Source organism: Scyliorhinus canicula, chromosome 16 (genome assembly GCF_902713615.1).
Source record: "Scyliorhinus canicula chromosome 16, sScyCan1.1, whole genome shotgun sequence".
NCBI classification, from domain to species: domain Eukaryota; kingdom Metazoa; phylum Chordata; class Chondrichthyes; order Carcharhiniformes; family Scyliorhinidae; genus Scyliorhinus; species Scyliorhinus canicula.
Window position 1 is genome coordinate 6,747,593 of NC_052161.1, and position 136,259 is coordinate 6,883,851.

Below are 136,259 nucleotides of genomic sequence, written 5' to 3' on the forward strand. Positions count from 1 at the left end.
CATATTGGCATGGATAAAGATTAGCAGGTAACAGGAAAGAAAGGGTCACTGTAAGAGGGTCTTTGCTGGTTGGTGGGCTATAACAATCATGTGCCACAGGGATCAGTGCCTCGATATTTTACAATGTTTATAAATGACCTGGATGAAGGGACCAAATGTACGGTTGCTAAATGTGCGGATGAACCAAAGATGGGTAGGAAGGTGAGCTGTGAAGAGGACATAAGGAGGCAAAAATGGGTCATGGATGGGTTAAGTGAATGAGCAAAGAACTAACAAATGGAGTATAATGTGGGCCAATGTGAAATTGCCCGTTTTTGGTAGGAAGAATAAAAAAAGCATGCTATCTAAATGGTGAGTTTGCAGAGCTCGAAGATGCAGGCGGATCTGGGTGTCCTAGTGCATGAATCACACAACGCAGGTACGTTGTGATTAGGAAAGCCAATAGAATGTTATCATGGCAAGGAGAATTTAAAATAAATGGAGGGAGGATATGCTTCAGCTGAACACAGACTAGTGAGACCACATCTGGAGTGCTGTGTACTCTTATTTAAGGAAGCTGAAATTGCATTCGAGCAGTTTCGGAGAAAGTTTACTAGACGAATTCCAGGAATGGGAGGGTTGTCTTATGAGGGAAGGTTGGACAGGTTAAGGCTTGTATCTGCTGGAGTTTAGGAGGAGTAAGAGCTGACTTGATTGAAACATATAAGATTGTGAGGGGTATTGACAGGATGGATGTGGAGAGGATGTTTCCTCTTGTTGGAGAATCTAGAAGGGGTCACTGATTAAAATAAGGGGTCACCCATTTTAAGACTGAGGAGGAAGGAATGTTTTCTGAGGGGAGTGAGCCTTTGGAACTCCCTTCCTGAAAATATGATAGAAACAGAGCCTTTGAATATTTTTCAGGCAGAGGTAGACAGATTCTTGGTAAACAAAGCGGTGGAAGGTTATTAAGGTAGGTGGGAGATTCCAATCAGATCAGCTATGACCGAATAGTGGAGCAGACTGCAGAGGTCTAGTGGCCTACTTTTCCTAATTCGTATGTCTGCATCACATCATGCAAACTGGCTGCCTGTCTCCAGTATAATCCGGTGTCCTGTAAGGAGAAAGAAACAAACAACACTGGTATGAACGATAACACTGTTCTGTTAATGGAACCGTTTTATTTAAAATGAGTGTAAACCAAAGCAAACAGATAGGGATTAGACAGGAGAGGAAGACCCATAAACATTTTCACTTGTCTGCTCTGGTTTGTGCTGAAAAATGGGTTTGGATGGGCGAGTGGGAAAATACATCTCGATGCATTGATGCACAAGATCGCTTTGATGTTGCGTCTAGGAGCTTTCCTCACCATCTAACAGACCAGGGCGGTTGTTTAATCCTAGGGTGAAGTCTCTCATTCTCTATTATTGACGTCCATTTTGAAAAGATACTACTTTTAGCTGTTTTCTGGCAAGCACCTTAATGAGAGGGAACTGTTACCATCCCAGTTTACATGCACCCTAGTCTTGAGGTGAGGAAATGTAAATCCTTCAACAAGACCATAAGCCGTTTAATTTGTTTATTATTTGCTGCTGCAAGCAAACAAACCCTACTCTCTCGTTATCCTTTCCTTTCAAAAAATGCAAAATTCCAGACAGACTTCCACAGGTTATGCAAAATATGTTGGAAACATTCAGCAGGTCTGGCAGGAGAGCGACGGCAAGAGGATAAGTGACAAAACGAAAAAAAAAGTGCCTTTGAAGGAGGTGCCGTGCTCAAAAACTGTTATACTTCTTAAAATCTCCCAATTCTAATGAAAGATCGTCACTCGGAATGTCCTTTCTCCATGGATGCTGCCAGATCTGCCGAGTATTTCCATTTCTTCCCCTCTCATATTTCCAGCATCTGCAACACTTTGTTCTTCCTCGGGGTATACAGTATAACCATTTGTTGGAGCAAGAGGTTTTGAATTGGGATTGCAACCATCTCCTCCTCCAACCGTGCAGTGCAGGACCCAGCCATTAAAAGGCAATTTGCTTCCTGGTGTTTGGGAGTGGCGAGGTGCTTGGGGAGGGTGCTGGACAGGACTGTGAAACAAGTGGGGAAAGAGCACCGTTGTTGGGTTGGGGGCTACAACAATCACTCCTGTCGTTCCTTTGGCCAAGGAAAATCAGCCGGAAGGTTGATGCGTGTTGAGCACAGTGTATACTTACGCCAGTGACTCGTGTCAGCCCTCCTGAAACATAGCCACTTGGGTAATGTATTTCGGACAGCGGAACTGGATCCACATACATTTGGGGAGAAGGGGTGAGAAATCTGATGTCTGGCATCTCGTACCCAGTGGGTGTTTCATGAGGGTGTGCCCAGTTGGCAGCCTTTAATACTGCAAAATGATGGACTGAGTTGTGCTATGATTCTGCAGTTCTGTCTTCCTATTACTGGAAGCCCCAATCGATTTATAGAGCAGCAACGAGAGCGCATCATCACCCAGTGGTAGAAACGTGTAACTTCAGTTGGTTCGTCCCAGGTTTCCCAGCCCCTGGAATGAAGCAGGTTGCAACCCCACTTTAATCATCATTGGATTATGCTCTTTGTTTTTGAGCTACCTACGGGACGTAGCCTCAGATAGCCAGGAGGGGGCATTCCCTCAGCCCTGGCCTCCCTACTGTCCACCTGGGGTATCAGGCATTCAGGTGGGGATGGGAACTGGCATGCCAAGGCTCTGATTTCCCCCCATCCAGATGACTGCTCAGTTATGTTTCACCGCCTTGTTAAGGGTGACAATTTGGCTACATATTTTTAAAAACTCATCAGCACATGGTGTTGGCTACCAGATACTTGGGCCAGAGCCCTTCCCTCCCTACTGTGGCATGACATGGCACTGGGTGCTTGCCTGTCAGATGTTAATGACTCTTTCTCTTCACCCCCAACAACTCACCCTGTGGGGGGGGATAACCAAGACAGGGTCACTCGTATCCATTTTCATCTCTGAAAAACATTCGCTCAAAAACGAAATGAAATTAAACAAAGGCTGAAAAGGATTTTTTAAAATCTGTGACTTAATTCTAAAACAGCTCCCGCTGCTCGAATTCACCTGGAAAAGGGCGAGAAGGGGTGGATGAAGGACTGAGGCAGTCAAAAGATTCATTTGCGAATTCTGGAGCAGTGAAATAAATTCCTTAACCTCTTTGCCCCCACCCCCTACTCCACCTAAAAAATGGCAAAAAGTTTATTAAAATTGCATTTGATTCTTTTCTCAGCTTTGCGTGCTGCCTCTGTTTTCAAAACTGGCACAATATCTACCAGTGGCTGCCTTGTGCTGTTGTGCAATATAGACTCCTGCATTTAAGTCTGTTCTGAGTTTGATTGTGATGTGTGTAAATATTAGATGATTTGTGTGTATATTGAGCTTCTCTGAATTGGATTGTTTGAGAATATAAGTTCTTTATTTCTTTCTTCTGATCAAAGTAACTATAGATCTGTACAAGTTCTTTATAATAATGTATACATTTATAAAATGGCTACAATGGTTTTGATTTTGACTTTTTAAATGCTTATACACATAGTAGCCCTGAGTAATACAGTAAGTAGAGATCAGATGAGTTTTAGATGATGAGTCCTGTATTTTAAAAAGAAGAAATGTTTTTAAGTTTGGTATCCAGAGGAATATTTTAACCTTGTGCTCTACAGTGACTCCTGCTGGCAAGTGTGCATATACCAGCTGAAGGTATTACCAAGACAGCATATTCTGCCTGTATTTCATAAGTCCTTTTAAGAAGGGTAAAGGAACCATTATCATAGTTACAGCAACTACAGGAAGAAATATATGCACTTGCTGACAGTGGTGATGCATTTCAGGGAATGATATATAACCTTAACGGAGGGGGAGACATTGACATACTGTGACATTTGTTTAAAATGAAAGCACTCAGAAGAGATTGAGGAAATTCTCAAACATATAACTCTTAACTTCAAGCTTCCTCTTCCATAGCTGCATAATGATAGACAGGCATGTCGTTGGGGGATAGTACAGGTGTGGTTGCTAGGACAGAGGCCTGAGGGTGTGACCTATCGGCCTGCTATGTTTTTCAGCGAGAGGTGACCTGGATGATATTTTATGAACAAGATCCAAATTGGAAAAAATGTGCTGTGGGGAGGGGCTGTTCAGAGACTGACCCAAGGAGATTTGCCATAGAAACAAAGTGCTACAAATGTGCAGCCTCTCATAGAGAGAGAAATAAAGTAAATCTTTCAGGTTGATGATCTATCATCAGGGTTTGAAGCTTTAGTGGTCTTGATAAGAATGCTGCACCATGGCTGAAGGGCAATCAACACCTCTTGAACAATCTAGCTCAGCAGCAGTCTGTGTCTATACTGTTTTAATTTGGGACCCATTCACTTAATCTTTGAAAGAAACCCAGTGCTGACAATGTTGTACAAGATCATCTTTTGGCTACGGTGTTAGAACAAGACCCCATCTGCCCACTTGGGTATGTGTAAAAGATCCTGCTAGTGTTAAGATTCCTTCCATCAGCTGTGTGCCTCAGGTAATGGGATTGCGGTTACTGCAAATGGTTAACTTGCTCCTCGTCTAACGTTATCCCATGTCACCTTGATAGCTGATGCGATGCTGAGGAGATGCCATTTTATATAAAGAATGAAATTACTTGGATATTCTGCAGCGAAGCCTCATCTACTCCTCAGTTTGTGTGTCTCTGGAGGAGTGGTGCACCAACAAACCCAGTTTTACTCATTTTGTCAGCTGCCACAGGGATTATCATACCTGTGCCCTGTAAAATAAACACCACTGAAAGGGGTCTAATCAAAATGCTGCAACTTGTATCCCCGACTTTGCATAGTGTCTCACTTTACAGCCCAGTGTTCTGAGGGGTTGCTGAGGCAGGGAGAAAGGTTTAGTACTTTCTGCAGATCAGTGCTGGCAGCTTCAAATTGCGGAATATTTTCCACTCCCAATATCTAATAAACATTTCACAGAACACAAAAGTGTGGTTATCGTTTTCGTTAGGCAGTGGATGGAGGATGAAGAAGTTCGACTTGTTCACCGGCAGGTAAACTCACCAGAGTGAATATCTCCAGCCAAGCCTGTATTTCAAATTGAAGTGTCGCCTGTGGTTCGGTATCTACTCTCCGAATCAGAAGGCTAAGAGACGCGAACACATAATCCAGGCTTGTAGTCAAATGCAATACTGTCCGAGGTGTTCAGTTTCTGATGAGACATCAGACCAAGGCCAATATCTTCCCCCTTCAGTGGATGTAAAAGATACCGTGGTAATAATATTCCAGCTATTATTTATCCCTCCAACATAACTTTCTGATCATTTATAAAAACAAAGTCCTGGAAAACCTCAGCAGGTCCAGTAAAATCTGTGGCGAGAATAACGTGGTTAATGTTGAGTCCTGACTCCTCTTCAGACCTTCCACAGTATATACTTATTGTCACAAGTAGTTTTACATTAACACTGCAATGAAGTCGCTGTGACAATCCCTCGTCGCCACATTCCGGCACCTGTTCGGGTACACAGAGGGAGAATTCAGAATGTCCAATTCACCTAACAGCACGTCTTTCAGGACTGTGGGAGCAAACTGGAGCACCCGGAAGAAACCCTCGCAGACACGGGGAGAACGTGCAGACTCCGCACAGTGACCCAAGCCGGGAATCAAACCTGGGATCCTGGAGCTGTGAAGCAACTATACTACCGTGCCACCCAATCATATTGGACTCAAAACAAGAACTCTGTTACTTCACAGATGCTGCCAGACCTGCTGTGTTTCTCAGGCACTTTGGATGTGCACCAGCCACCAGTTGCTTTTATTATCTCAATATCATTATCTAATTGATGTTGGTGAGAATTTATTGGGACCAAATTGGCTGCTTCGTAACAATAGCAAACGCATCAATTGATTGTGAAGGGACATTCTGAGGTCACAATGTCATATGGGGAGTGGAAGCCCAACTGAATTCAAATCTTTTGGGAGAAGGCAGGAGAATGGGGATAAGAAACACATCAGCCGCGCGGAATGTGGCGACTAGGGGCTTTTCACAGTAACTGCATTGAAGCCAACTTGTGACAATAAGCGATTATTATTTTTATGATCGATTGGCAGAGCAGATTCGATTTGGCTGAATGGCCTAATTCTGTTCCTATATCTTAACCTGAAAAGGAGAGATCTGGCTCAAGCATGATAGTACAATAAAGTCAATCAAAACTACTAATTCAAAGTGAGGGTAATAGAATCAAAGATTGTGACGTTTAAGTTAAATATAGAGCACACGTCAGGGAGAACTCCATGACCGAATAGAAGTTGCTTCCTGATGAATTGGTTAGACACAGCTGAATTGTGCAAAGAAACAGTCTGGCCACCTCTTTCGCTCCTAATGGCACAATTACTGTACTGTAGGGACAGGCTTTGCTTTGTCAAAATAAACCTGTCTATGTCCTTCACAGTGGCTGCAGGCATGAACATCAGATTATTGGAGGATTGATGTTGAGTCACATTGTGTGGTATTTGCTCATGAGTTACAGGGGCAGGCACACCGTCTGCACCAAAATCAGCCAACTGCAAGATGTCCTGCTGGATGGGTCATTTCACTGCTGAATAATTCACGTCGCTCCCCCTGCCTGGGGGGCATGCTGTTTCCCTCGGTGCTTCCTGTGATTTCCATGTCTATTAGCACAAAGCTGGGCACTGTCGCACTGCAGCCAAGGAAAGCCCGGCTTTGTTCCCTTGTGCTGTCTGTGACCACGGGTTCTAGGAGCTGACCTGGGAGGGATGGATGGGTCTCGTTGCCACACTCTGTGGCGATTACCTCTGCCAATGCAATTTCTTCACCCCTTTCTGACTCAACTGGCAATGCTGTGGAACAAGAGATGTTAAATAACATTAGATCTCACACCAGCCCGCACAACCATATTACTCTCACATTTGGGACTGATTTCCCTCCCCTGTGGTCTGTTCCTGATCTACAGGGTTACCATCCCTTCTTAGCAACAGTTACCATACTTCAAGTGAGCAGGTCAGAGGCTGAGAATTCTGCGGTGAGTAACTCATCTCCTACTCCTAACTCCCCCCACCATTTTACAAAGAGGAAGTCAGGAATGTGATGGAATATCTACGTAGATGAGTGCAGCTCCAACACACCCGCTGACGTGGAAATATATCACCATTCCTTCTCCGTCACTGGGTCAGAACCCTGGAACTCCCTCCCTAACAGCACTGTGGGTGTACCTGCACCACCTGGACTGCAACAGTTCAAGAAGTTGACTCTGCAGGGCCCCTCGAGGAAATGAGGGATGGGAAACAAATGCTGGCTGGCCTAGCCAGTGATACCCACCTCCCGTGAACAAAATCTTCGGCTGAGGATATTAATGCAAGTTATTTTATCCCATCTAGAGTGGAAAGAGTCACAGTGTCCAATTCGTGCTGTGGTGAGCCAGGGATTAGGGGCACTATAATAGCCTGAACAAGCAAGGCATGGCATGGAGGGGGGTAAATTCGCCCTCACTCAGCAACCTCTTTCTGGATAGCATCCCTACTCATGGCTGGTCACTTAACCAAGGACCAGAAGCAATAGTGCATTAAGACTGAGCGATGCAAACTAGGACAGTATTCTGGACTCGCCTGGGTCAAAGGAGTGGACAATATGCCAGCGTTCTTACAGACATTCAGCATGATCAGAAGGGGAGAGACAAAGAAAGTGAGTGACATCGGTTTCTATTCCATATTGTCCAATAGCTGAACCTCTCGCAATCCACGGATCAGGACAAATTTAGCACTTCCTTTTTGTTTTATAAAGGTTCAAGCCAGGAATATCTTTGCCCATTTAGGTAACCATTCCTGCCCCCCCCGCCCTAGTATTGTATCCACCCACCCAGGTCAGCATGTCAGAAACACCCCATAATCATTTCCTGTACCTGAATTTACAGAATCCGCTTCCATGTCCTCTGACCCATAAGTGTTTAGGGAGCCTTCATCTTCAGCCATGCTTCCAGTCTCACTAGTGAAAAGAGAAAGATAGATACACAAACTGTATTAGCTGTAAACTCTTTTTTAGCTGAACAGTAGCTGTATTAGCTGGACAGCACGGTAGCATTGTGTATAGCACAGTTGCTTCACAGCTCCAGGGTCCCAGGTTCGATTCCGGCTTGGGTCACTGTCTGTGCGGAGTCTGCACATCCTCCCCGTGTCTGCGTGGGTTTCCTACGGGTGTTCCGGTTTCCTCCCACAGTCCAAAGATGTGCAGATTAGGTGGATTGGCCATGATCAATTGCCCTCAGTGTCCACAATTGCCCTTAGTGTTGGGTGGGGTTACTGGGTTATGGTGATAGGGTGGAGGTGTTGACCTCGGGTAGGGTGCTCTTTCCAAGAGCCGGTGCAGACTCGATGGGCCGAATGGCCTCCTTCTGCACTGTAAATTCTATGATAATCTTCACGTGTGGGCTGACTTTACATAAACATCGGTCCAAATAAAAACGTTTTCCTTTTCTACTTTTTAGGATGCGAGCCATGACTCAGTGGGTAGCAGTCTTGGAGTCAGAAGATCATGGCGTGATGAATGTAGAACTATCGGTATATTGTATTATAAACATTTGATGAAGTAAGGGTTCAAAGCCTAGGTTAGAGTGTGTTTGACTGCCGCAGTCGTGTTTTTGAAATAACTTTGGTTTGAAAGACAACAAAGATTTTAGGAAGTTGAGGCGTAATTAACCACCGGAAAAGCTTGGAGTAATGCAGTTCTGTTTTGATTAAGGAGATTCCCTGGGGAGTTAATTAGTTTTCAGCTTGGTGAGATGATGTCATTGCTGGGTGGGAAAGGAGTGCATTTGAAATTCAGAAACTGAAACTGCAAAGAGAACACCAGTGGAAAATGTTGGAGTTAAAGGCTTACGCTGAGGAAGGCCTAGAGGAAGGAGAAACACTTCCTTGTCAAAAGCTGAGGAGGGATATGTTTAAATATAGTCAAGCATTGCCAAGATTTGATGAGAAAGACGTGGAAGCCTTTTTTAAATCTCATTTGATAAAGTGGCTAAACAATTGAATTGGCCAAAGACCACGTGGGTAGTGCTAATTCAAACAAAAAATGTAGGTAGAGCTAGTGAAGTGTTTGCATCACTATCCGAGGAGGTGAGAAAAAACATATTAAGTGCATATGAACTAGTGCCAGAAGCCCGCAGACAAAAGTTTAGAAATCTAAGGAAAGAACCAGGTCAGAAATATATAGAATTCGAAATAATTCAACAAAATAATTTTGACAGGTTGATAAGAGCATTAAAAAAAGACCAAACACATGGCGCTGTTGGGGAAATGACTATTTTGGAGGAATTTAAAGATTCACTTCCCACAGTAGTGAGAACCCATGTGGAAGAGTTGAAACTGCTTGACAGGCAGCAGAAAAGGCAGATGAATTTGAATTGATTCACAAAGCAAAGTCTAGTTTGCGACATCAATTTCAATCTGTGAAGGGCAGAAACTGGGGAAATGAGAAGTTCACAGGCAGCCAAGGAAAAGGCAGTTTAGTTGGTGATGTTGTTAAAGAGAGTTTGCCTCAGATTAAAAAAGACGCCTACGATAGTGGAAGAGAGATTCAAAAACGTAAGTGTTTTCTTCGTAATAAAGTTGGGCACGTGAAGTTGCAGTGTTGGGTGGATTAAGAAAAGTACTCGGGAAACAGACTCTGTGAAACAAGATAAGTCAGGGGGATTTATTAAAGTGGGAAGAAAAACCATTGCCTCAGAGGAAGAGGTTTAACAGAGTGTACAGCCTGTTCAGAGGTTACTAGGGGGCATAGGTTTAAGGTGCGAGGGGCAAGGTTTAGAGGAAATGTACGAGGTAAGTTTTTTTACACAGAGGGTAGTGGGTGCCTGGAACTCGCTGCCGGAGGAGGTGGTGGAAGCAGGGACGATAGTGACGTTTAAGGGGCATCTTGACAAATACATGAATAGGATGGGAATAGAGGGATACGGACCCCGGAAGTGTAGAAGATTTTAGTTTGGACGGGCAGCATGATTGGTGCAGGCTTGGAAGGCCGAAGGGCCTGTTCCTGTGCTGTACTTTTCTTTGTTCTTTGTTAGTGGATAAGCAGGTACCAGATCTTTTAAGGAATTTTATTTGTGAGAGGAAGGTTTATTTGTGTGTAGCAGGTCGACTAGGTAAGGAGATTAAGATCTTAACGGATACAAGAACAAGTCAATCTTTAATGGTGAGAGATAAGGAGATATGTAGTTTGGAAGTATTGCCAGAAAAGGTGGTAACATGTGAAATTAGTGGTGAGAGCAGTAATGTGGCACCATGTACGGTAAGGTTAGAGAGTCCGATGAAAAGTGGTGAAGTGCTGGTGGGTGTAATAGAATAATTACCCTTTTCAGAGGTACAATCTATCCTGGGTAATGATACAGCTGGATCACATGTGGGAGTGCAGCCTACCGTGGTTGAAAAGCCAGTGGAAAGTCAAATAACTGAGGTGTTGCAAGAAGCATATCCTAGGGTGTTTCCTGACTGTGGTGACAAGATTACAAAGCCACAGGTTGAGGCAGGGGGAAGAGAACTTGAGGAGAACCGATAGGGAGGCTGAGGTTCAGTTATCAGAGACCATGTTTGATCAGATGGTTGATAAAGAACAAGAGCAGACGGTGGATGAAGTGGATATCTTTAGATCAAGAATATTGGTTGAATTACAGCAGGAAGATTTAGAAATAAAACAGTTGCATCTGAAAGTATTAGTATTGTTACCAATGGTAGGTGAACCATTAAAAGCAAGAATTAGTGGACCGTATCAAATTGGAAATTGAGGTGCATTATTTGATTAACAGCAGACAGAAGGAAAACTCAGTGTGTCACGTTAATATGCTGAAAAAGTATTTTGATAAAGACCAAAGAGGTGTTTGTCTTAACTCAGGGTGAAGAGATAAATCCAAATGATTGTGAATTTCATGTTCCTCAAATTAGATTGGACAATGAGCAAGTAATAAAAAATTGGGATAAATTATTGAGATACCTTCTGGAGGAAAATCAAAATGATCTAAAAGAATTATTACAGTCACATAGGGCTGTATATGGGAATACACTGAAAAACACAAAAGTAATCATGCATGACGTAGATGTAGGAAATGCTATTCCAATTAAACAACATTCATACAGGCTCAATCCACTAAAGGTAGGACAGGTACAAAAGGAGGTTGACAGCATGCTTAAGAATGATAATAATCAAACTGAGTTGCAGCGATTAGAGCTCACCTATTGTGATAGTACCACAACCGGATGGAACACAATGATTTTGTGTGGACTATAGAAAAGTCAACGCAGTTACGAAGTCAGATTCATATCCTATTCCTCGTTTGGAAGACTGTGTTGTAAAGGTGGGACAAGCGAATTTCATTACCAAACTTGACTTAAAGGATATTGGCAAGTACCTTTATCAGACGGGGTAAAGGACGTTTCAGCTTTTGTGACGCTACATCTGTATCAGTTTAAGGTTATGCTATTTGAAATGAAGAATGCATCAACAACATTCCAAAGGTTAACCAACAAGGTTATTTCTGGATTAAACAATTGTGCCGTGCACATTGACGATTTGGTGGTGTTCAGTGAAACATGGAAGGAGCATTGGAACATTTAAAGGAATTTTCGATCTATTACAGGAGGCTAGATTGGTGGTAAACATGGCTAAAATTGAATTTGCGAAAGCTCAAGTTACATTCTTCGGCCATACAATTGGACATGGTCAGATGGACCCACGGAATGTGGAGACAAAAACTACTGGAGAGTTTCCAATACCATCACCGAGGAGAGAATAGTTCTGAGATTTCTGGGCATGAGTGATTTCTACCGGAACTTATTGCCAAATTTCAACAGCATGGTTGCTCCACTGACTTAACTTCTGAAAAAAATTTCATGGGACATCAGAATGTCAGGAGGCATTTGATAGTCTGAAAACGGTGTTACCCACTGCACCAGTGTTGATGACACCTAATTATGCCACGACCTTTTAGTTGGCAATTGATGTGGGTGTTGGTGCTGCACTGTTGCAGGAAGATGACAAAAGAATCGAAAAGTTATTTTTCTCAGAAACTAGATATTCATCAAAAGAAATATTCAACCATTGAGAATTATACGGAGTTTGGTATTGGCGTTACAACATTTTGACATGTACATTGCTAACAATTCATTGGAGACAATTGTATATACAGACCATAATCCATTAAAGTTTTTGGAAAAGTTTAAGGATCGAAATGCAAGACTGTTCAGATGGAGTTTATTATTACGACTGTTTACTTTAAAACTTATACATGTAGCAGGATGAGAAAACGGGATTGCCGAGGCTTTATCACAACTGTGAAGTGCGAGAAGATTGAAACATTCAAAGGTGAAAAAGAAAGACTGCAATGGACTCTACTGATGTTTATGTTTGTATGTTTAAAATGTAATATATGTATTTTATAGAGTTGTGTTCAATAATGAGAAGTGTTTCGTTTTTTGTTTTGAAAATTTATTGGATTAGATTGTGTTTATTGTCAGGTGTACCACGGTTCAGTGAAAAGTATTTTTCTGCGAGCAGCTCGACAGATAATTAAGTACATGAAAAGAAAAGGAAATAAAAGAAAATACATAATAGGGCAACACAAGGTACACAATATAACTACATAACACCGGCATCGGATGAAGCATACAGGGTGTAGTGTTAATGAGGTCAGTCCATAAGAGGGTCGTTTAGGAGTCTGGTAACAGCGGGGAAGAAGCTGTTTTTGAGTCTGTTCGTGCGTGTTCTCAGACTTTTGTATCTCCTGCCCGATGGAAGAACTGCCCAATTATTTTAAGATGTCCGTAAAAGATCCCATGGCTGTAATTTTGAGGGACAGCTATGTTATTCTCGGCATCCCTCAATATCACTGAAAACAGATTATCTGGTCATGATCAGAGGTTTTGTTTCTGGGAGCTTGTTGTACATAAATTGGCTGCATCAACAGGCGCCCATGGGGCAACAGAAAAATATTGAGCAGCAAATGCCAGGGGGCTAGACACAAACCTAGTTTGCATCTGGGAGTTTAAACCCAGGTCAGATGAAAAATGAAAATGAAAATTGCTTATTGTCACGAGTAGGCTTCAATGAAGTTACCGTGAAAAGCCCCTAGTCGCCATATTCCGGGCCTGTCCGGGGAGGCTGGTACGGGAATCGAACCGTGCTGCTGGCCTGCTTGGTCTGCTTTAAAAGCCAGCGATTTAGCCCAGTGAGCTAAACCAGCCCCTTATGTAGATGTGATAGGAGACAAATCTGTCTTGCTGCTGGTTGTAAGCATTGTGTCTGTAATGAGTTTGAACAGCCTCCTAGAGGAGGTTGTCCTGGTCAACATTGACTAACACTAAATTAAAAAGTTTCTCAAGAGTTTGCAGAATGGCCAGTGTTGGAAAACACAGTGCTGGTTAACTTGCGAGAAATTGATGGGGCTGTTATAGAGCAATTTCACTCTGTCTTCCTCTGTTACATCTGATGGCAGAACGCTTGATGCCAAATGACGAAAAGCATTCCATTCCCAACGCACTAACCCGCTGTGGGTCAAATCCACTGTTCTACGTTTTGCAAAGTGACCACAGACTCAGCCCTGGGTGAACTGGAGATGACGTTTGCTGGAATAGGTGGACTTTACTTCTCTTGTATCTCTATGATATACCTGCTGTGTTGCCCCTGTTCCTCCAGGGTCTGTAGCAGCACGTCCTGATGTATGGTCTGGATGTGATGCAGGAGCGTTGCCTCCTTGCTGTACTTCTTCCTGCAGTGACCACAGCTCAACATTCGGGCATTGGTGATGTGGACATTTCTCACATGACGGCGCAGGTCTCCTGCAGAATATAACATGCCTTGTAAAGAAATTCTACACAGCCTGCTCACGCGTTTAACTCCCAGTCACTGCCTTCTTTCTTCCTACTACCGACCCTGCATCACCCACCCCGCAACCTGTTGGGGTGCCATCCTGAAAGTAATGGCAATTGTCTGATATACCCTTACCCAAGTGGCTATTCTGTATTTGTGAGCTAGGCGGCTAGACGGAGTGTGTTGAGTCTGTATGGTTGAGAACAGAATGAACCTGCCTGTGATATCCTCACTCACAGCTGTACACAAATACTCATGGCGTGCACACAACTGTGTGCACACACGCACATGCTGTCAATGCGTGGGTTTCCTCCGGGCGCTCCCGTTTCCTCCCATAGTCCAAAGATGTGCCGGTTAGGTGGATTGGCCATGCTAAATTGCCCTTAGTGTCCAAAAGAAAGTTTGGGTGGGGTTACTGGGGTAAAGTGGAGATGTGGGCTTAGGTAGGGTGCCCTTTCCAAGGGCTGATGCAGACTTGACGGGCCGAATGGCCTCCTTCTGCACTGTAAATTCTATGATGCTCTCACACACACTTTCCTTCAATGGTCAGGAATTGGTGAGACAGAGGTAGAGCCATGATCAATTCAGTTTCTTCTCCCTTACCCAAGGCAACTGACGCCAACCGTACAGCCACTAGCCAACCTACCAGAGCCAGAAGCCTGTGGCCTGAGCTTGTGTCTCTGTACTCCAGAAAAGCCCGGCTGGCCAGCCCTCAATGAGCCAAGTGTCACCTTGCATTGTACCCAAAAATAATAACATTGGCACCGATGGCACTGTATCACAGCAGAATGCATCCTGGCAGTGTGTGGTCAGTGCTGGCAGAGAATAGTCAACACCACTGGGGGGGAAGGCAGAGAAAAGGTGGAGGGGGGAGGAAGCAAGAATGTCAGCTCATGAGCGTAACCCTGAAACATTGTCAGCGTTGCATGAAGAATTAATTGGATTCATAATCCTTGTCAGATTAGCAAGCATCCCGGTGCAAAGGAAGGAATACGCAGAACGGTACAGGTCACTGCCAGTGTAAGAAATAGAGCACATCTCATAACGCAAATTCTCAACTTTCCATCGCTTGCCACAGGCTTGTTTACTTTCCAGCTGGCTCCTCAACCAGTCACACATGTTCACCACCCCCACAGGACACAGTCACCCACACAAGGAGGATTACAGCCCTGAAGAGAGTGTTTATTCCACACGGGTAGCTGTAAAGATCAGGAATGCGCAGCCTGAAAGGTTGGGAGAATTAGATTCTACCTGGACTTTCAGGAGCCAATTGGACGAGTACTTGGAGAGGATGAACTCACCGGGTTTTAGAGAAGGAACAAGCTGGCGAGTGAGACCGGATTGGACCCAAAGGTGGGCTAAATGGTCCTGTAAGATTCTAATTTTTCTCAGAGCCAGGCCTGCCAATCCGATGCACTGCCCTGGCAGCAGGATTGAGGAATCTCAGGGCAGGGCATCTCATTGAGTTTTTTCGTTCCCAGCCTGGTCTCAAATTTGGTAACTCCCTTCCCCGCCAAAATTGGCAGTGAACCATCTTTCAGGAAAGAAGGAATGATCAATCTTGGATGTATAAAGCATCTTATCGTACCCAGGTTAACGGTGATCCCTCAGCCAATCTCATTAAAACACGTGTGGCATGCTCATTATCACAATGCTGTGTTTGGGAGCTTGCTGTGCACAGATTGGCTGCCGTCTTCCTCACATGGTGATACTTCGAAAGTACTTCATTGGCTGTGAAACATTTTGGTCTTCCTGTTTCCATGACGGGTGCTAATAAAAATGAAAGCTCCTCCTAGCTGACAAGAAACCAAAAATTATTTTAATCTTCAGTTATTGTCCCTATGTAGTGGCACTTTTTCTGTGACAACTTGCATTGCAGAAAGAGACAAGGGGAATGGACAGGGCACCTTTACCAGGTGCAGTGGTGCAGCGGTTAGCACTGAGAAAGGACGTACTGGCGCTGGAGGGTGTGCAGAGGAGATTCACTAGGTTAATCTCAGAGTTGAGGGGGTTGGATTACGAGGAGAGGTTGAGTAGACTGGGACTGTACTCGTTGGAATTTAGAAGGATGCGGGGAGATTTTGAAATGAAATCACTTATCGTCACAAGTAGGCTTCAAATGAAGTTACTGTGAAAAGCCAAAATGTGGCGACTAGGGGCTTTTCACAGTAACTTATAGAAAGTATCTTATAGAAATACATAAAATTATGAAGGGAATAGATAGGATAGATGCGGGCAGGTTGTTTCCACTGGCGGGTGAAAGCAGAACTAGGGGGCATAGCCTCAAAATAAGGGAAAGTAGATTTAGGACTGAGTTTAGGAGAAACCTCTTCACCCAAAGGGTTGTGAATCTATGCAATTCCTTGTCCAGTGAAGCAGTTGAGGCTCCTTCATTAAATGTTTTCAAGATAAAGATAGATAGTTTTTTGAAGAATAAAGGGATTAAGGGTTATGGTGTTCGGGCCGGAAAGTGGAGCTGAGTCCACAAAAGATCAGCCATGATCTCATTGAATGGCGGAGCAGGCTCGAGGGGCCAGATGGCCGACTCCTGCTCCTAGTTCTTATGGTGCCGAGGTCCCAGGTTCGATCCCGGCTCTGGATCACAGTTCGTGTGCAGTTTGCACATTCTCCCCGTGTTTGTGTGGGTTTCGTCCCCACAACCCTACCCAAAAAGATGTGCAGGCATGATTGGCCATGCTAAACTGCCCCTTAAATGGAAAAAAAATATAAAAATAAATTGGTAATCTAAAAAATTTTTTTTTTAAGTCACCTTTATCAGTAGTGGAGTGATGCTGGCCGGGGTACTGGAGAGACACCTCACTCCAGCCCCCCCCCCCCCCCCCCCCCCGTCCCGTCCCCCCAACCCCCACCTTTGAAAGCCAATTGCCAGGAGGCAATATAAATGTAATCAGTTTCCCCAGCAGTGAGACGCACCCTGGCACCAGGCTGGATTGAAGGGAATGGGAATCAGTCTTGTGGGTTTGTTTTCATTCATTCATTCACGAGATGTCAACATCGCTGACAAGGCAGCGTTTATTGTCTATCTCGAATTGTCCTTGAAGGTGGTGGTGAGCTGCCTTCTTGAACCGCTGCAGTCCATGTGGTGTAGGTACACCCACAGTGCTGTCAGGGAGGGCATTCCAGGGTTTTGATCCAGCGACAGTAAAATAACAGCATTATATTTCCAAGTCAGGATGGGGTGAGGCTTAGAGTAGAAATTCCAGGTGGTGGTGGTGTTCCCATGCATCTGCTGCTCTTATAAGTGGCAGCGGTCGTGTGGTTGGAAGGTGCTGTCTAAGGAGCCTTAGTTCTTGCAGTGCATCTTGTAGATGGCACACACGGCTGCCACTGTGCACTGGGGGTGGAGGGAGTGAATGTTTGTGGAAGGGGCACCAAGCAAGTACACTGCTTTGTCCTGGATGGTGTTGAGCTTCTTGAGTGTTGTTGGAGCTGCGCTCATCCAGGCAAGTGGAGAGTATTCCATCACACTCCTGAACTTGTGCCTTGTAGATGGTGGACAGGCTTTGGGGAGTCAGGAGGTGAGAACTTTTAGAACATAGAACACAGAACATACAGTGCAGAAGGAAGCCATTCGGCCCATCGAATCTGCACCGACCCACTTAAGCCCTCACTTCCACCCTATCCCCGTAACCCAATAACCCCTCCTAACCTTTTTGGTCACTAAGGGCAATTTATCACGGCCAATCCACCTAACCTGCACGCCTTTGGACTGTGGGAGGAAACCGGAGCACCTGGAGGAAACCCATGCAGACACAGGGAGAACGTGCAGACTCCGCACAGACAGTGACCCAGGGAGGAATCGAACCAGGGACCCTGGCGATGTGAAGCCACAGTGCTATCCACTTGTGCTACCGTGCTGCCCGTTTTGTCCATGTTTGAACCAAGGCTGTAATGAGCTGAGTGACCCTGGCGGAACCCAAACTGAGGGTCCGTGAGCAATTTATTGCTGACTAAGTGCCATTTAATAACACTATTGATGAACCCTTCTATCACTTTACAGATGATCAAGAGTACTATACTGATGGGGCAGTAATTGGCTGGGTTGGATTTGTCCTGCTTTCTGTGTACAGGACATTCCGAGGCAATTTTTCCACATAGCTGGGTAGATGCCAGTGTTGTAGTTGTCCTGGAACAGCTTGTTCCAATTATTCTGCTCCACAGTGCTGGGATTTCAAGGCTGTCACATGGCATATACTAGATGAATCATTCAATGCCGCCAATCATTAGTGGGCTATTCAATCCCAGGGGGAATCGCAATCACACAAATCCTGACCCACGTGGAGTCCTCATGCCTGAAACTTGCAGCAGTGGTCAGGAGCTGTGTCGGCACATTTTATTTCATATCACGCTGATGTTTACAGCACCCACATGTGATACATTGTTCAAAGTCAAGGCTGAAAAAAGGCACACGGCTCTTTAAAATGACAGGCATTCTTTACGTTTACATAACTATATTCTGCTCTGGACTATACTAATGTACCATCTGTAATGTGTGAGGCGACAGGGCAGCTTTTGTTCCTAAACTGATAAATCATGCTGAGCTCCTGTTATTTCCGTATCTTATTGCTCTGCCCGTGGAGAACACTGTGAAGTATTGAAAGAATTCACAGTCTGATAAACAGATGGACAGGCAATGAGGTGGACATACAAATCACGTGAATATGGCCCCCAAGCCTCCTCCGCCATTCAATAAGATCATGGCTGAACCGGTTGTAACTTCAATTCCACATTTCAATCTATCCAGTGATAACCTTTCACTGCCTCGATTAGCAAAAATCTATCCAGCTCTTCCTTAAAAATATTCAAAGTTTCTGCTTCCACTGCCTGTTGAGGAAGAATCAATCATAGAATTTACAGTGCAGGAGGAGGCCATTCGGCCCATCGAGTCGGCACCGGCCCTTGGAAAGGGCACCCTACCCAAGCCCACAACTCCACCCTATCCCCATAACCCAATAACCCCACCCAACCTTTTTGGACACCAAGGGACAATTTATCATAGCCAATCCACCTAGCCTGCACATCTTTGGACTTGTGGGAGGAAACCGGAGGAAAGCCACGCACACACAGGGAGAACGTGCAGATCCGCAGACAGTGACCCAAGTCGAGACTTGATCCTGGGACCCTGGAGCTGTGACGCAACTGTGCTAACCACTGTGCTGCCCCTGGAAGAGAGTTCTAAAGACTCATGACCACCTGGGAGAATATTTCCCCTTATCGGTCTGAAATGGGCGACCCCTTATTTTTAACCTATTTGCGATTCATGCACGAGGACACCCAGATCCCTCGCATTTCAGGGCTCTGTAATCTCTCACCATATAGATAAGCTTTTTTATTCTTTCTGCACAATTTCACAATTTCCCACATTATACTCTATTTGCCAGATCGTTGCCCATTCAATTCACCTATCTATGTCCCTTTGTGGCCTCCTTATGTCCTCTTCACAACTTACGTTCCTACCTACAAACGGAGATCAATTAGGGAGTGATGGTCAATACAGATACCCGGGAGTTAGTTACAGACTGGAATCTAATCGAGGGTTTTGGGTGGTTTATATATAGAATAACAGATACCCGGGAATGAGTTACAGACTGGAATCTAATCGAGGGGTTTGGGGTGGTTTATATATAGAATAACAGATACTTGGGAGTGAGTTACAGACTGGAATCTAATCGAGGGGTTTGGGATAGTTTATATAGAGAATAACAGATACCCGGGAGTGAGTTACAGACTGGAACCTAATCGAGGGGTTCGGGAGAACCCTGTGATGCACTCACCCGACTGGAAGAAGGATTTCTGGCAGTGGCTGCATTGGAATGGACGATCTTTGGTGTGAAATCTCTTGTGAACCACCAGATCACTGAAAGTATGGAACAAAACGTGAATCTCAAACCAGTGAATTGTACCAGAGTTGGCAGAGAGAGATAGCTGGTGGCTGGGTGAGGCCTCTCCCAGTCGAACAGTAACTTCAAATTGTCGCCATACCTGGCTCTGAGGAAACCCTTGCCACACACGTCGCACTTGTGGGGCTGTGTGCCTGTGTGAATCTGAACATGTCTCCTCAGGTCACAGTGCTGGATGAAGTGGCGTTCACAGTGCGGGCACTTATACCTGGTATCTTCCTGTAACAGGGAAAAGGGGGGAGGAGAGGAAAGAGTATTAGCAGTGGCCGCATCAGGATATCTAACAATCCACAAGCAAAGAACCTTCGGTTAACTTCAATCCCTTGCACTAAGGAAACACAAAACGGCAGGTAGTATTTCCACAATCTTCAATCGCTACCTTGACCGATTAAAAACCATCAGAATATACACAGCGGCGGGATTAAGGTGAAGCTTTCCGTGTTGATCATCAATGTGTGGACTCACACTTGCTACAAGAACCGACCCACACCCTGCAGTCACTCTGACTAGGAGCAGGATCTCCGATCAAATCTCCCTTTCCCAGGACCATCTCAGCTGTGGCTGGGTTGGGAGCCACTCTCACTCCCGGGTCAGTCGGTCAAGTGATAAAGTCCAGGGACTCAAAACACAAAACTCCAGGCTGATATTTGCAGTGCGTGCTGAGGGGGTGTTGCACAGTCAGAGATGGGCTTGTCTATCGGAAGGTTGGCTTAAAGGATTTCATGGCATGAACTGAAACAGAGTTTCCCCTGGTGTCTTCGCCAATGCCTGACAGTGTTTACAAACATTTTCACAATGACCACAATAGTTGTCGAGCACTTTATGTTACAATCTCAGTGGGAATTACTACCTGGGAGCAGGCCTTATAGATCCTAACTATTATTTTTTGCTTAGAAGTGTGGAGGGCGGTTACTGAACGGAGTCAAAGAGTCCTCTGATTAACTTTTAACAAAAGAATAAAACATTTATTAAACAACGTAAACTCTATTACATTACTCCTTCACCCACAACAATACCTTTACTGATACATATAGATTCCCAAGGATAACACAAGTTCCAAAATCTACTTTATACTCTCATATTCACAGTAAGTGCACGGTCCAGTAAACCAACAGGCGACCTGTGGTCAGACACACCACACCCTCAAACTAAGTGACTGATGCCACCCAAATAGATGCTGTGATTTCTCATCGATTCCACCGATGTGAGCAAACTGGTCTGACTGGAACTCTGTCTTTTAACTTGGTTTCCTATATCTACTCTCGAAGAACCCGTCTTGGAATGTCCTCCCAGACTACGATTTCATTTGGCCATCTTCAACAAGGATCCACTCCCAGGGTTTCAGACTCTCCTTCTGATGTTCCTCTCCCCTGGAGCAACACGTGTATTCAAGCTCTCGGGTATTGAGCTGTGCCAACAGAACACCCACTGCTTCACAGTTCCATAATGAGGGGTTACAGACCTCTGGCTGTCTCCGTGGACCTCTCGCTTCTCACAGGCCTATTTTGCTCAAAGTTTGCTTCCTGCAGCTTTCTCATTTTAAACTTGGGAAGTCTTCCTCTGCTCCTCACTCTCAACTTCACTAAACAGGACCTGCTCCATAATCCTGTTCTTGTTCCTGGACGTAGCTGTCACCTTGGGACCTTCCTGTCCCAATCCCTAGTTTTGGAATGTTGTCCTTTAGTTCGGGACTTGCTATCTGTCCCTTTTACTATTCTGCCTGTTCTCCAACTGAACTAAAACTCCTTTTTCCCTGTCTCTTTGGGTTCCCCTCTCTGGACCCCCAATTGCACTGTCTTTTTCTACCTTGTGTTTGTTTTAACTTTGCTTCAAGAGTTGTAAAACTTCATTAAAAATGTAGGCGTACAAACAGCACCCTGGACAAAGTGATCTGCTTGATTGGCACTCCAACCACCTTCATTATCCACTCCATCCACCAGCGATGTACAGTGGCTGAAGTTGCACCATCTACAAGTTTCACTGCAAGAATTCACCAAGGCACCTTTGACAGCACCTCCCAAATCTGTGACCTCAGGCAGCACGGTGGCGCAGTCGTTAGCACTGCTGCCTCACGGCGCCGAGGTCACAGGTTCGATCCCGGCTCTGGGTCACTGTCCGTGTGGAGTTAGCACATTCTCCCCGTGTTTGTGTGGGTTTCGCCCCCACAACCCAAAGATGTGCAGGGTAGGTGGATTGGCCACGCTAAATTGCCCCTTAATTGGAAAATAATTAATTGGGTACTCTAAATTTTTTTTTTTTAAACCTCGACCTCTGCTACCCTAGAAGGACAAGGGTTGCCGATACCTGGGAATCTCCCCTTCAAACCAGTCACCATCCTGACTGGGAAATATTTTTTAAAATTTTTTTTTTAATAAATTTAGATTACCCAATTATTTTTTTCCAATTAAGGGGCAATTTAGCGTGGCCAATCAACCTACTCTGCACATTTTTGGGTTGTGGGGGCGAAACCCACGCAGACACGGGGAGAATGTGCAAACTCCACACAGACAGTGACCCAGAGCCGGGATCGAACCTGGGACCTCAGCGCTGTGAGGCGGTTGTGCTAACCACTTGGCCACCGTGCTGCCCTTGACTGGGAAATATATCGCCGTTCCTTCACTGTCACTGGGTCAAAATCCTGGAACTCCCTCCCTAACAGCACAGTGGGTGTACCTACACCACAGGGACTGCAGCGGTTCAAGAAGGCAGCTCACCACCACCTTCTCAAGGGCAATTAGCGATGGGCAATAAATGCTGGAACAGCCAGTGATGCCCACATGCTGTGAAATAATGAAATGAAGGACCCAGTCCTCACCCTGAGAAGCAGAAATTGCAGAATTATCATCCCTATTAAAATCTCTGTCCTCATTCAGAAAACAAAATTTTCACTTCAACTTTTTTTAACCGGCGTTCTTTACTGAAAGATTTTACACCTTTCTGGGCCTCAGGATGTAACACAGCACCTTATACAGAACTCAGATTCCCTTCTTTCAAATCGGGCCATGGGATCTTTTCTAGGACCTTGGCTGAATTCTCCCTTGCTAACCCACTGTGAAGCCAACCGTACACCTTCATCACTGTCCTGCCTGCAATCAGCCAACATCACACAATCTAGGAGTATAGCTGGGACTTTGCAGGTCTGTGGGGCCCAGTTACTTTTCCTTGATTCACTCACCAGCAGGGAAACATAGGAAAATAGAACATAGGTGCAGGATTAGACCATTCAGCCCTTCCAGTCTGCACCACCATTCAATATGATCATGGCTGATGATGCAAATTCAGTATCCCACTCCCGCTTTCTCTCCATACCCCTTGATCACCTTTAGTCCCGAGGGCCACGTCCAGCTCCCTCTTGAATATATCCAACGAACTGAGCGGCATGGTAGCACAGTGGTTAGCACAGTTGGTTCACAGCTCCAGGGTCCCAGGTTCGATTCCCGGCTTGGGTCACTGTCTGTGTGGAGTCTGCACGTTCTCCCTGTGTGTGCGTGGGTTTCCTCCCACAGTCCAAAGATGTGCAGGTTAGGTGGATTGGCCATGATAAATTGCCCCTTAGTGTCCAAAATTGCCCTTAGTGTTGGGTGGGGTTACTGGGTTGTGGGGATAGGGTGGAGGTGTGAGCTTTTGTCGGGTGCTCTTTCCAAGAGCCGGTGCAGACTCAACGGGCCGAATGGCCTCCTTCTGCACTGTAAATTCTATGTACCGGCCTCAACAGCTTTCTGTGGGAGAGAATTCCAAGAGTTCACAACTCTCTGAGAGAAGAAGTTCTTCCTTAAGGTTGAGGGAGCTAGGGCTTTTCTTAATAGAGGTGTATAAGATGATGAGGGGGATAGATAGAGTGGACGTTCAGAGACTATTTCCTCGGGTGGATGTAGCTGTTACAAGGGGGCATAACTATAGGGTTCAGGGTGGGAGATATAGGAGGGATGTCCGAGGTAGGAGAGTGGTTAGGGTGTGGAATGGACTGCCTGCTGTGATAGTGGAGTCGGACACTTTAGGAACTTTCAAGCGGTTATTGGATGGGCACATGCAGCACACCAGAATGACAGGGAGTGGGATAGCTTGATCTTGGTTTCGGACAATGCTCGGCACAACATCGAGGGCCGAAGGGCCTGTTCTGTGCTGTACTGTTCTATGTTCAGCTCAGTCCTGAATGGCTTTCCCCTTATTCTGAGGCTGTGACCCCTAGTTCTGGATGTCCCCAACATCGGGAACATTCTTCCCGCATCTAGCCTGTCCAGTCCCATCAGGATTTTCTATGTTTCTATGAGATCCCGTCTCATTCTTCTCGCTTCAAGACCAGTGTTCATTGTCTATCCACAGCCGGTGGTGTTGAGCCCCCATCTTGAATGTGAGTGAGTGACTGGCTGGGCCACTGTAGCAACAAAGGCTGGGGGGGAGGGGGGGGGGGGCACGGTACTGTTATGGAGCAGGAAGTAGGTATTCTGGAGGAGATGTACAATAAAATCCATTCTACTTACTTTGGTGTTAACCATATGTATCTTCTTATGTCTGACATAGTTGCCACGGCGATTAAAGGTCAAACTGCAGAGGTAGCACTTGTATAATTTCTCTTCTGTTTCCACCTCTGGAGCTGCGTAAAGAAACACGTTTCAGAACTATTCATTTCACGGGTAACGGCAGTGACGGTGACACGGAACAGTTACCTTCTTGACTCGCCGATGGCTCTTCTTGGCCTGTTTCCTGGGTTACGGTGAAGACCAAAGACCCAGCCGAGATCACAGCGTCAGACGCAGCCAAGGTGAACTTCCGAGGACCCGTTTGGAGCAACACCTGGGAGGTGAAAGGTCACAGGCCCAACATAAATTAACACTTGCGATTGGAAATTGACATTTTTGTTGGGTGCTCAGAACGTTGGAATGTTACTTCCCGAGCTTGAGCCAGCACATCCCAATTAAGGCAAAGCTTAGAAACAAACCAAAATCTCCCTCTGCACTGTCCCCATCAAACACTCCCAGGACAGGTACAGCACGGGGTTAGATACAGAGTAAAGCTCCCTCTACACTGTCCCCATCAAACACTCCCAAGACAGGTACAGCACGGGGTTAGATACAGAGTAAAGCTCCCTCTACACTGTCCCCATCAAACACTCCCAGGACAGGTACAGCACAGGGTTAGATACAGAGTAAAGCTCCCTCTACACTGTCCCCATCAAACACTCCCTGGACAGGTACAGCATGGGGTTAGATACAGAGTAAAGCTCCCTCTGCACTGTCCCCATCAAACACGCCCAGGACAGGTACAGCACTGGGTTAGATACAGAGTAAAGCTCCCTCTGCACTGTCCCCATCAAACACTCCCAGGACAGGTACAGCACTGGGTTAGATACAGAGTAAAGCTCCCTCTACACTGTCCCCATCAAACACTCCCAGGACAGGTACAGCACGGGGTTAGATAGAGAGTAAAGCTCCCTCTACACTGTCCCCATCAAACACTCTCAGGACAGGTACATCACGGGGTTAGATACAGAGTAAAGCTCCATCTACACTGTCCCCATCAAACACTCCCAGGACAGGTACAGCACGGGGTTAGATACAGAGTAAAGCTCCCTCTACACTGTCCCCATCAAACACTCCCAGGACAGGTACAGCACGGGGTTAGATAGAGAGTAAAGCTCCCTCTACACTGTCCCCATCAAACATTCCCAGGACAGGTACAGCACGGGGTTAGATAGAGAGTAAAGCTCCCTCTACACTGTCCCCATCAGACATTCCCAGGACAGGTACAGCACGGGGTTAGATACAGAGTAAAGCTCCCTCTACACTGTCCCCATCAAACACTCCCTGGACAGGTACAGCACGGGGTTAGATACAGAGTAAAGCTCCCTCTACACTGTCCCCATCAAACACTCCCAGGACAGGTACAGCACGGGGTTAGATTCAGAGTAAACCTCCCTCTACACCAGGGGTGGGCAAACTACGGCCCGCGGGCCGCATGCGGCCCGCCAAAGGTATTTTTGCGGCCCGCCAAGTCATTAAAAAAAAAAAAAAAAAAAAATTTTTATTTTTAAAATTTTTTATTTTTTTTTAAGGTTAATGGAGGCGGGCTGTTGGGTTACTTACTGGTATAGGGTGGATACATTGACTTGAGTAGGGTGATCATTGCTCGGCACAACGTCGAGGGCCGAAGGGCCGGTTCTGTGCTGTACTGTTCTATGTTCTATATGAGGCGCCCAGAATCATAACCGGGTGAAGTAATTATTTTACTTAATATACTATGCGGCCCTTTGTGAATTGTGAATTTTTGAATGTGGCCCTTGCACGGAAAAGTTTGCCCACCCCTGCTCTACACTGTGTCCGCCCAAGATTCTATTGTTTTGTCTGATTATGTCTCTGTGATAATTAATTAGAATGTTTTCACTATTAAACACACTATATAAAATCAAGTTGCAGTCCCAGTGCCTCAATATCAGGACGGTCTTGCCGACCGGGCAGCATATTACTTTTCCAAGTCACAATTCTCCCGCCACCCCGCGTGCCCACAGTACCTGGGTTGGGTGTAGGAGTTCGGTGATGGTAGCGAGGTCCTTTCCGTACATCTTGATGCCATTGGCTAGCTCCAGTATCACCTCCTGGGGCATCTGAAGCTCCAGGCTGTCCTGGGGAACCGTGGACAGGACCAAGGCATGTCGCTCGCTCCTCTCAGCCAAGGGGTCAGCCTGCTCCTCGGTTTCTACCTCGTGGCTCTCCGTCAGGGAAGGCATCGCAATCTCACTCAGAACCTGCGCCATTTCCAGGAGGTCGGAGTTCTCTGTGAGGAGTGGGTGGAAGATACTTTCCGTCAGTACAACCAGACAGTCCGTCCAAGTGGAAACCACAACGTGAGATCCGAATCAAAAGCTAAGATCCACTGGTTTGGGCAGCCACTGAATGTTGCTGCCTCTCCCAATGTGAAGGATCTCCACAGTGCCAGTTGCAGCCCAGCAGGGGAAACAAGGCTCCAAAACTATTTTTTGAAACCATCGGGAAGGCAAAGATTTTATCATTGCATCTACACTTCCCGGAAGTACATTCCCTCAGCCTTGAAGAGGGCTGAGGAAGTGCAAAAAACAAAGAAAAGTCTTGCAATCATACAGCACTTTTCACAACCTCTGGTCCTCCCGAGGCCAGCCGACTGGGTCCTTGCCCAAGTGCAGACAATTTGTGCGATAGCCAATTTGTGCACAGCAAGCTCCATGAACAGCCATCTGACAACGACCGGATCTTTTGTTTCTATTGATCGAGGTTTGAAATATTGTCCAGGTCATCGAGATGGACTCTCCGCTGTTCCACCTGAAAATGGTGCCATGGGATCTTTCACACTCAACTGAGGGGCAGAGGGGCCTCGTTTTAACGTTTCATCAAAAAGAGGTTTCATCCAACCTCTGTCAGTGCTGCACCCGGCCTGGGTACTGTGCTTCCGTGTCTGGAGTAGGGCCTTGAACCCACAACCCTGAGTAGCAGGAATAAGAGTTCTACCCTCTGGTATTCACAACCCTGAGAGGCAGGAATAAGAGTTCTACCCTCTGGTATTCACAACCCTGAGAAGCAGGAATAAGCGTTCTACCCACTGGTATTCACAACCCTGAGAGGCAGGAATAAGCGTTCTACCCTCTGGTATTCACAACCCTGAGTAGCAGGAATAAGAGTTCTACCCTCTGGTATTCACAACCCTGAGAAGCAGGAATAAGAGTTCTACCCTCTGGTATTCACAACCCTGAGGAGCAGGAATAAGAGTTCTACCCTCTGGTATTCACAACCCTGAGTAGCAGGAATAAGAGTTCTACCCTCTGGTATTTGTTGGAATTAGCACAGGGACCTCAGAGATGTGGGTGAATCGAGAAGTTAGGATTGCTCCCATTCAAACTCAGAGAGTTCAGGAGAGATTTAAGCGAGGTGCTCCGAATTATGGGGGGGTTCTAGACATAGAACAGTACAGCACAGAACAGGCCCTTCGGCCCTCGATGTTGTGCCGAGCAATGATCACCCTACTCAAACCCACGTATCCACCCTATTCCCGTAACCCAACAACCCCCCGTTAACCTTACTTTTTAGGACACTACGGGCAATTTTAGCATGGCCAATCCACCTAACCCACACATCTCTGGACTGTGGGAGGAAACCGGAGCACCCGGAGGAAACCCACGCACACACGGGGAGGACGTGCAGACTCCGCACAGACAGTGACCCAAGCCGGAATCGAACCTGGGACCCTGGAGCTGTGAAGCATTTACGCTAAACACCATGCTACCGTGCTGCCCATAATGGAGAAGGCACAGAGAAAGCGTTTCCACTGGCAGCAGGGTGGGAACCAGAGGTGCAAGTGTTGAAGATAAGTGGCAACGGTACCAGGGAGGTGATAATTTATGTTTTTACACGCCGAGTTCTGAATTGAAATGCACTGCCTGAAATGGTGGTGGAGGCAAATAAACACTTGAAAAGGAAAATTCAGGGCAGTACGTGGCGCAGTGGTTAGCACTGGGACTGCAGCACTGAGGACCCGGGTTTGAATCCCGGCCCTGGGTCACTGTCCGTGTGGAGTTTGCACATTCTCTCCGTGTCTGCGTGGGTCTTACCCCCACAACCCAAAAGATGTGCGGGTTAGGGGGATTGGCCACGCTCAATTGCCCCTTAATTGGAAAAAGAAATAATTGGGTACTCTAAATTTATTTTAAAAAAGAAAAGGAAAATTCACAGAGCTACGGGAAAAGAGCAGAGGGATTGGGACTTACTGGACATTGATTTCAAAGAGCCAGTAAGGGCCCCCTTCTCGAGTGTTGGTTTCGATGAGATAACAAAATAGGGAAAAGTGCTTTTTTCACATGCAGGCCCCAGATTAAACAACCACAGCGCAGACCAGCACCAAAACTCTCTTCAAAGGATCATGCAGGATGGCAGGAGGCCATTCAGCCCATCTTTGAAAAAGCCACATTCAACTTGGGGTTCAGGACCGATCCTCTAATGCTTTTACCTTTCGCTTGTTCTGAGCTCGGAGCGGCCACAGCAGTCCCGTTAACCGGCTCACTTCCAGAAGCCAAGGCCTCATTTGGGACATCAGCCGTGAGGGGGCAGTCACCAGGTGCAGTCTCCACCTCGGTTGCTGGGTTGCTCACCGTCACCAGGCCATCCGCTGCAGCCTGGCGGTCCTGCGGCTGGGGGGGCGTCTCCGGCTGCACATCCAACGAGCCGGCAACACCGCCACCTTCCTCACCTTGTGTCGTGGCTGGTTCCTGTGTCAGGTTACAGGCTTCAATCTGTCCGTCAGCTTCTGCCATCTCCGTGGTGATGATCAGCTCGCCCATTGCCGCTGACGGACACTCCTCAACCTCCATCTGACCAGCTGTTGGCAGCAATATTGATTCAATCAATGATGGCGTAGGCAAGAAATCGGATCTAACCCTTGCCTACACTTCCGAGAATTCACCTAGACACTAGAGCCCAAAAATATCTCTCTGTTTGATCCAACCCAAATTCCCACAGCTCATGTACACCCTCCCCATCGAATTAATCTCCCCCCACAGCTTGTGTACACTCTCCCCGAACAGACTCTCCCATCCATTTAATTTCCTGACGCAATGTCCTGCAGAAACACCGCCCGATTCCCCCGTGGCAATTGCTTCAGAATATCAAACATTTCCAGTTCTCCATTGTGAAACCTGTTCCTCCACAGACAATATTCCTCTGTGGAATAGTTGACTGCCTCAGCCTAATCTCATAGAATGTACAGTGCAGAAGGAGGCCATTTGGCCCATCAAGTCTGCATCAGCCTTTGGTAAGAGCACCCTGCCTAAGCCCCCACTTCCACCTTATCCCCGTAACCCCACCTAACCTTTTTGGACACTAAGGGCAATTTATCATGACCAATCCACCTAACCTGCACGTCTTTGGACTGTGGGAGGAAACCGGAGCACCCGGAGAAAACACACAGACACGGGGAGAACGTGCAAACTCCACACAGACCGGTCACCTCCAATCCCTTGCCAATAGGATATCTATCCAGCCCCAAATGGGAGTTACTGTACTGACCCACATAAAGACCTCATTATCTTGTTGTAAAAGCCAATAAAACTACTTGCACATAAGAAGTAGGCCGCGTGTTTCCATGGACTTGTCCGGCCATTCAATAAGATCACAGCAGACCTTTGATCTCAACTCTGTTTTCCCACCCTATCCCATATCCTTCGATTTCCTTTGACTATAAGAATGAATCAATCTCAGTCTTCAGTATGCTCAATAACGTTTTAAAAAATTATTTCTCAGGATGTGGGCGTCGTGCTTAGGCCAGCATTTATTGCCCATCCCTAATTGCCCTCGGGAAGGTGGTGGTGAACCACCACCATGATCCGCTGCAGTCCACATGCTGCAGGTACACCCACTGTGCTGTTAGGGAGGGAGTTCCAGGATGTTGACCCAACGACAGTGAAGGGACGGCGATATATTTCCAAGTCAGGGTGGTGAGTGACTTGGAGGGGAACCTCCAGGTGGTGGGGTTCCCAGGTATCTGCTGCTCTGGTCCCAAATCGAGATGGTAGCGGTTACACTGTCTACGGAACCTTGGTGAGTTACTGCAGTGCATCTTATAGATGGTGCACACGGCTGCCACTGTTCTTCGGTGGTGGGTGCAGGGGGTGGATGTTGAAGGTGGTGGATTGGATGCCAATCAAGCTACTTTGTCCTGGATAGTGTTGAGCTTCTTGGGTGTTGTTGGAGCTGCACTCATCCAGGCAAGTGGAGAGTATTCCATCACACTCCTGACTTGTGCCTTGTAGATGGTGGACAGGCTTTGGGGAGTCAGGAGGTGTGAGTTACTCGCCATAGGATCCCCAGCCTCTGACCTGCCCTAGTAGCCACAGTATTTATATGGCTGGGTCCAGTTCAGTTTCTAGTCAATGGTAACCCCCAGGATGTTGATAGTGGGCGAGTCGCTGAGTCAACATCTTGGAACATCCCTCCCTAACAGCACAGTGGGTGTACCTGCACCAGATGGACTGTAGCAGTTCAAGGAAGCAGCTCACCACCTTCTGATGGGCAACGAGGGATGGAATCATAGAAGGATAGAGAAGCCATGGCACAGAGAGAGCAGTCAGCCCAGCGAAAAATAAAAATCTAGCTTCCCATTCCAATCCCACCTTCCAGTCTGTAGCCTTGCAGGTTACAGCACTTCAGGTACAGATCCAGGTACCTCCACTGCTAAACCAAGCAGCGAATTCCAAACACCTACTACACTCTGGATCAACTTCTTATTCATGTCCCCTCAAATCCTTCTACCAATCACCTTAAATATGTGCTCCCTGCCAACTGACCTCTCTGCTAGGGGAAACAGGACATCCCTGTCTCCTTGATCTCGGTCCTTCTAATCTTGTACACTTCAATCGGGTCACCCCTCAGCCTCCTCTGTTCTAAGGAAAACAACCCTAGCCTATCCAACCTTTCCTCACAGCTGCAACGTTCAAACCCTGGCTACATTCTTGTAAATTTCCTCTGCACTCTCTCTCCAGACCATTTATGTTCTTCCTGCAATGTGTTGACCAGATCTGTACACATTTCCACGTTTTATACAGTTCCATCATTTTATACAGTTCCATTATTACATCCCTGCTTGTGTATTCAATCTCTCGCCCAATAAAGAAAAGCATTCCATTGCTTTCTCTACCGCCTTATCCGCCTGTCCTGCCACCTTCAGGGACCTGTAGACATGCAATCCAATTCCACAACTCCTCTCAATATCTTCCCGTTTAGTGAGTATTCCCCTGCTTTGTATGCCCTCCCCAAACGCATTACCCATACTTCTCTGGGTTGGAATTCCATTTGTCATTTCTCCAACCACACAGCCAAACCATCATTCTGGAGTCGACAGCGATCCTCTTCAATGTCAGCTACACGGCCAATTTTTGTGACATCTGCAAATTTCCCAAACAAGCCAGCCATATTTAAGTCCAAATCATTAATATATACAATCAACGGCAAGGGATCCAATAACGAACCCTGTGGGACAACACTGAACCCTGTGGGCCAACACTGAACCCTGTGGGCCAACACTGAACCCTGTGGGCCAACACTGAACCCTGTGGGCCAACACTGAACCCTCTGGGCCAACATTGAACCCTGTGGGACAACACTGAACCCTGTGGGCCAACACTGAACCCTGTGGGCCAACACTGAACCCTGTGGGACAACACTGAACCCTGTGGGACAACACTGAACCATGTGAGACAGCACTGAACCCTCTGGGCGAACACTGAACCCTCTGGGCCAACACTGAACCCTGTGAGACAGCACTGAACCCTGTGAGACAACACTGAACCCTGTGGGCCAACACTGAACCCTGTGGGACAACACTGAACCCTGTGAGGCAGCACTGAACCCTCTGGGCGAACACTGAACCCTGTGGGACAACACTGAACCCTGTGAGACAACACTGAACCCTGTGGGCCAACACTGAACCCTGTGGGCCAACACTGAACCCTGTGGGACAACACTGAACCCTGTGGGCCAACACTGAACCCTGTGGGCCAACACTGAACCCCGTGGGCCAACACTGAACCCCGTGGGCCAACACTGAACCCTGTGAGACAACACTGAACCCTGTGAGACAGCACTGAACCCTGTGGGCCAACACTGAACCCTGTGAGACAGCACTGAACCCTGTGAGACAACACTGAATCCTGTGGGCCAACACTGAACCCTGTGGGCCAACACTGAAAACATCAATCAACTATTTTCCTTTGTTACCTGTCGCTGAGCCAGTGTTGGACCCCCCTCGCCACATTCCCCTATAGCCAATGGGCTTTTACTTTTCTTTTTCTTTTTTTTTTATAAATTTAGATTACCCAATTATTTTTTCCAATTAAGGGGCAATTTAGCTTGGCCAATCCACCTACTCTGCACATTTTTGGGTTGTGGGGGCGAAACCCACGCAGACATGGGGAGAATGTGCAAACTCCACACGGACAGTGACCCGGAGCCGAGATCGAACCTGGGTCCTCAGCGCCATGAGGCGGTTGTGCTAACCACTAGGCCACCGTGCTGCCCCGGCTTTTACTTTTCTGATCAGTCTGTCATGTGTCTGTCATTGTTAAATACCTCACTGAAATTCATGTGGACAATATCCACTACACTACCCTCATCGATCCTCCTTGTTACTTCCTCAAAACATTCTTATTGAGAACCCTGCCCACATCTGAATCAACCCACAAGTTACCATGTACATCTCTGACAGGCCCTGCCCTTTTCCTTACTCGTTCTCTTAATGTACCAGGAAACCATTGTTGGATTTTCTTTGATCTTTACCTGCCAATATTTTTTCATATCCTCTCTTTGCTTTCCTAATTACCTTTTTACTTGGCCCTGTACTTTCTATATGCCTTTCGGCTGGGCAACAAATGCTAGCAGCATTGTCCACACCCCAGGGAAGAGTAAAAATATTACAATTGCTCAGATCAGTGGCACTCTGAGACCAGGATGACCAGCCAACCCGGATTTTCCATGATTGTCCTGAAATTTGGTTTCTCATCCCGTATCCCTGCGTGGGCTTGCTGACATGTCATTTGTCCCAGATGCGCCTGGGCAGCGACAGAGGTGAGTGCCCGAGCACTGTTTATGTCTCTGTTGGCAACGTCCAGTGTCTACACTGCAGCCACTCTGCTGGGGGGAGGGCGGAGGGGGGTTCTGGCACCAGGGGAGTGGGGCGCGGGGCCGGCAGTGGCAGCCTTCAGGCTCAACTCCGGAGGTGATCCAGTTGGATCCAACAGATCAGGACATTAAGATCCAATGGGGAGGGATGGATGTGGGCAGGCCCAAAGACTGAGGGGGGGTCCAGCCAGGCCTGAGAGTGAGGAGGATCCAGACGGAGCCCACGGAGGCAGTGGGGAAGGGGTGACTGGGGTTTATGAACGAGCGGGATTGAGGGGAAAGCATAGTGAGTGGGACTTTTGATATGCCTGTGCAAAGAGAGGAGTTAGGTAGAGTGTATGTGTGTTGTGGAGAGCAATATGGAGATATTGGAAGTGTCGCGGAGATCCAGGAAGCGACTATAATAGGATTTTATCTGTGGACATGGGCTAGTCTATTAACTGAGTAACTCATTCGGGCCTCATCAATACTATGCACATTAATCCCTTGAAGCTCCCCCCAGTCCCGAATCTCCCACTTATTACCCCCCTCCCTCCCCCGGGAAGTGTCACCTATTATTTTTCGCCCAGAGTTGGTCAACCTGCCTTCTCCGGAGATGGGCGGGGGGGCTGGGGGAAAGGAGAGCTACACTTTCCGTATTATTTTTTTTTAAGTTTAAGGTACCCAATTCCTTTTTTCCAATTAAGGGACAATTTAACGTGGCCAATCCACCTAGCCTGCACATCTTTGGGTTATGAGGGCGAAACCACGCAGACACAAGGAGAATGTGCAAACTCCACACGGATAGTTACCCAGGGCCGGGATCGAACCTGGGACCTTGGCGCCATGAGGCTGCAGCTAACCCACTGCACCACCGTGCTGCCCTCACTTTCCCTATTCTGAAACCTGTAAGAAGAACGTAATGTTGGGCAGCACGGTGGCAGAGGGAGAGGGTGTATCTGGTGCAGGGGGAGAGGGTGTATCTGGTGCAGGGGGAGAGGGTGTATCTGGTGCAGGGGGAGAGGGTGTATCTGGTGCAGGGGGAGAGGGTGTATCTGGTGCAGGGGGAGAGGTTGTATCTGGTGCAGGGGGAGAGGTTGTATCTGGTGCAGGGGGAGAGGGTGTATCTGGTGCAGAGGAGAGGGTGTATCTGGTGCAGGGGGAGAGGGTGTATCTGGTGCAGGGGGAGAGGTTGTATCTGGTGCAGGGGGAGAGGTTGTATCTGGTGCAGGGGGAGAGGTTGTATCTGGTGCAGGGGGAGAGGTTTCTGGTGCAGAGGGAGAGGTTGTATCTGGTGCAGGGGGAGAGGTTTCTGGTGCAGAGGGAGAGGTTTCTGGTGCAGAGGGAGAGGTTTCTGGTGCAGGGGGAGAGGTTGTATCTGGTGCAGGGGGAGAGGTTGTATCTGGTGCAGGAGGAGAGGTTGTATCTGGTGCAGGAGGAGAGGTTGTATCTGGTGCAGAAGGAGAAGGTGTATCTGGTGCAGGAGGAGAGGTTGTATCTGGTGCAGGGGGAGAGGTTGTATCTGGTGCAGGAGGAGAGGTTGTATCTGGTGCAGGAGGAGAGGTTGTATCTGGTGCAGGGGGAGAGGTTGTATCTGGTGCAGAGGGAGAGGGTGTATCTGGTGCAGGGGGAGAGGTTTCTGGTGCAGAGGGAGAGGTTTCTGGTGCAGGGGGAGAGGTTGTATCTGGTGCAGGGGGAGAGGGTGTATCTGGTGCGGGGGAGAGGGTGTATCTGGTGCAGGGGGAGAGGTTGTATCTGGTGCAGGGGGAGAGGGTGTATCTGGTGCAGGGGGAGAGGTTGTATCTGGTGCAGGGGGAGAGGTTGTATCTGGTGCAGGGGGAGAGGTTGTATCTGGTGCAGAAGGAGAGGTTGTATCTGGTGCAGAGGGAGAGGTTGTATCTGGTGCAGGAGGAGAGGTTGTATCTGGTGCAGGAGGAGAGGTTGTATCTGGTGCAGGGGGAGAGGTTGTATCTGGTGCAGAGGGAGAGGGTGTATCTGGTGCTGGGGGAGAGGGTGTATCTGGTGCAGGGGGAGAGGGTGTATCTGGTGCAGGGGGAGAGGTTGTATCTGGTGCAGGGGGAGAGGTTGTATCTGGTGCAGGGGGAGAGGGTGGATCTGGTGCAGGGGGAGAGGGTGTATCTGGTGCAGGGGGAGAGGGTGTATCTGGTGCAGGGGGAGAGGTTGTATCTGGTGGAGAGGGTGTATCTGGTGCAGGGGGAGAGGGTGTATCTGGTGCAGGGGGAGAGGTTGTATCTGGTGGAGAGGGTGTATCTGGTGCAGGGGGAGAGGGTGTATCTGGTGCAGGGGGAGAGGGTGTATCTGGTGCAGGGGGAGAGGTTTGAACTCAGTCTCCTGCCCACCCCAGACCCAGGAAGTTGTTGCCACTCTGAACAATGGGCACATCCCCTCCCCCCTCCCCCCTCCCTGGGTATTATCAGTGTTGTTGTTTTTTTGCTGTGGGCTGGAGCATTCCCTCTCTGTAAAGTTTAGTTCCTGTTATGTGGAAAGTTTAGTTTGAAGTTGCTGGTTTGGCCCACCCTGTGAAAGGCGATTCCGCGAAGAGCAGCCAGCAGCATCCGCGAAGCTCAGGGCGCCGCCATCTTCGGGAACGACGAGAGGCCAGCGCGGGGGCAAGAGCGGCGGCGGCGGTCACAGCGCCCCCTGTCCGCCCGGAGGACCAAACTGCAGCTGGTGCTGTGGGAACACTGTAACCTCTCTACTTGCACAGAGCCACTGGACACAGCAGGGTCCCCCCCTGGACACAGCAGGGTCCCCCCTGGACACAGCAGGGTCCCCCCTGGCGTTGACACATTATTTGCACTGCATTGCTGGATTTTGCATTATAGACTTGAGAATCCCCGCAGTGCATTCGGCCCATCGAGTCTGCACCCTACCCAGGCCCACTCCCCCGCCCTATCCCAGCAACCCCGCCCAACCTACACATTTCCCTGAACAAGACAGTACAATTTAGCCTGGCCAATCCACCTAACCCGCACATCGTTGGACTGTGGGAGGAAACCGCAGCACCCGGAGGAAACCCACGCAAACAGGGGGAGAAGGTGCAGACTCCGCACAGACAGTGACCCGAGGTTGGAATTGAACCCGGGTCCCTGGCGCAGTGAAGCAGCAGTGCCACCCACTGTGCCACCCATTCAGCTACCATTTGGCCCATCAAGTCTACACTGAAAAGAGCATCCTACCCGATGCATTTCCCCAACCCTACCCCCGTAGCCCCGTCTAACATGCACATCTTTGGACGTTAAGGGGCAATTCAGCATGGCCAATCTGCATAACCTGCACACATTTGGGCATTGCTTATGTCCAACATTTTCTGTTGCTGTAGTATATTATGCACAAAGCAGCTGAATGGCCACCAGTACAACAACAACAACACTGACTTGCATTTATTTTAGGGTTGACCAGTCTGGAACACATCAAAAAGTCACAGGAAGGTGGGACTCCCTGATGGGTGACCAACAGCACGGGATGGACAGTTCAAGATGTTATTTGATGACATCTCCTGGAATATGTCCAGCCAGAAGTGGCGACTCCTATGCCGTAGATCTTTTAAAATTCATCATCGGCGATGGAGCCATCAGCACCAAAACAGTATTGACAACTTATTTTGGGGGGGAAGGGGAGGGATCTGTCCTCTGATCGGGGTGAGCTCTGCTATCCCCCTGCTTCCCCTGCAGTGGGGCTGAGCTTCTGATGAGCAAACTGAGGAGTGGCTACATCTGGTGGGCCACGCCCATCCTGTTGGTGGGTCAGCTGGGGTCTGAGGGTTTCCAGAGGGGCAGCCTAATGGGTGCCCACATACCAGAGGGTCTCTGGGGATATATAGGTCACAGTGAACAATCAACAGTGAAAAACCAGGGGTCTATGTCATGGGAGTATCCCTTTAAGAAATGTTTTTGTCGACTTCCGGTGGCGGCGATGACGTAGGAAGCCGCACATTTGGGAGCTCCCGTTTCAAACGGACTTTTCGGCTCTTTTTAGAGCCCAAAACGGAATTTTTTCGACGTTTCCCGGTGGAAGAAAGTATGCTGATCGACTTTCTCTGCATTTCATGACTCGAACTCGGAGTGGAAAGGGGGAAAAAACGGCAGCAGCTCACCAGAAGAAATGTGGGAAGGATCCAAAAATGGCGGCCGGCGGAGCACCAGAGGAGTGGAAGCAGTGGGCCCAGGAGCAGCAAGCTGCTCTCCTGCGCTGTTTTGCCGATTTCAAGACTGAGGTACTGAGCTCTCTGCAGGAAACGAACAGAAGGCTCTCGGAGATTCAGACGACCCAGGGTGCTGCCATCCAGGCATTGCAGGAGCAGGCCACTGAACGAAAGGAGGAGGCCGTGGTCCTCGTGAGTAAGGTGGAGGGACACGAGGCACTCCACAAGAAGTGGCAGGACCGCTTCGAGGAGCTTGATCACCGCATGAGGCGGAAAAGTCTGCGGATCCTGGGCCTTGCGGAGGGGCTGGAGGGGTCGGACCTGACAACCTACGTGGCCATGATGCTGAACTCGCTAGTGGGGGCAGGATCTTTCCATCTGCCCCTGGAGCTGGAGGGAGCACACAGAGTACTGGCCAGGAGGCCAAAGGAGAATGAACCCCCGCGTGCGGTGCTGGTGAGGTTCCACCGGTTCAGTGATCGGGAGTGTGTGCTGCGCTGGCCAAGAAGGTGAAGAGCAGCAACTGGGAGAATGGGGTAGTACGGATCTCCCAGGATTAGAGTGCGGAGGTGGCTAAGCGGCGGTCCGGGTTTAATCGGACGAAAGAGGTGCTTTACAAGAAAAAGATAAAGTTCGGAATGTTGCAGCCTGCGCGCCTGTGGGTAACTTATTTGGAGCGGCACCATTATTTTGATTCCCCGGAGGAGGCGTGGGCCTTCGTGCGGACGGAGAAACTGGATTCGAACTAGGGGTTGGGGGTTGCGGGGTCGGTTGTAATACTTTATTGCTGGTTTCTGTTGTTGCTGTGTTCTCTTTTTCTGTACTTTTGTAATTTTGATATGGTTATTTATTGGGGTGTTGTTCTGTTTTTTGTTGTGGGGCATTGTTTGGGCTGTGTATCTTGCGGGGAGGGTTGGGGGGGGTTTGTTGTATTCTATGTCGGGTTGGGGGTATGGAGTGGGGCTGGTATTTGGGAGCTGCGTCAGAAGGGTGTGGTGGGGCAGGGCGAAAGTGCGGGCTTTCCTCTGGTTTCCCGCACTGGGGGCTGGAGACGATGATGGGGGGGGGGGGGGGGGGGGGGGGGGGGTGGCCGTAACTGGTTCTTCCCTGCGCTGGAGCGGTGCCTGGAGGAGTGACAGGATGGGGGATGATCCCACTTTGGGAGGGGTCGGGTTATTGGCGGGAGTTTCCGGGGTCAGCAGAAGTTAGCTGACCCACGGAAGTACAATGGAGGACGGTTCGCGGCTGGGAGGGTTCCTAGCCTGGGGGGGAAGGGAGGGGGGGAAAGGGGAATACCGGGTTGCTGCTGGCAGGGTCAGGAAGGAGCTGGTGTGGGCCGGGGGGACAGAGGTGAGGTGTTGTCGCTGTGGGGACTGGGTCGGGCGGGGCGTGCTGGCCTGGGGCGGACAGTCAACGGGCTATGGCTAGTCGACGGGGGAGGGGGGCGGGACGCCCTCTCATCCAATTGGTCACCTGGAATGTGAGAGGACTGAATGGGCCGGTGAAGCGGTCGAGGGTACTTGTTCATCTGAGGGGGCTAAAGGCAGATGTGACAATGCTTCAGGAGACCCACCTGAAGGTGGCGGACCAGGTCCGCCTGAGGAAGGGGTGGGTGGGGCAGGTTTTCCACTCTGGGTTGGATGTGAAGAACCGGGGAGTGGCGATTCTGGTGGGGAAAAATGTGTCGTTTGAGGCATCTGAGGTGGTGGCGGATAAGGGGGGTAGGTATGTTATGGTTAGGGGCAGGCTACAAGGAGAGACGGTGGTACTTGTTAGTGGAATTTTATAATTGGGACAATGCGGGCTTTATGAGGCGTATGCTGGGACGGGTCCCGGATCTAGAGGCGGGAGGTCTGATTATGGGGGGGGGGGGGACTTCAATACGGTGTTGGATCCTTCACTGGATCGGTCCAGCTCTAGGACGGGTAGGAGGCCGGTGGCGGCCAAGGTACTGAGAGGGTTTATGGACCAGATGGGAGGGGTGGATCCATGGAGGTTTGTGACGCCGAGGGCACGCGAGTACTCTTTCTTCTCCCACGTACATTGGATTGGATTGGATTGGATTTGTTTATTGTCACGTGTACCGAGGTACAGTGAAAAGTATTTTTCTGCAAGCAGCTCAACAGATCATTCAGTACATTGGAAGAAAGGGAATTGAACAGAATTCAAGAAGTACATGAGAATACATAATAGGGCTACACAATATATACAATGTAACTACATAAGCATTGGCATCGGATGAAGCAGACAGGGTGTAGTATTAATGAGGACAGTCCATAAAAGGGTCGTTTAGGAGTCTGGTGACAGTGGGGAAGAAGCTGTTTTTGAGTCTGTTCGTCCGTGTTCTCAGACTTCTGAATCTCCTGCCCGATGGAAGAAGTTGGAAAAGTGAGTAAGCCGGGTGGGAGGGATCCTTGATTATGCTGCCTGCTTTCCCCCGGCAGCGGGAGGTGTAGATGGAATCGATGGATGGGAGGCAGGTTCGTGTGATGGACTGGGCGGTATTCACGACTCTCTGAAGTTCCTTGCGGTCCTGGGCCGAGCAGTTGCCATACCAGGCTGTGATGCAGCCCGAGAGGATGCTCTCTATAGTGCATCTGTAAAAGTTGGTAAGGGTTAATGTGGACATGCCAAATTTCCTTAGTTTCCTGAGGAAGTAAAGGCGCTGTTGTGCTTTCTTGGTGATAGCGTCGACATGAGTGGACCAGGATAGATTTTTGGTGATGTGCACCCCTAGGAATTTGAAGCTGCTCACCATCTCTACCTCAGCTCCGTTGATGCTGACAGGGGTGTGTACAGTACTATGCTTCCTGAAGTCGATGACCAGCTCTTTAGTTTTGCTGGCATTAAGGGAGAGATTGTTGTCATTGCACCACTCCACTAGGTTCTCTATCTCCCTCCTGTATTCAGACTCGTCGTTGTTCGAGATCCGGCCCACTATGGTCGTATCGTCAGCAAACTTGTAGATGGAGTTGGAACCAAGTTTTGCCATGCAGTCGTGTGTGTACAGGGAGTAGAGTAGGGGGCTAAGTACGCAGCCTTGCGGGGCACCGGTGTTGAGGACTATTGTGGAGGAGGTGTTGGTGTTCATTCTTACTGACTGTGGTCTGTTGGTCAGAAAGTCAAGGATCCAGTTGCAGAGTGGAGAGCCAAGTCCTAAGTCCAAGTCCTAATAGACCCATAGGGTCTATTCTCGGATAGACTTCTTCGTGGTGAGTAGGGGACTGATTCCGAGAGTGGAGGAGGCCGGGTATTCGGACATTGCAATCTCCGACCACGCTCCACATTGGATAGAGTTGGAGATGGGGAGGTGCGGGACCAGCGCCCGTTGTGGCGGTTGGATGTGGGGTTGTTGGCGGAGGAGGAGGTGTGCAGGAGGGTCCGGGCAAGGATTGAGGGGTACCTCGAGGTGAATGATACGGGGGAGGTCCAGGTGGGGATGGTCTGGGAAGCCCTGAAGGCAGTGATTCGTGGGGAGCTGATATCCATCCGGGCACACAGGGAGAGGAGCGAGAGGAGTGAGAGGGATAGACTGGTGGGAAAGATGCTGGAGGTAGACAGGAGGTACGCAGAGGCACCAGAGGAGGGATTGTTGGGGGAGAGGCGCAGCCTACAGGCTAAATTTGATTTGCTGACCACTAGAAAGGCGGAGGCACAGTGGAGGAAGGCACAAGGGGCAGTGTATGAACATGGTGAAAAGGCGAGTAGGATGCTGGCTCATCAGCTCCGCAAGCGGGATGCGGCTAAGGAAATTGCTGGAGTGAGAGACAAGAGTGGGAATGTGGTGCGGAAGGGGGTAGAGGTGAATGAGGTCTTCAAGGACTTTTACGGGGAACTGTGCCGGTCGGAGCCAACGGGGGAGAGGAGGGGAATGGAGAGGTTCCTTGACAGGCTTTTTTTTCCCGAAGGTGCAGGAGGAGCAGGTGGAGGGGTTGGGTGCGCTGATTGATCTGGAGGAGCTAGGTAAGGGGATCGGGCAGATGCAGTCAGGGAAGGCGCCAGGGCCGGATGGGTTCCCGGTGGAATTTTATAAAAAGTTTGTGGACCTAGTGGGCCCCTTGCTGGTGCGGACACTTAATGAGGCGTGGGAAGGGGGGACTTTGCCCCCGACGATGTCGCGGGCGCTGATTTAGTTAATCTTAAAGAGGGACAAGGACCCCCAGCAGTGTGGTTCATACAGGCCCATATCTCTCCTCAACGTAGATGCCAAGGTGCTGGCAAAGATCCTGGCCACCAGGATAGAGGACTGTGTGCCAGGGGTTGTACACGAGGACCAGACAGGTTTTGTGAAGAGAAGGCAGCTGAACACGAATGTGCGGAGATTGTTGAATGTCATCATGATGCCGGCGATTAAGGGGGAGGCTGAGATAGTGCTGGCGCTGGATGCGGAGAAGGCCTTCGATAGAGTGGAGTGGGGGTACTTATGGGAGGTGTTGGGGAGGTTTGGATTTGGTGAAGGGTTTATTAGATGGGTGAGGCTGCTATATGAGGCCCCGATGGCGTGTGTGGCCACGAATGGGAGGAGGTCGGAGTACTTCCGGCTTTACCGAGGGACCAGGCAGGGTTGCCCCCTGTCCGCCCTTGTTGTTTGCATTGGCAATCGAGCCATTGGCGATGGCGTTGAGGGATTCAGAGAGGTGGAGAGGTTTGGTGCGAGGTGGGGAGCAACATAAGGTGTCGTTGTATGCCGATGACCTGTTACTGTATGTGGCGGACCCGGTGGGAGGGATGCCGGGGGTGATGGAGTTGCTAGCTGAGTTTGGGACCTTTTCAGGCTATAAACTAAATCTAGGCAAGAGTGAGGTGTTTGTGGTGCACCCTGGGGACCAGGAGGAGGGAATTGGTAGGCTCCCGCTTAGGAGGGCAGGGGAGAGCTTTAGGTACCCGGGGGTGCAGGTGGCCAGGGACTGGGGGACTCTTCACAAGCATAATTTCACCAGTCTTGTGGATCAGATGGAGGAGGAGTTCAAGAGGTGGGACATGCTGCCATTTTTGTTGGCGGGGAGGGTACATTCCGTCAAAATGACGGTGCTTCCAAGGTTCTTGTTCCTCTTTCAGTGCCTGCCCATCTTCATCCCCAGGGCCTTCTTTAGGAGAGTGACTAGCAGTATTTTGAGCTTTGTGTGGGCGCATGGGACTCCGAGAGTGAAGAGGGTTTTCCCGGGGGGGGGGGGGGGGGGGGTGGTAAGGGCTATTTTTATTGCCTTATTATAGTTTCTATTTTTTTTCTACGGTTATGTAACTTAACATTATGGTAATTTAAGTTGTTGTTAATATGTTGTGTTGTTTAGTGAGGAGGGGCGAATGTTTATGATTGCTATTATTATTGTTATTGTTGGTATTTTATCATGGTTCGATGTTGTACAAATTCAAAATTTTTCAATAAAAATTATTTTAAAAAAAAAGAAATGTTTTTGTCTTATCACATGGCTTCAGTGATGTCATTGTGTGGGTGGAGCTGGGCTGTGGCTCTGGGTTTTTACTTTCGTTTTGAGTTTGAACTGGTTTGTACACCACAGGTTTAAGAAGAAGGTTTTTTTCTCTATCTGCGTTTTAAAAGCTGTTTCCAGACCGCTTGATAACTTGAAAAGAAATTGTTTTCTGGAAGAAATTCAAACCTGCTGTTTTGGAAAGGCAACAAGAGCATCCAAACCAGGTCTAGAGCTCTGTGTGATGGGCCACACCTTTGAAAAGGGGTTTCTGATTTGTGGGGTCTTGTTATTAAATTGGAACAGTTAAAGGTAGAATTTATTCAGGGTTATATATAGAGTACTGTAACTGTGTGGGGTATTTATGTTTGTAGTTGATAAAAATGCTTACTGTGTGTGTTTATAAAAATGTTAACTAAATTCGTTAACAAAAATAAGTGCTTAAGGCCTCTTGTTGAATAACATCTCAAAGGCAAGCCCTTGTCCTCTCCGTAAACAAAATCTATAAACAGTTGTAGGTCAGGGGAACTCCATGATATACTTTGGTGTTCTCTGAACCTTGGCCCATAACACCTACAAATAGCACCAAAGGGGTGGGTTTAAAACACAGACTACAGCAATGGGGGTCTGAGCCAGCCCCCCCCCCCAATCCTGAAGGCACGCCCCGATCCAGAGGGGCACCCCGATGAGGGGGTACCTTGAGTCCATGGACTTCACACCAAGCAGTTCCCCGCTCATCCACCCAGACCAGGCAGCCACAAACCCCCCACCCCCCAGCAGAAGCCTGACCCATTTTGAGAGTTTTGGTGAGTTTTCTCACCTTCTCGCTCCCTCTCAACAGCCGCCCAGGTTCCGCTCATAAATACTTTCACCAATTCAAGCCCATGTGACCTCCGCCGAAGTGGGGTGGGGTAAGCGGTGTCTAACCTGCGAACGAGATTTAAATCCATGCAAATGACTGTTTTGCATAGCCCCCCCCCCCCCCCCCCCCCCCCCCCCCCCCCCCCAGCGCTAACGTGGAACGGGGGCATCGCAACGGAATCGACGGCGGGTGCAAATGGCGATTTTTTTTCCATTGCATGCTATTCTCCGCCTAATCACAATTCCCGCTGCCGGTGTTGGGAAGTCATTTCAGCCCCATGTGTGATTCTCTGGAGCCTACAGCTGTGAATATAAAAGATTTGTTTTGGTTCTCTCACAAAGCACGAGCTGCAGAAATTAGAGGGTAATCTCCACATTATCCCTTGGTTCAGATCAGCAAATACCAATCATGTGCCTTTCACATAGTTCTGCCCTGGTATCATCTTCCCCGCCTGAGCGCAAATCCCCCCCCCCCCCCATGATTTACAAGCTCTCATTGTGTGTGTGTCATTTTATTCCATAACCGCACCACCTCACTATGGCAGCCAGCTTGTTCAATGACCTCAAAGTCATTGCATTCCCTGCATGTCAGGGCTGGTTTCCAAAGTTGTGCCAACCCCTCCCCCGCCCCCAACGCCCAACCAACCCAACACGAGTCAACCTTCCAGCAGTGCCCCCAGAGCCAGCCTGGGTGTATGAACATCCTCAGGGTCCACCTGCCCATCAACATGACTGCCATGCAAGTCCCCACCCACACACCCCCCCCCCACTCCCTCCCTATGCACACACAGCCCAACCAGCCAAGCAGTTATAAACCTCTCGGGGGACACTTTGTCCTCTTATAGCACAAGAGCCTGTTCCCAGCACAGATCGCAGGACACTGTCAATTCTGTGTGTGTGTGTGTGTGTGCCCGACAGAGAGGACCAGGCATGGACGTGGATGTGGAAATCAGCGCACTGATCGACAAGGTGGACTTAAAGGAAAGCTTGGAGAGAGCGGAGCAAGAGGTATTTATTATTCAATACAAATTAACAATCAAAACTTCAGGATTTTGGATAAATACTTGGAAAGGAGGGCAGCACGGTGGCGCAATGGGTTAGCACTGCTGCCTCATGGCGCCAAGGTCCCAGGTTCGATCCCGGCTCTGGGTCACTGTCCGTGAGGAGTTTGCACATTCTCCCCGTGTCTGCGTGGGTTTCGCCCCCACAACCCAAAGATGTGCAGGTTAGGTGGATTGGAAACGCTAAATTGCCCCTTAATTGGAAAACATTAATTGGGTACTCTAAATTTTTTTTTAAATACTTGGAAAGGAAGGAATTTGAAGGGGGAGAGGTAAAGAGCAGAGGACTGGGATTTATAGGATAACACTTTCAAGTAACCAGGATAGACATGATGGGCTGAATGGCCTCCTTTCACAATGTAAGACTCAGCAATATGGCTAAATTGATTAATTGGTCAATGGAGGATGTGAATATTTGATACCATGTTCAGGGCTTGGAATTCTGGTTAATGGCCTCCTCACTTCAGCTGATGGGTTGGAGGTACCGCCTCGGTCCCTCCCCACTCCACCGTGCCCCCCCCCCCCCCCCCCCTTCATCTCCTCTCCCTGCGCTAACCCACGTCAGTCACCATTCACAAGTCTAGAACCGGAGACCCGGAGGTTAGGGATATTGGCGACTCCGAAAATGTGCGGAAAGGAGTTGAAAAAGTGAATCCCAAATTATGTCCAAGTTTGGCAGCAACTTGGCAGCACGGTGGCCTAGTGGTTAGCACAACTGCCTCATGGCGCTGAGGTCCCAGGTTCGATCCCGGCTCTGGGTCACTATCCGTATGGAGTTTGCACATTCTCCCCGTGTCTGCGTGGGTTTCGCCCCCACAACCCAAAGGTGTGCAGAGTAGGTGGATTGGCCACGCTAAATTGCCCCTTAATTGGAAAAAATAATTGGCCACTCGAAATTTAAAAAAAAAGTTTGGCAGCAACTCCAGAACCAGGCTTAGGTCGGGAAAATGGTCACAGACAGTTCCGGATCGCACTGCGTTACTCAGAGGGTGGGGGTTGGACGCAGCACATGATTCCAGAAGACGCAGAGTGAGGGAACATTTCAGGGAGAATTGGAAAGATATTTGATGGGGTTTGAGACTGAGGGGCGCTGGTCTTTTCGGCCAATCAGATCCATTGTGGAGTTTTTTATGATCCGAGGTAGCAGACGTTGATCTGTACAGGCAGTTCCACTACACAGTTGACAAGATGGGAAGGTCGGTTCTGTTGGTAGATCAATGAAATTCCACTGCCCACTGAACTCTGACTCAATAGGTAGTACTGCTAGCGGCTAGTTTTTCGCTTTAAGGGCTGGCACAGACACGATGGGCTGAATGGCCACGTTCTGCACAGTAACTTTATGATGGCTCTCTGGATCACTCTTGCCTCCAAGTCAGAAGACTGTAGGTTCAAGTCCCATTCCAGACACTTTGGCCACATAATCCAGACTGACACTCCTAGTGCAGTACTGAGGGTGTGCCGCACTGTCAGATGGTCAGTACTGAGGGTGTGCCGCACTGTCAGAGGGTCAGTACTGAGGGAGTGCTGCACTGTCAGAGAGACAGTACTGAGGGAGTGCCGCACTGTCAGAGGGTCAGTACTGAGGGAGTGCCGCACTGTCAGAGGGTCAGTACTGAGGGAGTGCCGCACAGTCAGAGGGTCAGTACTGAGGGAGTGCTGCACTGTCAGAGAGTCATTCCTAAGGGAGTGCTGCACTGTCAGAGGGTCAGTACTGAGGGAGTGCCGCACTGTCAGAGGGTCAGTACTGAGGGAGTGCCGCACTGTCAGAGGGTCAGTACTGAGGGAGTGCCGCACTGTCAGAGGGTCAGTACTGAGGGAGTGCCGCACAGTCAGAGGGTCAGTACTGAGGGAGTGCTGCACTGTCAGAGAGTCATTCCTGAGGGAGTGCTGCACTGTCAGAGGGTCAGTACTGAGGGAGTGCTGCACTGTCAGAGGGTCAGTACAGAGGGAGTGCTGCACTGTCAGAGGGTCAGTACTGAGGGAGAGCTGCACTGTCAGAGGGTCAGTACTGAGGGAGCGCTGCACTGTCAGAGGGTCAGTACTGAGGGAGTGCAGCACTGTCAGAGAGTCAGTACTGAGGGAGTGCTGCTCTCTCAGAGGGTCAATAGTGAGGTAGTGCCGCACTGTAAGAGGGTCAGTACTGAGGGCATGCCGCACTGTCAGAGGGTCAGTACTGAGGGCATGCGCACTGTCAGAGGGTCAGTACTGAGGGAGTGCCGCACTGTCAGAGGGTCAGTATTGAGGGAGTGCCGCACTGTAAGAGGGTCCAAAGATGTGCGGGTTAGGTGGATTGGCCATGCTAAATTGCCCGTAGTGTCCTAAAAAAAAGTAAAGTTAAGGGGTAGTTGTTGGGTTACGGGTATAGGGTGGATATGTGAGTTTGAGTGGGGTGATCATTGCTCGGCACAACATCGAGGGCCGAAGGGCCTGTTCTGTGCTGTACTGTTCTAAATCAGTACTGAGGGCATGCCGCACTGTCAAAGGGTCAGTACTGAGGGAGTGTCACACTGTCAGAGGGTCAGTACTGAGGGAGTGCCGCACTATCAGAGGGTCAGTACTGAGGGAGTGCCGCACTGTCAGAGGGTCAGTACTGAGGGAGCGCTGCATTGTCAGAGGGTCAGTACTGAGGGAGCGCCGCACTGTCAGAGGGTCAGTACTGAGAGAGCGCCGCACTGTCAGAGGGTCAGTACTGAGGGAGTGCCACACTGTCAGAGGGTCAGTACTGAGGGAGTGCCGCACTGTCAGAGAGTCAGTACTGAGGGAGTGCTGCACTGTCAGAGGGTCAGTACAGAGGGAGTGCTGCACTGTCAGAGGGTCAGTACTGAGGGAGTGCTGCAGTGTCAGAGGGTCAGTACTGAGGGAGTGCCGCACTGTCAGAGGTGCCTTCCTTCAGAATTGATGTTTAACTGAGGCTCTCCTGGTGGATAGAAATGTTACTGGTCAAAATAATAGAAAAATTCTTCCTGGCAAATCTTTGTCCCTCAATCATTGTGTCTGTGAATATAGACCAGCTGGTCATTATCACATTGCTGTTTGTGCATCTTAATGTTAATAGATTGGCTGCATTGTTTCTGACAGTCGAATAGGCAATACACTAGGAGAATTATTCAATTGGTTGTTAAAGGCTTTGGGATGTTCCATGGCTGTGAAAACCACTGTAAATTTAACCTTTTTTCTTTCGCAAGGTTTACATATGGGAATCTTCAAATACAGGCCAAAAAGATTTGATCGGGGCAACGTGGTGGCGCAATGGTTAGCACTGCTGCCTCACAGCGCCGAGGTCCCAGGTTCGATCCCGGCTCCGGGTCACTGGGGATATTTTTGAGTATCCAAAAATAATTGGATACTCCAAATTTAAAAAAAAGATTTGATCGGAACAGCCTGGTGGTTTGATGTCCCCCCTGCTGAAAACGCTTGCAAAATATTCCATTGTCTGCGTCTGAAATGAGATACTAAACTTCTAATCACGCTGTAAAATAGAAAAACATTTCTTGTCAAGTCGATAAAGAAAAGACTCGTCTACTGACATTACCACAGCACCACCATATCCCACCACTATAGTTAATAATTCATGTTAAGTAGTCTGAGGTATTCAAATCTGACGAACACTGGATATCCTAAAGTAAGGAATAGTGTGGATCCTGGAGTGAGGAACACTGGGGTCATGGAATGAGGAAAACTGAATATCCTAAAGTAAGGAACACTGGATATCTGGGAGTGAGGAACACTGTGCAGCCTATAAAGTGAGGAATAGTCGGTGTCCAGGAATGAGTATCACTCAGAATTCCGGGAGTGAGGAACACTAGGCCAAGGATCAATGGAATAAAAATGGAAAATGCGCGAAAAGCTCAACTGGTCTGGCAGCATCTGTGGAGAGAGAAACAGAGTTAAAGTTTCACGTCTGTGTTTAACTCGGGGCGTGATCTAAGGGAAATGTTTCTAAGTGTGGTCGTGAGCAGGAACAGCTGGGTGTTTTCCCACGGCCAACCCAGCGAGGCTGTCACCAGTATCTAATCTTAATTAGGTCACTTAATGATGCCCCACGGACTTCATGTCGAAAAAAACTGTCCCGCCAGCTGACAGGCCTACCTGGGGCTGGTTTAGCTCACTCGGCTAAATCGCTGGCTTTGAAAGCAGACCAAGCAGGCCAGCAGCACGGTTTGATTCCCGTACCAGCCTCCCCGGACAGGTGCCGGAATGTGGCGACTAGGGGCTTTTCACAGTAACTTCATTGAAGCCTACTCGTGACAATAAGCGATTTTCATTTTCATTTTCATTTTCATTTTCACCTTCTAACGTCTCCAAGCAGCCATAAAGCACTTTATTGAAGTGTAGTCACCGTTGTAATGTCAACAAACACTGCAGTCACGTTGTGCACAGTACGATCCAGCAAATGGTCACATGATAAATGATCAGCTCATCTGTTACGTTTGCTGGTTGACACAGAAAACAATCACCGCAGAAAGAGAAGGCATTGCTGAATTTAAAAACTCCTTCAAGGAAGGGTTGCTATGTCCCAATAACATGCAAAACAGTGAAATGCTTGTTTCTCCCCCCATTTTTGTAGAAACCCCAGTGTGAGACGATGGCAATCAAAGACATGGACGCAGCGGGACTGAAAAAGGAGAAATACAGGGAGCCGGCTAAAGGCAGCAGATTTCAGGCAGTAAAGGTAATTGTCACTCAGTCCCACCACTAAGGTACATCAAATCTTTTCTAAAATGGGACCATCATTGAACAAAGTCAACAGATCGGGTTATGTGATAGAGGATCACTGCAGTGTGAGTCATGTGAGACAGTACTGTATCCCAATAGTGTGTTATGTCATATAAAATATTGTTGGAGAGAGTCATGTGACACCTGTCGCTACAGAAATTGTGATATAAAATATTGCAAGTGAGTCATGTGACACAGCATTGCTACAGTGAGTCATGTGACGCAATATCGCTACAGTACGTCATGTGACACAGTATCAGTACAATGAATCATGTGACACAGTATCGCTAGTGAGTCATGTGACACAGTGTCACTAGTGAATCATGTGACACAGTATTGCTACAGTGAGTCATGTGACACAGTATCAGTACAATGAATCATGTGACAGTATCGCGAGTGAATCATGTGACACAGTATCAGTACAATGAATCATGTGACAGTATCACGAGTGAGTCATGTGACACAGTATCAGTACAATGAATCATGTGACACAGTATCACTACAGTGAGTCATGTGACACAGCATTGCTTCAGTATGTCATGTGACACAGTATTGATTCAGTCAGTCATGTGGCACAGTATTGCTTCAGTGAGACATGTGACACAGTATTGCTACAGTGAGTCATGTGACACAGTATTGCTACAGTAAGTCATGTGACACAGCATTGCTTCAGTATGTCATGTGACACAGTATTGATTCAGTCAATCATGTGGCACAGTATTGCTTCAGTGAGACATGTAACACAGTATTGCTACAGTAAGTCATGTGATACAGTATTGCTTCAGTGAGACATGTGACACAGTATTGCTACAGTAAGTCATGTGACACAGTATCAGTACAATGAATCATGTGACACAGTATCGCTACAGTAAGTCATGTCACACAGCATTGCTACAGTGAGTCATGTGACACAGTATCACTAGTGAGTCATGTGATACAGTGTTGCTTCAGTGAGTCATGTGACACAGTATTGCTACAGTAAGTCATGTGACACAGTATCAGTACAATGAATCATGTGATACAGTATTGCTTCAGTGAGTCATGTGACACAGTATCGCTACAGTGAGTCATGTGACACAGTATCGCTACAGTGAGTCATGTGACACAGTATTGCTTCAGTGAGTCTTGCCATAGTATCGCTACAGTGAGTCATGTGACACAGTATTGCTTCAGTGAGTCATGTGACACAGTATCAGTACAATGAATCATGTGATACAGTATTGCTTCAGTGAGTCATGTGACACAGTATCAGTACAATTAATCATGTGACACAGTATCGCTGCAGTGAGTCATGTGACACAGTATCGCGAGTGAGTCATGTGACACAGTATCGCGAGTGAGTCATGTGACACAGTATTGCTACAGTGGGTCATGTGACACAGTATCACTTCAGTGAGACATGTGACAAAGTATTGCTACATTGAGTCATGTGACACAGTACTTACAGTGAGTCATGTGACACAGTATCGCGAGTGAGTCATGTGACACAGTATTGCTACATTTAGTCATGTGACACAGTACTTACAGTGAGTCATGTGACACAGTGTTGCTACAGTCAGTCATGTGACCCAGTATTGCTACAGTGAATCATGTGACACAGTATCAGTACAGTGAGTCATGTGACACATTTCAGGATTGTATTGCCACAGGTAAACAATACAATACAGTTGGTGTAGACAATATAGGAAAGCAGTGCCATTCACTGTGCCTGGCACATCTCCCAATGTCACTAACATCCCTGAACATGAAATACCACAGGAAATCAACCAGTAACCTTGGAAACGGTAATCAGATGCCAATGGTGACTCTTTTCCAGAAATCAGTATGTATATGAAATGTGCAGCAGCTTTGTTGAACAGCTGTTTTAAGACACAGATTTACTTAGTGACCTTTGTATTTTATTTCAGTGCCAGTAACATTTGCACCTGCTGTTGCGTTCAGGTCTGGAAGCATCCATTGGTGGAGGGGTCTGAGTGCCGAGTATTACACAGCAGACTTCCCCCTAAAATACTTCAGTTCCACCTGGTTTGAACTGAGGGCACAGAACTCTGCTAATCGTACTTGGGCACCCTCACTGTTCTTTATTCTAAATCACTTCCCGGATGGCCACCTCTGCACTAAACAGCTCAATGTAATCACTCTTAGACTGAGTGGCATGGACAATGGAAAACTGATCCTCTTCTGAGATTGAGATCAAGGCAACTAGTTTGGGCAGAGCAATGAGAATTCATCCTTCACCCCACCTTGCCACATTGCTGGGAGCGCAGAACTAAAAAAATCTCTGCGTGTGGGTGTCCCTGACGTTCTTTACTATGCCCTAGTTTCCCAGTACATCAACTACTTCATCAACTACTGCGGTTTGCTACAAATGAGTGACTTGCTCAGTCGCTTCAGGGGGCAATTAAGTGTCAACCACATTGGCGAGGGACTGAAGTCACAAAAAGACCCAGGGCATGATTCTCCCAAAAAATGACTAAGGACGCGATTCTCTGGCGACGTTGCACTCGAGCAAGAGCACGACGTGGCCGGAGAATCCCGGGAGAGTACCTCTCACAGGCTTCCCGGCAGCCTCCGTGCCTCGCGGGATTCAGCCAAGTTCCGCGAGGCGGAGTTGGAACTCCACCCAAAAGGGCCACACGACGCTCGCGGAAGTAGGTCTTAAAGACCTACATGCCCGATATCCACTAGCCTCCCTCAATCATCCGGCCTCCCTAGGGAGGCTGTAGCCAGCAGCCGATCAGTGCTGGTCCACACAAACGTGCATCAGGTGGAAAGGCACCCCGGGGGTGGGGGGGTCTCCTGGGCCATCGGAGATCCCTGGGGTGGTCAGGGTCAGTGCAGGGTGGCTGCCTGGCTCTCCCCCTGGAATGTGGGAACCTTGGCACTGCCCAGCTAGCACCTGCGCAGCTGGCATCTTGGCACTGCTACCAGGGGGGCAGTGCAAGGGTGCCTGGGTGGCACTGTCAAGGGGGGGGGGGTGCAGAGAAGGTAAGTAGGGGCCTCCAGGAGATTGGGTGGGTGCCCAGTGGGGGCCCTGGAAGGGAGGGGCCTGAAGAGGGGGGTGGCCCCAAGGGACCCCATAGTGGGGTAGTGTCCAAGTGTGTGTGGGGAGCGACATTGCCCACGGGTGGGGGTGTAGGGACTCACAAGATATCGGGGCATACTTTCAAAATGGGATTCCGATCTCGGAGTTCAGCTCCCCAGTGCTAAAAAAAATTCGAAGTCTGGGTTAAACCGGAGAGAAACGCCCCAGGGTCCAAAAAAGTGACTGAGTGTCATTGAATAGCGGTGGGGAACTCGGCAGCTGAGCCGGTGGGAAAATCCCTGAAAAACCAGCCACAAATTAAATTAGAAACATTTCCGGAGAATTGCGGGAATCACAGGGTGAAGGGTGAGACCCAGATCGCTATTCATCTGCACAGTGCAAAAAAAAAAGGACTCCTGCACGAAAGACGTTGAGCCAGATTCCCCAGGCATCTGATTCGCCCGACGCGGGACCCATCTGTTCACTGCTACCAAGGGGGAGCAGCATTTAAACCGTCCCTGAGCTCTCACTCCAGCAAGATGGCAGTGCGGAGACCTCCTCCTCGCTTTCTGGCCAGGCCTCTGCATGCCATGGAGGAGAGGCAGGGCACCCCCGAGGGGTTAGGAGACCCAAGAGCTCGGTGACAAATCCCACCTGGGTAGCAGTGGCGGCTGAAGTGAGTGCGGGCAGCGTGACCAGGCGGACCACTGTCCAGTGTAGGAAGAAGATGAATGACCTCTGACGAGCTGCAAGGGTAAGTTGCCACCTCTCTCTGCTCCTGGCATCAGCCACGTCTGCCACCCCAAAACTCCCCCCCCCCCCCCCCCCCCCCCCCCAATCCAATCCACTTCCATCCCTCACTCGGGAAAACGTTCTGCCTTAAAGACCTGCTATCCAATCTGATTGGCAATGACAGGAACTGCAGTGGATGAGAGAGGAAATATAGTTCCAGGGACCGGCCAGCAAGGTGGGTCTGGAGGTCCCAGGGTGGGGAGGGTAGGGAAGGGTGGTGGAAGGGGGTGATTGAGGCTTTTGGAGAGAGGCCAGGTGGGAGGGAGGTCTACTGGCTACCAGGCCGTAAGGGGCTTGGAGGAAGTCAGAAGGGGGCTTCCGATGGAGGCTCCCCACAGCTCCTACCCAGCCGAAGCCCGTTCATTTGAGGACATTCCCCAGGCCCGGAAACCCTCCTAAAAATCGCTGCGGGAACCCAGAGGGATTCCCGTTCCTTCAATTTCTCACTCCCCCTCCACCCCCCCCCCCCCCTTCCCGGTCCCCTCCTCACCTATAACCCCATCATCGGGGAGCATAAAATTCAAGGAATATAAGAAATAGGAGTATATATGGTTGATCTTCTACTTTCCCAATCTGTCCTTTAATTCCCTTCATGCTCAAAATAATTTTTTATCTTGAATATACTCAACAACTGAGCTCTCAAAGATCCCTGGGATAGGGAATTCCAAAGATTCACAATCCTCTGAGTAAAGAAATCTCTCCTCACCTCAGCTCAAAATGGCCGACTCCAATCTCTGACCCAACCAAGGGGCAGCACGGTAGCATTGTGGTTAGAACAATTGCTTCACAGCTCCAGGGTCCCAGGTTCGATTCCAGCTTGGGTCACTGTCTGTGCGGAGTCTGCACGTCCTCCCCGTGTGTGCGTGGGTTTCCTCCGGGTGCTCCGGTTTCCTCCCACAGTCCAAAGATGTGCAGGTTAGGTGGATTGGCCATGCTAAATTGTCCTTAGTGTCCAAAATTGCCCTTAGTGTTGGGTGGGGTTATGGGGATAGGGTGGACATGTTGACCTTGGGTAGGGTGCTCTTTCCAAGAGCCGGTGCAGACTCGATGGGCCGAATGGCCTCCTTCTGCACTGTAAATTCTATGAACTATGAACCTCTGCTGTCCTCGGGGAAATAGTTTCCGAAGAGAGCGGAACCTTCTCTCTTCGGCTAACAATGAAATTGGCCTGATGCTGGGATTAGACGGAGAGTTCCTGAGAGTTTTGCATTTTGTCACGTATCATGAATCACAGTGTGTGGCACATCAAAAACAGATGCCCCCGATTTGAGGGCCATGGGGGGCTGGCAGTGGCGAATTAGTCCTGGAAATCTCAGTTGTCACCACAGCCTCCTGATGAATTATTTGCCCTTAGTGATGCTTACTCAGTCAGTCAGCATGGGGCTGAACCGTCCCTCCGGAGCAGGAATGTGCAGCCATGACCCAGCTTATCCTGTCTCCCACTGCTGTTGTCTTCTTTCGTGGCTGCCAGTGCGGGAGATTGGGGTATATTTTTGTTTCCTGGCTGTGGTGTTAGATCTGAATTAATTTTTAAAAATTCATTTACGGGATGTGGGCGTCGCTGGCTGGGCCAACACTTATTGCCCATCCCTAATTGCCCTTCAGAAGGTGGTGGTGAGCTGCCTCCTTGAACCTGCTGCAGTCCGTGTGGTGTAGGTACACTCACTGTGCTGTTAGGGAGGGAGTTCCAGGATTTTGCCCCAGCGACAGTGAAGGAACTGCGATATATTCCCCAGTCAGGGTGGTGAGTGACTTGGAGGGGAACCTCCAGGTGGTGGGGTTCCCAGGTATCTGCTGCTCTTGTCCCTCTTGATGGTAGTGGTTGTGGATTTGGAAGGTGCTGCCTAAGGAACCTTGGTGAGTTACTGCAGTGCATCTTGTAGATGGTACACACGGCTGCCATTGTTTGTGTGGTGGTATGACTGGGAGGTTTACAGTACCTCAGAGTACTGCTGCCATTGGTGCAGAGGACTCACTGCCCATTGGCTCAGGCAGGTCATGTGTCTCTCTGCCAATTGGCTGAGGTCAGGCATGTGACTGCTCGCCGATTGGCCGAGAAGCCAGTAGCCCCTCCTACGAGGCGGGGTATAAGAACCCGTAGCAGCCGGCAGTCGGCCTTTCTCTGTAAGTCGACTGCCGGGCAGACAACTAGTTCATTAAAGCCTGATATATGGAACTTCTTCACGACTCGAGTCCAATTGATGGTGCATCAATTTGTCAGTGATGGAAGGAGTGAATGTTTGTGGAAGGGGGAGCAATCAAGTGGGGCTGCTTTGTCCTGAATAGTGTCGAGCTTCTTGAGAGTTGTTGGAGCTGCACTCATCCAGGCAAGTGGAGAGTATACCATCACACTCCTGACTTGTGCCTTGTCGATGGTGGACAGGCTTTGGGGGGGTCAGGAGGTGACTTCCTCCCTGTAGGATTCCTAGCCTTTGCCCTGCCCTGGTAGCCACAATATTAATGTGGCTAGTCCGGTTCAATTTCTAGTCAATGGTAACCCCCAGGATGTTGATTGTGGGGGATTCAGCAGTGGTAATGCCTTTAAATATCAAGGGACGGTGGTTCGATCCTCTCTTGTCGGAGGTGGTCATTGCCTGGCACATGTATGGCGCAAATGTAACTTGCCATTTGTCAGCCCCGAGCCTGGATATTGTCCAGGTCTCGCTGCATTTGGACATGGACTGCTTCATTATCTGAGGCGTCACGAATGGTGCTGAAGTTGTGCAATCATCCGCAAACATCATTGAAGCTGATTCATGAAACAGCTGAAGATGGTCGGGCCTAGGACACCACCCTGAGGAACTCCTGCAGTGATGTCCTGGAGCTGAGATGATTGACCTCCAACCACCACAACCATCTTCCCTTGTGCCGGGTATGACTCCAACCAGCGGAGAGTTTCCCCCTGATTCCCATTGACTCCAGTTTAGCTCGGGCCCCTTGATGCCACACTCTGTCAAATGCTGCCTTGATGTCAAGGGGCAGTCTCTCTCACCTCACCTCTGGCATTCAGCTCTTTTGTCCATGTTTGAACCAAGGCTGTAATGAGGTCAGGAGCTGAGTGACCCTGGGCGGAACCCAAACTGAGTGTCAGTGAGCAGATTATTGCTGAGTAAGTGCTGTTTGATAACATTTTTGATGACCCCTTCCATCACTTTACTAATGATTGAGAGTAGACTGATGGGGCGGTAATGGCCGGGTTGGATTAGTCCTCTTTCTTGTGTATAGGACGCACCTGGACAATTTACTACATTGCCGAGTCGATGCCAGTGTTGTAGCAATACAATAACAGAGGTGCAGCAAGTTCTGGAGCACAAGTCTTAAGTACTATTGCTGGAATATTGTCAGGGTCAGTAGCCTTTGCAGTATCCAGTGCCTTCAGCCATTTCTTGATATCACGGGGTGTATATTGAATTGATTGAAGTCTGATATCTGTGATGCTGGGGACCTCCGGAGGAGTATGAGATATATCAACAACTCGGCACTGCTGGCTGAAGATTGTCAGCCTTGTCTTTAGCACTGATGTGTTGGGCTCCTCCATCATTTTGTTTGGGGGAATATGTGGAGTCTCCTTCTCCAGTGAGTTGTTTAATTGTCCAGGGCAGTAGCAGGACTGCAGAGCTTAGATCTGATGTGTTGGTTGTGGAATTGCTTAGCTCTGTCTATTACTTGCTGCTTATTCTGTTTGGCACGGACATAGTCCTGTGTTATAGCTTCACCAAGTTGACGCCTCATTTTTAGGTCTACCTGGTGTTGCTCCTGGCATGCTGTCCTGCATTCTTCATTAAACCAGGGTTGATCCCCTGGCTGGGTGGTAATGGGAGAGTGGGGGAAATGGGGTGAGATACAGAGTAAATCTCCCTCTACACTGTCCCCATCAATCACTCCCAGGACAGGTACAGCCCGGGGTTAGATACAGAGTGAAGCTCCCTCTACACTGTCCCCATCAAACACTCCCAGGACAGGTACAGCACGGGGTTAGATACAGAGTAAAGCTCCCTCTACACTGTCCCCATCAAACACTCCCAGGACAGGTACAGCACGGGGTTAGATACAGAGTAAAGCTCCCTCTACACTGTCCCCATCAAACACTCCCAGGACAGGTACAGCAAGGGGTTAGATCCAGAGTAAAGGTCCTGATGTGTTGGGTACTCTGGATCTGTGGAGACTGCGTTTACCTCAGCAGTAACACATACAGGCTACCAACACTTGAAATAGCACAACACTATTTTATTAAACTAGGAACTGTTGAACATACTTTCACTGTGGGTCGACACTATGTTAGATTAAACTGAAGACCTATGCCTATCCTGACTAGTCTAGACTATCAGCACATGGTGAGGATCTGTGCTCCAAGCTGCGAGCTCTGTCCTTCTGAGAGGCTGCATCCCGAATGAGCGGGAAAACTAGTGCCCTCTGGCTTTATAGTGAGCGTGCTCTAACTGGTGATTGGCTGCGGTGTTGTGTGTGTTGATTGGTCTTGCAGTGTGTCAGTCAGTGTGTGTCTGTACCATGATATACTGATGTGTATATTATGACATTCCCCTTTTATTAAAAAATGTATGGTTGTGGTAATAAATAATGTGTGGTGAGAATGTTCCTAACTACGTTAGGTATGTGAAGGCATATTTACAAGACTATGCACATAAACACTAATCTATTTACATTGGAAGGTGTCTAGTGCAGATGGACAGTATGCAACAAAACAGTAACTAGATCAACATTATATACAAACCAGTGAGTAGATTAAACAAAGCAACAAAACAATTCAGAGAGTCCATGAATTCAAAAAGTTCATAAATTTAGTCTCTGAGGTGGGCGACGAGTTCTGGTTGACCAAAGGAGCATTTGGCCCTGTTGAGGTGGAGGCCATGTTCATGTATCCGTCCGAAGACGCGCTGGAGGCGATTACTGTGCTCCTGCGGGGTGGTGGACCCGATGATTATGTCGTCCACATAGACGCCAACGCCTTCAATACCTTCCATCATCTGTTCCATAATCCTATGGAACACTTCTGATGCAGAGATGATCCCGAACGGCATCCTGTTGTAGCAATACCTGCCAAAGGGGGTATTAAAAGTGCAGAGTTTCCTGCTGGATTTGTCGAGCTGGATCTGCCAGAACCCCTTCGAGGCATCTAGCTTGGTAAAGAACTTAGCGCGAGCCATCTCAAAGGCGAGTTCTTCGCGCTTTGGAATGGGATAGTGCTCTCTCATAATATTGCGGTTGAGGTCCTTGAGATTAATCCATATTCTCAATTCGCCGGAAGGTTTTTTCACGCATACCATGGAGCTGACCCAGTCGGTCGGTTCCGTGACTCTGGAAATCACTCCTAGGTCCTGGAGGTCCTGCAGCTGCTGCTTGAGGCGGTCCTTGAGGGGTGCTGGGACCCTGCGAGGTGCATGTACCACAGGCATGGCATTGGGTTTCAACAAGGTCTTATAGGTATACGGGAGCGTGCTCATGCCCTCGAAAACATTGTGATATCGGTTAAGAATGGCGTCCAGCTGCGCCCTAAAATCAGTGTCCTGAGATGCAGACGCGTCAGCAGGTGGCAGGGAGTGAACCCTCTGGACCAGGTTCAGCAGTTTGCATGCCTGCGCACCAAGCAGGGAGGCTTTGGAGGATCCCACTATTTCAAATTGAAAGATGGCTTTAAGTGACCTGTGCGCCATTTCAAGTTGGCATGAGCCACTGGCAGCAATGGCATTGCCATTATAGTCTAACAGCTGGCAGGCTGATGGCAGGATGGTTGGCTTGACACAAAGGCTTTCGAGGTCAGACCGCGCAATGAGATTGGCGGAGGCGCCGGTGTCCAGGAGGTATCGGATTCGGGATCGGTTGACCGTGAGGGTGGCACACCACTCATTGTCCGGATCAATGCTGTGTACCGGTAGAGGCTGGGCTTTTTGCTTCGGGGGCACCCTGTGTTTGGTAATGATACCGACTGGAAATGGAGCTTTAGGGTCCTCGGTGTCAAGGTCAGGCAGCAGGTCAGAATCGGGTTCGGTGACCGTGGGTTGGATGGCGCGGACATCCCTGCCTAGCTGGTTGGAACGATGAGAGTTGGCAGGCTGAGCTGACCTGCATAAAGCAGCATAGTGGCCATGTTTGCCACATTGTAGGCAGCGTCGGGATTTTGCAGAACATTGCCGCTTTAAGTGGGCGGAGCCACAGTTGCCGCACGTTGTAACGTCAGGATGCTAGTTGCGCCACCGCGGATGCACTGTGCAGTCAGACGTGGTGCGCGCCTGCGCAGTGCGATCTTCGGCGTCGCCGTCCCCTCGTTCAGTGCGCGCATGCGCGGGAGGCCGTGAAATGCGTGCGAAATGGCTGCCCTCATTCGGGTTGAGGCCCTGGAGTTGCTTGATTGCTTGGACCCGTTCTGCCTGGTGGGGTCCTTGCCGCGCCGTTTCAGCCACTTGGATGTGCGAGTATCGGTTAGTGGTGTGTTCATGCAGAACGCAGGTCTCGATGGCAATCGCTAGGGTGAGCTGTTTAACCTTGAGGAGCTGCTGGCGTAAGGGGTCCGACTGAACACCGAAAGCGATCTGGTCGCGTATCATGGAGTCGGAGGTGGAGCTGTAATTTCTGGACTGCGCAAGGATGCGGAGGTGGGTGAGAAAGGACTGGATAGGTTCATCCTTACCCTGCAAACGCTGTTGGAAGATCTCGCACTGGAAACTTTCATTCACCTCGATGTCGCAGTGACTGTCAAACTTGAGGAGGACCGTCTTGAATTTTGATTTGTCTTCACCATCAGCAAAAATGAGAGAGTTGAAGATGTGGATGGTGTGGTCCCCAGCCGTGGAGAGGAAGAGAGCGATCTTCCTGCTGTCTGAAGCAGCTTCCAGGTCTGTGGCTTCAAGGTAAAGCTGGAAGCTTTGTTTGAAGATTTTCCAGTTGGCACCGAGGTTGCCGGTGATGCGGAGCGGCGGTGGGGGGCGGACGCTGTCCATATTCCAGGATGGCTGATTGTTGGTCGAAGGCAGATCAGTTGAAGGTAGGTCTAATAAGTTCTAACATCACGTACTGGTACCATGATGTGTTGGGTACTCTGGATCTGTGGAGACTGCGTTTACCTCAGCAGTAACACATACAGGCTACCAACACTTGAAATAGTACAACACTATTTTATTAAACTAGGAACTGTTGAACATACTTTCACTGTGGGTCGACACTATGTTAGATTAAACTGAAGACCTATGCCTATCCTGACCAGTCTAGACTATCAGCACATGGTGAGGATCTGTGCTACAAGCTGTAAGCTCTGTCCTTCTGAGAGGCTGCATCCCGAATGAGCGGGGAAACTAGTGCCCTCTGGCTTTATAGTGCGTGTGGTCTAACTGGTGATTGGCTGCGGTGTTGTGTGTGTTGATTGGTCCTGCTGTGTGTCAGTCAGTGTGTGTCTGCACCATGATATACTGGTGTATATTATGACAGGTCCCTCTACACTGTCTCCATCAAACACTCCCAGGACAGGTACAGCACGGGGTTAGATACAGAGTAAAGCTCCCTCTACACTGTCCCCATCAAACACTCCCAGGGCAGGTACAGCATGGGGTTAGATACAGAGTAAAGCTCCCTCTACACTGTCCCCATCAAACACTCCCAGGGCAGGTACAGCACGGGGTTAGATACAGAGTAAAGCTCCGTCTACACTGTCCCCATCAAACACTCCCAGGACAGGTACAGCACGGGGTTAGATACAGAGTAAAGCTCCCTCTACACTGTCCCCATCAAACACTCCCAGGGCAGGTACAGCATGGGGTTAGATACAGAGTAAAGCTCCCACTACACTGTCTCCATCAAACACTCCCAGGACAGGTACAGCACAAGGTTAGATACAGAGTAAAGCTCCCTCTACACTGTCTCCATCAAACACTCCCAGGACAGGTACAGCATGGGGTTAGATACAGAGTAAAGCTCCCTCTACACTGTCCCCATCAAACACTCCCAGGACAGGTACAGCACGGGGTTAGATACAGAGTAAAGCTCCCTCTACACTGTCCCCATCAAACACTCCCAGGACAGGTACAGCATGGGGTTAGATACAGAGTAAAGCTCCCTCTACACTGTCCCCATCAAACACTCCCAGGACAGGTACAGCACAAGGTTAGATACAGAGTAAAGCTCCCTCTACACTGTCTCCATCAAACACTCCCAGGACAGGTACAGCATGGGGTTAGATACAGAGTAAAGCTCCCTCTACACTGTCCCCATCAAACACTCCCAGGACAGGTACAGCATGGGGTTAGATACAGAGTAAAGCTCCCTCTACACTGTCCCCATCAAACACTCCCAGGACAGGTACAGCACGGGGTTAGATACAGAGTAAAGCTCCCTCTACACTGTCCCCATCAAACACTCCCAGGACAGGTACAGCACGTGGTTAGATACAGAGTAAAGCTCCCTCTACACTGTCCCCATCAAACACTCCCAGGACAGGTACAGCACGGGGTTAGATACAGAGTAAAGCTCCCTCTACACTGTCCCCATCAAACACTCCCAGGACAGGTACAGCACGGGGTTAGATACAGAGTAAAGCTCCCTCTACACTGTCCCCATCAAACACTCCCAGGACAGGTACAGCACGGGGTTTGATACAGAGTAAAGCTCCCTCTACACTGTCCCCATCAAACACTCTCAAGATTCTTTTCTCCTTCCTGTCTTCCTTCTTATTTCCCTCCCTCACTCTCTCGCTCTCGTTGTTCCTTCCTCTCCTCGCCTTCCCAGGTGTAGAGTTCACATTCCAGCTTTCCTTGTGTCCGAGCCGGTGTGAAAGTTCATCCTCCTGTCGAGACTGGAAGCCGGAAACAGCAGCCGAGGACAGGCTGACCTTTCTCCTGTTCTTCTTGTTGCAGGGCGAAGAAAGAGTGAGAAGGACCTCGAGGGACCTGCGTCAAGAGATAATCAGTACTGGAGGGATTGAAAATTTAATTCAGCTTCGAAAGCGGAGGAAGAACAAGAAGAAGGCCCCAGCTCCTGAAGCAGAGAAGGAGCCAGAGGAAATTGTAAGTGTATCGTTTAAAAAACAGATACAAAGCCAGATGTTCCTGCTGTGACATCAGGGGGTGAACTCATCACACGGTCCTCAACATTCTTTCAATTTGTTTACATGAGGTGAATTATTGCTCACGGTGGAATAGGATTCGGGTGATGGAAAAGATTAGGGTTTCGGCTAGATTTAGAGAAAGACGCCATATACTGCTCACTATCGTCCTTTCGGAAAGAGAGAGAGGGGGGCAAAATATCCTGGGTCTTCATCTGCACACCATGTGTAGATGGGGCGGCACCGTAGCACAGTGGTTAGCACAGTTGCTTCACAGCGCCAGGGTCCCAGGTTCGATTCCCGGCTTGGGTCACCGTCTGTGCAGAGTCTGCACGTTCTCCCCGTGTCTGCGTGGGTTTCCTCCGGGTGCTCCAATGATGTGCAGGTTAGGTGGGTTGGCCACGCTAAATTGCCCGTAGTGTCCAAAATGGTTAGGTGTGGTTACTGAGTTACGGGGCTAGGGTGGCGGCGTGGGCTTAAGTACAGACCAGTGCTGACTCGATGGGCCAAATGGCCTCCTTCTGCACTGTAGATTCTTTTTTGTTTCTGTAAATTTAGTGTACCCAATTCATTTTTTTCCGATTCAAGGGCAATTTAGCGTGGCCAATCCACCTACCCTGCACATTTTTGGGTTGGGGGGGGGGGGGGGGGGGGGATCACTGCTATTCTTCACAACAATGTCATAGAATCTTTTAAATCCACCGAGAGGGCAGAGAGGGGCCTCGGTTTCATCTCTCGTGCAGCAGTGCAGCACTCCTTCAACACTGCACTGGACGGGCAGCACGGTGGCCTAGTGGTTAGCACAACCGCCTCACGGCGCTGAGGTCCCGGGTTCGATCCCGGCTCTGGGTCACTGTCCGTGTGGAGTTTGCACATTCTCCCCGTGTTTGTGTGGGTTTCGCCCCCACAACCCAAAAATGTGCAGAGTAGGCGGATTGGCCATGCTATATTGCCCCTTAATTGGAAAAATAATTGGGTAATCTAAATTTTAAAAAAAAACACTGCACTGGACTGTGAAATGAAATTAAATGAAATGAAAATCGCTTATTGTCACGAGTGGGCTTCAATGAAGTTACTGTGAAAAGCCCCTAGTCGCCACATTCCGGCGCCTGTTCGGGGAGGCTGGAACGGGAATTGAACCCACGCTGCTGGCCTGCCTTGGTCTGCTTTCAAAGCCAGTGATTTAGCCCAGTGTTAAACCAGCCCCTCGCATTCCCCAGTGGGATTTGAATCTGGAACGTTGACTTGTCGGTGGGAATGGTATCAACTAAGCCACAGCTGAAACACCGAAAACAACCCACCAGCTCCAAATAATCCTTCAATTAAGGTAGGATCAACTAGGTGAAAAAAAAATCCACAAATTCATCTCGAAATGGATTTTGGTAGAATTCAAATTCAGCCCCTCAGGCCCATCGCTCAACCAATCCATCTCTCTGTGATCCAGGAGAAGGTCTCCTGTTCTCGAATAGGGAGCCAGCGGTGCAGCAGAATTGATTGGTCGAGCCTGCTCCGCCGGTCGGAAACTATTGTAACCTCAACCCCACATCGACCCCCGATAACCTTTCACCCCCTTGTTTATCAAGAATCTATCCAGCTCTGCCTTAAAAATATTCAAAGACGGGCGGCATGGTGGCACCGTGGTTAGCACTGCTGCCTCACGGCGCCGAGGTCCCAGGTTCGATCCCGGCTCTGGGTCACTGTCCGTGTGGAGTTTGCACATTCTCCCCGTGTTTGCGTGGGTTTCGCCCCCACAACCCCAAAGATGGGCAGGGTAGGTGGATTGGCCACGCTAAATTGCCCCTTAATTGGAAAAAAAAATGAATTGGGTACTCTAAATTTAAACAAATATATTCAAAGATTTTGCTTCCACTGCCTTTTGTGGAAGAGAGTTTCAGAGACTCAACCCTCTGAGAGACAAAAATTATCCTCACCTCTGTCTTAAATGGGTGACCTCTTCATTTTTAAACAGTGCCCCCGAGTTCTGGATTCTCCCACATCCTCTCCACATCCGCCCTGTCGAGACTCGTTAGGATTTTACGTGTTTTAATCAAGTCGCCTCTCACGCTTCCAAACTCCGGCAGATACAAGTCCAGCCCCTCCAATCTTTCCTCATAAAGCAACCCGCCCATTCCAGGTGTTAGTGTAGTAAACCTTCTCCGAATTGCTCCCAACACATTTCTATCTTTCCTTACCCAAGGAGGCCAATCCTGTGCCCCCCCCCCCAACCGCGAGCTTCTCGGCAGCGGGAGGCGGCGCGCGTTCGCTGTCGGCGGGATTCTCTGTTTCCGCCGCTTGTCAACGGAATTTCCCATTGAAGCCGCTCCACGTGGGCGTGGGCGAGCTGCCGGACAATTCCGGCCTTTGGTTGAGAGAGATTCTGACGGGAGATTCAATCTTTGAGAAACGATATCTCTTTTTCCAGACTGGTCCCGTTGACGTCCCGATGTTTCTGAATTCTGCAGTCCAGGGGAAAATGAACATCATCGAGAAATACCTGGCAGACGGAGGCTGCCCTGATGCCTGCGATGAGGTCAGTGCAGAGTTCTGGCTTCGTTTCCCTCTGATTTGTCCTGTATATTTTTTTGAATCCTGTTTCTCCAGCAGAGCAGATCTGTCCACTCTTGGCCTCCACTTAGCATCAATCCGATGGGTCTCACACACCTGCGCCATATCTTTTGCTCACCACTGCCGTTGGTCAAAAACAACGACAGCAACCTGCATTCATATAGCACATTCAACGCAGTAAAACATTGCAAGGCGCTTCACAGGATCCTTAACAGGCAAAATATCACACATCCCAACGCTAGGAGATATTAGAGCAGGTGATCAAGAGCTTAGTCAAAGAGATAGGTTTAAAGGAGAATCTTAAAGGAGGGGGGGGGGGGTGGGTAGGGGTATGGAGGCTGAGAAGATTGGGGATGGAGTTCCAGGCGGCATGTGGCGCAGTGGTTAGCACTGGGACTGCGGCGCTGAGGATCTGGGTTCGGATCCCGGCCCTGGGTCACTGTCCGTGTGGAGTTTGCACATTCTCCCCATGTCTGCGTGGATTTCACCCCCACAACCCAAAGATGTGCAGGTTAGGTAGATTGGCCACGCTAAATTGCCCCTCAATTGGAAAAAAAGACGATTGGGTACTCTAAATTTATTTTTATAAATGGAGAGAGTTCCAGAGCTAAGCAGTGAAAGTCAGGGCCATCAATGGCAGAGCGATGAAAATGGGTTACTGTGTGATAGTCTGGAATTGGAGGAGCGCAGAGATCGCAGAAGATTGTGGGGCTGGAGGAGATTCCAGAGATAGGGAGAGGTGAGGCCATGTATGTTATGGGGCATTGAGTAACAGCAGAATCATCCTGGTGGTGGTGCCCCTTTGACCCAACAACAGCTTGCATTTGTGTAGCACCTAATAACTGGGGGGGGGGGGGTGGGAAACATCCTCTGAAGCTTCACAGAAATGTAGGCTGGGAAGCTCTGCTCACATCCTCCCCCAGTGGCAGGTTTTCCGACGACATCCCAAAACGCTACTGTGGTCGTCGGTATTAGGGGTATTACGGTACCCAGGTTGAGGCTGTAAGACCATTGGTGTGGGAGGTACCTGAGACGGCAAGATCATTGGTGAAGCCTGCCTGCTGGTTCCGCCCAGTAAGGCGGAGTATAAGAGTCTGTGTCTCCCTAGCTGCTGCATTCTGCACCTGCGCTGCTGGGGGAAACATCTAGTCCAATAAAGCCTTCAATTGTCGTCCAATCTCGCTTCGAGAGTTATTGATCGTGCATCAGCTAAACAGCCAATTAAATACCTTTTGAAGTGTAGGCACGGTTGCAATGTGGGAAAGTCAACAGCCAACTTGCACACAGCAAGAGGCAATGTCCCATGAACGGCAATGTGATAGTGAGCAGATATATTTTAATTCCGTTAGTTGAGGAATAGTAATTGGCCAGAATATCGAGTAAAGCTCCCCTGCTGTACTCTGAAATAGAAACATAGAAAATAAGAGCAGGAGGAGGCCATTCAGCCCTTCGAGCCTGCTCCGCCATTCATTGTGGTCATGGCTGATCACCAACTCAATAACCTGATCTTGCTTTCCCCCCGCAGTGTTCTTTAATCCCCTTCGCCCTAAAGCGCTATAAAATGTTTTGGCCTCAACTACTTCCTGTGGTATGAATTCCACAGGCTGACCACTCTCTGGGTGAAGAAATTTCGCCTCTTCCAAATGGCGTCATTTAGGCGATTGGGGAGAACATGGGGGGGGTGGTGGGTGTGTGGTAGGGTGTGTGCCGTGCGGCTGGCTTCAACAAGGGAGGTGTAGCTCCATGAAGGTTAACACCAGAAAAGAGTTGAACTTAAAATGCCCACATTGTCATCAAGCTGCCTCACTCATACCCTTTAGTAAAGTGAACCTGGCGATCGGATCTTCGCCAAGGCTGCATGTGAGTCCATTCCCTCACTGGGTGATCAACGCTTAGTGAACTGACCATGCACTCTATCTGCTTCATCATAAATTCAATCTCTACTTTCGGGGACAGTGAGAAATGGGTAACAAATGCAACCCGGTCAGTGTTCACCGAGATCAAATAATAACCGGGCATGAATAATACAACAAACTTGCTTTGGAATTTGTAATGTTTTGATGTGGTCGGTAACACGGACCTCGATACCCGGAGGGGTTGGCTGGATTGAATGCCCAATCTGCTGACTGTGATTCTTTCATGTATTTTGCTCCACAGTTTAAGCGGACTGCCTTACACAGAGCCTCTCTCGAGGGTCACACTGACATTGTGATCAAACTTCTGGAAGGAGGAGCAAGTGTTGATTTCAAGGACAGGGTGAGTGTTCCAATCCGCAACTTTACTACCATTCTGCCATGAGAGCGAGCGAGAGAGACTTGCATTTAAATAGTGCCTGTCACAACCATACAACACCCTAAGTCATTTTACACCCAATAGAGCACTTTTTGCAGAGTACTCATTGCTGTAATGTAGGGAAATGGGGCAGCCAATGTGTGCACAGCAAGCTCCCACAGTCAGCAATGTGATCATGACCACATTGATTGGGTGATAAACGTATGAATTCCCCTGCTCTTCTTCAAATAGTGGCTTTGCGATCTTTTACATCCACCAGAGAGAGTTGACAAGTGGAGGGGATTCCCCCCCCCCCCACCCCCGCAGCATGGTTTTTGGTGGCAGACATGGCTCACCATTGGCTGCCGGTGAGATGCCCCGCCCAAGGCCTCAGTTTAACGTCTTATCTGAAACACTGGGCGGAATCCTCTGCCGGCGGGATGTTCCACTTTGCCCGCAGCCCGAGGGGTTTCCCGACGGCGTGGGGCTGCCCCATAATGGGAAACCCCATTGACCGGTCGGCGTAATGAAACATCCCGCCGGCGGGCTGAACCAGATATCTGGCACGGGGGGGTGGAGAATCCAGCCCAGTATCTCTGACTGTGCAGCTCTCCCTCAACACTGCTCTGGGAATGTCAGCCTCTGCTCAACACTCTGGGTTTTGGGATCATGGAAGCTGTGACTGATGCTACAGCACAGCTTGATGAAGGATCTCTAAGACCTTGCAACTGGTTGCAAAGATAGTCAGTGACAATGGGCATATTATTGGATTATGTATGTGCCTGTCAGACCCGAGTGAGGGACAGTGATTGGGACCACTCCTAAGTTAGGTCTTGTATTCGCTCAATATTAACAAACGCATATTCCCTTTCCAGGAGAGATATCTGCAGAGCCCCAGTCATCCGATTCTAATTATCCACAAACTGGGCCTTGTTAAATCACGGACCTGTTTGAACGGCTCCTGACTCGGTGATGGGATGAGGCCATTAAATATCGCGAGAGGCCTCTCGAGAGATTTACAATGCTTGGGATGCTTCATGAGATCTAACGAGATCTTGGAAGACGTCACGATCTGGATCGCGCCCTCACTGGGTGGGATCCAGAATTTCGTATTTAAGTGGGCAGTTAGCTTCATTTAAATATGTCCATGGGGATTTTCCCAAGACCGAGCTCGAACGCCCAGACCTGGGAGGCCACGCCAAGGCGCCGTTCAGCACTGGTCCGCGTAATCATGAACCAGGTGTAATGGCACCTGGAGCGTCTCCCAGGCGATCGGAGGCCTCCGGGTGGGCAGGCTGTGGGCAGGGTCCAACTCTGGCACCCCCGGTGCGAACCGGGCACCTTGGCACTGCCACTCTTGCAGTGCCAAGCTGCCCGGGTGCCAGGTTGCTAGGGATTGAACCCCAGGAGTGCCCTGCCCTTATCAGGTGGTGTGAGGAGGGGGGGGGGGGGGGGGGTCCGAAGGCCATGTGGCGGGGGGAGGGGTCAAGTGATCGGGGCGGCATTAAAAATACCTGGTCGGTGCAGGAAATGAATATAAGTGCGGCCGCTTTGGACCGTTGCTCACTGAGGCCCAAAACGAAAGAGTCCCGTTTGATATCAGGGTTGTTCTCGGCACTGTAGGTGCTGAGAAATACCCCGTTATACACACCCAAAAGAGAACTCTCTTATCTACCCGGTTTAACAGAGGTGTTCTAAATGATGAAGGTTTTTGTTAAGAGAGAGTAAGGGCCGGGGATTCGGGTACGGTTTGAAAACACTGAAGCTACCTCTCCAGACACATTAGGTTCATGTCTCGCCACTGGGCTGCCATTTGAGTTATTGAACCAGTTGGCCATTGGGGGATCTGGTTAGCCTGAAGCTTGTCGGCCATGGATTTATCCTCCGCCATCCTCCTTTCCTTCTAGCTCGATTGCACTGCTGTCCACTGGGCCTGTCGCGGAGGCAGACTGGAGGTGCTCAAGATCCTGCAGGGCAAAGGAGCCGCTGTGAACGTCAAAGACAAGGTGAGGGATTGGTCGCCCGATTACAGCGGCGGGTGGGGGGGCAGACGCGCAAGGTCAAAGGTCAGCGTTGGGTTCACCAGCGTCAACCAGGGCAGTGCTGGGTGTGTCACAGTTGGCCTCAGTACCCTGTGCTGGAAGGTTAATAGGGATGGGTGGACAAGATTGCCAACCCTCGAAGAATCACCAGCCGGAGTCTAAGGAATTAAGGATTAATCTTTTGGGGAAATCAAAAAGGTGCTGGGAAAACGCAGCAGGTCTGGCAGCATCGGTGGAGAGAGAAACACAATTTGCAGACGGGATTTTCCGGGCATCCTGCGGTGACGGTGGAGGCCGTTCCAGTTAAATGCACCCCTCGCTGCTGGGGGGGGGGGGGTTCCAATGCGGGACTGCTGACCTCAACGGCCGGCCAATGTTTCGAGTTAATTTCACTCTTCTTTGGAACTGTCACACAGACTCGTCAAGCAACAGCCTGCCTCAGTTCCCAGGAAGGGTCATAATGGACTCGAAACATTAACTCTGTCTCTCTCTCTCTGTCTCCACAGATGCTGCCAGGCCTGATGGGTTTTTCCATCACATTTTATTTTTATCTCAGATCTCTGGCATCTGCAGTATTTTGCTTTTATTGTGCATTTATAAAGTGCCGTTCGCAACCAACTGATATCTCAATCACCTTAGAGACCGGAATACACTTCTGAAGTGTATTAACTATTGTAATGTGTGGGGGCAATGGAGGAGATGTAAGAGAGTGGAGGGAGCATCGCTTTGGATCCCGATTTATAACAATCATCGGTTTGTACCGGGTAGACTGCATAGTGGGTTCCGGAGTTGGCAAAGGGCAGGAATTAGAAGGATGGGGGATCTATTTATAGACGGAAGCTTCCCCAGCTTGAAAGCCTTGGAGGATAAATTTGAATTGCCAGTAGGGAACGGGTTTAGGTATTTGCAGGTGCGAGACTTCCTGAGAAAACAGCCTTTCCGCTGCTGCCGCCACAGGGGATACAGGATGGAGTAGTTTCCAGTACCTGGGTGGGAGAGGGGAAGGTATTGGATATTTACCAGGAGGTTTCGGAGGCGGAGGAAACTCCGGTGGAGGAGCCTAAGGGCAAGTGGGAGGACAAGCTAGGAGGAGAGATAGAGGTGGGTCTGTGGGCAGATGCCCTAAGCAGGGTTAATAGCTCCTCATCATGCGCCAGGCTGAGCCTGATACAATTTAAGGTAGTCCACCGGGTACACAGGACAGCGGCTAGGGGAGGGGGCCGGATTGTTGTTTTATGTTTGGGGTGTGTGAAGATTGAGATGGGCGGGGGGGGGGAAATGTTTATTATACCATGTTGATGGCATTGTCTGTCTTATTTTTATTAAAATTTTCAAATATCTTAATAAAAATATATTTTTAAAAACTGTTGTAATGTGGGAAAGACAATGGCCAAACTGCACACAGCAAGATCCCACTAGCAGCAACATGATCCTGAGCAGATCACTTGTTTTTCGTGATGCTGGTTTGAGGTTGTTGGGTATTGACCAGAGCAGCGGGCAGAGCTCGCCTGCTCAAGATAGCGCCACGGGGGTCTTTCACAGCCACCCAAACAGGTGGGTGGGGGGTCTCGTTTAAACATCTCACCTGAAAGCTGGCCCCTCAGACAGTGCAGCACTCCCTCAGAACGGCCCTGGAGTGTCAACCGGGATTGTAGCTCTCAGGTCCTCCAGCGGGACTTGAACCCACAACTTTGTAACTCAGGGGGTAAAAGTGCTGCCAACCATTTCCCAGCTGAAGCTGCTGTGCCACCCAGCAGAGAAAATGATAGGAGAGGGAGAGAGAGAGAGAAAAATAGTGGGCGGGATTCTCCGCCGGTGCGATTCTCCGTTTTGCCGATAGACCGGGGGTTTCCCGACGGCGTGGGGGCTGCCCCATTGACCGGGCCGGCGTAACGGCGAATCCCGCCGGCGGGTCGGGGCAGAAATGTGGCGCTGCGGGGCGGAGAATCCAGCCCGCCGTCTTTTATTCATTTTTTAAAAACATTTTTGTTTGTTATTCCTAAAAATCAGATGCGATGAGGTGGTGGGGGGGAAAGGATGTTTGGCTGATTGCAGACATCCATCCAATCGGATAGTGAGGTGCCTGTTTGTTTTCCGATTGGTGGAGGGAAGGACCGGGATGATGGATATATTGGGCGACCAATGGCTGTGTTGGGTAGAGGCAGGTGGTCATTTACACCGGTACATGGGTCCAAGACTCCAGGCCGATACTCCTGGTAGTACAGAGGGAGTGCTGCATTGTCCAAGGTGCTGTTTCTCAGATGTTAAACAGAGGCCTCTTCCACCTTCTTGATGAATGGAAAGATCCAATGGCATTATTTCGAAGATGACCAAGGGAGCTATACCTTGTGTTCTGGGCAATATTTATCCCTCAAGCAACATCTGGCTACACAGAGTCGTGAACACAGCCCAGTCCATCACACGAACCTGCCTCCCATCCATTGACTCCATCTACACCTCCCGCTGCCTGGGATGTCCACATTAACCCTTACCAACTTTTACAGATGCACTATAGAGAGCATCCTCTCGGGCTGCATCACAGCCTGGTATGGCAACTGCTCGGCCCAGGACCGCAAGGAACTTCAGAGAGTCGTGAATACCGCCCAGTCCATCACACGAACCTGCCTCCCATCCATCGATTCCATCTACACCTCCCGCTGCCGGGGGAAAGCAGGCAGCATAATCAAGGATCCCTCCCACCCGGCTTACTCACTTTTCCAACTTCTTCCATCGGGCAGGAGATACAGAAGTCTGAGAACATGCACGAACAGACTCAAAAACAGCTTCTTCCCCACTGTTACCAGACTCCTGAATCACCCTCTTATGGACTGATCTGGGGCGGGATTCTCCGACCCCCCGCCGGGCCGGAGAATCGCCGGCGGTCGGTGTGAATCCCGCGCCTGCCGTCCTCCAAATTCTCCCGCCCCCCCAAAAATTGCCCCGGCGTGAGTCGCGCTGCCCGCCTCAGAGAATGGCGGGGACCGGCGCGACTCGATAGGCGCCGGGGCTCCACAAATTCTTAGCCCGCGATGGGCCGAAGGTCCGCCCGTCCGTTGCCAGTCCCGCCGGCGTAAATTAGAGTCGGTCCCTTACCGGCAGGACCTGGCGGCTTGGGCGGCCTCCGGGGTTCTTGGGGGGGCGCGGGGGGATCTGGCCCCGGGAGGTGCCCCCACGGTGGCCTGGCCCGCGATCGGGGCCCACCGATCCGCGGATGGGCCTGTGCCATTGGGGCACTCTATCCTTCCGCACCGGAGGCTGTGGTCCTCCGCCATTCCCGGTGCGGAAGCGAATCCCTCTGCGGAAGCACGGGGATAACGCCAGCACGCACTGGCACTCCCGCGCATGTGCCGACTCGCGCCGGCCGGCGGGGCCCCTTCGGCGCCGGTTAGCGTGGCGCAAAGCCCCTTTGCCGCCGGCCGCAGGGCGCCAACCACTCCGGGGCTGGCCTAGCCCCTGAAGGTGCGGAGGATTCCACACCGCTGGGGCGGCCCGACGCCGGAGTGGTTCACGCCACTGCGTCCCGCCGGGACTCCCCCGCCCCACCAGGTAGGGGAGGATCCCGCCCCAGATCTCGTCACACATCATCTCCACTGAGTGGTACTAAACTCTGTCTGCTTCTCCCGATGCCTGTGTCTATATATTTACATTGTGTATTTTATGCTTGCCCTATATATTTATTTCATATACGGAATGATCTGTCTGAACTGTACGCAGAACAATACTTTTCACTGTATCTTGGTACACGTGACAATGAACAAATCCATTCGAATAAAAAGGTAATTAGCCATTATCCCGTTGCTGTTTGTGGGAGCTTGCTGTGCTCAAACTGGCTGCTGAATCACAATACTGAGTGCACTTCAAAAAATACTTCATCGGCAGTAAAGTGCGCTGGGGCATTTGGAGTTTGTGATAGGTGCTATAGAAATGCAAGTCTTTCTTTTTCTAGATTTAAAGATTTGGGGGGGGTGGGGGGGGGGGGGGTTGAAACCAGGGGAGAGAAGAGAAATAACTTTTATGCAGCAAGTCATTCTGCCCCGGAATGTGTTGTCTGAAAGGCCGCTGGGTGTAGATTCAATAATGGTTTCAGAACGGAATTGGATAAATACTTGAAAATTAATTATTTTCAGCAGGGCTCTGGAGATAGATCCGGGGCGGGAGGGGGAGTAATAGCTCTTTCAAAGGACCAGCACTGGCACTGTGGGGCTGAATGGACTCCTACTACACTGTTTAATGCGATTAGGGAATGGGGAAGTGTGGGTAGGAGGATATTCCAGTCAGCGAATCATTTAGGTTGCTGTGTATTTATACTTTTCCCCTGTACTTCGGTACCTCTGACAATAAATCAAGTCATTCACTCGCTGTTCCTTCGATTGCAGCTGCTCAGTACTCCTTTACATGTTGCAGCCAGGACAGGACAAGTGGAATGTGTTGAGCACCTCATTGTTTGTGGCATTAACATCAACATCAGAGACAGGGTAAAGTTTACTTATTATTGTTGTTGATCAAATAGATCTTGTGGCTGTATAATCCACTCTTGAGTCTCTGATAATCCCTCTCTGATGCAGTCCTTCAAAGAACCTCGGCCTAAGATCAAGTCTTATGCAGTTAATCCTCTACTGATCCTAGCCCCCTTTGTGGCTCAGGTAGGATAGAATGAACTTCAGCACCTCTGGGTCAGGGAAGGAGAAATTATCCAAAGTTGCAGCTTCTAATCAGAATTCACGTCCTCTGGAGGCCGTGCTGCTCCCAGTCCCATGGAGCCCTCGCTGCTCCCAGTCCCATGGAGCCTCTCTGCTCCCAGTCCCATGGAGCCCTCGCTGCTCCCAGTCCCATGGAGCCCTCGCTGCTCCCAGTCCCATGGAGCCTCTCTGCTCCCAGTCCCATGGAGCCTCGCTGCTCCCAGTCCCATGGAGCCCTCGCTGCTCCCAGTCCCATGGAGCCTCTCTGCTCCCAGTCCCATGGAGCCCTCGCTGCTCCCAGTCCCATGGAGCCTCTCTGCTCCCAGTCCCATGGAGCCTCGCTGCTCCCAGTCCCATGGAGCCCTCGCTGCTCCCAGTCCCATGGAGCCCTCGCTGCTCCCAGTCCCATGGAGCCCTCGCTGCTCCCAGTCCCATGGAGACCTCGCTGCTCCCAGTCCCATGGAGCCCTCGCTATTCCCAGTCCCATGGAACCTCGCTGCTCCCAGTCCCATGGAGCCCTCGCTATTCCCAGTCCCATGGAGCCCTCGCTGTTCCCAGTCCCATGGAACCTCGCTGTTCCCAGTCCCATGGAGCCCTCGCTGCTCCCAGTCCCATGGAGCCTCTCTGCTCCCAGTCCCATGGAGCTCTCGCTGCTCCCAGTCCCATGGAGCCCTCGCTGCTCCCAGTCCCATGGAGCCCTCGCTGCTCCCAGTTTCATTGACCCTTTTGAAGACACAATTAACCAGAATTCAGAGCTGGCCTAACAGCACCTGGAAAGTGAAAAGATAGTTTCCTGTTCCCATTGAGGCCCAACCTTGGAATTGGAAATCAGAAACTGTGCCACCGTTTTGCAGGACTGAACAAAACACAGAGGGAAATCGTTGGTAAAATGCAAGAATCATGGGAGGGATTCACCGTTCATCGACGCTGATTTCCTAATCGTTGATTGGGCGGAGAATCCCTTCGGACCTCAAAATTCGGGGGCGGGGCCTGTTTGACGCAGGTTTTGTATCCTCCGCCCTCTCCGATACGGTGCCGTCGCTTCGCGTGCCTTTGGAACAGCATTAGCGCGTCACCTGAAGGCCCTCCCCCGATGCGCCGCCCCCGATGGGCCGAGTTCCTGACCGTGCGGCTGATGTCTGGTCTCAGCGGTCGGGAACCCGGCGTGGCCGCTGCGGACTGTGTCCAACGCCGCCGCGGTCGAATGGGAGCCATGCTGCGGACTGATGGGGAGGTGGCCAGGGGGTGGCTGCGGGTGGGGGGGGGGGTGGCCAGGGGATGGCCGGGGGAGGGTGGGGGGGGGTGGCCGGGGGGTGGCCGGGGGGGGGGGGGGTGGCCAGGGGATGGCCAGGTTGGGTCTGCGCATGGCCGGCGCCCTGTTTTATGGCACGCACCACTGCAGGTCATCGCCGTGCGCATGTGCAGCCATGGACTCGGCCTTTCTCCAGCCGTTTATATCACGGGGAGCCGGGAGATTTACTCGGCGTGGCTACTAGCCCCTCACCGGTTGCAGGATTGGTGAGGGGCTGCCTCCGATTTTCTTGTCGTAAAACTCCACAGATCCTCCGCACTTCGTCTCCAAAACGGTGAGTGCAGCCCCGGTCTCAAAGAGAATTCCATGCCACGTCCAGCGGAGAAACAGTTCCAATTGGGCAATATCAGTCTTCAGAAACCTGCTCACGGGCCCTCAGTTTGGGTTCCAGTGCCAGAGCCACTCATCTCCTGACCTCATTACAGCCTTGGTTCAAACATAGACAAAGGAGCTGAGTGCCAGAGGTGAGGGGAGAGTGACCGCCCCTGACATCACGGCAGCTTTTGGTTGAATGTGGCATCAAGGAACACTAGCTAAACTGGAGTCAGTGGGAATCTGGGGGAAAACTCTCCGCTGGTTGGAGAATGGGGTTAGAAAGTCAATCGGAAAATTAAACGGTGGAAGGAACGGATTGGGAAATGAGGGGTGAAATAAGGAGTCTAAAATGTTACAAAGCAGATACACATTGGCTTTTGTTCTTTCTCCTGCAGGAGGGGGACACAGCGTTGCATGATGCCGTCCGACTCAACCGGTACAAGATAACGAAGCTGCTCATTTTAAGGGGAGCTGATTTGAGGGCCAAAAATGCAGTAAGTATTTTCCATGGAATCTTTCAAGTCGAGAAGGCCCTAAGGTCTGAAGTAATCGGGGTGTCACCAAGAATTGGGACGGAGTTATCAGGAAGTGGTGGTTGGTGACCCTGAGCTTAGTGGATTCTATGAGGTAGGGAAAGAGGTCGGGATCATTGCTCTGAGAGCCTGGATGGATGTTCAAGCTGGGGCCCTGTGCCTTTCTTTCATGGAGATGGGTGGGAACAGGCAGACGCTGCCAATGTGCTCCACCTACTGCGGTAGGTGGGGAGGGAACCAAGAAGAGGGAAAAACGTACTTGACCTCATCCTCACCAACCTACCTGCTGCAGATACATCCGTCCATGACAGTATCCGTAGAAAAGACCAACGCACAGTCCTTGTGGAGATAAAGTCTTGTTTTCACATTGAGGATACCCTCCATCGTGTTGTGTGGCTCTACCACCTTGCTAAATGAGATAGACTTTGCACAGATCTAGAAACTCAAGACTGGGCATCCATGAGGGGCTGTGGGTCAACAGCAGCAGAATTGAACTCAACCACAATCTGTAACCTCCTGGCCCGGCATATTTCCCACTCTACCATTACCACCCAGCCAGAGGATCAACCCAGGTTCACCAGGAGCAACACCAGTCATAGAGAAAAATGAGGTGTGAACCTGGTGAAGCTACAACACAGAACTACCTGAGTGCCAAACAGGATAAGCAGCAAGTAATAGACAGAGCTGAACGATTCCACAACAAATGCATCAGATCTAAGCTCTGCAGCCCTGCCACATCCAGCCGTGAATGGTGGTGGGCAATTAAACAACTCACTGGAGGAGGAGGCTACACAAATGTCCCCCTCCTCAATGATGGAGGCGCCCAGCAGCATCAGTACGAAAGACAAGGCTGAGGCATTCGCAACAATCTTCAGACAGAAATGCCACGTGCCACGTGGATGATCGATTTCGGCCTCCTCCGGATGTCCCCAGCATCACAGATATCAGGTTTCAACCAATTCAATTCACTTCAGCCAAGCTGTTCCAGTACAGCAACTACACTGGCATCTACCCAACAATGTGGAAAATTGCCCAGCCAATTACCCCCCAAGCAGTCTGCTCACTATCATCAGCAAAGTGATGGAAGGAGACATCAACAGTGCTATCAAGCAGCACTCACTCAGCAATAACCTGCTCACGGACCCTCAGTTTGGGTTCCGCCAGGGTCACTCAGCTCCTGACCTCATTACAGACTTGGTTCAAACATGGACAATAGAGCTGAACCCAGAGGGGAGGTGAGAGTGACCGCCTTCGACATCAAGGCAGCATTTGACTGAGTGTGGCATCAAGGAGCCCGAGCTAAACTGGAGTCAATGGGATTCAGGGGGGAATCTCCGCTGGTTGGAGTCATACCCGGCACAAAGGAAGATGGTTATGGTGGTTGGAGGTCAATCATCTCAGTTCCAGGACATTCACTGCCAGACCCCGCCATTCTCCGAGGCGGGCGGCGTGACTCACGCCACACCGGTTTTTTTTGGGGGGGGGGGGGGGAGAATTGGGAGGACGGCGGGGGCGGGATTCACGCCGACCCCCAGCGATTCTCCCACCCGGCGGGGGGAATCCCGCCCCAGGTCAGAGGCTAGGAATCCTGCGGTGAGTAACTCGCCTCCTGACCCCAAAAGCCTGTCCACCATCTACAAGGCACAAGTCAGGAGTGTGATGGAATACTCTCCACTTGCCTGGATGAGTGCAGCTCCAACAACACTCAAGAAGCTCAACACCATCCAGGGCAAAGCAGCCCCGCTTGATTGCTCCCCCTTCCACAAACATTCACTCCCTCCACCACCGACGAACAGTGGCAGCCGTGAGTACCATCTTCAAGATGCACTGCAGTAACACGCCAAGGCTTCCAAACCCACAGCCTCTACCATCTAGAAGGACAAGAGCAGCAGATACCTGGGAACCCCACCACCTGGAGATTTCCCTCCAAGTCACTCACCATCCTGACTTGGAAATATATCGGCCGCTCCTTCACTGTCGCTGGGGCAACGTTCTGGAACACGCTCCCTAACAGCACGGTGGGTGTACCTACACCTTATGGACTGCAGCGGTTCAAGAAAGCAGCTCACCACCACCTTCTCAAAGCCAACTCAATATGGGCAATAAAGATACTGGTCTAGGCAGCGTGCACATTCCCATAAAATGAATAAACAAAAAAAAATAGGTACCTTTTCATCCACCAGTAAGTCTGATTCATCCCTAAACCCATCGCAATTACAGGCTCAGGGTAATTTCCATATGGACGTGCTGTCCATGACATTTGTGGTCTCAATGGGGTAGGAAGGACAAAGCAGCCCTGCTTGATTGTCACCCAACCTGTACCCGTAAACATCAACTCCCTCCGCCACTGACACACAGTGGCAGCCGTGTGTACCATCCACGAGAGACGCTGCAGCAACTCCCCAAGGCTCCTTTCAACAGCACCTTCCAAACATTTGACCTCTTCCATTCATAAGGCCAGCAGAGGCTTAGAAATTCCTGACTATATTCCTGTTCCTTCACTGTCGCTGGGTTAAAATTACAGAACCCCTTCCCACAACTCTCCTGCTGATCTAACTATAGTAACCCAATCTAACTAACCAGTCTGCTCTAAGCCATGTGGTGGGTGTGATGCTTCCTGATCTGCCCCTGTCTCTCTCAGTGTCACCTATGGAAAGAGAAAGAGCATGTGTTCCCTGTCCTTTTATATGGGTAGCCCCCTTGCGGTAGTGTCACCTCTGGGTGTGTCTTGACTGCCCATTGGTCGTGTCCTATCTTACTGACCTATTGGTTGAATGTCTGTGTGTCACGATGTCTCTGGTGCTCCCTCTAGTGTTTGTTTAGTCCCAGTGTATTCACATTAACCCCTTGTGTATTTACAATGATGCAATATCACCACAACCATAACTGGGCCAATGAGATGGAGCAGGTGAGACATCGGATTGGAGATGTTAACCTGTCATTCTCACATTTCCTGGCGACATTTAATGGATTTAGGCACGGCTCATAAACCTCCAGAGGGCGCACCTTCCTAAAGATCAGAGTGTGAATGGCTGAAGGTCAAAGTCTGCCAGGCCAGACTGAGCACATTGACTACCATGTCTGCTTGAGTAAAGTCGGTGGCTACACATTGTGTTTCCTTTTTATTTTAGCAGGGAAAGACTCCAATTGACCTGGTACAGCAGTGGCAACTCGAGACCAAAGACGCACTTGTCCATTCAAAATAGCAGCTAACTACACCATTCGAAAGCAGGATAAATCGGGAAGACTGGAAATATTTTTGGAACTGTTGAACCAACACTTGGGTCATGTTTTGTCTTCTATTATCACCAATGACGGCAGGAAACGCATCGCAAGCAGTTTAGTCAGTTCAAAGCCACGTTGACCTGACGTCTATTCACTGCTGACTGATGTTGATGGTTTTGCAAAGGGGGTCAGGAGGAAGGTTAAGAATACATTAATAAAGCAATGCAAGTTCAACATAATTAATATCTTTTGGAATAACAAGAAACAACTATATACCTGGTGGATAGGTCATCTGAACATCTCACACATATAATGCTGTGTTTCTTTTGATGGGTAGAGCTCAGAAAGCAATGGACCATGAAAAGCTACTTCACCTAAAGAGAGCGGCACGGTGGCGCAATGGTTAGCACTGCCGCCTCACGGTGCTGAGAACCCGGGTTCGATCTCGTGGGTAGGTCTCACCCCCACAACCCAAAGAAGTGCAGGGTAGGTGGAGTGGCCACGCTAAATTGGGGCTGGTTTAGCACACTGGGCTAAATCGCTGGCTTTTAAAGCAGACCAAGGCAGGCCAGCAATGCGGATTCAATTCCCGTACCAGCCTCCCCGAACAGGTGCCGGAATGCGGCGACCAGGGGCTTTTCACAGTCCCTGCACATCTTTGGGTTGTGGGGAGCGAAACCCACGCAGACACGGGGAGAATGTGCAAACTCCACACGGACAGTGACCCAGAGCTGGGATCGAACCCGAGACCTCGGCGCCGTGAGGCAGCAGGGCTAACCCACTGTGCCACCGTGCGGCCCCTCCCAATGTATCGTTTTGGTGAAGTATTTTCTTTAAATAAATTTAGAGCACCCAATAATTTTTTTTCCAATTAAGGGGCGTTTTAGCGTGGCCAATCCACCTACGCTGCACATCTTACAGACCAGGGCAGGCCTGCAGCGCGGGTTCAATTCCCGCACCAGCCTCCCCGAACAGGCGCCGGAATGTGGCTTTCCACAGTAACTTCATTTGAAGCCTACTCGTGACAATAAGCGATTTTCATTTCATCTTTGGGTTGCGGGGGCGAAACCCACGCAGACACGGGGAGAATGTGCAAACTCCACACGGTCAGTGACCCGCAGTCACAGATACTGCCAGACCTGCTGAATGTTTCCTGAATCCTCTATTCTTGTTTCAGATTCCAGCATCTGCTGTATTTTGCTTTTTTCTGGGTTTAATGGAGTTTAGTTGAGTAAGGGATATTGATACCTAAATGAACAACTAGAGCTGAGAAGCCAAATGAATGGCAGAACAGGCTGGAGGAGCTGAATGACCTCCTCCTAATAAATATAAATTGAGTTGCTTGGAGCTATATTTTCAATGCCGGCACTTGTAAAATGGGCCCTGTTAAGTAAATATGATTTATTGCTTTCTGCATTAAAAATCTATATGTTATTTGGTCAGTATTTTTTCCCACATTAAATTCGGGACTTTTGCCCCATGGATTTATTCAAGAGGGATAACAGAACATATCGAAACACATTGAATGAGAAATGACCATTCAGCCCATCAAACTCATTTGGTTCCCAGAATAGGTAACGACTTAGATTACCATGGAGTCTGCTATTTACTCTCCTGGGGAAGTTTTGTATAACTAACTTGCGGATTCCTGAAGATAATCAAAGAAATCGGAAGAATAGTTATTTGTCTTTACATCTCAAAAGGACCACTCTCCTCTTCCCGGCTCCACCAGCTGGTGTTACCCTCCACAAGATTGTCCTGGTCTCTTCAGGAATTGGAGATTCATCTCCAGGCAGAACGCGGCCATGAGGTGACACCCTTGGAGAAAAACATCAGAGGGGCCATTAAAGAAATCCTTTGTTTTCATTTTCTTTGAGATGGGAGAAAAAAAGCTGTCTGACTGGCTTCGTTCATTCAATTGGATAACCAAGAGTCTGCTTGCTCTCTAATTGGCTGTGGGAAGGCAGTGAGCTATGAGGGTAGACTATTGGTGGGAGTGTGGGGGAGGGACACTTTGATGTGGGAAGTCACAAAATGGAGGCTCTAGGAATACACCCAAAGAGATTTGGCAACTCGACAAATGACATAGGACCCACCATGTCTTGAGAACAGTTCATCTTAATGTGGCATTCCCCAACCGTTGAATCATAAAAACATAATGGTTCTTTGTAAAAACAATTGAACTAAGTGTGGTAGTATGACTAGGGGTATTACGGTACCTGGGAGTGTGAGCTGCCATTGGTGCAGAGGGCTTGCTGCCCATTGGCCCAAGTATCATGTGCTTCTTATCCCTATTGGCTAAGGGGCTGTTTAGCACAGGGCTAAATCGCTGGCTTTGAAAGCAGACCAAGGCAGGCCAGCAGCACGGTTCGATTCCCGTAACAGCCTCCCCGAACAGGCACCGGAATGTGGCGACTAGGGGCTTTTCACAGTAACTTCATTTGAAGCCTACTCGTGACAATAAGCGATTTTCATTTCAAGAGGAAGGTAGCTCCGCCTACGAGGCGGGGTATAAGAACCCGTGTTCCCCAGCAGCCAGGCCATTTCCTGTACGTCTGCTGCCGGGCTCATTTCTTGCTAATTAAAGCCTTTCGTTTCGGACTTCACCTACGTTTCGTGTCCATTGATTGTGCATCACTAAGTACCGCTCCATTTGCTCCTTCACAATAGCCCTGTAAGTGCCTCTTCCTGAGGGGGAGGTAGTGGTGCAGGAGTGTTTTCACTAAATTAGTAATCCAGAGAACCAGGATAGTGATCTGGGAATCTGGATTCAAACCCACCAACGGCAGATGGTGAAATGTGAATTCAATAAAAATCTGGAATTAAAAATCTAACGATAACCACAAAACCATTTGTCGATTGTCACAGAGTCATAAATTTACAGTGCAGGAGGAGGCCATTCGGCCCATAGAGTCTGCACTGGCCCTTGGAAAGAGCACTCCACCCAAGCCCACAGCCGGGAAGGAAATCTGCTGTCCTTACCCGGTCTGGCCTACATGTGACTCCAGGCCCACAGCGATGTGGTTGACTCTGAAATGGTCTCTGTAATGGTCTAGCAAGCCACGCAGCTCAAGGGCAATAAATGCTGGCCTAGCCAGTGACACCCACATCACACGAATGAATAAAACAACTTATTGATCCAAATTCCTAGTTGAAAGTTACCACTGAATCTGCTTCCGCCGCACTTTCACTTAAGATCAGAACAACTTGTTGCATCAAAAACATTCAACCTCATCGCTTCAGGCACTTTTCCCAATGATCTTACATCTATGTTTTCTGGTTCCTGCCAATTGAAGTAGATTCTGTATTGACTTTATCAAAGCCCCTCATAACTTTGAATACCTCGATTAAAATTAAAGGACATGGATTGAGGCTATTGGCAAAAGAACCAAAGGTAACATTAAAATAAATCTTTTTACACGGTGAGTTGTTAGGATCTGACCTGAAGGTGGTGCAGGCAGATGCCATTGTGGCCTTTCAAAAGGAAATTGGACAAAACATTTGAAAAGGAGAGATTGGCAGGGCTGCAGGGAAAGGGCGAGGGAGTGGGATTTGCTGAATTTCTCCTACAGGGAGCCGACACGGATACGATGGGCTGAATGGCGTTCTGCGCTGTAACCATTCTGTGATTCGGTAAATCTCCCCTTAAAGCACAGTGGTTAGCACTGTTGCTTTACAACGCCAGGGTTCCAGGTTCGATTCCCGGTTTGGGTCACTGGAGTCTGCACGTTCTCCCCGTATCTGCACGGGTTTCCTCCGGGTGCTCCGGTTTCCTCCCACAAATCCCAAATGACGTGCTGTTAGGTGAATTGGATAGTCTGAATTCTCCCTCTGTGTATCCGAACAGGTGCCGAAATGTGGCGACTAGGGGCTTTACACAGTAACTTCATTACACTGTGAATGTAAGCCTGCTTGTGACAATAATAAAGATTATTATTATAACTGTCTCTGCTTTAATGAGAACAATCCAAGATTCTCCAATCTATCCATGTTTCTGAAGTCACTCAGCCCAATCCAAGGCCTGGGCAGCCTTCCTAAAGTGTGGCTTGCCCCAGTATCACATGAAGTCAAAGTCATTCTGGTTGTTTTTACAAAGGGTAAAAATGGAAGCCAAAGATGGCAGACAATGGTTGTTTTTAAAAAAAATTTTAGAGTACCCAATTATTTTTTTCCAATTAAGGGGCAACTTAAGAACAAAGAACAAAGAAAAGTACAGCACAGGAACAGGCTCTTGGGCCCTCCAAGCCTGTGCCGACCATTTAGCGTGGCCAATTCACATACCCTGCACATCTTTGGGTTGTGAGGGCGAAACCCACGCAAATACTGGCAGAATGTGCAAACTCCACACGGACAGTGACCCAGAGTCAGGATCGAACCTGGGCCCTCGGCGCCGTGAGACTGCAGTGCTAACCACTGCACCACCGTGCTGCCCAAATGGTTGGGCTGTTAAGAGACTTTTGACAACAATAATAAATTGTATTTACACTGTATCTTTGACCTATCTCAACACCCTGAGGCATTTCATAGGAGTGTACTGAGATCAAATTTAACACTGAGTTGCATCAGGAGATATTAGGACAGGTGATCAAAAACTTGGTCAAAGAAGTCGTCTTATAAGGTCCAGAGAGGGCAGCACGGTAGCATTGTGGATAGCACAATCGCTTCACAGCTCCAGGGTCCCAGGTTCGATTCCGGCTTGGGTCACTGTCTGTGCTGAGTCTGCACGTTCTCCCCGTGTGTGCGTGGGTTTCCTCCGGGTGCTCCGGTTTCCTCCCACAGTCCAAAGATGTGCAGGTTAGGTGGATTGGTCATGCTAAATTGCCCTTAGTGTCCAAAATTGCCCTTAGTGTTGGGCGGGGTTACTGGGTTATGGGGATAGGGTGGAGGTGTTGACCTTGGGTAGGATGCTCTTTCCAAGAGCTGGTGCAGACTCGATGGGCTGAATGGCCTCCTTCTGCACTGTAAATTCTATGAAATGAAAAGGTGTCCACATCGAGCCAAACAGGTTGAATCAAAAGGAAAGAGGTTTAATGAAACAGAACAAGAGTATAGAGTAGTTACCCTACTGCAGGAGCCAGCTCACGGTTCATGGCCCTCCAATTGTAGACAGGATGTCTCCCTGCCTCCTCAGTGGGGGAGTGCATATTCCCCATAGTCCCCCAGTCTCATAAGTGTCCCAGGACCTACTTAAGGTTTCATTAGTGTCCCGTGACCTGTTCAACCCTAGGTGGGTTATAAGGAGTATCTTAAAGGAGGAAAGTGGCGTAGAGAGGTTCAGGGAGAAATTCCAGGCCTTCGAACCTGAGCAGCTGAAGCCGCCAATAGTGGAACAATTAAAATCTGAAATGCTCAAGAGGTCAGAGCTAGAGGAGCGCAGAGATCTCAGAGCGTTGTGAGGCTGAAAGAGATGCAGGGATAGGGAGGAGGGAGGACATTTGGAGGGATTTGAAAACAAGGAGGCGATTTCTAAAATCTGCACGTTGCTCAACTGGGAAGCTACGTCGGTCAGTGAGGCCAGGGGTGATGGTTGAACAGGAATTGATGGGAGTAAGGAGCGTGTTGTGCGGTACTGGAAACAGACTGAAAAGGGGGAAAATACATAGGCCAGAAACAGAAATCGCCAATTAAGGCCCTGGCTGGAATCGATATTGGGCGTCTGCAAGAGCACTCAAGTCAACACCGAAACTCGTTTTCACTGTATGGACTTTGTGAGTACCTCACAGTAGGCATCACGTTTACACAAAAGGACGAGGACCATGCTGTGAATGTGTAACTGATCTCCAGGCAAAGGCGATGAACTTTGCAACAGGATAAACTCCATAATGGGCTAATAGCTGGTCGGAGAAGAGTGTATCAGTAGACACTGGATCTTGGTTGAATTTCCCTGGCTGAACAGGAGTAGCCTGTTTATTCCCATTAATGAGTTTGAGTCTGGATGGGACAATAGAACTCAGGCCAGGTCCGGGCATATACCTACGACTCCGTGCAAGCAGGACCGGTATAAAAGAAGGAACATTAGAGCAGATCTTCAGCGATGACCTGGGAGTTCCCCCAGGCACAACCATCACAAGAAGCAGGGACCCTGAGCTCTGAGCCCAGAGGTGATAGGCACATCAAGTGATCATAGCCCGGCCAGCCTCCTTCACAAAGTACTGGTAACACCTAGGGGTCATATTTTGTGTAAGTGAGAGATTTGTGAATAAAATTGGGTTAAAAGGCGAACCTGTTTTTGTCCTTTGTTTATCTTCTAAGTTAAAGCCCCTGGATAAAATGTTTTGCTAATAAACTGGTCAAAGTGTCTGATAAATTAAAGACAACAGCTAGAAAAGTCCGGTTTATCGGTAATAAGTCCTGGACGAGGGTTCCTTTTTACAAATTCATTTTTACAGGATGTGGGCTTCGCTGGCTGGACCAGCAACTATTGCCCATCCCTAATCGCACTCGAGAAGGTGGGGGTGAGCCTCCTTCTTGAACCGCTGCAGTCCCTGAGGTGTAGGTACAACCACAGTGCTGTTAGGGAGGGAGTTCCAGGATTTTTGATCCAGCGACGGTGAAGGGACGGCGATATATTTCCAAGCCAGGATGGTGAGTGGGGTTTGGAAGGTGGGCTGAGAAGCAGAGAGGCCAAGGCGATACTGCAGAAACGGGGAGATGGTGCTAATGTCACACTGGACCTGTGGTCCCACATCCCAGACTGATTCTCTGGGGACATGGGAGCCAATCCCACCAATCCGGCTGGCGAAATTGTAATTGTGCTAATAAATCTGAAATACAAAGCTAGTCTCTGTAATGGTGACCGTGACAACCATCATAGATTATTGTTAAAAACCCAGCTGGTTCGCTAATGCCCCATTAGGGAAGGGGAAATCTGCCATCCTTACCCGGTCTGGCCTACATGTGAGTCCAGAATGTGAGTCCACAGCGATGTGGCTGACTCTTAACTGCCCCTCGAAATGGTCCAGCGAGTCACTCAGCTCGAGGGCAATGAAGGATGGGAAACAGATTCTGGCTTTAATTATCAACAACACACACACACACACACACACACGCCTTAAATAATAAAGGAAAACAAAGATGGAAGGGTGGTCTTAGTTACGGCGTGCATCTGCGTCTTATCTTGGGCGTTAATATGATACCAAGTTGCAAATGGTCAGGTTCAGATGCAGGGAGAGAGATGGTGAGTGTGGCTCAGTCTGGTGATGCTGAAAGGGACAGGGGTCAGGGTTTGTGGTTCGAGATTGTGGGGGGGGGGGGGGGTCAGGGGTTAGCGGTTGTGGGGAGGGGGTCAGGGTTAGAGGTTAGAGGTTGTGGGGAGGGGGGTCGGGTTTTAGAGACTGAGGGGAGGGATCAGGGTTTAGAGGCTGTGGGGAGGGTGCCAGGGTTAGAGGTTGTGGGGCGGGGGGTTCATATTTTAGAGACTGTGGGGATGGGTCAGGGTTGAGAGGCTGTGGGGAAGGGTTAGAGGTTAGGGGTTGTGGGGAGGGGTCAGGGTTTAGAGGTTGTGAGGGGGTTGGGGTTGATGTGTTGGGCAGGTTGGTTCGACGTTGACTGCAACTGGATGCAGGGAAGCTAGAAACAAACATCTGACACCAGAGATGATCCAACACGGTTTTATTTAAACTATGGACTGCTGTATATGTTCAGTTGTGGGTTGACACTCTACTAATCCAACTGATGACCTCTTACTGGCTTGACCAGACTTACTAGTTACCGCATGGTGATAGTGCTCACTAACTAGTGCACTCTGACTGTCTCAGGAGCTGGGTCCTGAGAGAGGGAGAGTCTTAATGCCCTGTGGGCTTTATAGTGATGGTGTCCTGTCTGGTGATTGGTTGTTCTGTGTTGTGTGTTCATTGGTCATCCTGTGTGTCAATCACTGCCTGTCTGCATCTCATTATACACATGAGTGGATATTATGACATCTGCCCTTTTTTAAAAATACGTTTAGGTATGTGAGGGCATATACATGCCTGACTATGTAGAAGTGGTGAGTTAATGAACATATGTACATGGGAAGGTGTCTATCGAGCAGATACAGAGCAAACTGAACAAAATTTACAAGAGTAAAGTCTATAGATTCAACCTTTGAGGCGGGCGCGAATTCTGGTCGATCGCCGCAGAGGTGGAGCAGGAGACACCGGCACCTGGACAGGCGGGATCGCTGGCATTGCGGCGGGATCGCTGGCATTGTGGCGGGGTCATGGACAGGCGGGATCGCTGGCATTGCGGCGGGATCGCTGGCATTGCGGCGGGGTCATGGACAGGCGGGATCGCTGGCATTGCGGCGGGATCGCTGGCATTGCGGCGGGGTCATGGACAGACGGGATTGCTGGCATTGCGGCGGGGTCATGGACAGACGGGATTGCTGGCATTGCGGCGGGATCGCTGGCATTGCGGCGGGATCACTGGCATTGCGGCGGGGTCATGGACAGGCGGGATTGCTGGCATTGCGGCGGGATCGCTGGCATTGCGGCGGGGTCATGGACAGACGGGATTGCTGGCATTGCGGCGGGATCGCTGGCATTGCGGCGGGGTCATGGACAGGCGGGATCGCTGGTATTGCGGCGGGATCGCTGGCATTGCGGCGGGATCGCTGGCATTGTGGCGGGATCGCTGGTATTGCGGTGGGGTCATGGACAGGCGGGGTCGCTGGCATTGCGGCGGGATCGCTGGCATTGCGGCGGGATCGCTGGTATTGCGGCGGGGTCATGGACAGGCGGGGTCGCTGGCATTGCGGCGGGATGGCTGGCATTGCGGCGGGGTCATGGACAGGCGGGATCGCTGGCATTGCGGCGGGATCGCTGGCATTGCGGCGGGATCGCTGGCATTGCGGCGGGATCGCTGGCATTGCGGCGGGATTGCTGGCATTGCGGCGGGATCATGGACAGGCGGGGTCGCTGGCATTGCGGCGGGGTCATGGACAGGCGGGGTCGCTGGCATTGCGGCGGGATCGCTGGCATTGCGGCGGGATCGCTGGCATTGCGGCGGGATCGCTGGCATTGCGGCGGGATTGCTGGCATTGCGGCGGGATCGCTGGCATTGCGGCGGGGTCATGGACAGGCGGGATCGCTGGCATTGCGGCGGGATCGCTGGCATTGCGGCGGGATCGCTGGCATTGCGGCGGGATCGCTGGCATTGCGGCGGGGTCATGGACAGACGGGATTGCTGGCATTGCGGCGGGGTCATGGACAGACGGGATCGCTGGCATTGCGGCGGGATCGCTGGCATTGCGGCGGGATCGCTGGCATTGCGGCGGGATCGCTGGCATTGCGGCGGGGTCATGGACAGGCGGGATCGCTGGCATTGCGGCGGGATTGCTGGCATTGCGGCGGGATTGCTGGCATTGCGGCGGGGTCATGGACAGGCGGGATCGCTGGCATTGCGGCGGGGTCATGGACAGGCGGGATCGCTGGCATTGCGGCGGGATCGCTGGCATTGCGGCGGGGTCATGGACAGGCGGGATCGCTGGCATTGCGGCGGGATTGCTGGCATTGCGGCGGGGTCATGGACAGGCGGGATCGCTGGCATTGCGGCGGGATTGCTGGCATTGCGGCGGGATTGCTGGCATTGCGGCGGGATCGCTGGCATTGCGGCGGGATCGCTGGCATTGCGGCGGGATCGCTGGCATTGCGGCGGGATCGCTGGCATTGCGGCGGGATCGCTGGCATTGCGGCGGGATTGCTGGCATTGCGGCGGGGTCATGGACAGGCGGGATCGCTGGCATTGCGGCGGGATCGCTGGCATTGCGGCGGGATCGCTGGCATTGCGGCGGGATCGCTGGCATTGCGGCGGGATCGCTGGCATTGCGGCGGGATCGCTGGCATTGCGGCGGGGTCATGGACAGGCGGGATCGCTGGCATTGCGGCGGGGTCATGGACAGGCAGCATCGCTGGCATTGCGGCGGGATCGCTGGCATTGCGGCGGGATCGCTGGCATTGCGGCGGGGTCATGGACAGGCGGGATCGCTGGCATTGCGGCGGGATCGCTGGCATTGCGGCCGGATCGCTGGCATTGCGGCGGGGTCATGGACAGGCGGGATCGCTGGCATTGCGGCGGGGTCATGGACAGGCGGGATCGCTGGCATTGCGGCGGGATCGCTGGCATTGCGGCGGAGGCATGGACAGGCGGGATCGCTGGCATTGCGGCGGGATTGCTGGCATTGCGGCGGGATCGCTGGCATTGCGGCGGGATCGCTGGTATTGCGGCGGGATCGCTGGCATTGCGGCGGGGTCATGGACAGGCGGGATCGCTGGCATTGCGGCGGGATCGCTGGTATTGCGGCGGGGTCATGGACAGGCGGGATCGCTGGCATTGCGGCGGGATCGCTGGCATTGCGGCGGGATCGCTGGCATTGCGGCGGGATCGCTGGCATTGCGGCGGGGTCATGGACAGGCGGGATCGATGGCATTGCGGCGGGATCGCTGGCATTGCGGCGGGATCGCTGGCATTGCGGCGGGATCGCTGGCATTGCGGCGGGATCGCTGGCATTGCGGCGGGATCATGGACAGGCGGGATCGCTGGCATTGCGGCGGGATTGCTGGCATTGCGGCGGGATCGCTGGTATTGCGGCAGGGTCATGGACAGGCGGGATCGCTGGCATTGCGGCGGGATCGCTGGCATTGCGGCGGGGTCATGGACAGGCGGGATCGCTGGCATTGCGGCGGGATCATGGACAGACGGGATCGCTGGCATTGCGGCGGGATCGCTGGCATTGTGGCGGGGTCATGGACAGACGGGATTGCTGGCATTGCGGCGGGGTCATGGACAGGCGGGATCGCTGGCATTGCGGCGGTGTTGTGGCCAGGGGGGATTGCTGGCATTGCGGCGGGATTGCTGGCATTGCGGCGGGATCGCTGGCATTGCGGCGGGATTGCTGGCATTGTGGCGGGATCGCTGGCATTGCGGAGGGATCATGGACAGGCGGGATTGCTGGCATTGCGGCGGGATTGCTGGCATTGCGGCGGGATCGCTGGCATTGCGGCGGGATCGCTGGCATTGCGGAGGGATCATGGACAGGCGGGATTGCTGGCATTGCGGCGGGATCGCTGGCATTGCGGAGGGATCATGGACAGGCGGGATCGCTGGCATTGCGGCGGGATTGCTGGCATTGCGGCGGGATCGCTGGTATTGCGGCGGGGTCATGGACAGGCGGGATCGCTGGCATTGCGGCGGGGTCACTGGCATTGCGGCGGGGTCATGGACAGACGGGATTGCTGGCATTGCGGCGGGGTCATGGACAGGCGGGATCGCTGGCATTGCGGCGGGATCGCTGGCATTGCGGAGGGGTCATGGACAGGCGGGATCGCTGGCATTGCGGCGGGATCATGGACAGACGGGATCGCTGGCATTGCGGCGGGATCGCTGGCATTGTGGCGGGGTCATGGACAGACGGGATTGCTGGCATTGCGGCGGGGTCATGGACAGGCGGGATCGCTGGCATTGCGGCGGTGTTGTGGCCAGGGGGGATTGCTGGCATTGCGGCGGGATTGCTGGCATTGCGGCGGGATCGCTGGCATTGCGGCGGGATTGCTGGCATTGTGGCGGGATCGCTGGCATTGCGGAGGGATCATGGACAGGCGGGATTGCTGGCATTGCGGCGGGATTGCTGGCATTGCGGCGGGATCGCTGGCATTGCGGAGGGATCATGGACAGGCGGGATTGCTGGCATTGCGGCGGGATCGCTGGCATTGCGGAGGGATCATGGACAGGCGGGATCGCTGGCATTGCGGCGGGATCATGGACAGGCGGGATCGCTGGCATTGCGGCGGGATCATGGACAGACGGGATCGCTGGCATTGCGGCGGGATCGCTGGCATTGTGGCGGGGTCATGGACAGACGGGATTGCTGGCATTGCGGCGGGGTCATGGACAGGCGGGATCGCTGGCATTGCGGCGGTGTTGTGGCCAGGGGGGATTGCTGGCATTGCGGCGGGATTGCTGGCATTGCGGCGGGATCGCTGGCATTGCGGCGGGGTCATGGACAGACGGGATTGCTGGCATTGCGGTGGGATCGCTGGCATTGCGGCGGGGTCATGGACAGGCGGGATCGCTGGCATTGCGGTGGGGTCATGGACAGGCGGGATCGCTGGCATTGCGGTGGGATCGCTGGCATTGCGGCGGGGTCATGGACAGGCGGGATCGCTGGCATTGCGGCGGTGTTGTGGCCAGGGGGGATTGCTGGCATTGCGGCGGGATTGCTGGCATTGCGGCGGGATCGCTGGCATTGCGGCGGGATTGCTGGCATTGTGGCGGGATCGCTGGCATTGCGGAGGGATCATGGACAGGCGGGATTGCTGGCATTGCGGCGGGATTGCTGGCATTGCGGCGGGGTCATGGACAGGCGGGATCGCTGGCATTGCGGTGGGGTCATGGACAGGCGGGATCGCTGGCATTGCGGTGGGGTCATGGACAGGCGGGATCGCTGGCATTGCGGTGGGATCGCTGGCATTGCGGCGGGGTCATGGACAGGCGGGATCGCTGGCATTGCGGCGGGATCGCTGGCATTGCGGCGGGATTGCTGGCATTGCGGCGGGATCGCTGGTATTGCGGCGGGGTCATGGACAGGCGGGATCGCTGGCATTGCGGCGGGATCGCTGGCATTGTGGCGGGGTCATGGACAGGCGGGATCGCTGGCATTGCGGCGGGATCATGGACAGGCGGGATCGCTGGCATTGCGGCGGGATCATGGACAGGCGGGATCGCTGGCATTGCGGCGGGATCATGGACAGGCGGGATCGCTGGCATTGCGGCGGGATCGCTGGCATTACGGCGGGATCGCTGGCATTGCGGCGGGGTCATGGACAGGTGGGATCGCTGGCATTGCGGCGGGATCATGGACAGGTGGGATTGCTGGTATTGCGGCGGGGTCATGGACAGGCGGGATCGCTGGCATTGCGGCGGGATCATGGACAGGCGGGATCGCTGGCATTGCAGCGGGATTGCTGGCATTGCGGCCGTGTCGTGGACAGGCGGGATCGCTGGCAGATCGGTGGCCTCGTGGCAGGCGACTTCCGGAGGAGGCATGATAACCAGCGGAGCAATGCGGTTAGGCAGTGGACGGGGAACTCTCCGCAGCGCCCTCCTGTTGCGCCGGAGAATGGAGCCGTCAGCCATTTGAACAATGAAAGACCTTGGGGCGGCCTTCCTGACAACAACAGCTGGGGCCGACCATCCTCCCTCAGGCAACTGGACGTGAACAACATCTGCTGGAGCCAGCGCAGGCAGATCCCTGGCATGAGCATCATACGTGATCTTCTGCTGGTCCCTGGACCGATGTACCATTTGCAGCACCGTGAGGCGGGCAAGGTCTGGAATGTGAATGGCTGGAACAGTCGTCCTCAGGTTGCGGTTCACGAGCATCTGCGCCGGAGACAAACCAGTCGACAGAGGGGCCGCCCTGTAGGGCAGCAGCGCTAAGTTGAAATCGGAGGCTGAGTCTGCAGCCTTGCACAGCAACCGCTTGACAATATGGACCCTTTCCTGGCTTTCCCGTTTGATTGCGGGTAATGAGGACTCGATGTGATGTCTCTGTAGTTGTAGAATCGGGTAAAATCAGACCACTCCTGGCTGTAGAAACATGGACCGTTGTCACTCATTACTGTGAGTGGTATCCCAGGCCTGGCAAACGTCTCTCTGCGGCTTTGATGACAGACCTAGACGTGAGGTCCGACAATTTCACCACTTCCGGGTAACTGGAGAAGGAGTCGACCAAGAGCATGTAATCACGCCATTGGCATGAAAGAGGTCTACTCCCACTTTAGACCACGGAGAGGTGACAAGCTCGTGCTGTTGTAGTCTTTCCTGGGGCTGAGCTGAGGTTGAAACTTCTGGCAGGTTGGGCAGTTGAGGACCGTGTCGGCAATGCCCTGGTTGATGCCCGGCCAATAAACCGCCTCCCGAGCTCTGCATCGACATTTTCCGACCCCAAGGTGACCCTCATGGATCTGTCTGAGCACCATAGCTGGCATGCTTTGAGGAATGACGATCCTATCCAGTTTAAGAAGGATTCCCTCAATGACCGTTAACTCGTCCTTAACGTTAAAGAACTGGGGACACTGCCCCTTTTGCCAGCCATGGGCGAGGTGTTGCATCACGCGCTGCAGTAGAGGATCCTTGGCAGCTTCTTCATGTACCTGGACCACTCGTTCATCAGTGGCTGGTACGTTGCTGGCACACAACTGCACCTGTGCCTCTATGTGGCAGATGAAGCCGCCCTGTTCACACGGCGTGGTGATGGATCGGGATAGGGCACCCGCGATGATCAGCTCCTTACCCAGTGTGTAGACGAGTTCGAAGTCATATCGGCGGAGACGAAGAAGAATTTACTGTAACCGAGGTGTCATGTCATTTAAATCCTTCTGGATTATGTGGACTGAAGGCCTGTGGTCTGTTTCCACCGTGAACTTTGGCAGGCCGTATACGTAGTCATGAAACTTGACTATTCCTGTCAGGAGACACAAGCATTCCTTTTCGATCTGGGCATACCGTTGCTTGGTCGGCGTCATGGCCCTGGAGGCATATGCCATTGGACCATATTATGGCGGGGTTAGAGGTTAGAGGTTGTGGTGAGGGGGTTGGCGTTTAGAGGCTGTAGGGAGGGGGTCGGGGTTTAGAGGTTGTGGTGAGGGGGTTGGCGTTTAGAGGCTGTAGGGAGGGGGTCGGGGTTTAGAGGCTGTGGGGAGGGGGTCGGGGTTTAGAGGCTGTGGGGAGGGGGTTGGGGTTTAGAGGCTGTGGGGAGGGGGTCGGGGTTTAGAGGCTGTGGGGAGGGGGTCAAGGTTAGAGGTTATGAGGGGGGGTCAGGGTTTAGAGGTTATGGGGAGGGGGTCGGGGTTTAGAGGCTGTGGGGAGGGGGTCGGGGTTTAGAGGTTATGGGGAGGGGGTCGGAGTTTAGAGGCTGTGGGGAGGGGGTCGGGGTTTAGAGGTTATGGGGAGGGGGTCGGAGTTTAGAGGCTGTGGGAAGGGGGTCGGGGTTTAGAGGTTATGGGGAGGGGGTCGGGGTTTAGAGGCTGTGGGAAGGGGGTCGGGGTTTAGAGGCTGTGGGAAGGGGGTCGGGATTTAGAGGCTGTGGGAAGGGGGTCGGGGTTTAGAGGCTATGGGGAGGGGGTCGGGGTTTAGAGGCTGTGGGAAGGGGGTCGGGGTTTAGAGGCTGTGGGGAGGGGGTCGGGGTTTAGAGGCTGTGGGAAGGGGGTCGGGGTTTAGAGGCTGTGGGGAGGGGTCGGGGTTTAGAGGCTGTGGGAAGGGGGTCGGGGTTTAGAGGTTATGGGGAGGGGGTCGGGGTTTAGAGGTTGTGGGGAGGGGGTCGAGGTTAGAGGTGGTGAGGGGGTCGGGGTTTAGAGGTTATGGGGAGGGGGTCAAGGTCGAGAGGTTATGGGGAGGGGGGTTGGGGTTTAGAGGCTGTGAGAAGGGGGTCGGGGTTTAGAGGTTATTATGAGGGGGTCGAGGTTAGAGGTGGTGAGGGGGTCGGGGTTTAGAGGTTATGGGGAGGGGGTCGGTGTTTAGAGGTTGTGAGAAGGGGGTCGGGGTTTAGAGGTCAATGGAGAGGGGGTCGGGGTTTAAAGGTTGTGGGAAGGGGGGATTGATTTGGATTGTCTTTAGGGTTCAGGGTTGTGTTTAGGGATTAGAATCGGGGGCTAAGACTGGCAGTAATGAGAAGAAAGAGTTTATTGAAAACAAGTCTGGGCCCGTTTTCCTGGCTGCAGTAATCAGAAACCCTGCTCACTCTGTATTTAGGTCACAGATGGTTAATTATGAATTGAGCCTGCCTGGAGGTCCCATGGGACATTTGCCAGCCCCCTCCCCCCCACTCCGCAAACACCCAAAGCCCCTCGCCAGGCATTTGAAAACATTTTTAACCTGTAGAAAAAACTTTAGCAGTTGGGAAAAATCACTTCTGGCGCCTCCTCTCAAATCACAACAGGCATACACAGACACAAAGATTGTCAGTGGGCGTGGTTTATAAAAGGACTCTGTATTCCAAGCCACTGGTTACATTGTGTGCAGAGTTGGAGCCTGACGAAGGTTTACTCCTGGTTGAGGAAATGTTTCTGAGGAGAGTTTTGAGCTGGAAATGTCTGGGGTGGAGGGGTTTCAAACAGGGCCGAAGTATCAGCTCAGGGAGGAGGCTGGACCTGAGGGGTATTTACCCCCCCATCGTTACCCCCTTTAACCAGAAGGGGCAAGTGGACTATCAGCAACTGGAGAGCAACGTGCAAGAGTTGAGCAAGATCCCTTTCAGAGGTAATGTGTGTTGTGTGAACATTTGCACTTTTTAGAACAATTTAATGAGGGGCATTGTGTGGAGCTGAATTGGTCAGGGTCGCACTCACGAGGGTGTGTTTGATTTCATCTTACCCTCTGCCGCCCATAGCATCAAGTACCATCCACACACCGCCCGCTGTGTGTGCCAATCTCATTTGGTTTCTGCTCCGGCAACACCTCAAATTTAAAATTCCCGCCCTGTTTCATTGTCTTGCCCCTCCCTTCCCACCTCTCTGACCTCCCCAGCCTCCCCCCCCTCCCGGGATCTCTAACCTTCCTCTAATCCTGGCCTCTTGTCCGTCGTCCGGACTTTCATCATTTCAGTATTGGCGCTGTGCCTTCAGCTGGTCTGGGCCCTGAATTCCCTCCCTAAAATCCCTCCCTCACCTCCAGGATGGTTCATAATGCCGACCTTCGGCCGAGCTCAGATCACTGTTCTTATACCTCCAACGTCGGCTTGGTGCCACATTGGTGGGATGTTTCACCACATTGAAGAGGCTATATAAATGCAAGTAGTTGTTGTTTTTGAGCTGTAGTTCCCTCCAGCTGACTGTTCCCGCATCTTAGTGATCTAAACCAAAGTGTCAGTGGTTAATAATTCCCGGAAAGGATGCTAGTCCGTCACCCCAGCTAACTATGGTGAAGACCAAAGCCACTGCCTTGTATCCATGCCACAAGCTCTGTTCCCTCAGAGCTGGTTTCATTAGCCACCCAGTGCAATGTCTCGGGATCAAGCAGAATGTTCACGACCTCAGTGTCCCGGTCAACCCTGAGCCCACCGCAGACCCGCTCCATCGTGGGGGCTGCCTAATTCTACCTGGAATATTGCCGATCTCCTTCCCTGCCTCAGCTTTTCTACTGCTGAAACCCTTCCGTGCCACTGTTACACCTGCGACTATTCCAATGCTCTCTTGTCTGGCTCTCGCCTTCTGCAAACATTAGTGTTGCGCGATCAATTACGCAAAGACGAGAGTTGGATACAACTGAGGCTTTATTACACAGAGATGTGTGGCCTCCTACAGCACCTGGCGAAATGGCTGCTGTATGGGGAGCACACATATTTATACTCCGCCTATTGGGCGGAGCCAGCAGGCAGGGATCTACCCCCGTACCTGTAGTATAGCAGCCTGACCGTAAAGCACCTACATCGACATCCTCAATATACAATATATCCATCAGTGGTGACTATCACATTCACACCCTGTTAAAAAAATTGAGCCCATGGGGGTGGTGGAGGACTATATACAGAAAGATGTGTTTTAAAAGTACAGATAATATTACAAATTCAGGCGGTCCGGAGCCTTGATCTGCCATTGAGATCGGCGCAGTGCTGGCGGTGACTCCGGCGTCGGTTTGGTTTTCGGTGACTCCGGGAGCGTGTCGGAATCCTCTTCATCCCCGGGTGTGAGCAGGGGGAGGACAGATTGTTCTTGAGCGGGGGCTGCGGTGGGGTGCGCCAGGGGAGGGGAGGGTGGCGCCGGGCCGGGGGTGTGTGTCTGTGTGGAACCAGCTGGTGCCAGGTCCCTGAGGGAGACTGTGTCTTGGCGGCCGCCGGGGTTCGCTACGTAGGCGTACTGCGGGTTGGCGTGAAGGGTGCTATGTCTTTTCGTCCGACGTCATTTCGTCCAACGACACTTCGTCCACGTCTTTTGGTCCAACGCCTTTTTGTCCGCCCGTCTTTTGGTCCAACGTCACTTCGTCCAATTATCCAATTACAAATAGTTTAATTTAGTTTTTCAATGTTACTGCTCAAGGATCCTCTCCATCTATTTCGCCTCTTGATGTTGAGTTCTGCATTTGTGCTGCTTGATCTCCAGACATTATTAAGATAAGCTGCAGGATATTCACCCATGTATGCTCCAGCGTGATGAGAGCCATTGTATCTGATGGAATATTTGATCATTTCAGACCTGTAATGTCAGAACCCACTGCCAACCAGAGGTTTTAATCACTCGACGAAAGTCGAGTTTAAATCTGCTTCTTTCAGAACTGCACTCATTGTCTAAATCCAATTAGACTCCCACTTATATCTGTGTCTGTCGGAATTGTAGAATATCAAATCATCTTGTCCTCTCTCCATTATTCTCTCTCGGGTACAGTTCTGGAAATCTAACTTTTAGGGAATTTCGGGAATTTACAATTTACATCAATTTTAAGTAATTTCGGGAATTTTAAGTAATTAGTAAACTTTTAGATTTTTTAACTGCATTTTTAGATTTTTTAACTTTTTAACTGCATTTTTCAACTTGCATTTTACTTGCATTTTATCAATTACTTGCATTTTAACAATTAAATTCACTTGCTGCATTGTACTTGCATTTTATCAATTAAATGGTTTTATACGGAGTTAATTTGTAATTGGATAATTGGACGAAGTGACGTTGGACCAAAAGACGGGCGGACAAAAAGACGTTGGACTAAAAGACGTGGACGAAGTGTCGTTGGACGAAGTGACGTCGGACGAAAAGACGCGACACGGGCGTGAAGTAGCTGTATCCTCTCAACCAACGGGTCCGCCTTGTGGAGTCGAACCTGCCTACGGAGGAGGACGGGTCCTGGAGCTGCCAGCCATATCGGGAGCGAAACCCCGGAGGTGGACTTCCTGGGGAAGGCAAAGAGAGGATCATGGGGGGTTTCATTAGTCCGAATAGAGTGAAGTGCGTCGGGGAGGACCTCCTGCCAGTGGGAGGCCGGGAGATTTCTGGACCGTAGGGCCAGCTGGACAGCCTTCCAGACCGTCCCATTCTCCCTCTCCACCTGCCCGTTTCCCCGGGTCGTCCTGCTCGAGGCAATGCCTCCGTTGAGCAGGTACTGGCGCAGCTCATCGCTCATGAATGAGGATCACTGGTCGCTGTGGATGTAGGCGGGGAAACTGAACAGAGCGAAGATTGTGTTGAGGGCTTTGATGATGGTGGCAGACGTCATATCGGGGCACGGGATGGCGAAGGGGAATCTGGAATATTCGGCGACCACACTGAGGAAGAACGTGTTGCGGTCGGTGGAGGGGAGGGGCCCTTTGAAGTCCACGCTGAGGCGTTCAAACGGGCGGGAGGCCTTCACCAGGTGCGCACGGTCTGGCCGGTAGCTTACACTCCGCGCAGACCTGGCAGTCTCTGGTGATGGCCCTGACTTCCTCGATGGAGTAGGGCAGGTTGCGGGCCTTGATGAAATGGTAAAAACGTGTGACCCCCCGGGTGACAGAGATCGTCATGCAGAGTCCGGAGTCGGTCCACCTCTGGGCTGTACCTCGGGATAGGGCATCAGGGGGGTCGTTGAGCTTACTGGGCCGATACAAAATCTCGTAGTTGTAGGTGGAGACCGCGATCCTCCACCGCAAGATTTTATTGTTTTTGATCTTGACCCGCTGTGTGCTATCAAACATGAAGGCAACCGACCGTTGGTCAGTGAGGAGAGTGAATCTCCTGCGGGCCAGGTAATGCCTCCAATGCCGCACAGCTTCAACAATGGCTTGGGCCTCTTTTTCAACAGAGTGCCAAATTTCGGAGGTATGTAGGGTGCGGGAAAAGAATGCCGCGGGCCTGCCTGCCTGGTTGAGGGTGGCGGCCAGAGCGACGTCTGATGCATCGCTCTCCACTTGGAAGGGGAGCGTCTCGTCGACCGCGTGCATCGCGCCCTTGGCGATGTCGGCCTTGATACGGTTGAAGGCCTGTTGAGCCTCGGCCGAGAGGGGAAAAACAGAATGAATGAGTGGACGGGCCTTGTCCGCGTAGTTTGGGACCCACTGGGCGTAATAAGAAAAGAACCTGAGGCATCGTTTGAGGGCCTTGGAGCAGTGGGGAAGGGGGAGCTCCACGAGGGGGCGCATGCGGTCGGGATCGGGCCCCAGAACTCCGTTCTGGACCACATAGCTGAGGATGGCTAAGCGGATCGTGCTGAACACGCACTTCTCCTTGTTGTAGGTCAGGTTGAGGAGAGTGGCGGTGTGGAGAAATTTGGAAAGGTTGGCGTCATGGTCCTGCTGATCGTGGCCGCAGATGGTGACGTTGTCCAGGTACGGGAAGGTGGCCCGCAGCCCGTACCGGTCAACCATTTGGTCCATCTCCTGTTGGAAGACCGAGACCCCGTTGGTGACGCCAAAGGGAACCCTGAGAAAGTGGTAAAGGCGGCCGTCTGCCTCGAAGGGCAGTGTATGGACGGTCCGCCTTACGGATGGGGAGCTGGTGGTAGGCAGATTTCAGGTCCACAGTTGAGAAGACCCGGTACTGTGCAATCTGATTGACCATATCAGATACGCGAGGGAGGGGGTACACATCGAGCTGCGTGTACCGATTGATAGTCTGACTGTAGTCAATGACCATCCTGTTTTTCTCCCCAGTTTTCACCACTACCATTGAGCTCTCCAGGGACTGTTGCTGGCCTCGATGATACCTTCCCGAAGCTGTCGCTGGACCTCGGACCTGATGAAGGTCCTGTACTGGGCACTGTACCGTCTGCTCCTGCTGGCGACGGGTTTGCAATCCGGGGTGAGGTTTGTAAATAGGGAAGATGGGTCGACCTTTAGGGTCGCGAGGCCGCACACAGTAAGGGGTGGTAGGGGCCCGCTGAATTTCAGGGTTAGGCTCTGGAGGTTGCACTGGAAGTCCAGGCCGAGTAGCAGGGCAGCTCAGAGGTTGGGGAGGACGTAGAGGCGGAAGCTGCTGAACTCCACGCCCTGGACAGTGAGAGTGGCGATCCAGTACCCCCGGATCGCCACGGAGTGGGACCCGGAGGCCAGGGAGATTCTCTGGTTAGCGGGGTGTACCGCGAGGGAGCAGGGCCTTACGGTATCGGGATGAATGAAGCTCTCGGTGCTTCCGGAGTCCAGCAGGCAGGAGATCCTGTGCCCATTGACCTTCACTTTGGTTGAAGCAGTCACGAGGTTGTGTGGACGAGACTGGTCAATCGTGGCCAAGGCGACACACGGCTGGTCGTCGGCGGTTGCAGGTGACGAGCGGCCGGATGAGGTGCCCGGGGGGCAGGGGTCCTGGGCCGGGTAAGGTGGCGGCGACCACGGGCCACACGTGGTCCGAGGAGGGGAAGATGGCGGCGCCCACGGGCCGCACGTGGTCCGAGGAGGGGAAGATGGCGGCGCCCACGGGCCGCACGTGGTCCGAGGAGGGGAAGATGGCGGCGCCCACGGGCCGCACGTGGTCCGAGGAGGGGAAGATGGCGGCGCCCACGGGCCGCACGTGGTCCGAGGAGGGGAAGATGGCGGCGCCCACGGGCCGCAAGTGGTCCGAGGAGAGGAAGATGGCGGCGCCCACGGGCCGCAAGTGGTCCGAGGAGGGGAAGATTGCGCCGCCCACGGGCCGCACGTGGGAGGTGCCGGAACAATAGCGGCGACTGAGCGGGCCTGGCACACCGCAGCGAAGTGTCCTTTCTTGCCACAGGCCTTGCAGAGTGCGCTCCGCGCCGGGCAGCGCTGTCGGGGATGTTTGGACCGCCCACAGAAGTAACATTTGGGTCCCCCGGGGTTGGTTGGCTGCCGCACGGCACAGGCGTGGGGTTGGCTGAGGGCGGTTGCTGATGGGGTCCACGATGGTGTGGCCGTCTGCAGAGTCCACGATGCACATGGGGGGTGGGCCACGCGGTTGGGGGTGTAGGCCTGGATGTTGTGTGAAGCGACCTTGAGTGAGAGTGCTAACTTTTTGGTTTCTGCGAGGTCGAGCGTGGCCACTTCTAAGAGGCGCTGGCGGATGTAATCGGACCCTATCCCTGTGACAAATGCGTCTCTCATGAGCAGATTTGAGTGTTCCGTGGCTGTGACAGCCTGACAGTCACAGTCTCTGACTAGGGGAACCGGGGCACGCCAGAAATCTTCCACTGACTCACCAGGATGTTGACGATGCGTGGGAGAGGAGGTACCTGGCGTAGAGTGTGTTAGGCCTCAGAACGTAGTTTTCCTTCAGTAGCGCCATGGCCTCTGCGTAGGTCAGCGCGTCCTGGATAAGAGCTCAGCCGCATGTAAAGGATCTGGATCGTCTGTGCTTCTGGGATTGGGTCTGGCGCAGATCTGATGAATGCTTCGAAACAAGCTGGCCAATGTTCAAAGTCCTTTTTGGCGTTGTCTGCTTGCGGATGCAGCTGCAGGCGATCCGGCTTGATGCAGGTTCTGAAAACTTAGCGTAATAAATTGATGCACGATCAATTACACAAAGACGAGAGTTGGATGTAATTGAGGCTTTATTACACTGAGATGTGTGGCCTCCTACAGCAGCTGGTGAAATGGCTGCTGTACGGGGAGCACAGATATTTATACTCCGCCTACTGGGCGGAGCCAGCAGGCAGGGATCTACCCCCGTACCTGCAGTACAGAGTCTTACCATAAAGCATCTACATCGACATCCTCTGTATACAATTTATACATCAGTGGTGACTACAACAATTAGTTCATCCAAAACTCTCTGCCTACATCCTGTCCCACTCATTCATCACCTCATGTTTACTCTCCTATATTGGCTCCCGGTATCTCACATTTAACAATATTATCCTTCTGTTTAAATCTCAGTGCGTTTTCTTCAGTTTCAGTTTATTAAACTGAGGCCCCGGGGTGGCATGTGGCGCAGTGGTTAGCACTGGGACTGCGGCACCGAGGTCCCAGGTTCGAATCCCGGCCCTGGGTCACTGTTCCGTGTGGAGTTTGCACATTCTCCCCGTGTCTGCCTGGGTTTCACCCCCACCACCCAAAGATGTGCAGGGTAGGTGGATTGGTCACGCTAAATTGCCCCTTAATTGGGAAAAAAATATTTGGGTACACTAAATTAAACAAAAAATTAAACTCAGGCCCCATCATCTGATGACGGATGTTAAGGGTCTCCGCTCACAATCTGTCGAAAGCGGAGAGTTCCTCCAGCGTCCTGGCCAACTCCCTCAGCCCAGCACCATATTGCTGCTGGTGGAATCAAGCTGGCTGCTGTGCTTGCCTGCACCCGATCTGCGTTGAGGCATTTCTGAAAGATGTCACGAGGCGTTGGATAGTCACTGCCGCCTTGAGCCGTTTTGGAGCCCATGTTGTCACGAAGAGGGAGATTTCTGCAGGGATCATTGACGACTGAGAAACTCTGGAAATGGTGCTTCAAACCAGGCGCTCCACATAGTTTCACGTATCTTCAAGCCACATGCGCACAGGCACACACTGGTTCTCGGGTAGTCTCCAGACAGCTGTGTACTATGAAGGATAAACCTGTTTTTCTTTTACCAAATCTTGCAGAGGGATTGGCAGGTGTGTGTGCGGTGGAGGTGATGGGGTAGGGAGAGGTGGTGATGGGATTGGGCGACAGTGCAACATCATACTCCGCAGGGTCGGAAGCCTCAATACTGGATCTGCACCCCGGCCATGTGCATTTATTTCCCCCAAGTGCCGTGTCTCCATGGCCTCCGGTACCTTGGCTCAGTGAATCACAGAATTGGAAGCCACAATGAGAAGCCACGCAGTCCATCATAGGCCTTTGGAAGAACGATCTGATTAGTCCCATAGCCGTGCAAGTCATTTTTTTTATCCGTGTGTGAGTCAAAATGCTAAGTTTTAACCTCATTTGATCCTGCTGTCAGGCAATATCAGCTGCTAGCCATAACTCAGTCGGTAGCATCCTTGCCTTTCAGTGAGAAGTTTGTGAGATCAAGTCCCACTCCAGAACCTGTGCACATAAATCTTAGTTCCCCCCCCCACCCCCAGTGCGGTGCTAGAGGAATGCAGCATTGATCAGCTTTTTGATGAGACTCGCTGCCGAGGCCCAGTCTACCCTCTCGGAGATCCCGTGGCACTAATTTGAAGAAGAGCAAAGGGGTTAGCCCTGGAGTTCTGGCCCATGATTATCCCCCAATCGGTTGTACTAAAAAAAAAAATCAAATATCTGGTCATTATCATATTGCGATCTGTGGGATCTTGCTGTGCACCGACCGACAGCTGCGTTTCCTACATTAGGATGGACTCAATTTGAAAGTGGCCGTAAAGAACTCTGGGATGTCCTGTACTGAAGAATGAATCAAATAAATGCAAAGACCTCTCTCTTATGTCTCGCACGCGTCCCGTGCAGCTGGAGGTCAGGGGTCACCTTACGACCCAAGTAGGCGAGAAGCAAAGTCACTATTTTGCGATCTTGATTTGGAACCCCCCCCCTTTTTCACTGTCCCAAGACCAATAAAAGTGACTCAGGCTGGAGTCAGCTATGTCCAGGAAGACTGGGATGCAAACCTGGGATATTAGGTGCAGCTCAACTCCACCCCCCCCCCCGAGATGTTTCATTGATCCACCAGCCCTGTCTGCACCTCTTCCTGCAATATGTTAGCCGGACGGGTAACTATTGCTGGCTACAGGTCACTGGTTCTGCGGCCTTAGGCTCCACTCTTCTTTTCTACATTAGTGTTTACGCACAAGATCCTTGGACGTTGAACCTGATAAATTATCCATCCTGACCATACTCTTTGCTCACTTATTTGATTTAATGTGTCACTAAAGTTCACCAACCTCCAATGTCAAAGGTCCATTACTGTGGAACATTGGCAAAACAACTATCCCCCCCCCCCCCCCCCCCCCCCTCCCCCACCCGTGACCTTTGGACACGCTCGGGAATAACACTGCACAAGCAGAGTTCTGGGGGCAGAGGGAATTTCTTCTGTGATTTTCAAATTGTTGTATTTTTGTCCAAGTTCCCCCGTGGCCCTGGTACTCTTAGTAATTTGCTGCAGCCCTCCGACCCTCTGGGATCTCTGTGTTCCCTCCCATTCGCGCCTCTTGCCCTTCCCACCATTGGCGGCCGTGCCATCAGCTGCCTGGGCTTCAGTTGCTGTTCCAGGACGTTGCCCCAGCGACAGTGAAGAAACGGCCGATATGTTTCCAAGTTAGGATGGTGAGTGACTTGGAGGGGAACCTCCAGGTGGGTGGGGTTGCCAGGTATCTGCTGCCCTTGTCCTTCTAGATCGGTGTTCTTCAAACTTCTTTTCCGGGGACCCATTTTTACCAACCGGCCAACCTTCGGGACCCAACCCGGCCGACCTTCGCAACCCACGCCGGCCGACCTTCGCAGCCCGCGCTGGCCGAGCTTCGTGACCCACGCCGGCCGAGCTTCGTGACCCAACCCGGCCGACCTTCGCGACCCACGCTGGCCGACCTGCGCGACCCACCATTTTCTCTTACCTTGTTTGCTGCTGACAAAAATGGAGGAAATGGTTTTGGGTCCCTTTGGCCCTCGTACTCGCTCCTCCAATGGAACCTGTTGGATGAAGGTGAAGCCTTCCGGTGTCGCAAAGTATGGAGTCTCCATCTGACCAAAGTTTTGCATTTTTTTCCTGTAAAATTTTATCAAATAAAACCCTGCCGAACTTGTAAAAAATTTTTTTAAAAATGAATAAAATAAATGAAAGAAATTAAAATTAAATTAATAAAATAAATGAATAAAATGAATAAACCCCCCCACAAAACAAAAATCTGTGACCGTTTTTTAAAAAAGCGGCCGCACTGCGGATGTGTGCCCGATCATCTGCATGCAGTCACAAAACAGCGCATGTGCGCCGATGATCAGGCACACATGCGCAGCGCGGCCGCATTTTTTTTTTACATGTTTGTGGCCATTTTGAAGGCCGCTTGCAGCCGGCGTTATGAACAGCCGGCTGCTGCCGCTGTTGCACACACGTTTGTGCGAATGGGAGCGCTGCGACGGATGGGTCCTCGACCCTCCTGACACCCGCCCACGACTCACCCGTGCCCCCAGGTTTGACAGTGCTTGTTCTAGACGGTACACACGGCTGCCACTGTTCATCAGTGGTGGTGGAAGTGAATGGAAGGAGGAGCAATCAAGCGGGGCTGCTTTGTCCTAGATGGTGTTGAGCTTCTTGCACGTTGTTGGAGCTGCACTCATCCAGGCAAGTGGAGAGTATTCCATCACACTCCTGACTTGTGCCTTATCGATGGTGGACAGGCTTTGGGGGGTCAGGAGGTGAGTTACTCACAGTAGGATTCTAGCCTTTGACCTACCCTGGTAGCCACAGTATTAATGTGGCTGGGTCCAGTTCAGTTTCTGATCAATGGTAACCCCCAGGATGTGATTGTCGGGGATTCAGCGACGGTAATGCCATTCAATGTCAAGGTCCGATGGTTAGATCCTCTCTTGTAGGAGATGGTCATTGCCTGGCACTTGTGTGGTGTGACTGTAACTTGCCACTTGTCAGCCCCGAGCCTGGATATTGTCCAGGTCTCGCTGCATTTGGACATGGACTGCTTCATTATCTGAGGCGTCGCGAATGGTGCTGAACATTGTGCAGTCATCCACAAACATCCCCACTTCTGACCTTATGATGGAAGGGACAGCCATTGATGAAGCAGCTGAAGATGGTTGGGTCTAGGTCACTACCCCACGGAGCTCCAACCTGGCCAATACTGTCCCATCAGTCTACTCTCGATTATCAGCAAAGTGATGGAAAAGGTTCTCAAGAGTGCTATCAAGCGGCACTTACTCATAGAATCCCAACAGTGGAGATGGATTTCGGCCCATTGAGTTTGCATCGAACCTCTGAAAGAGCACCCTACCTAGGCCCAATCCCCCATTCTATCCCTGTAACCCCACCTAGGCCCAATCCCCCATTCTATTCCTGTAACCCCACCTAGGCCCAATCCCCCATTCTATCCCTGTAACCCTACCTAGGCCCAATCCCCCATTCTATTCCTGTAACCCTACCTAGGCCCAACCCCCCATTCTATCCCTGTAACCCTACCTAGGCCCAATCCCCCATTCTATCCCTGTAACCCTACCTAGGCCCAACCCCCCATTCTATCCCTGTAACCCTACCTAGGCCCAATCCCCCATTCTATCCCTGTAACCCTACCTAGGCCCAATCCCCCATTCTATCCCTGTAACCCTACCTAGGCCCAATCCCTCATTCTATCCCTGTAACCCCACCTAGGCCCAATCCCCCATTCTATCCCTGTAACCCTACCTAGGCCCAACCCCCCATTCTATTCCTGTAACCCCACCTAGGCCCAATCCCCCATTCTATCCCTGTAACCCTACCTAGGCCCAATCCCTCATTCTATCCCTGTAACCCCACCTAGGCCCAATCCCCCATTCTATCCCTGTAACCCCACCTAGGCCCAATCCCCCATTCTATCCCTGTAACCCTACCTAGGCCCAATCCCCCATTCTATCCCTGTAACCCTACCTAGGCCCAATCCTCATTCTATCCCTGTAACCCCACCTAGGCCCAATCCCCCATTCTATCCCTGTAACCCTACCTAGGCCCAATCCCCCATTCTATCCCTGTAACCCTACCTAGGCCCAATCCCCCATTCTATCCCTGTAACCCCACCTAGGCCCAATCCCCCATTCTATCCCTGTAACCCCACCTAGGCCCAATCCCCCATTCTATCCCTGTAACCCTACCTAGGCCCAATCCCCCATTCTATCCCTGTAACCCTACCTAGGCCCAATCCCCCATTCTATCCCTGTAACCCTACCTAGGCCCAATCCCCCATTCTATCCTTGTAACCCTACCTAGGCCCAATCCCCCATTCTACCCCTGTAACCCTACCTAGGCCCAATCCCCCATTCTATCCCTGTAACCCTACCTAGGCCCAATCCCCCATTCTATCCCTGTAACCCCACCTAGGCCCAATCCCCCATTCTATCCCTGTAACCCCACCTAGGCCCAATCCCCCATTCTATCCCTGTAACCCCACCTAGGAGCAATCCCCCATTCTATCCCTGTAACCCTACCTAGGCCCAATCCCCCATTCTATCCCTGTAACCCTACCTAGGCCCAATCCCCCATTCTATCCCTGTAACCCCACCTAGGCCCAATCCCCCATTCTATCCCTGTAACCCTACCTAGGCCCAATCCCCCATTCTATCCCTGTAACCCTACCTAGGCCCAATCCCCCATTCTATCCTTGTAACCCTACCTAGGGCCAATCCCCCATTCTACCCCTGTAACCCTACCTAGGCCCAATCCCCCATTCTATCCCTGTAACCCCACCTAGGCCCAATCCCCCATTCTATCCCTGTAACCCCACCTAGGCCCAATCCCCCATTCTATCCCTGTAACCCCACCTAGGACCAATCCCCCATTCTATCCCTGTAACCCTACCTAGGCCCAATCCCCCATTCTATCCCTGTAACCCTACCTAGGCCCAATCCCCCATTCTATCCCTGTAACCCCACCTAGGCCCAATCCCCCATTCTATCCTTGTAACCCTACCTAGGCCCAATCCCCCATTCTACCCCTGTAACCCTACCTAGGCCCAATCCCCCATTCTATCCCTGTAACCCTACCTAGGCCCAATCCCCCATTCTATCCCTGTAACCCTACCTAGGCCCAATCCCCCATTCTATCCCTGTAACCCTACCTAGGCCCAATCCCCCATTCTATCCCTGTAACCCCACCTAGGCCCAATCCCCCATTCTATCCCTGTAACCCTACCTAGGCCCAATCCCCCATTCTATCCCTGTAACCCTACCTAGGCCCAATCCCCCATTCTATCCCTGTAACCCCACCTAGGCCCAATCCCCCATTCTATCCCTGTAACCCTACCTAGGCCCAATCCCCCATTCTATCCCTGTAACCCCACCTAGGCCCAATCCCCCATTCTATCCTTGTAACCCCACCTAGGCCCAATCCCCCATTCTATCCCTGTAACCCCACCTAGGCCCATACCCCCATTCTATTCCTGTAACCCTACCTAGGCCCAATCCCCCATTCTATCCCTGTAACCCCTACCTAGGCCCAATCCCCCATTCTATCCCTGTAACCCTACCTAGGCCCAATCCCCCATTCTATCCCTGTAACCCTACCTAGGCCCAATCCCCCATTCTATCCCTGTAACCCCACCTAGGACCAATTTAGCGTAGCTAATCCACCGAACCTGCACATTTTTGGACTTTGGGAGGAAATCGGAGCACCCGGAGGAAACCCACACAGACACGTGGAGAATGTGCAGACTCCGCACAGTCACCCAAGTTTGGCATTGAACCCTGGTATCTGGCGCTGTGAGGCAGCAGTGCTAACTGTGCTGCATTAGCAATAATCTGCTCACTGATGCTCAGTTTGGGTTATGTCAGGGCCACTGAACCCCCCCCTGCCCACATTACAGGCCTAGGATAAAAGAGCTGAATTTCAGCTGTGAGGTGAGAGTGACTGCCCTTGACATTAAATGAACATTTTATCGAGTGCGCCATCAAGGAACCCCGGCAAAATGAAAGTGAACGGGGATCGAGGAAAACTCCCCACCGGTTGGAGTCACACCTGGCACGACGGAAAATGGCTAATGTTGTTGGAGGTCAATCATTTCAGTCCCAAGATATGACAACAAGAGTTCCTCACGATAATATCCTGGACTCAACCATTTCCAGCTGCTTCATCAATGACCATTTCTTAGTCATTAGGTCAGACGTGGGAATGCTCACTCATGATTGGACGTCCAGTATGACTTGCAACCCCACAAATGGTGAAGCCATCCCAGCCAATGTGCAATGAATTATGGACAACAATGAGCCTTTGGCTGATTATTGGCAAGTAACTTTCATGCCACACAAATGCCAGGCAATCAATGACCATCTCTGAAAGGATCCTGAGACAAGTAACAGACCTCCTGACCGCACCCTACAAGGCACAAGTCAGGAGTGTAATGGAATACTCTCCACTTGCCTGGATGAGTGCAGCTCCATCAACACAGGGGCTGTTTAGCACACTGGGCTAAATCGCTGGCTTTGAAAGCAGGCCAAGGCAGGCCAGCAGCACGGTTCAATTTTCATACCAGCCTCCCCGAACAGGTGCCGGAATGTGGCGACTAGGGGCTTTTCACAGTAACTTCATTGAAGCCTACTTGTGACAATAAGCGATTTTCATTTCATTTCATTTCAACACTCAAGAAGCTCGACGCCATCCAGGACAAAGTAGCTTGATTGGCACAAACGTTCAAACCTCCACCACCAAAACACAGTGGGAACAGTGAACACCATCTACAAGATGCACTGCAGGAACTCACCAAGGCTCCTCAGGCAGCACCTTCCAAACCCACTACCATCTAGAAGGACAAGAGCAGCAGATACCCAGGAACCCCACCACCTGGAAGTTCCCCTCCAAGTCGCTCCCCACCCTGACTTGGAAATACATCGCCGTTCCTTCACTGTCTCTGTGTCGAAATCCTGAAACTCCCTCCCTAACAGCACTGTGGGTGTACCTACACCTCAGAGACTGCAGCGGTTCAACATGGCGGCTCAGCACCACCTTCTCGGGGGAAGTTAGAGATGGGAACAAATGCTGGCCTAGCCGGGGAGATCCTGCATCCCACTGAAAGAATAAAAATATCTCCCTTGATTCTATTCGAGCCCAATCATCCATAGCTCTCTGGGACACAGAATTCAAAACATTCCCAATCCTTTGAATGGACAAATATTTCCTCGTATCAGCCCTAAATGACTGACGCTACATCTCGTGATTATGTTCCCTCTTCTACACTCGCCAACAGCCTCTCAGAATCCTGCATGCTTTAATGAGATCAACTTTCATTCTTCCAAAATCCAGAGAGTATGGGTCCAATCGACTTGATCTCATTACAACTCTCTCATCCCAAGAATCATTCTAGTGATCCTTCGCTGTACTCTCTCCAAAACACGTTTACCATCCTTCCTTGGGTACAGAGAGTAAAACGGTACACTGTACTCCACGTGAGGTCTCGCCAAAATCCTGTACAATTATAGCGAGACGTCCTTACACATGTACTCTAACCCACCTGCAGTAAAGGCCAACACACCAGTTGCTTTCCCAATTTTTAAAAAATATAAATTTAGATTACCCAGTTATTTTTTCCAATTAAGGAGCAATTTAGCATGGCCAGTCCACGTACGCTGCACATCTTTGGGTTGTGGGGGCGAAACCCGCGCAGACACGGGGAGAATGTGCAAACTCCTCACGGAGCACCCGGAGGAAACCCACGCCGACACGAAAGTGCAAACTCCACATGAATGAAAATGAAATGAAATGAAAATCGCTTATTGTCACAAGTAGGCTTCAATGAAGTTACTGTGAAAAGCTCCTAGTCGCCACATTCCGGCGCCTATCCGGGGAGGCTGGTACGGGAATCGAACCGTGCTGCTGGCCTGCTTGGTCTGCTTTAAAAGCCAGCGATTTAGCCTTGTGAGCTAAACCAGCCATAGACAGTCACCCAAGGCCGGAATTAAACCCGGGTCCCTGGCACTGTGAGGCAGCAGCGCTAACCACTGTGCCACCGTTGCGTCCCCATGGTACCAGTTCAAAGAAGAGAAGGCGAGTTCTCTGATCTTGGCCAATAGTCAGACCTCAACTAACTTTAAGTAAAACAGGCCATTGCTGTTTGTGGGATCTTTCTGTGTGCAGATTGGCTTCGGTGTTTTCTACAACACTGCCTACACTTTAAGAAAAAAAGAATCTCAGTTAGCTGTAAAGCAGTTTGGGAAATTCTGAGGGAGAAACGGGCGCCATATAAATGCCAGCGATCTTTCTGTTTACAGGCCTGGTTGTTCAGGGCTCCAATGGAGAGTTTGTCTTCCTCACCAGCGAGGAGCGAGTTGAGGTTGTTCGCAGAGTGAGGCAGGTGCTGCCTGAGGAGAAGCTTCTGGTCGCTGGATCAGGCTGTGAATGTAAGTGGAGATTATGAATGTTCAGAGGCAACCGAACAGAATGGTGCGCGGACAGGGGAATGGTTCAGAATAGAGTTCAGACTCCCCACCAGAACCATAAGAGCCTCGGCCTAGCTGTAAAAGGATGTGGGGTTCGCTGCTGGTGAGGCAGGGGCAGGTGCAGTGGGGTGGGTGATGTGATGGAGGTGTAAAGAGCCAGTCTGGGTAACCTGCTGGACCCCGGGATAAACTGTCTAAATACTACTGCACCGAGGAACAGCTGAGAGAACCGGGGGGGACGGTAACACACCGTCACGGCTCTGCTGTTGCTTTAGGCACTCGGGCCTGGTCGCGGTTCACCTGTAACCGTCCGATGATTTTCCGGCAAACAAATGAGAACCTCGGTTATGGATCAGTGGACATGATCCTGTCGCCGTGGTTACTGCGAACAGGTTAAGCAGCAATTGTGCTTCATTTTCCAACAGCCACGGAGGCCACCATTGCGATGACCCGCAATATGGCAGAAGCAGGGGCAGCCGCAGCGATGGTGATTACCCCGTGTTACTATCGAGGCAGAATGAACAGCGCTGCCTTCATAGAGCACTACACACAGGTAACAGCGACACAAATACCTGGTTATCGAGAGCTGTTAATAGCCAAATGCTACTGCTCAGTTCAGTTATTTGTTTCTCCTTCCTTGCCCCATTAAAGACTGTTGGAAGGAACAACGTTTACTTTGTGCGTGTGTATATAAAGAGGAGACCCTTCTTCCCTCCTCCCCTGCTTTCTTTTTCTCACAGTCTACCTCTCCCTCCCTCCGTCCTTCTGCTCCTTCAACCCTACCCAGCATCTCCTCCCCTACTCTGTCTCTCTACCTCTACCTCTTTCTCTGTCTCTGCTTCTGTCTCTCTCTCTATCTGTCTCTCTCTCTCTCTCTCTCTCTGTCTCTGTCTCTCTCTGTCTTTCTGTCTGTCTGTCTCTCTCTCTCTCTGTCTCTCTCTCTCTCTGTCTCTCTCTCTCTCTGTCCTCTCTCTCTCTGTCTATCTCTGTCTTTTCTATCTCTGTCTCTCTCGGTGTCTTTCTGTCTGTCTCTGTCTCGCTCTCTCTCTCTCTGTCTCTCTCTCCCCTCTGCTCTCTCTCTCTGTCTCTGTCACTCTCTCTGTCTCCTCTCTGTCTCCTCGCGCTCTGTCACTTCTCTCTGTCTCTTCTCTCTGTCTCTGTCTCTCTCTCTCTGTCTCTCTCTCTCTGTCTCTCTCTCTCTTCTCTGTCTGTCTCCTCTCTCTGTCTGTCTCTCTGTCTCCTCTCTCCGTGTGTGTTACTCTCTGTCTCTGTCTCCTCTCTCTCTCTGTGTTACTCTCCGTCGTCTCTGTCTCTCTCCTCTCTGTCTCTCCTCTCTGTCTGTCCTCTCTCTCTCTGTCTCTCTCTCTCTGTCTGTCTGTCTCTCTGTCTCTCTCTCTCTGTCCTCTCTGTCTCTGTCTCTCTGTCTCTCTCTCTGTCTCTCTCTGTCTGTCTCACTCTCTCTGTCACTCTCTCTGTCTCTCTCTGTCACTCTCTCTGTCACTCTCTCTGTCACTCTCTCTGTCTCTCTCTCTGTCTCTGTCTCTCTCTCTGTCTGTCTCTCTGTCTCTCTCTCTCTGTCTCTCTGGGGCTTTTCACAGTAACTTCATTTGAAGCCTACTTGTGACAATAAGCGATTTTCATTTCATTTCATTTTATTTCTCTCTCTCTTTATCTGTCTCTCTCTCTCTCTCTCTCTCTCGCTCCGTTGCGTTCATGTTTCCTCTGTCTCTTGACCATTTCATTGTTCATAAATCATAACATTTCCCTTTCTCGGTGTGAATGTGACGACTGCATCAGAAGATTTCATATCAAAGCCAAACTGAAGTTTGATGGTTTTAATTGATCAGAGAGAGCTCCACTCACCCAGAGTCCAAAAAAACAAGTCAGCGTTGAACTGTCAGTGAATAATTAAAAAAGACTTGCATTCCTAAAACATGACCATAACAAGTCCCAAAGTGCTGCCCAAAGTAGAGCCAATTAAGTACTTTATGAAGTGTAGCCACTGTTATAATGTAGCCAATTTGTGCACAGCATGCTCCCACAAAGATCATTGTGATAATGATCAGTTCAGCTGTATGAGAGATACAGGCTGACAGGTCAGGTTTGGTTCTGCTGGAGTTTGGAAGAGTTAAGCAGCGACTTGATTGAAACATATAAGATCCTGAGGGGTATTGACAGGGTGGATGTGGAGAGGATCTAGAACTAGGGGGTTACTGATTAAAAATAAGGGGCCGCCCATTGAAAACCGGGATCGTGGGTCTGAGGATCTCCTGAAGAGATGATGGAAGCAGAGGGCGCAATTTAATGGCAAAGAAACACACTTTGGGCGCGTTCAGCCAGGTATTTCCTGGCGCTTGCAGTGTCTAGAACGAGCCCGCTATTAAACGGGACTCTGCTTTTTTTGGGGCCAGGGGGAGGAACGACCCGCCGAGTCTACACTTAGACTCATTTCCTGCACCAGCGAGCTCAGATCGGCATTGCAGGAAGAGATCGTGGCACCATTTTTAAATGGTCCCAATCTCTGCACCCCCCCCCCCCCCCCCACCACCACCACCACCACCACCACCACCACAGCCTCCAGACTCCCCCCAATGCCCCGACTTACCATTCAGGAGGTTCTCGAGCCCCCCCACACCCACTTTGTAAGGGCATGGCACCACCAGACCCAATCACTGCCAGATTAGCAGTGCCACAGAGCCCAGGTGGCATTGAGAGTGCCATGATGCCACCCTGCTCAGAGCCTGACCACCTGGCAGCCCCCGATCGCCTCCACGTTTGAGGGCACCCGTACTAAACGGCGCCCGGTCGGGATCTCCGAGGCCATGCTGTTGGGACCCGTGCCTTGGGTAACTCTGGCACAGACGTACTCACGGGAGGCCAACTCTTCACTTGAATATGTAAATCTGGATCCCACCCAGATGTAGCGAGTGTTGTAAATCTCGCGAGAGGCCTCGCCGCATCTCGAGTCGGGCTTTAGATCGCACCCAGAGTCTTTGAATATCTTTAAAGGAGAGGTGGATCGATTCTTGGTAAGCAAGGGGGTGAAAGGTTATTGGGGGTGGGTGCGATGCAGATTGGAGGTTACTGTCAATCAGCCGTGATCTTATACAGTGGAGCAGACTCGAGGGGCCGAATGGCATACTCCTGTTCCTTGTTTCTCCGTATATTCCTACGTATAAATATTGGTCAGGAGGCCAGGATACCTCCCATGGTCTTTTAAAAATAATGCCATAAAATCTCCTGAGAGAGGATGGAAAGGTGACGCACGGTGGCGCAGTGGGTTAGCACTGCTGCCTCAGGGCACCGAGGTCCCAGGTTCGATCCCTGACCCTGGGTCACTGTCTGTGTGGAGTTTGCACATTCTCCCCGGGTTTGCGTGGGTTTCACCCCCACAACCCAAAAGATGTGCAAGGTAGGAGGATTGGCCATGCTAAATCGGCCCTTCAATTGGAAAACCATAATTGGGTACTTTAAATATATTGGTTAAAATCGAGAGGATGGAAAGAGCCCTGGTCCAGCATCTCATCTGAAAGACGGCACCTCCAACACTACAGCACCCCCTCAGTACCGATTTTTATGGTCATGTTCTGGAGAAGACAACTTTTGGATTCTGAGGTGATAATGCTACCAACTGAACCATGGATGATGGGAAGTGGACAAAAGAGTTTTGTACAAATGTATTTGCCAGTGCTATACCATGGTGTGATCCTACCATGCTGCTCTCTTCAGCTGTGAGTGTGGGAACAAGGGTGAGGTTAGTGTAACACTCCCACGCTGCTGGGAGCCAGGGCGTGGGCGGGGGACCTTGTAACCCGGTTACTCTGATTTTCTTTTTTTTAAATTCAGGTAGCTGATGCCTCACCTGTGCCAGTCGTATTGTACAGTGTCCCGGGTAACACGGCATTGGAGCTACCAATGGACGCCATTCTCACTCTTTCTCAACATCCCAACATCATCGGGCTGAAGGACAGTGGCAACAATGTAAGTGGTCATCGTCATTCTTGCTTCCCCTCTTGGGACTTGCAGTAAAAGGTGGCCATTCAGCCCCTCTGAGCGAGTCCCATGGTTGATCTATATCTTAAACTCCATCATCCCACCAAAGTTCCATAGCTCTTGTTCCATAACCATTACTAACCTTGAACTTTTCAAATGATGCATACTCCAACCCCATTCTCCACAGTTGGAAGAGAGAGTTCCTGACTTCCATACTCAAGTGTTGGCTAGTGTAGACTTGAGAGATGAACAGATACCTCCAACACTGATGAAGGTTCAACTCAATTTTATTAACTACTTCTAACTAACTAACACACGATGACTGTGGGTCTAAATGATGCTAACTTAAACTAGAGACCTAAGCCTTGTCCGAACCAGTTGATTCTCTCAGCACGTGGTGTGAGTCTGTGCTGGGCTGGATGAGTTCCTGTTACACTGAGAGGCAGCACCCAGAATGAGCGGGAACCGTGGTGTCCTCTGCCTTTATAGTGTGTGTATTCTAACTGGTGATTGGCTGCGGTGTTTGTACATGTCGATTGGTCCCTGTGCGTGTCCATCAGTGTGTGTCTGCACCATGATATACTGGTGTATATTATGACACATACCTTTGTTTTTTTGCGAAGATTCGCATCCTGACTTCACCCCTGAACTCTAATTTTAAAGTTGCATCAAATTAGCTGCACTGATGTGTGAGATAACGTTGGGGATCAGGAGGAAGCATCCTAGCAGAGCCTGGTCCCGATCTTGCTACCAGCAGGAGGCACTAGATTGTGACTGGGTCAGGAATTCTCCCACCATTTGGTTCCATCCTTCCTCCAGCCCAGACATTGCTCAGTTCCAAGGGTCAGCTGAATCACTATGTAAGAAGGGAGCGAGCGAGAAGACCATCCAGTCTGCTCCGCCATTCAATCATGGCTGATATTTTTCTCATCCCCATTCTCCTGCCTTCTCCCCATAACCCCTGATCCCCTTATTAATCAAGAACCTATCTATCTCTCGTCTTAAAGACACTCAGTGATTTGGCCTCCAGAACCTTCTGCGGCAAAGAGTTCCACAGATTCACCACCCTCTGGCTGAAGAAATTCCTCCTTCATCTCTGTTTTAAAGGATCATCCTCGTAGTCTGAGATTGTGTCCTCTGGTTCTAGTTTCTCCTACTAGTGGAAACATCCTCTGCACATCCACTCTATTGAGGCCTGTAAGTTTCAATGAGATCCCCCCTCATCCTCCTAAACTCCAACGAGTACAGACCCAGAGTCCTCAATCGTTCCTCTTCCGACAAGCTCTTCATTCCAGGGATCATTCTGGTGAACCTCCTTTGTATCATCTCCAAGGCCCAGCACATCCTTCCTAGATACGGCGCCCAGAATTGCTCGCAATATTCTAAATGGGGCCTGACCAGAGCCTTAAACAGCTTCAGAAGTACATCCCTGCTCTTGTATTCTAGCCCTCTCTACATGAAAACTTTTTAAAAATATATATTTATTGAAATTTTTGTAAAATTTTATAACAAAAACAGAAAAAGAACAATAGGCGTTAAACATTAACATAGTGCAAAAATAGATACTTCCCCAAACGGCTCTGTCTTCACAGACCACCGAAAAAAACAAAACAAACAAACACAACACTAACCCCCCCCCCCCCCACCGATATTTTCAATTAAATTTCCCCAAGAAAGTCGACGAACGACTGCCACCTCCGGGAGAACCCTAACATTGATCCTCTTAAGGCAAACTTTATTTTCTCGAGATTGAGAAACCCCAGCCATGTCACTAACCCAGGTCTCTACACTGTCATGTGTGCCCGGTGAATCACTTTAAACTGTATTAGACTGAGCCTGGCACATGATGAGGAGGAATTGACCCTACTTAGGGCTTCCGCCCATAGTCCCAGCTCTAACTCCCCATCTAACTCCTCCTCCACTTGCCTTTAAGCTCCTCCACAGGGGTTTCCTCTGCCTCCAGCAGCTCCTGGTAGATATCCGACACTTTCCCCTCCCCCTCCCAGGTACTGGACACTACTCTCTCCCGTAGCCCCCGTAGCGGCAGCAGCGAGAAGGCCACCACCTGCTTCCTCAGGAAGATTCGCACTTGTAAAGACCTAAAGCCGTTCCCTGGTGGTAATTTAAACTTGTCCTCCAGCGCCTGCAGGCTGGTAAAGCTCCTATCTATAAACTGGTCACCCATCGTTCTAATGCCCGCCCTCTGCCAGGTCTGGAACCCGCTGTCCATCCTACCCAGCAGCAACCTGTGGTTATTACATACCGGGGTCCAGACTGACGCTCCCTCCACCCTCTTGTGTCTCCTCCACTGCCCCCAGATCTTCAGTGTCGCCACCCACCACCGGACGTGTGGAGTATCGGGCCGGCGAGAACGGCAGAGGCGCCGCTACCAGCGTTCCCAAACTGGTGCCTTTGCATGACGCTGCCTCCAACCGTTCCCATGCCAACCCCCCCCCCCCCCCCCCCCCCCCCCCCCCCCCCCCATACCCACGTCTTGTTTGCCCACACAAATCCCGAGATGATCTTATTAACCTGCTCGAAAAAGGCCTGCGGGGTGAAGATGGGAAGGCACTGGAATACTAATAAGAACATGGGGAGGACGGTCATTTTCACGGTCTGTACCCTCCCCGCCAGTGACAGCGGGAGCATGTCCCATCTCTTAAAGTCCCCTTCCATTTCTTCCACCAGCCGGGTCAAATTAAGCTATCTCTACATGAAATCTAACATTGCATTTGCCATCCTAACTGCCGACTGAACCTGCACGTTAACCTCAAGAGAATCCTTAACTATGACTCCTAAGAACCTTTGTGCTTCTGATTTGTGAAGCCTTTTCCCATTTAAGAAAATAGTCGATGCCTCTGATCTACAGACTGTTGGTCTTACATCAGTGGTGGAGAAAATGGAGAAAGTGGTAGAGAATCTATTGTAAAGGGTGTGATAAATTGACATGTGATCCAATTGGGCAGAGTCAGCATAGTTTTACGAATGGGAAATCATGTTTGATAAACTTGTTGGGACTTTATTGAAGATGTTACAAAATTGACAAGGAGAGTCGATGGATTTAGTATATTTGGATTTTCAGAAATTCTGATAAAATCCCCCAGGGGAGGTTAATTAGCAAAACAAAAGTATGTGAAATAGGAGGCAACATACTGTTAAGGAGTGAGGATTGGAAAACAGACAGAAAGCAGAGAGTAGGAATAAATGGGTTATTCTCGCTTCGCCAGGCTGTGGCTAGTGGGGTACCGCAAGGATCATGACTTGGGCCCCAGCTGTTCACAATATATGTCAACGATTTAGATGTTGGGACCAAATGTAATATTTCCAAGTTTGGGGATGATACGAAGATAGGCGGGAAATGTGTGTCGTGAGGACAATGTACAGCGGCTACAGGAGGATTTGGAAAGAATTAGTGAGTGAACATAGAAAATACAGTGCAGAAGGAGGCCATTCGGCCCATCGAGTCTGCACTGACCCACTTAAGCCCTCACTTCCACCCTATCCCCGTAACCCAATAACCCCTCCTAACCTTTTTTTTTTGGACACTAAGGGCAATTTATCATGGCCAATCCACCTGACCTGCACGTCTTTGGACTGTGGGAGGAAACCGGAGCACCCGGAGGAAACCCACGCAGACACGGAAGAACGTGCAGACTCCGCACAGGCAGTGACCCAGCAGGGAATCAAACCCGGGACCCTGGCGCTGTGAAGTCACAGTGCTAGCCACTTGTGCTACCGTGTTGCCCCAGATGAGGCGACATTTCTTGACACAGAGGGTTGTGAATCTTTGAAATTCTCTACATCAGGGGGCTGTGGAAGCTCACTCATTATGTTTAATGTAGAGATTGATAGATTTCTGATTAACAATAATGTAAAGGGTTATGGGGATAGTGTGTAAAAGGCATCAAAGTGTTCAATCAGCCACGATCGTATTGAATGGCGGAGCAGGCTCGATGGGCTGAATGGCCTATTCCTGATCCTATGTTCCTAGTACATGTAAATCAATTGTCTTTGTATTCCGCTCTCTGGAGGGGGGCTTGATTCCAAAACTTCCTGATTTGAAGGCAAGAGTGCGACACACTGAATCACAGCCGGTTACACAGAGGGCGGGATTCTCCGGCCGCGTCCGCCCGGCGATCGGAGAATCCCGCCCGAGGTCAGTGGACTTCTCCATTGTCCGCATCTCGCCCTTGGCCTTCCTGAGGCGGGTGGGGTGGAAGAATCCAGCCCAAAGTGTTTCAATCCCTCAGACCTTTGAGCTGCATCCCTCGCTCTTTCCCACAGGTGGCAGAGGAGGGCAGGCAGTTTGAGACGCTGCAAATGCTGCCCTGAATGTAGACGATTGGGGTAATTCCCCCCCTGCCAATCACTCCTGGGAACCAACCGGCTGTAAATAGCTGGGATCGATTTTAACTACATCGTTTGTATTAAGTAACTATCTTCCACGAACTGCATTTTGCCAGAGAAATAATCCTGCTTTTATTGGGAGATGTTGCTGTAGTTTCTGTCGTGATTTTATTCACTGTGGTTTGTAAGGACTCTATTATTAAAAGAGACACTGTTTACTGTGAGTCCTGTTGTAAGCCATGCCACATCTCTAACTCACTGACTGACTGGCAATAGACACTTTTATCATTCATTCACCTTCCTCAGATTACAAGAATTGCACTGATCGTTCACAAAACCAAGAACCAGGATTTCCAAGTGCTGGCTGGATCGGCAGGGTACCTCCTTGCAGCTTATTCAGTAGGTAAGTAGCAGCCCAGTGTGGTGAGAGGAAACCAGACATGTGCTGGTTAATACAAGTGAAGTGCCCAAAATGAGGCCATTTGGCCCATCGTGCTTGTTCTTTGAAAGAGTTATCAGATCCGTCTCACTTATTGCGTGTTTTTTCGATTGTCCCTCGGGAAATGGGGAAGCAAAGGACCAGCTCTGCAGGTCTGAGGTGTCACAGAATTCCTGCAGTACGCTGTGGTGTGAGGTGCCCCGGAGAGTGAATGCCTCCACCTCGTGCGCGAGGTTGGGGCTGATACAGCTGAAGGTGGTATACAGAGCACACCTCACGAGGGAGAGGATGAGCCAGCTCTTTGAGGGGGTAGCAGATGTGTGTGAACGTTGCGGGGGGGGGGGGGGGGGGGGGGGGGGGAGCTGCTAATCACGTTCATATGTTTTGGTCCTGTCCAAAGCTAGAGGATTACTGGGAGGAGGTGTTTAGGGTGATTTCTAAAGTGGTGCACGTGAAACTGGACCCGGGCCCTCGGGAGGCCATATTCGGGGTGTGGGACCAGCCGGGGATGGAAACGGGCACGGAGGCAGATATCGTAGCCTTCGCCTCATTGATCGCCCAAAGGCGGATCCTGCTGGGATGGAGAGCAACCTCTCCACCCTGTGCCCTGGCGTGGCGGGGGGACCTGTTGGAATTCTTGACTCTTAAGAAGGTTAAGTTTGAACTGAGGGGAAGGATGGAGGGGTTCTACAATTCATGGGCATTATTCATCATGCACTTTCAAGAACTGGATAACATCGAACATTAGTTGGGGGGGGGGGATGGGTGGGAGGGTTGGGGGAGGGGGGCTGTGTGTGTTGATGGTGACTATGGGTGATTCCTGATTCCTTTTTGTCATTTGTTTATGTTAACATGCGGGCTAATGTTTGGGGTTTGGTGGGAGGAGGGGATCGTTGTTATTGTTATGGGGATTGACATATTTGTTACTGATTATTGTTTATTGTTGGTGGGTGTAAATTTGGGAGAAAATGTGAAAAAGGAGGAGAATAAAGAAATATTTGAAAAAAAAACATTCTTGCAGTACAGTAGGAGGCCATTCAGCCCATCGAGTCCACACCGACCTTTCGAAAGAGCAGTCTACCTAAACCCCACTCCCCCGCCCTATCCCGGAACCCCACGATTTGATCATGGCCAGTCCACCGAACCTGCACATCTTTGGACCGTGGGAGGTGTCATGTGAGAGTCCCTTGAAGAAAAGTGTGTTTTATCAAATGGCTGCAGTGATGTCATTGTGTGGGTGGAGCTGGAATGCGATTCTGCTTTTTACTTTTGTTTTGAGCGGGAAGCTCTATTTGGCTGTGTTTTAGTTTTGTTACATTCTGTTGGAGAGCTGCATTCAAACCAAGCAGATGTATCCTGGCCTCTCTCTGTATGTCAAACAAGGTGTTTAGATCATTCGATGATCTAAAAGTAATACGTGTTTCTGTAAAGAATTTAAACCTGCTGTCTTTGTTAAAAAGTATTTTGGCTTATGGCTGTTGTGAGGAAAGTTACTAAGGGTTACCTATAGAGTATTGTATCTTTTTGAGGGCTTATCAGTGTTAGTAGTTGGTAAGATATTTACTGTGGGTTTATAAAATGTTAGCTGGAGTCATAGAAGAAACATTGTTTGTTTTAAAAATACTTTAAATCTCTGCTGCATCACACCTGGAGTGGGCCCTTGTGCTCCCCATAACCAAAATCTATTCAAAGGTGTGGGTCAAGTGAACTCCATGAGACACTTTGCTGTTCTCCAAACCCTGGCCCATAACAGAGGAAACCGGAGCAGCCGGAGGAAACCCACGCACACACGAGGAGAATGTGCAAACTCCACGCACACAGTCACCCAAGGCTGGAATTGAACCCAGATCCCTGGTGCTGTGAGGCATCAGTGATAACCACTGTGCCACCGTGCTGCCCAATGAAATGTAAGTTTCTGAGAAGTTACCCTCTCTCTCTCTCTCTCCTCGTGAGGGACTCAACGTGAGGCAACAGCTGGCGTCAGGGTTCAGTGAAATGGGATTTCCTTTCCTTTTTATAAATCGGATTAACTGGCCTCTTGCTGGGCTCGTCCCTCGCTGCCTGCCGCGGAGTGGAGGGGAGCTGGTTCCAGGGATGGTGGTAGAAGGAGAATTTGACTGGGACAATACGCTTGTCAGACTGGGGCTCATCTGCTGAGGGTTCAGATTTCCTTTTAGTGAGGGGCAGATCATCCCTATCGCGACAAGGTAAAGATATGAAAGGCTCAACAACAGGTCAGTCTGCACCATAGAGGGAAAAAGCAGGAGAATGGGGCAGATTCAAAGAGGCTTCACATGGAAGGGGAGGTTGTTTCAGAGAGAGAGAGGAACATTCTACCACCACACAGGTCATTTCCAGAATATTCTATTAAGCCTTGCATGTGCCGATGGACAGACGTGCCGGTGCAGGAGGTGGTGACAATTAACGCCATCAAAAAGCTGCAAATGTGCAACAAGCTTATTCTCATCCTTGTTTTCAGTCCTTCCGTGGCCTTCCCTCTCCCTGTCTCTGGAACCTCCAACAATCCGCCCAGATAGCTGCGATCCTCCAATTGAGCTCTCTTAGGCATCGCCTATTTCAATTGTCCCATCGTTGGTGCCATGCTTTCAGCAGCCTCCACCCTAAGCGCTGGAAGGTGGTGGCCCAGTAATAATGTCCCTGGTTTATTAATCCAGAGACCAAAGCTGAAAAGCTCTGGGGACATGGGTTCAAATCCCACCACAGCAGCTGGATGGATTTGAATTCAATGAATAAAATGTGGAATTGAAAGCTAGTCTCGATGATGGTAATCGTGAAGCCACTGTCGATTGTCATAAAACCCATCTGGTTCACTAATATCCTACAGGGAGAGAAATCTATGATCTTGGCCTATGTGTGACTCCAAATGTTCTCACTTCAATATTGGGGCAGCACATAGCACAGTGGTTAGCACTGTTGCTTCACAGCTCCAGGGTCCCAGGTTCGATTCCCAGCTTGGGTCACTGTCTGTGCACGTTCTCCCCGTGTCTGCGTGGGTTTCCTCCGGGTGCTCCGGTTTCCTCCCACAGTCCAAAGATGTGCAGGTTAGGTGGAGTGGCCACGATAAATTGCCCCTTAGTGTCCAAAAGGGCTGGGTGTGGTTGCTGGGTTGCGGGGATAGGGGGTGAAGGCATGGGCTTGGGTGGGGTGCTCTTTCCAAGGGCCGGTGTAGACTTGATGGGCTGAATGGCCTCCTTCTGCACTGTAAGTTCTGTGATTCCATTAATTCCCTCCCTGAATCTCCCTGACTCCTTCGCCTGCTCTAAGATGGTGTTCTTGTGGGATTTTTGCTAATTGAGTTGAGACCCCAAACCCATTTCACTTGAATAATTATAGCCGGTGCTGGATTCAAACTGAGGTAATTTTGTAATGTTCAAATCAGCCTGTCTCTTCCAGCCTGCTATTAGATTATACAATAGTGCCAATTCACTTCAATTGCAAAAGCGTTCTGAAAGAAAAATAGTTGCACCAGTTTGCCCACAGCACGGTCTGTAACAGCAATGCGATAAAGACCGACCTGTTTAGACAATGTTGCTCGAGGGATGAATATTGGGCAGGAATCCAGAGAGAGGTCCTGCTTTTTTTTTGTCAATGTTCGGCAACCCCTTGAGAGGGCAGATGGAGGGTGATGTGGTGCCTCATTCAAACGTCAGTGCCTCCAAAAGGGCAGCGCTCCCTCGGCGCTTACACGAGAAGTGTTCATGAGGATTGTGGCCTCAAGCCTCTGGAGCGGGGTACGAAGGCGTGAGCTTCAGCTTCAGAAACTGGGGTGGCAGCCACAGCTGGCACGAGGTGATGGAAGCTGCTGGGCGGAGGGAGGTGGTGGAAGCTGCTGGGCGGAGGGAGGTGGAAGCTGCTGGGAGGAGGTGGTGGAAGCTGCTGGGCGGAGGTGGGGGAAGCTGCTGGGCGGAGGGAGGTGGGGGAAGCTGCTGGGCGGAGGGAGGTGGTGGAAGCTGCTGGGAGAGGTGGTAGAAGCTGCTGGGCGGAGGTGGTGGAAGCTGCTGGGCAGAGGGAGGTGGTGGAAGCTGCTGTGCGGACCTGGTGGAAGCTGCTGGGCGGAGGGAGGTGGAAGCTGCTGGGCGGAGGTGGTGGAAGCTGCTGGGCGGAGGTGGTGGAAACTGCTGGGAGGAGGTGGTGGAAGCTGCTGGGCGGAGGGAGGTGGTGGAAGCTGCTGGGAGGAGGTGGTGGAAGCTGCTGGGCAGAGGGAGGTGGAAGCTGCTGGGAGGAGGTGGTGGAAGCTGCTGGGCGGAGGTGGTGGGGGAAGCTGCTGGAAGCTGCTGGGCGGAGGGAGGTGGTGGTAGCTGCTGGGCGGAGGTGGTGGGGGAAGCTGCTGGAAGCTGCTGGGCGGAGGGAGGTGGGGGAAGCTGCTGTGCGGAGGGAGGTGGTGGAAGCTGCTGGGCGGAGGTGGTGAGAGCTGCTGGGCGGAGGGAGGTGGGGGAAGCTGCTGGGCGGAGGTGGGGGAAGCTGCTGGGCGGAGGGAGGTGGTGGAAGCTGCTGGGCGGAGGTGGTGGAAGCTGCTGGGCGGAGGGAGGTGGGGGAAGCTGCTGGAAGCTGCTGGGCAGAGGGAGGTGGTGGAAGCTGCTGGGCGGAGGGAGGTGGGGGGAGCTGCTGGGCGGAGGTGGGGGAAGCTGCTGGGCGGAGGGAGGTGGAAGCTGCTGGACGGAGGGAGGTGGGGGAAGCTGCTGGGAGGAGGTGGTGGAAGCTGCTGGGCAGAGGGAGGTGGTGGAAGCTGCTGGGCGGAGGTGGTGGAAGCTGCTGGGCGGAGGGAGGTGGGGGAAGCTGCTGGAAGCTGCTGCGGCAGAGGGAGGTGGTGGAAGCTGCTGGGCGAAGGTGGTGGAAGCTGCTGGGCGGAAGGGGGTGGAAGCTGCTGGGCGGAGGTGGGGGAAGCTGCTGGGAGGAGGTGGTGGAAGCTGCTGGGAGGAGGGAGGTGGGGGAAGCTGTTGGGCGGAGGGAGGTGGGGGAAGCTGCTGGGCGGAGGTGGTGGAAGCTGCTGGGCGGAGGTGGGGGAAGCTGCTGGGCGGAGGTGGTGGAAGCTGCTGGGCGGAGGGAGGTGGGGGAAGCTGCTGGGCGGAGGGAGGTGGAAGCTGCTGGGAGGAGGTGGTGGAAGCTGCTGGGCGGAGGTGGGGGAAGCTGCTGGGCGGAGGGAGGTGGGGGAAGCTGCTGGGCGGAGGGAGGTGGTGGAAGCTGCTGGGAGGAGGTGGTGGAAGCTGCTGGGCGGAGGTGGTGGAAGCTGCTGGAAGCTGCTGGGCAGAGGGAGGTGGTGGAAGCTGCTGTGCGGACCTGGTGGAAGCTGCTGGGCGGAGGGAGGTGGAAGCTGCTGGGCGGAGGTGGTGGAAGCTGCTGGGCGGAGGTGGTGGAAACTGCTGGGAGGAGGTGGTGGAAGCTGCTGGGCGGAGGGAGGTGGTGGAAGCTGCTGGGAGGAGGTGGTGGAAGCTGCTGGGCAGAGGGAGGTGGAAGCTGCTGGGAGGAGGTGGTGGAAGCTGCTGGGCGGAGGTGGTGGGGGAAGCTGCTGGAAGCTGCTGGGCGGAGGGAGGTGGTGGTAGCTGCTGGGCGGAGGTGGTGGGGGAAGCTGCTGGAAGCTGCTGGGCGGAGGGAGGTGGGGGAAGCTGCTGTGCGGAGGGAGGTGGTGGAAGCTGCTGGGCGGAGGTGGTGAGAGCTGCTGGGCGGAGGGAGGTGGGGGAAGCTGCTGGGCGGAGGTGGGGGAAGCTGCTGGGCGGAGGGAGGTGGTGGAAGCTGCTGGGCGGAGGTGGTGGAAGCTGCTGGGTGGAGGGAGGTGGGGGAAGCTGCTGGAAGCTGCTGGGCAGAGGGAGGTGGTGGAAGCTGCTGGGCGGAGGGAGGTGGGGGAAGCTGCTGGGCGGAGGTGGGGGAAGCTGCTGGGCGGAGGGAGGTGGAAGCTGCTGGGCGGAGGGAGGTGGGGGAAGCTGCTGGGAGGAGGTGGTGGAAGCTGCTGGGCAGAGGGAGGTGGTGGAAGCTGCTGGGCGGAGGTGGTGGAAGCTGCTGGGCGGAGGGAGGTGGGGGAAGCTGCTGGAAGCTGCTGCGGCAGAGGGAGGTGGTGGAAGCTGCTGGGCGAATGTGGTGGAAGCTGCTGGGCGGAAGGGGGTGGAAGCTGCTGGGCGGAGTTGGGGGAAGCTGCTGGGAGGAGGTGGTGGAAGCTGCTGGGAGGAGGGAGGTGGGGGAAGCTGTTGGGCGGAGGGAGGTGGGGGAAGCTGCTGGGCGGAGGTGGTGGAAGCTGCTGGGCGGAGGTGGGGGAAGCTGCTGGGCGGAGGTGGTGGAAGCTGCTGGGCGGAGGGAGGTGGGGGAAGCTGCTGGGCGGAGGTGGTGGAAGCTGCTGGGCGGACCTGGTGGAACCTGCTGGGCGGAGGTGGTGGAAGCTGCTGGGCAGAGGGAGGTGGAAGCTGCTGGGCGGACGGAGGTGGTGGAAGCTGCTGGGCGGAGGTGGTGGAAGCTGCTGGGCGGAGGTGGTGAGAGCTGCTGGGAGGAGGTGGTGAGAGCTGCTGGGAGGAGGGAGGTGGGGGAAGCTGCTGGGCGGAGATGGTGGAAGCTGCTGGGCGGAGGGAGATGGGGAAGCTGCTGGGCGGAGGTGGTGGAAGCTGCTGGGCGGACCTGGTGGAACCTGCTGGGCGGAGGTGGTGGAAGCTGCTGGGCAGAGGGAGGTGGAAGCTGCTGGGCGGACGGAGGTGGTGGAAGCTGCTGGGCGGAGGTGGTGGAAGCTGCTGGGCGGAGGTGGTGAGAGCTGCTGGGAGGAGGGAGGTGGGGGAAGCTGCTGGGCGGAGATGGTGGAAGCTGCTGGGCGGAGGGAGATGGGGAAGCTGCTGGGTGGAGGTGGTGGAAGCTGCTGGGCGGAGGAAGGTGGGGGAAGCTGCTGGGAGGAGGTGGTGGAAGCTGCTGGGTGGAGGGAGGTGGGGGAAGCTGCTGGGTGGAGGTGGTGGAAGCTGCTGGGCAGACCTGGTGGAAGCTGCTGGGTGGAGGGAGGTGGGGTAAGCTGCTGTGCTGAGGTGGTGGAAGCTGCTGGAAGCTGCTGGTCGGAGGTGGGAGAAGCTGCTGGGCGGAGGTGGGAGAAGCTGCTGGGCGGAGGGAGGTGGGGGAAGCTGCTGTGCTGAGGTGGTGGAAGCTGCTGGAAGCTGCTGGGCGGAGGTGGGAGAAGCTGCTGGGCGGACCTGGTGGAAGCTGCTTGGCGGAGGTGGTGGAAGCTGCTGGAAGCTGCTGGGCGGAGGTGGTGGAAGCTGCTGGAAGCTGCTGGGTGGAGGTGGTGGAAGCTGCTGGGCGGACCTGGTGGAAGCTGCTGGGCAGACCTGGTGGAAGCTGCTGGGCAGATTGCTAAATTCATTCCTCCCACACCGCACTGATTTTTATGTCTCTGGTTTCTCCAAGGAGCGGTGGGTGGCGTGTGCGCTCTGGCTAACGTGCTGGGAGAGCCTCTGTGCAACTTGGCCAAGCTTTGTGTCGGAGGGCAGTGGGAGGAAGCTCGGGAACTCCAATACAGGCTGATTGAGCCCAACACAGCGGTAAGTACAGCTTTGACCTTCCCAGAGGAAAACAGGGGCCAGATTCTCATTGTTGGGCTGAGATCCGAATCGTTTCCATGTGAAATGCACCATGCAATAGAACATAGAACATAGAACGATACAGCGCAGTACAGGCCCTTCGGCCCTCGATGTTGCACCGACATGGAAAAAATCTAAAGGCCATCTAACCTACACTATGCCCTTATCATCCATATGCTTATCCAATAAATTTTTAAATGCCCTCAATGTTGGCGAGTTCACTACTGTTGCAGGTAGGGCATTCCACGGCCTCACCACTCTTTGCGTAAAAAACCCACCTCTGACCTCTGTCCTATATCTATTACCCCTCAATTTAAGGCTATGTCCCCTCGTGCTAGCCACCTCCATCCGCGGGAGAAGGCTCTCGCTGTCCACCCTATCTAACCCTCTGATCATTTTGTATGCCTCTATTAAGTCACCTCTTAACCTTCTTCTCTCTAACGAAAACAACCTCAAGTCCATCAGCCTTTCCTCATAAGATTTTCCCTCCATACCAGGCAACATCCTGGTAAATCTCCTCTGCACCCGTTCCAAAGCTTCCACGTCCTTCCTATAATGAGGCGACCAGAACTGTATGCAATACTCCAAATGCGGCCGTACTAGAGTTTTGTACAACTGCAACATGACCTCATGGCTCCGGAACTCAATCCCTCTATCAATAAAGGCCAACACACCATAGGCCTTCTTCACAACCCTATCAACCTGGGTGGCAACTTTCAGGGATCTATGTACATGGACACCGAGATCCCTCTGCTCATCCACACTACCAAGAATTTTACCATTAGCCAAATATTCCGCATTTCTGTTATTCTTTCCAAAGTGAATCACCTCACACTTCTCCACATTAAACTCCATTTGCCACCTCTCAGCCCAGCTCTGCAGCTTATTTATGTCCTTCTGTAACCTGCAACATCCTTCCGCACTGTCTACAACTCCACCGACTTTAGTGTCGTCTGCAAATTTACTCACCCATCCTTCTGCGCCCTCCTCTAGGTCATTTATAAAAATGACAAACAGCAACGGCCCCAGAACAGATCCTTGTGGTACGCCACTCGTAACTGAACTCCATTCTGAACATTTCCCATCAACTACCACTCTCTGTCTTCTTTCAACTAGCCAATGTCTGATCCACATCTCTAAATCACCCTCAATCCCCAGCCTCCGTATTTTCTGCAATAGCCGACCGTGGGGAACCTTATCAAACGCTTTACTGAAATCCATATACACCACATCAACTGCTCTACCCTCATCTACCTGTTCAGTCACCTTCTCAAAGAACTCGATAAGGTTTGTGAGGCATGACCTACCCTTCACAAAACCATGCTGACTGTCCCTAATCATATTATTCCTATCTAGATGATTATAAATCGTATCTTTTATAATCCTCTCCAAGACTTTACCCACCACAGACGGTGGGTAATTGAGTAAAAACCCAGTAAATGGCCGGAAGGCCTTCTCACCATCCAATTAAAAGATAGCAATATTTGGGAGAGGGGTTGGGGGTGTTCCCCATCATAAGGAGCCAACAGCAGGTCCTCCAGCCCTGCAGCCGGCTGGTGCAGGTAACAGAGAGCCGAAAGAATCAGGTGCCCACTCAACACGTTTTTAAATGGTTGAAATTTAAAATGGCGGCAGCTGCCAGACTGACTTTGTGGCGGGGACGTCATTGTGGGCAGCACGGTAGCACAGTGGTTAGCACTGTTAATTCACAGCTCCAGGGTCCCAGGTTCGATTCCCGGCTTGGGTCACTGTCTGTGCGGAGCCTGCACGATTTCCCCGTGTCTTTTTAAAAAAATCTTTTTATTGTCATTTCTCATATTTATAAACAGTTGTATATATACACACCACATTTTTGTCGCCCGTGCTAATTTGCTTTATTATACAGAGAGGTTTATTTTGTTCCTTCATTTAACTGGCCTTTCGTTGCTCTCTGGATCGGTCTCCCCCTTCCCCGTTTCTCCCCGTGTCTGCGTGGGTTTCCTCCGGGTGCTCTGGTTTCCTCCCACAAGTCCTGAAAGACGTGTTGTTAGGTGAATTGGTCATTCTGAATTCTCCCTCTGTGTACCTGAACAGGCGCCGGAATGTGGCGACTAGGGGATTTTCACAGTAACTTCATTGCAGTGTTAATGTGAGCCTACTTGTGACAACAATAAAGATTATTATTAATTTTCCACATGGCAGCCTGTAGCCACGGCTATTTGTGATTCGGCTGTGGGCTTGGGGCAGGGGTGCGTTTAAAAAAAAAAGTGAGTTGGAGCACCACTCCCTCTGTCCTGCTCCTTTTGCTAAATGCGTTGAGACCACCACAGAATTCCGGTTGGTGCGGTTTAAGCCCCTTGTTTGGCTGCCCTCGGGCAGGTAGCCCCCCGCACCTCTGACTCAGCCTCTCTGAAAATGGCCCAGAGGTAGGAAGGTATCGGCAATCTCCCAAGCCAATGCCTTTATCACCTGCCCAACTCTGGTCCCGCTCCCCTCCCCTCGGGTTCCAGAAATCCAGCCTCGTGTGTCAGCTGTGGCTCAGCGTCATTTCTCCCTTCGGATTCAGAAAGGTTGTTGGTTCAAGACCCAATCCAGGACTTGAGCAAGAGAAATCTGGCCTGACCCTCCCAGTGTGGTCCACGCTGCACTGGCGGAGGCAAGAAATGGTAAATCTGGCATCATACATCCCATTGCACCGTTTGCATAAGAGTGTGTTCTAGTCAATGCTAATCCCTCAATCAACATTGGACTGATCATCATCATGTTGTTGTTGTGGGATCTTGTTCTGTGCAAATGGACATTACAATAGTAACACCACTTCAAAAAGTATTTAATTGACAGTAAAGAACAGCTTTTTGTTTCATTCATTCAAGGATGTGGGTTTTGCTGGTTAGGCCAGCAATCATTGCCCATCCAGTCTGATAAAGGCATGATCAATGTGCAGCGGCCATGTTGGGGCGGAGGAAGTCAGAGCTTACTCTGAATCTATCCCCGTCAGAGCTTGTTATTCTGCGGCAAGTGTCTAACCTGCTGACCCCCTCCATTGCCACCTCACTTCCCGAAAGGCTCAAGTTAGGATTGTGATGGAATACTCTCCATTCGCCATGATGGACAGTGTTTCAGAATTTCAGCGCCATTCCGGGAAACGCAGCCCCGCTTTATTGGCACCCCATCCTTAAAACCACCTTAAAACATTCTCTCCCTCCACCACCGACGCACAGTAGCAGCCGGGTGTACCATCTACAAGATGCACTGCAGCAACTCATCAATGCTCCTGAGGCAGCACCTTCCAAACCTTCCTACCATCAAGAAGGACTAGAGCAGGCAGGCATGCCTGCAAGCTGCCCTCCAAGCCACACACCATCATGACTTGGAACTATATTGCTGTTTTTTTTGATCATTATTGGGTCAAAACCCTGGAATTCCTCCTTAGCGCCGTGCGAGCATCTCCATCGCGGGTCATGCAGCCGTTCAGGAGGGCAGCTAACCCCCATCTTCTCCGAGGCAATTGGGGTGGTAATATATGGAGGACGACTCCGATATATTCAAAATTATCTGTGCGGTTCCATTTACGTTTTATTAAGGAGTTCTCGTTCAGGCGTAACAGAGAAGTGTTATCTCCCGCAGGTTACGCAGAAATTTGGCATTGCGGCTCTCAAGGAGGCGATGGGGTGGTTTGGATATTATGGGGGCCTTTGCCGGGCTCCCCTGTTGCCATTGACTGAGGCGGAGAGAAAGGACTTGCGGAACAACTTTGCGTCCAACGGCTGGCTCTGACCTCGTTCGCAGCAAATGCCATTGGCCCCGTGCTTTGGAAGGAGTCACGTCCCAAATTTGCATGAGGCTGTTGCTGATTCCTTAATAAAGTGCATGTCATCACCCCTTACCCCTGCCCTGAACTTCATCCACAAACTGGGCAACTGCTGCATTGAAATTACCTTTTAATTACTTACAATTCTACAGAATAAAAACAGACCATTCGGCCCAGCTAGTCCGTGCTGCTGTTTCTGCTCCACACCAGTGCCCTCCCATCCTACTCCCTCTCACCCTCTCTGCACCTCCTTCTATGATTTCCTCTCTCGCTTCCCCTTGAATGTCTCTATGCTCTTCACCTCAACTACTCAATGTGGCAGCGAATTCCACTCTCACTGTGCTTTGGGTAAATACGTTTCCCCGGAATCTACTCTTGGATTTATTTGTAATAATCATGTATGTATATTTTATATATATAATATATATGATGCCCATTTCTGGTCTCTCACAAGGGGAAATATCTTCTCTGTCTATTCAATCAAATCCCTTTAATAATTTTAAAGACTTATTTTAAGTCACCCCTTTTCTAGTTCCAGAATAAAACCTCTCCATTCTCGAAAATCTATTTTTCACCTTCTCCAGCACCTTCAAATCCAGTAGATGAAGACCTGGACTGGATTTGGTGCTCTTCAGTGTGGTCCGACCAGTTAAAACCTAACACAGCTGCCCTGCTTTTCAAGAACAGAAAATGCTGGACAATCTCAGCATGTCTGACAGCGTCTGTGGAGAGAGAAGGGAGCTAACGTTTCGAATCTGGACGACCCTTTGTCAAAGCTGGAGATCCGGAAATCGGATGAGATTTATACTGGTGATGGGGCGTGGAGCAGTGGGGCTGGACAGAGGACAGCCGTAGGTGGAGGTTAACTAGGATATCGTGGACAGAAAGGCAGTGGGAATGTATATGGTGGTTGATTAAGGCTGAGAAGGGTAGCGGTGTGTGAAAGAATAACTTCGATCGGGGAACAGATGGCCCGGGTTGGGTGGGGGCAGGGGGGTAATGGTGAGGGAAAAACTGCTTTTCAGTTCTGTTTTTAAAAAAGAGGTGGTGTGCTCACCGCACACTATGCAGCACAGCATGATCCCAACAGTGATTCCGCACCGGCTAATCCCGATCATGCTGCCAGAGCACCTGAACAACACCTGGCTGCTCTCCATTTAACACCTTTCAGAAACACAAAGTGACCCAGCACACTAACCTAACACAGAAAGTGGCCATTCAGCCCATTATGCCTGTGCCGTCTCAAAAGAACAGTCCAGTTTGTGATTGACCTACCCTTTTACATATTTAAACCACATTTCTTCCACAGATTCTGCTTCAGAGCCTTTTTAATTGAATCGTTCTACGGCCTAACAGCCCTTCACAAAATTAATTTCTGCTGATCTCTCCCTTTATTCATTCAGTAATAATCTTTAAAGTTTCTGTCTTTCAGTTACTAACGATGCAAAGTGTAGTTTTCCCTGATTTCCATGCAGAATTGTAACGGTGCAGAGAGGAGGCCCATTGTGTCTGCACCAACTCTCGGAGGTGGCATCATGACTTAGTGCCATTCCCCTGCCTTTACCCAGTACCCCTGCACATTGCTTCCATTTAAATAATCACCTAATAATCCACACTTCCAGGCAGCGCAATCCAGACCCCAACCACGCGCTGTGAAAGATTTTTTGCACATCATATCTGCTTCTTTTGCAAACCACTTATCTGCGCCCTCTTGTTCTTGATCCTATTACGAGGGGGGAAACAGTTTCTCCCCATCTCCTCTGTCCAGCCCTCTTGTGATTTTGATCACTTCTATCAAATCTCCTCTTCAAGGAGAACAGCCCAAACCTCACCAATCTATCTTCACAACTGGAGCCATTCTTGTAAACCTCTTCTGCACTCTCTCCGACGCGTTCACATGCTGTAGCGTAGAACCCAGAACTGTACACAATACTCCGACCGCGGTCTAACTGTACAAGTTCAACATTTTCTTCATTAAAACTCTCGGAAAGAAGTAGGAAAAGCAAAACTTGAAAGGAAGACAATCATTTTCTTCCTAAGAATGATCTTCAGTGCTCTCCTGAAGGCTCCCCAGTTAACAGCTTCTGCTCAAGGCGGTTCTCCACAATTCAGAAGCTGATCAGCGTGCTGTCCACGATAACTCATAACCTTTTTAAAATATAGAAGTCCTATTGCTAAAACTCTGACCCACAAAGCGCGACAGCACAGGAATAGATCCTCGCTCATCAGAGCTGGTTGACTTTACACTTGCCTTTGGTAGGGCAGTGGCGTTATGGTTACAATGGCAAGGTTTTTTGTCATCAGTTCCCGGAGGAGCCAATGAGCATTTGTGTTTAATATTGCAAAATTGAATTCTGGCAGTTTTCAGTCAGTGTTGAGGCATGTGTCCCTGAATATGACTGCACTGCTGGTAGGTTTTATGTTTTATTGTTGGTGCTGAGTTTGGTATTTGTCCTGTGTTTCCTCTGAAGGATTAATGGGTTTGAAAGTACAGCTTGTTTGTAATAGTGTAATAGATATCGAGGCTGCCCTTGAGGTTTAAGCACCTTAAATGGAGAGAAATTGCAGAGAAAAAGAACGGGACATTATGTCACTGACCTTCCAGCTCACGTGTCAGTCGACAATGTGTCCAGTTCTCCTCCAGGATTAAGTTCAAACTACAATCATTTGGCACATGTCCTGAAGTCACTTATTTGGCAAGGATGTGGGAAAGGCTTCACATTGTTCACTGGCACTCTAAATATGAGGGTTCAGACATGTGGACTGGATAGCACAGTTTTACTCTGTATCTGACCCCGTGCTGTACCTGTCCTGGGAGTGATTGATGGGGACAGTGTAGAGGGAGCTTTACTCTGTACCTAACCCCGTGCTGTACCTGTCCTGGGAGTGATTGATGGGGACAGTGTAGAGGGATCTTCACTCTGTATCTAACCCCGTGCTGTACCTGTCCTGGGAGTGATTGATGGGGACAGTGTAGAGGGATCTTCACTCTGTATCTAACCCCGTGCTGTACCTGTCCTGGGAGTGTTTGATGGGGACAGTGTAGAGGGATCTTCACTCTTTATCTAACCCCGTGCTGTACCTGTCCTGGTAGTGCTTGATGGGGACAGTGTAGAGGGAGCTTTACTCTGTATCTAACCCCGTGCTGTACCTGTCCTGGGAGTGTTTGATGGGGACAGTGTAGAGGGAGCTTTACTCTGTATCTAACCCCGTGCTGTACCTGTCCTGAGAGTGTTTGATGGGGACAGTGTAGAGGGAGCTTTACTCTGTATCTAACCCCGTGCTGTGCCTGTCCTGGGAGTGTTTGATGGAGACAGTGTAGAGGGAGCTTTACTCTGTATCTAACCCCGTGCTGCACCTTCCCTGGGAGTGTTTGATGGGGACGGTTTAAAGGGAGCTTTACTCTGTATCTAACCCCGTGCTGTACCTGTCCTGGGAGTGTTTGATGGGGACAGTGTAGAGGGAGCTTTACTCTGTATCTAACCCCGTGCTGTACCTGTCCTGGGAGTGTTTGATGAGGACAGTATAGGCGGAACTTTACTCTATCTAACCCCGTGCTGTACCAGGCTCAGGAGTCTTCGATACTGATGTGGGCTGGGTGTCTCCAGTCGTTGGGATTCTCATTTCCTGCTGGCAGTTCATCCCCACCGGCGGGTTTCCCGGAAGCATCAAGTGGTTTCATTAGGAAATCTCACTGAGAAACACACATGAGGGAACAGAGGATCCAGCCCAAGGTATCGAGCTCCCCTGCTCTACTCAAGTATAGACATTTAATAAAAAAGGATCATGTAACCAAAAAGAAAAAGTGACTTTGTTAAAATATATTTATAATTGATCATCCTCATCATGATTAAGTAACAAGGTGGAATATTAAAATACCACAAAATGCTAAATAAATATTTCATTTGGTTTAAAATGTAGATTTCATTACTGTATCACACACACACACACACACACAACAGCCAATACTGACCCTCTGATATCAGTCTGTGTCCAAGTGTTGACGTGTATTTATATAGCACCTTTAACACAGTAATACATGGCAAGGTTCTTCACTGGAGTATTAAAACTAGATTCAACACCCAAGCCAAAAAAGGAGATATGATCGAAGAAGCTCAAATGGTTTGTCAGAGGTAGGTTTGAAGTGAATCTTAAATGAGGAGGGAGTGAGTGTTAGAGGGGTTTAGGGAAAGAATTTCACCTACCATGGTCCAGGTAGATGATGGGGGCAGGTCCCAGAAAACAAAACTTGCCAAACTTCAGTGTGCACTTTGAGAAGCCGAATAGAAGTATTTCTATAGTGCCTTCTTGACCTTGGGACATCTCGGAAAAACAATTAGGTATATTAAGTGCAGTCACCATTGTAATGCAGGAAACATGGCAGCTACCACAACCAGCAATGTGATAATGACCAATGATCCGTTTCAATGTGGTTGGTTAAGAGATAAACGAGTGGCCGGACACATGGGAGAACTCACTGGTTCCTCTTTGAAACAGTGCTACGGGATTTCATTGCACATCCGAGCAGCCAAGACCTCAGTTTAAGGCTGAATTAAAAAATACAACAGCTCCAGCAGAGCAGTGCTCCCTGGGGAATGCACCAGGTGTGTCAGCTACATTTTATTCTCCAACCTCTGGGGTGGGAGTTGGACCTTCCGATGCAGCTGAATGAAATTTGCTTATTGTCACAAGTAGGCGTCAAATGAAGTTACTGTGAAAAGCCCCTAGTCGCCACATTCCGGCGCGCGTTCGGGGAGGCCGGTACGGGAACTGAACCCTCGCTGCTGGC

The 136,259-nt window shown here is 50.8% G+C and overlaps 3 protein-coding genes across 3 annotated transcripts; 2 read left to right on the forward strand and 1 right to left on the reverse strand.

Moving 5' to 3' along the window:
- Positions 1-5,652: 5,652 nt before the first annotated feature.
- Positions 5,653-36,013, reverse strand: LOC119950568 (zinc finger protein 436-like). Its single transcript, XM_038773089.1, has 10 exons — positions 35,933-36,013; positions 28,756-29,124; positions 26,294-26,556; positions 24,453-24,579; positions 24,267-24,379; positions 19,868-20,004; positions 19,660-19,742; positions 13,665-13,833; positions 7,914-7,996; positions 5,653-6,855 (listed from the first exon to the last, which is right to left on the reverse strand). Exons 2-10 carry the CDS (start codon positions 29,114-29,116, stop codon positions 6,551-6,553), a joined length of 1,641 nt encoding a protein of 546 aa, XP_038629017.1. The 5' UTR covers positions 29,117-29,124; positions 35,933-36,013; the 3' UTR covers positions 5,653-6,550.
- An 8,693-nt stretch (positions 36,014-44,706) lies between these two features.
- LOC119950952 (ankyrin repeat domain-containing protein 2-like) lies at positions 44,707-79,925 on the forward strand. The gene is made up of 9 exons (XM_038773971.1): positions 44,707-44,858; positions 49,479-49,583; positions 62,306-62,455; positions 64,916-65,023; positions 67,216-67,314; positions 69,237-69,335; positions 73,748-73,846; positions 76,073-76,171; positions 79,342-79,925. The coding sequence occupies exons 1-9, from the start codon at positions 44,781-44,783 to the stop codon at positions 79,414-79,416; spliced, it is 912 nt and encodes a 303-aa protein (XP_038629899.1). The 5' UTR covers positions 44,707-44,780; the 3' UTR covers positions 79,417-79,925.
- A 15,403-nt stretch (positions 79,926-95,328) lies between these two features.
- hoga1 (4-hydroxy-2-oxoglutarate aldolase 1) lies at positions 95,329-131,650 on the forward strand. Its single transcript, XM_038822382.1, has 7 exons — positions 95,329-95,671; positions 111,172-111,300; positions 111,765-111,892; positions 115,186-115,320; positions 119,986-120,082; positions 127,508-127,641; positions 131,287-131,650. The coding sequence occupies exons 1-7, from the start codon at positions 95,473-95,475 to the stop codon at positions 131,434-131,436; spliced, it is 972 nt and encodes a 323-aa protein (XP_038678310.1). The 5' UTR covers positions 95,329-95,472; the 3' UTR covers positions 131,437-131,650.
- Positions 131,651-136,259: the final 4,609 nt, after the last annotated feature.

Bases quoted from the DNA above. Each gene is read 5' to 3' on its own strand.
- LOC119950568 (XM_038773089.1), bottom strand. From the start codon at position 29,116: ATGGAGGTTGAGGAGTGTCCGTCAGCGGCAATGGGCGAGCTGATCATC. The intron at 20,005-24,266 runs GTAAGTAGAATG...TCCCTGTTACAG, and splicing joins TACATATGGTTAACACCAAA to GAAGATACCAGGTATAAGTG. The intron at 7,997-13,664 runs GTATATCATAGA...TCTTTTCACTAG, and splicing joins GAACAGGGGCAACACAGCAG to TGAGACTGGAAGCATGGCTG.
- LOC119950952 (XM_038773971.1), top strand. From the start codon at position 44,781: ATGGACGTGGATGTGGAAATCAGCGCACTGATCGACAAGGTGGACTTA. The intron at 44,859-49,478 runs GTATTTATTATT...CCATTTTTGTAG, and splicing joins TGGAGAGAGCGGAGCAAGAG to AAACCCCAGTGTGAGACGAT. The intron at 49,584-62,305 runs GTAATTGTCACT...TTCTTGTTGCAG, and splicing joins GCAGATTTCAGGCAGTAAAG to GGCGAAGAAAGAGTGAGAAG.
- hoga1 (XM_038822382.1), top strand. From the start codon at position 95,473: ATGTTTCTGAGGAGAGTTTTGAGCTGGAAATGTCTGGGGTGGAGGGGT. The intron at 111,893-115,185 runs GTAACAGCGACA...TTTTAAATTCAG, and splicing joins TCATAGAGCACTACACACAG to GTAGCTGATGCCTCACCTGT. The intron at 115,321-119,985 runs GTAAGTGGTCAT...CACCTTCCTCAG, and splicing joins TGAAGGACAGTGGCAACAAT to ATTACAAGAATTGCACTGAT.